Source organism: Brachyhypopomus gauderio, chromosome 3, assembly GCF_052324685.1.
Source record: "Brachyhypopomus gauderio isolate BG-103 chromosome 3, BGAUD_0.2, whole genome shotgun sequence".
In the NCBI taxonomy this organism is placed as follows: Eukaryota; Metazoa; Chordata; class Actinopteri; order Gymnotiformes; family Hypopomidae; genus Brachyhypopomus; species Brachyhypopomus gauderio.
In genome coordinates this window covers 36,622,217-36,764,503 of record NC_135213.1, presented here as the reverse complement: position 1 = coordinate 36,764,503, position 142,287 = coordinate 36,622,217, and the positions used below count along the sequence as shown (strand labels likewise).

Sequence of the window (142,287 nt, the reverse complement as noted above, 5' to 3'; positions counted from 1 at the left end):
GATGTTAAAAGTGTTATATAGGACATCTTAAAAACACCGTATACTGTACGTTCCCCCACCTCTGTCTCTGCTCTATGGTTTTTCTTCTAGTATTAATGAGATTTAAAGAGCATGACATTAACCCGCAAATGAATAAAACATCAAAGCTACGTCACAGGGTCTTTCAAATTAAAATGCAGGTTTGTGGAGATAGTGAATTCACCGAAGGTTAAACACATTTAGGAGAATGTTGTTTTCAGGCCATCGACAAGGCTGAGGTCGCAAAGCATTTTCTAGAAAATTTAATTAATATCCTTGTCTTATTAACAAAAAAGGGACAAATTTAACTGAGAACTGAATTACCATTGCTATGCCAAACCCCACACTATATAGTCCACACTATATAAAAATCTTGATTAACATGTAGTATTGTGTGTTAAGCTTTCACTGCACCACAAACCCATCACTGGCAACACCTCAGAAAGCAAACAGAAATACAAACACACTTACGGCAAACAAAAGCTGTCACACTTATGACCCACGTTAGCTGATACAAAACCAACCCCCACACCACGCGTTGTTGCTAAATACAGATACTGAATGCATCTTAATACTTTGAGATAGGCTAAGGGCCTTATCTCAACAGACTGCGCCTTCACCAAGATACCGTAGCACTAGCAATACCCTTGAGAGCGGCTGAGGACATACATCCAGATAGGGGTAGGTGTGAATCAATTGTTGGAGTGAATCACAGGTAAACTAATTCTAATGGATATGTGTGAAGTGTGTTCTGTGAAAGCAGCTGGTGTTGAAGCACCTATAACCCATAGAAAATAAACTCTCATAATTACAGACCCTCAGATAAGATCTGCAACAGTCACCGTACCTCCAGAGCACAGTGACCTGTAGCTGTCTGTTAACAGGGCACACGAATCAAGCGGGATTGTACGGAGGAAGAGGGAAAGAGCCCGAAGCTCCCGGCGCTCCAGCTGTGCAGCCGTTGGATCTGTTGTAATGGTTGGTACTTTAGCTGAGCGTGGATTCTGAGCGCGTCCTCCCCCTCCGGAGAGCGCGCAGCAGCCGGTACTGATGCGCGTCCCCCGCTCCACGCTGTGCCGCGCAAGACACCGGGGCTGCTGTGTTGATCCCCCCCCCGGGAGCTCGCCGTGGGACTGTGAGCAACCTCCACGACGGCAAAGCTATTTATCTCCTCGCTCACACCCCGCCGCTCACCGCCTCTTAGCCGCTCATAATATCATCTCTGTTTGTCCCGCCGTTGGGGCCGAAACCCCTTAATTGAAATTGAGCGTGTGTGATTATGGAAATCACACACCCTGCGACACCACCCAAACCCCCAGCACGTTCACGAGGGAAAACCTGCTCTATTTACATACGCTCAGGAAACGGCATTCACATCAACACCGTAAGATCCATCCTTGCACAGAGCAGATTAATATGAACCGCTTACAGTGCCAGGAGGGTACAGCTAACAACTGGCTATTAACAACGGTGCATGTGCGTATAAATCATACAGCCTTGTCTTGATAAATGGAAGATGGGCCAGTCCGTCAACTCTTGAAGGAACGTTGTACGGACACGGACGTGTTCCTCGCGTGGTGGTTGTAGGATCTCCTTGGTGGAGATCCAGCACTTCCTGCTGGTACACGATCTCCGTTCCTGATGATGTTCCTAGCATGTGCGTGTGAACAGAGTGGCTCTATCCCTGTCCGCCCAACTCCTCCCTGGGGGGGACAGTCCCGTAACGCCCAGCCCGCCCCCAGTGTCCCTGGGGAGGACACACCAGCCTCCTAGCCTTGCTGCTTCTGAACGGGGCTAAAGGGACCAGCTAGCACGACCAGCTAACACACCAGTCCCACAGCCATTTCTCCCTGATGCACCTCAAGCTGAAATCTCCTGGCTATAACGGCCCTTTAACTGCTTGGGCCTCTCACAAGCTGTGCAGAATATGATAAAAATTATAAAATGATATACTTCCTTTATTCTCTACATGTATCCAGTGTTGTATTTACATCATCATCTTTTTATGTGAGAAATGAAGGGGGAGAAAAAAGCATTTGCATTTTACACATTATTATAGAAGGCTTACTTTGTTTTAATTTATTTTATTACGGTCTGTTCAGATCAAATTGATTTTAATTTCAATTAAGAATTTATTTAATTTAAGCCCAAATAAATCAATTTAAATCATTTGATTTTAATGGATATTTTAATTAGCCTTTAATTTGAAGCCACTAACATAAACATAAGGAAGGAAAGATTCCCTCTGAATTACTGTGATGAATTATGAATTCGTGTCTCCAGAAACCCCTGAATTGTAATGCCTATCATGATGGGGGCTGAGGAGAGGTGTGAAGTTTGCTCTGCCTCCACTCTGGTTACTGCTGAAGCAAGTCTGAATTCTAAACAGCGTTGGGTTTCATTATGCTCTGTCACAAGTGGATAGCATATCATTTCAATGAGGGATGAATAACGCGCTTCCCCTAGGGCCAGGCAGCCGAGACAGCAGGGGGCCAGAGAGAGAGAGAGAGAGAGAGAGAAAGAGAGAGGCCAACCTCCTCTTTAGGGGCACAGATGAGATACTCCACAGGGAGGCACGAGCTGAGCGATGGCCCCACTGCGCCTCCATTTCTCCACGGATCACCCTGCGAGAAGTCAATTTGTCTAGGGCAGGAGAAGAGCTGAGGGTTCAGTGGACCAGCGTGAGTCGTAGAGATCAGTGTGATGGTTGAGGTTACCGGGCTGAAGGTCGCAGGTGAGATGAAGTGGATGTGGGTGACAGACAACGGTTCTCCCCACGCTGCTGTTGACTAGAGGGAAACATCTGAGATCCAGGCGAAATCACTTGTGCTACAGCACCACGAACCTAACGTGTGAGTACGGAGCACAAGTGGACCGTACATGTGCTTAACTAACGTGCACTCGGGCCAGACTGCCTTCAGTAACACCTCAGATAGCGGTAATGGGCAGGCTCAATGACACACCTGCGTAACTCACTTCAACATCGGCAGCTACGCTTCCGTGTTTTGCATTCTTTCCTCCGCTCTTCCGCTTGGAGCGTTCCACAGCCTGGCTCCAGCAGCCCTCATGCGGGCTAATTGTCAAGTGCAAATGTATCGGTTTCCAAAACAAGGACAATCCCTGTGTCACCCACTACTGCCTAAAACATCCCCACAATCCAGACCAACAATGGGGCCGTCGATGACGGATGTTCCGCCCGTCGAGCCCATCCAGGGAGGGCCGGGGCGATGCGATCCGCTTACCCAGGGTGCCGAGGGTACGGTGAGGGATAAGGTCAGCAGGTCGTGACAGCGGCGGCCCAGTACTGCACAGCAGAGGCGGGGCCTGGTTCAGAAGGCGGACGTAGACGGCGGAGGGAGGTAGGGACGGCGGTTTGGAGGGCGTGGCGGAGCAGCGGGGGGTCTTGGGAAGGGGCGAGGATGAGATAGAAGATCCTCCTCGTCTCATGCAGGTGTTTGAACAGCTGGCTCAGCCTGGACCCCGGAGCACTCTGCGGACGGCAGCGAGGGGAAGAAAGACACGCGTCAACAACCATCAAAGCGCCAGAGCTGGACGCAGGTGAGCGGCAGAAAAGCTTCTCCTGGGGCCCTGGCACCCGTCTGACAGAGTGCACCTGCCCGTCCAGGCTTGTAGGACTCCAGCCGGACGTTGACGGAAAAGGGGGGGGGGGGGGGGGGGCTTTTGTTTGTGCATTGATATGAAGTGGCTCAAGGCGACAGGAATAATAACAAAGCAAAAGCAGAGACCAAAGGACACCCAACGAGGGCCCTCAGCATACGCTAGAAAAACTAGGTCCAAACAACAATAACAGAAAGACACACACACCCCATGAAAACTGGACACATGTGGCATTTTAGAATAAAAACCTGGAAAAAAATATTTATTTAGCCTTGTTGTTATGAAGGGACATGTGTGCTGTAGCAAGCGACGCTGGCAACTTATTTTATCTTTTTACATCTAGCTGTAAGGAACGTTGGTTGACACCTGTTGTATTTGAATGTGCTATGTAAATACACCTGTTGTATTTAAATGTGCTATGTAAATAATGGAGACTTGACTAGAAATACGCTGGAATGATAACTCGGCTGCCATTTAACGAATGGCTTAATGTAAACAAGCAATACTTGAAAATTCAAATATGCAGCGCTGTTGTCGTTCTCGGCCGTTGGAGCGTTAACTGAACTGAAATGTCAACCATGACCTCTGCTGCACCTGTACAGGTGACCTCCCAGTACACACTGCCACGGAGCCGGTTCACTCGCAGGCTTTCTCAGAGTCAACGCCTTGTAAAAAAGAAGGAAAAGGAAGAGCCGATGCTGCCCCTTGACCACGGCGTCAGAGCCGAGAGGCTCCTAGCATCACATGCTCTCCATTACAGTGGACTTATGGCCAATTTGTAGCGTGGGCAGCTGAAGGCTTGATTTAGTGGGCACATGTGGCGATCGGGCACGGCTGGAGTACATTTAAGTGTGAAATTATTCCAGATGACATAGCTCTCCTCCGCCCGCACCGTATCTAAGTGCCGCAGAAAGGCTAACAGCTCTGAGCCTGGGAGAGAGAAGGCAAGACAAACCCAATAAGCAATTGTTCATGGCTGAGTAAGGTCTCGGGAGGATTTACAGCAGGATACAGGCCGGAGAAATAGTCAGCTTCATCCTCTACCTGAACCAGACGCTGTCTGCATCCCAAACACCAGACGTAATTCAACTTCTCACCCTTCCTCACGTTGCAGACGTACAGTAACATACAGCGCAGAACTGGTCAGACGTTCCAACATTCCAGAGACGTGATGAAACACTACAGCGTCACTGAGAAAGGCTGCCTGGTATGGGACGTCCAACAAACGTTGCTGGCGTATCTCTGAAGTTCACGCACTGCTTGGTTAATCCTGACTAAAAAAGTACATTATGAGAGCTGAACCTGCGAATTGTGAGGTTGCCGCTGTAATGGCCTGACTCCTCAGCACAGTAGCAGAGGACGAGTCTGGCAAACAGTGAACAGGAGGAGGAACACAGAGCTTACAGAGGTGAAACCATACACATTCATCTCCATAACTCCAGGCCAGGACTACTGCAAGAGAGACAACTGTATGCAGCGAGTCCAGCCATGTAGGTGAAGGGTGAACAGTGTGTGTGTGTGTGTGTGTGTGTGTGTGTGTGTGTGTGTGTGTGTGTGTGTGTGTGTGTGTGTGTGTGTGTGTGTGTGTGTGTGTAGGGAGAGATATCATGGTGCTCTGGCCTACCCATCCACATGTGTTTCCCATCTGTCCCGCTACGCACTGTCATCCCTGAAGGCTTTCACTGTCTGTTTCTCCCTGTGCAAACAAAATCACCAAGATCACTGGACCTTTCGGCCCAGTTAGCTGTGCATGGAGAGGGATTTGGACCGTCCAAAAACAATCCAGAATCAAAGAGACCTACGGGCCAAGAGCATGTTTGGCAGACAATTAAAAACAACCTATATTTAGAAAGAAAGAAAAAGAAAGAAAGATGAATCTACCTGCCAGAATATCTCATTTCCCCACTTGCCCTGTTTCCAGAAGTGAGATCTTCAGATCACACTGCACACTAGGCACTTAAATTAATTCTCTGCAACAAATGAATCCTCTCTGAACTGAACTAAGACAAAGGCATCAATTACATTCACAAATCACTTTAGTAACAATGAGTCATCGTTAAGTGCTTTAATAGAACGAACCGAATGTCCTTCAAGTGCAGCTGAAAAAAAACAAGACAGACTGGTTAAGAGCGTTTAAGCTCCAGACGCACGACCTCTATTACTCGTACGTCGTTTGAAATCGGTTACCAGAAAAACCGAGACACATACAGACGGCCTCTCCCACCTTTAATGGCTTTTACACACCACCATATGAGTCCTCATTATGCACAAATGTCATTAGGGCGAGGTACGAGCATGCTCTGACACCCACGGTCCCATGTTACCAGCTCCCAGACTCCCTGCAATTAAACGTCCAACGTTAAACAGACTATTAACATATATTAATATAAATTAAAGAAACGGCCAAGAGAGAATGTGGTGATTGGATCCCTCCTTAATCTCTGTCAGAGATCTAATTCACCATGTATAAAAGGTTCAAAATTAAAACAGCAGACCCACTTATGAAATCAGACTTCAGCAGTGTTGAATAGATATGCACATGTCCTTAACATGCATTTTCTTCTTCTTCTGAGTGTGAACTGCCTAATACAATTGTGATCCTGAAGAGCCACTATCTGTTATAACTGGGATTTCGCTGTCAGATGCTCGGACACCCAGTGCGCAGCTGTGCCGCTGCTCTCCAGGGAAGAGCGGTCAAAGGAAAATCCACTTTAAATTCAAATTGGTTCACAACATTCCCTGTTGTCATTCCGTCGGCTGCGGAGAACGAGAGGGCATCAGAACGGAGACAGTGCTTTAGGAACGATTTAGGATGAAATCTCTCTGGAAGCACAACAAATCGCCGGAGGAGAGGGCGATCCGCCTGACACACGATTATTCCAAGACAAACAAGAAGTGTGAGAACATTCAGAAGACGCTATTCAGAAGACGCTATTTCAGACGCTGAGCTATGAATGACGCTATTTCCCAGCAGACTTACAATTACAGACGCTTCTCTGCCTTAGTCCATTATATACGATAATGACAAACTGCAACCTTATTGCAAAGAGACCACAGGGGGGGGGGGGGGGTGGCGTTTTTCAGCATTCGTCTGCAGAAACGTCCGTAATAATAATTGTTTTGATTTTATGTCCAGGGTAGTTGATGGACACGGAGGGTCCCTCATAGGTGGTTTGCGTAAATGGTGACCTTCAATCGAAATCAGTATTTCAGTGTTTATTCAGGTAAAGGCCTATCTCTACTCCCATTGGTGAAGCCCACCACATCAGTGATGTTCTGTGACTTTGAATATCTAGCACCTTATAAATATTTCAGACATATGGTAAAACAGGCCATGCAGAACAATGTCTTAAGCACACCAGCATGTGCATAATTCACGGGTAAGAGAGAAAAGGCGGAGTCAGCAGCAGGTTAGCGGGAAGACGCCCCGCCCCCTCTCAATCTCACGCTTTACTCATCGTCTGGAAGGCATACATTCCCTCACAGTGCAGGCTGACTTCTAGATCGCTAGCAAGATTCAAGTTACTCGCCGCCTTAAATGTTTTCACTAGAAGTCGAGTGTTTTGAGGTGGGCCCCAAAACAGCCTATTAGAAATCAGCTCTGCACACACTGTTGCGTTTTCAGACGAATTCCTGAATTCTGCAGCATGGCAGACAATGACTAAATAATTTACATCCACTAACTGACACCATAGATACTTATCTACAGATGTGTTAAATACAATAACTGTCATATGAAAAACTGAGAAATAAATACAAATCCTGAGACAAATCTAGAGATGTCTGTTACTGCATTGCCAATTTAATCATCATAAAATAGAATACATGCACACACACACACACACACACACACACACACACACACACACACACACACACACACACACACACACACACACACACACACACACACACACACACACACATACACACACACACAGCCATACACACTTGTGCCATGCATGCTTATCAATTTGCAATGTTTGCAATGGTAAGGATTGTACTTGGAAAGCAGATTACCACATGAATGAGCAGAATGGAGGCAATTCAGCCAGGTGGCCACTGTGATCTCTACAGAGCAGCGGAGGTGGTGGTGTTGGTGGTGGTGGTGTTGGTGGCCGTGATGATGGTGTTGGTGTTGGTGGTGTTGGTGGTAGTGATGGTGGTGGTGATGGTGGTGGTGGTGGTGGTGTTGGTGGCCGTGGTGATGGTGTTGGTGTTGGTGGTGTTGGTGGTAGTGATGGTGGTGGTGATGGTGGTGGTGGTGGTGATGGTGGTGGTGGTGGTGTTGGTGGTGGTGATGGTGGTGGTGGTGATGGTGGTGGTGGTGGTGTTGGTGGTGGTGGTGTTGGTGGTAGTGATGGTGGTGGTGATGGTGTTGGTGGTGGTGGTGTTGGTGGTAGTGATGGTGGTGGTGATGGTGTTGGTGGTGGTGGTGTTGGTGGTGGTGATGGTGTTGGTGGTGTTGGTGGTAGTGATGGTGGTGGTGATGGTGTTGGTGGTGGTGGTGATGGTGGTGTTGGTGGTGTTGGTGGTAGTGATGGTGGTGGTGATGGTGGTGGTGGTGTTGGTGGTAGTGATGGTGGTGGTGATGGTGTTGGTGGTAGTGATGGTGGTGGTGATGGTGTTGGTGGTGGTGGTGTTGGTGGTAGTGATGGTGGTGGTGATGGTGGTGTTGGTGGTGGTGGTGATGGTGGTGTTGGTGGTGTTGGTGGTGGTGATGGTGGTGGTGATGGTGTTGGTGGTGGTAGTGGTGGTGGTGGTGGTAGTGATGGTGGTGATGGTGGTGTTGGTGGTAGTGATGGTGGTGGTGATGGTGTTGGTGGTGGTGGTGGTGATGGTGGTGTTGGTGGTAGTGGTGTTGGTGGTGGTGATGGTGGTGGTGTGGTTGGTGGTGGTGTTGGTGGCCGTGGTGGTGATGGTGGTGGTGGTGTTGGTGGCCGTGGTGATGGTGGCCGTGGTGGTGGTGTTGGTGGCCGTGGTGATGGTGGCCGTGGTGGTGATGGTGGCCGTGGTCGTGATGGTGGTGTTGGTGGCCGTGGTGGTGGTGGTGTTGGTGGTGGTGGTGTTGGTGGTAGTGGCCGTGGTGGTAGTGGTGTTGGTGGTGGTGGTGTTGGTGGTAGTGGCCGTGGTGGTGATGGTGGTGGTGGTGTTGGTGGCCGTGGTGATGGTGGCCGTGGTGGTGGTGATGGTGGTGTTGGTGGCCGTGGTGGTGATGGTGGTGGTGGTGTTGGTGGCCGTGGTGATGGTGGTGTTGGTGTTGGTGGTGGTGGTGTTGGTGGCCGTGGTGTTGGTGGTGTTGGTGGCCGTGGTGGTAGTGGTGTTGGTGGTGGTGGTGTTGGTGGTGGTGGTGGTGGTGGTGGTGGTGATGGTGGTGTTGGTGGCCGTGGTGATGGTGGTGTTGGTGTTGGTGGTGGTGGTGTTGGTGGCCGTGGTGTTGGTGGTGTTGGTGGCCGTGGTGGTGGTGGTGTTGGTGGTGGTGGTGTTGGTGGTGGTGGTGGTGGTGGTGGTGTTGGTGGTAGTGGCTGTGGTGGTAGTGGTGGTGGTGGCGATGGTGATGGTGGTGTTGGCGGTGTTGGTGATGGTGGTGATGGTGGTGTTGGTGGCGATGGTGATGGTGGTGTTGGCGGTGTTGGTGATGGTGGTGATGGTGGTGTTGGTGGCGATGGTGATGGTGGTGTTCCTGTGATCAGAGGCCCATTAAAAGGCCCTCACTCCCCATTCACACCTCCAGCTCAGGGCTCCTAGGACAGGGTCTGGAAGCTACTAAGAGTGAAATCGATTAGTGGCGTGACGCGGCCCTTGAATCGGCCAGACCGAGACCGCGTGAGATCAAACGGGCCTGTTTCCAGGGTAGTGCTCGGGGGTGACACAGGGTTCACACTTCTGTGCTACACACTACATTATATCCCAGTGCAAAAGGCCCCACAGAGCTTACGCACTGCCACATTTATACAAGTAGTAAAATAATTGGAAATGGACAGAAAAAAAATGTTTTTGTACATAACATCCGTTTTACTCTTCACCCCGCCGCCACATAAAGAAACAAAAACTACCTTCCTCGTATAGGAGACAAAGACAGACGAAGGTCTGACACATGGAAACATGTCCCCGCTAAAGGAAACCCATCACCCAAGAGTCTTACTGGACCTACCACTTGATGGAGGTTTATCTGTCCTGCCGTAGCAGACGTCCAGCAGGGTGGTGGACCACTCGGCCAATCATGAGCCACTGAGCGTCCAGGGCAATGACGACGTCCTCCACCGCAGTCACCTAGAGACCCGGGAAAATCCGATTAGCTTCCCTTGCCTACTGTCCGGGCCTTCACTCTTCGGGGGCTTCCTACACTGCTACATCAAAGGGACGGGATTATTGGGACAATGCCTAAAGATGAAAGCTTTGTTACCTTCAGTGTAGTGGTGTACATCAAAGGGCAAAGCAAGAGGACAGGTTTTTTTTTTCTTTATTTTTTGGAAAGGAGCTCTAGCTCAGAACTGGGAAATATCAAAGCAAACGGACCATCAGAAACCATGCCGATTGAGCACTGAGGGAAAAGAGCTGACCGGCCCATCATATTTCTGCATTCTAACATCAATGGCAAACCAGACGTCGAAATTGGTTTTGATCAGTCTCGTGCAGAAACCGCGGAATCGTGATCTGAATGCTACAGATGAATGAGACGCAGAAGAGTTTATACAGGAGGGTTCTGTATCCGAGAAGACTGGCTGAACTAAGAGCTACACTTGATCTACCGTGTTGCCGGTAAAATAAAGAAAAACATGAACAGCAAGAAAGATGAAGAGAAAGTAACACGTGACACACTTCATGAAACAGAGAGGAGCTGTAGAAGTGAAAGATGGGAGGGGGAGAGAAAGAGGTGAAACCTGAATGAACAGTTTGACAGTGATCCTTTGGGAGACGTGTGCAATCTGCACTTAGCTGAAACCCCCCCGCCAGTGTCCCGTGTTGAACCCAGATGTGTTCAGAATCAGGAAAGCAAACACGTCAAAAGCTTTGACAGCGCTACTCACAATGAGGAAGTTCACTCTCTTTTCTCCAGACGCTGATAACCCTCTAGAAGCATTTTTAAACAATATTTTCATGCCCTGTTCAAATATTTTACTGTCAGAGGAATTTATTTGTCATTGGTTGTAGCACTGAGGTAACATAAAATGCATCTTTATAATCTTTTTGTCATATTTGTCGTCTAGCAGGGCATCCCTCCATGTGCAGAGCGCAGGTCTCCTCGGGTGGTAAACTGTATCTGGGAGTCTCTTTGGAGTGGCATCTTGCTTGTTTTAAGGCACTGCTGCTGTGGACGGCTTCACTGGCTCTGGGTCAGTGAGGTGCGCTTCCATAACGAGCAAAATATTCAGCAATGCAAAGCCACGACGCCTGAGGCTAGCACATTCCTTCTGAAGAACACCCCCAGCAGTTCCCGTCGTGTTGAGCGTTCAGAGCAGTCCAGGAACACACGCCGTAGCTGCACCACTGATCTGAGCACAGCTCAGACACAATAAGCAGTGTAGGACACCGTGGAGCCAGAGCCAGCCATACAAACTGTTTTCTTTGGTGACTTAGATGACCGTTTTTGTTAGCAAGACGTCAGTTTGACATTCCAAACTAAAAATCACCCGTTCTCCCCTTTTGCTTTTCAGATTGTGTTTTCGGGAACCTCGGACATCCTAAATGTGTTTCACAAGGTTCTCTTGAAGTGTGTTGTCAATCGATCACAAAATTCAACTAATATCCCACAATTCATTTCTGTGGGATATTCAACAAAACAAAAAGAACTGTAATGACAAATGCAGAGAGTGAAGTCTGTGCAAAATAGTTCATTACCTAGGTTTTCAGAAGTGGCGTTTGATGGTGAAGACGTGTGGTGAGCTGAAATGCCACACCGTACACATGCATGCACCAGCCTTATGAGGTAGCCTATAGTTAATAGTGACTTACTGCATCTAATAATATTAGACATGGTGCCAACCATTTTGGTGCCAACGTTCTAGCTGTGCTTGCAAAGTAGCTGCCGCTAAATCAAACAATCGAGCAGAAAAGCAAACTCAAATCAAGCAGGCACGCAGAAGACCAACCCAGCCTCGCCCTTCTGACATGTTTGGGATATTTCACCTTTGTCTAACACAGTTTCTTGCATCAACAGCAAGCCTAAAATGTTTATTTAAAACGATGAGTATCGATTATCGAAGGCTGTCGACATTCACCGAAACCATGACTAAACAGAATAACATGTTAGTCTGGGTGGCCAGTTTCTTTATGTCTGATTCCCTATGCTTGGTTCACACAGGCTAACTCAGTGCAATCAGACATGTAGTATGAAGAATCAGCTAGCATACTGTCGTCTAGCCTATTACATCACAGGGATCACACGGACGCCATTTAGGAAGGAAAAAAAATTGGTGGGATGAAATTACTTGTTCATTGAATGATCTATGACAGTGTAATTGTCCACTGCCAAAACCCTATCCCCCAACCACCCCCACCCCCAAAACCACCCCCAAACCCACCCCAACCCCACCCCCAAAGCCACCACCAACCCCACGCTGTGCAGAGTCCACAGTAGGTGCGGTGGGTGCAGAGAACTGCTCGTCTAGTACAGACTTATGCTCGTCTAGTACAGACGTATGCTACACAACAACAAAGCATCTACTGACAGATTCACAAACTTCTACATTCTTCTTCAAATAGATCTAACACAAAATGTTCTTGTTATTTCAGAGAAATAAGTCTTGTTACTATCACAACAACTCAAATCTTCTTATGGAACAACCTTTCCTCCATTCCACACACACACACACACACACACACACACACACACACACACACACACACACAGTGCTTCAGGCTGTGTTCCATGGACATCGGCGCTGCTGTGAGGTGAAACATTTCTTCAGGCAGTGCAATTACCAGCAGCAATCAGTGGGCCAGTGTTGGATCAATCTCACAAGCGCAGAAGGCCACACAGAATTACAGATGAGTTTATTTTACTGATAGTTACTGTTTGTGTGCAATGGCTCTCTGTGTCATGGTAGTCTTTATATATTAAAAAATGCTAAAATCTCTGTATAAAAAAAAAACAAAACAAAAAAAAACCAACAACCTAGACACAGCATCACGACTAAATTAAACTGGTCAGTGGGAAAGCAAAGACTAAAGATTAAAACAAAGTATGAAAATAACCACAGACTGAACGGCCCCCTGCAGCCCGCCCAAGATGTGACAGCTCATTTCAGCGCCCTACCACATTCAAGTCCTTCTCCCATGACACGCCCACTGATCTCAGGTCTGTTGGTTTTGCCTCAGCGCAGAGAGACAGAGAGGAACAACACGTGGGCTGCGCTCTCCTCCCCAGGTACAGGCGGAGCTCTGGGTGGCCGCAGACACACATCACGGGCGTTGGAGCGAGACTGAAATGACGGAGCACCGTTTCCCATGTGCCCGTGCGTCTGCGCCAAACACACCATCTGCCGCGTCCCTCTGATCCGAGTCGGGGCTCCCACCGCACGGGAGAGGGCCCCCGTTTCTTGGCCCAGCTCTCTCGTAGCCAGAATCCAGGGCAACCGTCGCCCATCCAATCAACCTTCACGGAGACAGGAGAACCACCAGATCTGGCAGACCGCCCTCACCAGGACGCGCATTAGCATAGAGCGGGCAGGAGGCGGGGCAAGGGCGGCTAGGGTTCACAGGAACGCCCCCGACCCGCTCTCTTTGTTAGCGGAGGTATTTATCACACGCTGTGTTTTACGGATACTGGCTCAACGTTAGCGTGTAGCAGCGAGTGCACAATGTGGGATTTGTACCTTTAGGCCCAAAGGAAGGTGAAAATGACCATAAAGGTCTATTGATTTGACAAATAACCAGCGAAATCAAAGGCGCGACCACAATCCAACCCTTTTACTTTCACGGGAACCTTCCATTCTGAAGCTTTTTATTTTTTTGAGAGTGTGATCCACACAGCAACACCCCTGTCTGGACTTCAGATGCTAAAGCATTGATATTTAATGCACAGCATTCCCTAAAGCAGCTATAAATAATAAATGCATTATGAGAGCCTGTGTCCCACTCCGTCCAGAGTGAACACTGCTGACCAGTGAAGCTACCGCTTGCTCTGAAATTCTTCCACCTCGTGAATTACTATAGCATTTTAAATATAGTTCATGCCATCCTACAGACTATATTATTTCAACATTAAATTAATTTAGTAATATTTATGTAAAAACATGTCCTTTTAATTAAATAGTGTTAATGAAAATAGTAATTGTGCTATAAATACACTGAAGTCTGCGTTTTATTAGAGAGACCTGACCTTTCAAAACTGGAACTTTTTGGGAATAAGTATGGAAATAAGAGACATCACCCTGGAGTGCAGCGTAAAATCAGGTGAGAAGGTTTGATGTGGATCAGTTTCAGTATGAGTCCACATTAGAATCAGAAAGACGAGTGTTTTGAGCGACTTCAAACGAGGCAAGGTCGTCGGAAACAGACCGGCCCGGCACCGGTACTGCCGGGGTTTTCTCGTGCAACGGCGTGGAGAATACCAAGAGAGGTACAATCAGAAATCAGAAAGGCAAGACTCAAAGGGGCAAAAAATTGCAAATACTGGATTAGCGAGCATGGCTAAAACATCACCCGGTTAGACTTCTGTTGTAACGTGCTGATGGTGGCAGAATGTTGTGTAAGATCTTGCACTTCCTGTCAGGTGTCAGCGGTTCAGGCAGGTGGAGGTTGAATGATGGTGTTGGGAACATTTCTTGGAACTTGTTGATGGATGATTGTACAGTAAGGTTCACCTACGCATTGTGACTGACCAAGATCATTCCCTCATGGCAACTGTTTACCCTGTGGCAGAAGGTCCCCTTTAGCAGGGCTGTGCACCGTTCCACAAGAGGTATGCAGTCATGGATTGGTTCCAGGAACATGACGGAAAGATCTTCTTGTTTCCGTAGCATTCCATCCTCCTAGCGAGGATCCTATAGATCACCTCTGGGACGAGGCAGATCTGGTTGTTCAGTACCATCTAATTTGAAGCAAATGCGTGAAGCTAATCTATTTGCATGGGCCAAGATTCCCACAGAACGATGTCGTAACACTCAGTGGAATCCGTGTTACGATGAATTGCCATGGTTCTGAAAGCCAAAGGAGGTCCAACACACCAGTAGATGGTCGTCTCTAATAAAGTGGCCATTCATTGTGTGTTAGAGTTGTGTCCTGCATATGTTATCCTGGTATTGGCTGTTTATCCTACTGATGTCTTCTCGTACGCATGGACAAAGAAGGCACTGTCCAGCCCCACCCAATGTACAGAGCTCTGTTTTTTTGTCTGTCTCTGTCTCTCTCTCTCTCTCTCGCTCTCTCTCTCTCTCTCACACACACACACACACACACACACACACACACACACACACACACACACACACACACACACACACACACACACACACACACAGAGTAATGGTAGGTTTAATGATCTGACCGGACATCGGAAGCAAAAGCTACTTTATTAATAAGCAATTTACAGACTACAGCATCAAAGGCATCACACAGCTTCCACAGCTAACGGGGTCCCACCTCAACCCCTCCTGAGTCTCGAGCCTGCCAAGTGTCCAACTCAAGGTTGAAATGGACATTTGTCTCAGTTATTAAAATTCTACTGTCTGAACAATCCCAAAAATTTGCCCAGAATTTTTTACATTTATTTTTAACTGTTTCACATTCCGATCACGACTACACAATGCAGCCCGGACATGCAGCACAAAAGGCTTACTGAACACTTCAAAGGATGAGGCAGATGTAAGCCTGACCGCAGCCATCTCGCTGTGTGTCCATCCGCCCTGCCACTCAGGAGGAGCCGAAGACGCAGTGAGTCAGAGCAAGATGAGTGACCTCTCAAGCTATGGAGCAAATTGGGTTTGATATACGCCCCTGACATTCCCTAAACTAATAAGCGGCCCTGGCCTGTCCCATAATTACACTGATCCATGTGTCGGCCACGGGCCCCGAACAGCAGCACGGGACTGGAATCTGCTTAGTTCAATCACAAGTGCTCCCTCCTTCTCTCTCTCTCTCTCTCTCTCTCTCTCTCTCTCTCTCTCTCTCTCTCTCTCTCTCTCTCTCTCTCTCTCTCTCTCTCTCTTTCTCCCCCCTCCCTTGGTCTCTCTCTCTCTCTCCTGAAATAAGGGCTTCTGCAGATGCTCAGTACCAGACCCGTATCCAGATGGCCGGCGCCCCGTGTGGTTGGCGCCTTATAACATGGTTTCTTTTAAAATGGTGCACGAGAATGCATATGCAAAACATTCTGATCCGTCTACACACCTCACCCAAGGCCTCCACCCAAGGCCTCCACCCTCTCTCTAATCCATTAGGTGTGCAGGATTTCTAAGAATAAGATGAGCAGAAAGCCATGAGCTGCTGGAAGACCATTAAAATCTAAATGAAACTCTGAGCCTGTATGGCTGCAGCTGTGTGTGCTTGACAGGAACACTGACACTTCACTGGATGGGACATCACAGGCCCAGCATGCGATTTTTGGCTTTCAAAAACCTCCTCTCCACCCCAGCAAAAAGAACGTGCGTTGTGCTTTCCGTTAGGGCCACGCGGAGGCCGTGTGCGAGTCTAACGAGAAGCAACAGTAACATGATGGAATCCAGATGCAGACGGACAACAAGAATCCCAGCCGGGGCCCTCGCACCAAATATGGACCCAGATTCTGCAGCACGGCACACACTACCCCCCAAACCCCCCACGCCACCCCCATCCCGCCACCCCCGCCCCATCCCCAAGGCCAGGGCAGCCAGACACTCTGGCCGAGAAAATAAACTTGTTATGATGCCATTTCTCCCATCTGATCACTGCAAACCCCTCAGACTTGAGCTGTATCTCTGATTTGAAGCGTGAACAGACGGATGGGGCGGAAATTAGGACTGAGCGGTTTTGTTTTGTTTTTTTCTTGTGCTTTACTTCACTATTTGCTAAATAACACAGGGGACATACACAGTTAATACACAGTCAAACCAGCAGATTTACAGGGAAACAAGGGACTTGGTCAACATAGGCAGCACTTGTGTTGTCTGTATCTGGCTGGGTGAACAATTGTAAAACACTCAGTTTTACTGGTTGGGCTTTTCTGAGCTCTTCAAATGCTAGTAATTAGAATATTACTGTTCAGCCAAACCATTTTAGCATCTCAAACACACACAAAAACATCTTGCTATCATTCCTCAGAAGATCACAGTGGTTTTCATCAAAGTCAGTCTGCACAGGCCCAAACTACTCAGACTGAGGCTGCCACTAATGGCTACCGCATCTTGACAAAACTACAGACTCTCTCACGAGTTCCCTCTCTCAGCCTTACGCTGTGTGAGACTGTGAGCCTCCCGCAGGTGAACGTTAGTCTCAGCCCTGCAGCAAACGGCGAGACCCCCCACCCCCCGAGCTTTCCCCGGCTGCTGGAGCTCAAGGATCGGGCCAGCGGCGTGAAGCGCCCGCCTCGTGCGATTCGCCTTGTAACAATGTTTACGGTGCATCGTTACACACGCGACAGATGGAAGACGTAATTACTTCAATTACACGGTGGATTGTGAATGCTCTGCTTGCCAGCAATTCAACCAGTTCGGCCTCAGTCGGGGAACAAATGACTGTGAATGCAAACGGCAGGACGGCGGATCGAAGACGGCTGTTGAAACCCTGATGCAGCAGAGGCTGTGATACAGATGCTGTCGCTGTAGGTTGACTCTATTTATCTGTATTCTTATGGGTTTCTGGCTTAATAAACGCTGTATATTATGAGCATGTCAACATGTTTTTGTTTATGTACAATGGAAAGAGCTTTAGAGGATTGGGAATAAACACACATAATAATCATTCAGTTTGCCCAGTCTTCTTTCCTCCCGTGTCAAGATTACAAAGCCACAAAGACTCTAATAATGATTAGAAAACCAAGTCCAGCAGAAAGCAACACGCAGAGATCCACATATACACACACGCCGTGCACGACACACACACCTTACAGCACACACACACACATCCAGTGATGGCCGACTCGCAGGCACTAACAACGGTACAGAGCTGGAGCAAGATAACACTTTAGCTCACACACTCTCCACACGGCCATCGTCCCCCTCCTGCCACACCGGCCCCAGACGGCCCCAGACGGCCAGAAAAATGGAAGGCAGAAAATGAAGGACGCAAGAGAGGAAGACGGAGTGGAGGTCTATCACAAGGAGCCTCCACGATAATGCAACATCTCCCACGACGACGCCATCCTTTCACCCTGACAGGTACACAAAACGCCAACTCCTCTGCCCCCAGAGCACACAGATGACAGAGCACGTAATAACACCTTGCCTATTATTTAACGGGACTTTCTATCATTGTGGCATGTTATTATCTGCCGGGAAGAGAGAGAGGAAGAGAGATGGCCATTGCAACGGCCTACATTCAACAGAGGTAATGGAGGATGATGGTGAAATACAGAGGTAGAAACAGATAGCAGAAGATGAACAGATTCTAGATCAGTCAAGAGGACAAATCTCCCTCTCAGGGCTACACACTATTACAGGTTGTAGGAGATCCATCTGTGGTAATGGAGGTGATGAGGTTCTGTTCTCTGACTCTAGATTTGTAGATCATAGGTTCACGATGCATCAATAAAAACAATGTGATTCTGGCCGGGAGCCTGATGTTATTAATCTACAGTAATGGCTACGCGGGCGAATAAATGTGAGGTACCAGAAAGGTAAAGAGAAACATGCCGAAAGATTTCAATCCTCTTTTTGAAACTGACAAGCTATTACAGCACAAAGCAGAGCTCATCTTGTTTTTTTGATTGGCGTGATTTATCCATGATAAAATTACATTTGATCTCGGTAATTCTATCAAGTGTAAACGTTTTGAGAAATGCTTCAAGGCTAGTCTTGTTCCACTTCGTATTGCAGTAGATTATTTTAGATTATGGTAGATTATTTCCACTATTTTTAGCTTGGCAGATGAAGACAGGATTGCAGGGAGGCTGGACCTGACCTCGTCACTCGGGTGGAGTTCCTGCCTCTCCTCCACACGGACCTCCATGAGCAGAATGAACTGTGACTGGTCCACGCTGTCATCAGGAGACTCAGAGCTCAGCAGCAATCTGTGGACAGATGACGTTTAATGAGCTCCTTTAACAGCCCATAATAAAGACACCGAAACCGTTTGCTCTGTGGAGACCTTCGAGACCTTTGAGACCTTTGAGACCTTCGAGACTGCTCCGCCTGGCCAGGAGAGGTGGATCCAACAACCTCTCTGTGAAATTACAGTGGTCAGATCGGGCTGATCCCGAATCCATTGTCCTTTTATTTTGGATCCTGACTGCTGCATCTGTGTCTACTGACGGGTGAACTGTCAGCGGGAAGTCGTGTGCGTAGGGCCTCCGTGCATAGGGCATCAACACGTAGGGCGTCCGCACGTAGGGCGTCCGCATGTAGGGCGTAAACCAAATTAAATTACTTGGGAGAAAAGTGCCAGACTCCTGGTCATTATTGGACCAGAGGCTCTGGTAACCGGCACTTAGAGGTGGCAAGCTGAGAGGATTAACCATGCCACATCGCCCGCCGTACTGATCCTGCTGCTGATACTGCCACACTGATCCCTAAACGCTGCCCAGGGCGAGCTGGCAAAACCTTAGCTCTAGCTGATCTGAGAACAGTTTTATTTGTTACCCTAAAAATCAGTAAAGGGGAAAGGGAGAAGTGAGATCTAATCACAGATCCGGTAGACAGAAGAAGCAGAGACTGGAGGGGTGGGGTTTGGGGGCAGGGTTTAGGGGGCGGGGTTGGGGGCGGGTTTTGGGGGCGGGTTTTGGGGGGGTTGGGGGGGTTGTGAGGTGTGAGAGAGACGTGTGTAGGCTCACACCTCTGCCGTCGGGACGAGTCCCGCTGAGGTGGTGACGCAGGGCAGCTGTAGCAACAGGCAACAGTGATCGTAAAAACTCAGAGCAGAGGGCCTGAACACATTCAGCATGCGGTGCGACGGCTGGGGTGTTTTCGGATTAGTTGAGTCACATTTCCACCAGACTTGTGTGAAGGGGGGTGGGGGAAATAGGAGAGATTATGGTTTTATGAGACTTTAAATCCAAGATTCCAGTTCTATCTACTTAAGATTTGGACCGAGCTCGCCCTGTTCCCTTCAAAGAAGCACCTGATTTTGGTAACGTCTGGAGGGAAGGAGGAAAGAACAGAAACAGCTGGGGACGCCCCTCATTCAGGTCCCCACACTGTGTCAGCAGTGGCACTCAGTGAGTAAACACACCGTAATCTCTGCGAGAGCCGATCGAGAGAGATCTGGGAGCTCAAGCCTTCAGCAAGCACCACTTGTAATAGAGCCCACATGCCTGCTGAACACAGTGGCAGCTCAAACCAGTGACCACTCAATACAGCAACTACTCAACACAGTAACCACTCAACACTGACCACTCAACACAGCGGCCACTCAACACAGTGACCACTCAATACAGCAGCTACTCAACACAGTAACCACTCAACACTGACCACTCAACACAGTGACCCCTCAACACAGTGACCACTCAACACAGCGACCACTCAACACTGAACACTCAACACAGTGGCCACTCAACACAGTGACCACTAAATACAGCAGCTACTCAACACAGTAACCACTCAACACTGACCACTCAACACAGCGGCCACTCAAAACAGTAACCACTCAACACTGACCACACAACACAGCGACCACTCAACACAGCGACCACTCAATACAGCAGCTACTCAACACAGTGACCACTCAACACAGTGACTACTCCTTGAGCCGTTCGACTCTGCGTTAGAGAATACACCATCTCTGTAATCCTAGAATACACCATCTTTGTAATCCTTCAAGATCACACCATCTCTGTAATCCTTGCGGATTACTGAAGTGACGTTTTTATTTTTGTGGATATGAAGCTTCTCCGTTCCTGCTCGCCCTGCAGCTCTTCATTCTGCTTATTCTGCCCGCCCTTCTCCCTCTCGAGGTTCTGTAAAGTTACATGGAAGAAAAGTGGAAGGCGGGGATGTAGCTACAGGCTGCTGAGGTCAGCAGATCTTTTGGAGGAACACAGAGAGAACCTGCAGCAGGCTTTGACAAACAGAGGAGTGGAGGTGCGGAGGTGTGGAGGTGTGAAGATGCAGGGGTGCTGGAGGTGTGGAGGTGCGGAGGCGTGGAGGTGCGGAGGTGTGGAGGTGCGGGGTCCTGGAGGTGAGGAGGTGTGGAGGTGTGGAGGTGCGGAGGTGTGGAGGTGCGGGGTCCTGGAGGTGAGGAGGTGTGGAGGTGCGGGGTTCTGGAGGTGAGGAGGTGTGGAGGTGCGGAGGTGTGGAGGTGCGGAGGCGTGGAGGTGCGGGGGTCCTGGAGGTGAGGAGGTGTGGAGGTGCGGAGGTGTGGAGGCGTGGAGGTGTGGAGGTGCGGGGTCCTGGAGGTGAGGAGGTGTGGAGGTGCGGGGTCCTGGAGGTGAGGAGGTGTGGAGGTGCGGGGTCCTGGAGGTGAGGAGGTGTGGAGGTGCGGGGTCCTGGAGGTGAGGAAGTGTGGATGTGCGGAGGTGTGGAGGTGCGGAGGCGTGGAAGTGCGGGGGTCCTGGAGGTGAGGAGGTGTGGAGGTGCGGAGGTGCGGAGGCGTGGAGGTGCGGGGGTCCTGGAGGTGCGGAGGTGTGGAGGTGTGGAGGCGTGGAGGTGCGGGGGTCCTGGAGGTGTGGAGGTGCGGAGGCATGGAGGTGCGGAGGTGTCACTGTAGCTCTGTGATAGCGGAGCTCTGAGGGCTGGAGTGCTCCTCATAACCAGGAACGAGAGAACATCTCTTCTTATCGCTGCCTGTCGCCGCTCTGTGGTCCTGTTCGCCCCAGCTAGGAAGAATCAAAGAGTGTACGCCCACGGGCACAGAGGTGAATCTGGAACTGTACCTGTTCAATCCCACTAAAGAGGAGTCTCTTAAAACGCTTCAGACAGTATCAGTGGCAAGGCTAGATATATCAACAGCTGCATTTAGTGCACACAAAGGTCATGTGTCTTAATGCAGTGAGAAATGATGCAAAGCTCTCAGTCTGCGAGAACTCTGCCCTATGTTTAATCCACTAGACTTCTGAACACTGAGCAGTCCCAAGTCCCAAGGGTGTGTGTATATGCGTAGGTTATCTTATCAAAAGCACAGGCCGTCAGCGGTGTGCCTTTCAGCTTGAAATGAGAACTAACGAGAAAATGCGAGGATGAAAAATGTCACACTCGCATTTCAAGCTCAACGGCGATTCTGAATCCACAGAATCAATCAAGGACCATTCAAAGCTGCCTGCTACGGCAACAGCTCTGACCTGTAAGTACCTTCAAGGAGAGCAAACCTCACACTATTTCACATGGATTTAAATACCTCACACCATCTCACACTGGTTTAAATACCTCACACTGTCGCTCACTGGTTTAATACCTCACACTATCTCACATGGATTTAAGTACCTCACACCATCTCACACTGGTTTAAATACCTCACACTGTCTCTCACTGGTTTAATACCTCACACTATCTCTCACTGGTTTAATACCTCACACCATCTCACACTGGTTTAGATACCTCACACTATCTCTCACTGGTTTAAATACCTCACACTGGTTTAAATAACTCACACTGTCTCTCACTGGTTTAATATCTCACACTATCTCACATGGGTTTAAATACCTCACACCATCTCACACTGGTTTAATACCTCACACTATCTCTCACTGGTTTAAATACCTCACACTATCTCACACTGGTTTAATACCTCACACTATCTCTCACTGGTTTAATACCTCACACTATATCTCACTGGTTTAATACCTCACACTATCTCTCACTGGTTTAAATACCTCACACTATCTCACACTGGTTTAATACCTCACACTATCTCTCACTGGTTTAATACCTCACACTATCTCTCACTGGTTTAATACCTCACACTATCTCTCACTGGTTTAATACCTCATACCATCTCTCACTGGTTTAGATACCTCACACTATCTCTCACTGGTTTAATACCTCACACTGGTTTAAATAACTCAACTCTTGGCTGTTTGTTTTTGGGCTTGCATCTGGGAGTTGTTTGGCAAATATTGCATTACTTGCAACCATCCAATGGTGGAGAGAGAGAACAGAGCATGAGACAAAAAGAAAGGGAGAGACAGATAAAAGAGAGAGAGAGAGAGAGAGAGAGAGAGAGAGAGAGAGAGAGAGAGAGAGAGAGAGAGAAAGAGAGAGAGACCAAGACAGACAGCAAGAGAGGGGCCTCTGTAGATAGATATTAATGGTAATTTATGGGCAGAACATCCTGTGATGACTTCAGCCCCTCTGACTTCAACTTCCCCTCTTCTGCCCCCACGTCTCCCCACCCCCCCCCTCTGCCCCCACGCCGCCCCACCCCCCCTCTTCTGCCCCAACACCGCCCCACCCCCCCTCTTCTGCCCCCACGTCTCCCCACCCCCCCCCCCTCTGCCCCCACGCCTCCCCACCCCCCCTCTTCTGCCCCAACACCGCCCCACCCCCCCTCTTCTGACCCCACACCGCCCCACACCCTCCCCTCACTTTCCAGTGGATTAAAAAGCTCTCAGAGGCGTTTACAGCTGAACTGAAGACAAAGACAAACAATAAGTAAAAGGAGCAAAGTGGAGCTCCACCCGTTTGTCCTTCATTCTCCATCCATGTCAAATTCCCACTGAACAGGAGGAGGAGAAAGGAGATAAAAAGAGTGAGAGATACGAGAGAGAGATACTGAGAGAGAGAGAGAAACAGAGAGAAAGACAGACAGAGAGAAACAGAGAGAGATACAGAGACAGAGATACAGAGAGAGAGAGAAACAGAGAGAGAGATATTGAGAGAGAGAGAAACAGAGAGAAAGACAGACAGAGAGAAACAGAGAGAGATACAGAGACAGAGATACAGAGAGAGAGAGAAACAGAGAGAGAGACAGACAGACAGAGAGAGAGAAACAGAGGGAGAGATACAGAGAGAGAGAGAGAGAGAGATACAGAGACAGAGATACAGAGAGAGAGAAACAGAGAGAGAGAGATACTGAGAGAGAGAGAAACAGAGAGAGATACAGAGACAGAGATACAGAGAGAGAGAGAAACAGAGAGAGAGACAGACAGACAGAGAGAGAGAAACAGAGGGAGAGATACAGAGAGAGAGAGAGAGAGATACAGAGAGAGAGAGAGATACAGAGAGAGAAAGACAGACAGAGAGAAACAGAGAGAGATACAGAGACAGAGATACAGAGAGAGAGAAACAGAGAGAGAGAGACAGACAGAGAGAGAGAGAGAAACAGAGGGAGAGATACAGAGAGAGAGAGAGAGAGAGAGAGATACAGAGAGAGAGAGAGAGATACAGACAGAGAGAGAGAGAGAAACAGAGAGAGAGAGAGATACAGACAGAGAGAGAGACAGAAACAGAGCATGCATGTGGACTGTGACGAATGCTTCTCATGTGCACATCTGGCCTGGTCGGAGTGAGGTGTGGGAACAGGCATGGTCCACTAATCCGGGCGGAGCCACAGTGTCGGCAGGGCTCACGGCCGGCCGCAGGCGCCGTTCTGGCACAAGGCCCGGAGGGTTCAGGTCCACAACCGGGTCCCAGCCGCCCACCCTCCACACCTGCCCACCAGGGGGAGTACCAGGTAGCACAACAGCGCAGCACACTTACACGTTTACATACGACAAAGACATCTGTTGCCAAAATTCACGATTTCTGGACAATTCTACCGTGAAGCCGTGATTCACGGTAATAACAGAAATGGCGGATATGCCGTTGCCCTGGGGATGAGGTCATCTTCTCAAACACACGTCTGTCATGGTGCATAACGGTACAGGTGTGGCACAAACGAGTTGTGTGAGAGAGACGGGCTTTGCTCCTATCCATCAATCTGATAGGCTAAGAGTGAAACTGATGGAATTAAATGGCACCTCATCATATTCCAAAAAACAACATACAAAAACACAAAGGACAACAAGAATAAGTGACAAAACTAAAAACAAATGACATGTTCTATCACAGAACGGACGACCCCAGGAAGCACTGAGACTGAGACACGTTCAGAACGACGGAGCGATCGCAAATGCGTGGAGCTTCCTACCAGCTCCAGTTAGAGGGCAGACAAAGACGAATTAACATATGGGGGAACATCTAGTCAACACACACACACACACACACACACACACACATATATAACTGTTTAATATTAAGGTATGCTATGCAAAGACTGATCCAAGATCAGCCTGCTTAAGCTTTAAACACCAGAACATCAAAAATGCATCTGACCACCAGTTTGGTAAGTTTGCATCACAGTTTGTCCGCCCCTGGAAATCTTCCTGGCATCAGATGAAAGGCGGTCCGATCCCAGACCAGGCAGATTCGGGGAAGCACCCAGCGTTCTTCTGCGGGTCGATGAGCACCTCTTATCAGGCCGTGCCAGCTGCTCTGAAGATCTGCAGCTCCGAGCCCCTCAGCCCACACAGCTGGAGAAGAAAGCCCAGAGGTTATGCCCAGTGCCGTTGTGCACAGGAGATCTAGGGTGGCTTTGAGTTGTAATCACAGCACAGCACACAATAGCTGCTCCACTGATGGCATCCACAGGGCGGTGGGGCACATTTTGGGGGGGGGGGGTTCTTTGGTGTGCACAGGATGCGCGCTGAGCGGTCAGCAGATGTGTAGTGCGGCTCAGGGTGATGACCTCATATTTCTGGGACTCATTTTTTGCTTCACGTTGTATTGTTGGATTGTTTGTATTGTTTGCTTGCGCTGGAACAAACGCCAACTTGTGCGTAAACTGAGTCACATTGTCAAGCAACATGGTTTTCACACACAGACGCAGAGCGAAGGAGAGAGAGAGAGAGAGAGAGAGAGAGAGAGATGCGGTCGATAAACGGATACATTAGAAGACACCCTAGGACTGACTGAGCATGCGTACATGAGACAGTTGTCATTAGCAACAGCAGGGCAACTCCCTCTCCCCCCGCCTCTTGAGATGTCCTGCAGTGGAGAGCTAAGCGGCCACTAACGCCTAACGCACTAGTGATAGCATCTTCAGCCACCGCACGGCAGGCTTGAAGGGCCGATCAGCCTGCACATTCAGTCCAAACCCAGTGAACATTAAACGCTGCACTCATCTTAACCCTCGTGCACAAAGCAGGGGCTCTGGGCTCGGCCACGCTGGCTCGGAGGGGGAGGGGTCGTGCCCCGCCCCCGAGCTCTGGATCCCCACCCCCTCGGTCGGCTCTGAGGGTGGTGGGAAACCTGATTGGTGCTCCACGTCCAGAGTGTTTAATTAGCAGGCGGCTTCCGGTCTCCCGGGCCGAGCCGTGACCTTTCCAGGCACACGGGCGAGCCAGGTGGTGGTCAAGGCCTCGGGTGGTGGCATTCGGGTGGAGAATGGGCCGCCTGTCACGCCTGCAACGTGCTAAACCAACAGATATGGGTGACTGGACGCTGAACCGTACACATGGCATGGCTTGACTGAAGCGTTCGCTGCCGGGTAGCAGGAGAATCAAATCTCTTTTTCCCTGTGACCTTTTTGTTTGTTTGTTTGTTTGTTTCCACTGCAAGCTATGTAAATAATGTGGAGGGAGCGTGATGGGGGAGGAGTTTGTGAACAAAGCGGCCTGGGAGGCAGCTTCAGCAAAACAACTTCAATAAAACAACTACGATGCGTGTAACAACCATCAGTCTAAAGGTAATGGCAATTTTTACAATTTTGTTTTCAACTTCAGAAAGGGTGAAAACTGATTTGTAAAGCCCACAGCTCTTGTTCATCTACACCCAACACAACATGGGGGGAAATGTAATGACAGGCTTCTTTCTCTGCTTGTTAGCCCCTAACCACCACCCCCTTACCCCGACACACTGGCTTGCATATCTCAGTTACTTTAACAAAAACACTCCCCACTCCACCCACTCGACACCAACCCTAACAGCACCTTATTGAATTATACATGGCTTTATTATACATCTTGCCTTTGACATTTAAACTGATTGAACTGCAATACTGCATACAGCGTTCTGACAATGCATTCAACCCAGCTGAGAAATCACATGGCATAGGATGGCTCCTGGTGTGGGTCAGCAGCTCCCCCTAGTGGTAGTTGTCTCGAACTGTACCGCTTTTTCTTTGTGGTGTGCGGTGATTCGTGCCAATGTTATATGACAGATGGGTTGTTCAGCAGGTACCTTTGTGCACAAATGCATCCCTCAACGAATCATTAGAGTTCTCATAGCATCTACAAGCCACATGCAAGCTTTGTTTGAATGGGCAGTTGTTTTTATTCACAGAGTCATACTGAGAAACAGTCTGTATCTTCTCAGAGATGTGAATTTGAGACCCAAACGTAGGACACTCAGTTGGGGAAGAATCAGCGTGTCCTCATCTTCACAGTCTTACAGACATTCATAACTCACATGTGTCTGCAAAGACATCGGTATATTACGGACACCAGGATTTTAAGCAGTTCTTGTAACAGGTAGTTAAAACATTATAATGTATTTAATCAGTGCATCTAGAGGGTCTGCTTCAGTATGAGCTGTCCTCAAACCTGCTTCCTATACGCAAAAGGACAAGTTCTAAAAGACAAACACATGATATTTGGCCTTAAAAGAATACAACAAACTTATGATAAACCTAATCCTTAAAACAAAGTTTTTAGAACACCTGCTACTTTGTGTTGTGGGTAAGTGAAAAATGTGAACTGAAGGCGAAGTGTTTACAGTAACTGAGCTATTAATAGTTCTGGCAAGGCCCTTTATTTAATGTCACTTGTTAGCGTAGTAAATTGTTTTTTTAATCAGGTAAAAAAAACATGGATGGTTATGTGTTATGTGTCAATGTAAACATGTGTCAATGTAAAGCGAGTAATACTCGCATTACCTAAAATATACTAAATTACTTGGCTAATGCAAACTAGGTGATTTATAGCTTTTTGTGACTGACCAAATCTGCGAACTATTTACTTTCCTGGTCCATCTCGTTGCTGACTACTCAAACCACGTGCGCTGTAATTTCATAATAAAAACCACGGTAGTTATTCATTACAATGTATAATTATGACAAAATAAGAGCACTCCCAAAGCGTTTTTTCCGATGATAAAACAAGCAATAGCATCGGTTTAACGTCATATACATATGATTTGCTCTACTTCATTACAACATTACAATGAGGGAGACTTGTGGTAGGAGTTAATATGGCACCCGACTCTCTAGACATACTGTACATTGATTACCCATTAGTTACATAAAAACAACTGAAAATACTCTCCACTTTATTTTCAACAAATTAACAATGCAAAGAGTCAAAACTTAAAATTCTACAGATTTTGGCAACATAATTGGCAGCTTTCAATTATGGATTTTCATAAACTATGAAAGCAGTTTAGAATCCTCTTTACTGTTTAAAATTTAAAAGACATTTCAATATATTTAATTTTCTTGAACTTTAGATAAAAATAATAAACTCCATAACTTTAATCAGTATGTTTTGCAGTTTAAATTGCTACAAAGCAAGCAAACCAAAATTGGAAATTAACATAAACAATTATATGCACAAAGTATAATGAAAAACAGCCTCAAAAAATGATGAGGTCTTTGAGGAATTCACAAATTCAACTGAAATTGCCATTTTACTTAATACAGAACAATCTTTGACTGGCATTACTGTATGTGTGGCATGTTTCAAGTTTACAGCAGTGTCAGAATAATAACCAATGTGGTAGTGATAGAAGTTTTACTTTATGCTTTCAGTTTCACAGAGATAAAGGACTATACTACATGAAATACATTAGACATACAAGTGACAGAAAATTACAAAATACTTTGTGCTGTCATTTCAATACACAGTTTTTGTGCGTTAAGATTTTATTTTATCCAGTATCCCAACACTGGTATATTGTTTTGGCCGTTATCCCCACATTGGTATATTGTTTTAGCCAGTATCCCAACACTGGTATATTGTTTTGGCCATTATCCCCACATTGGTATATTGTTTTGGCCGTTATCCCAACACTGGTATATTGTTTTGGCCGTTATCCCCACATTGGTATATTGTTTTGGCCAGTATCCCGACACTGGTATATTGTTTTGGCCGTTATCCCCACATTGGTATATTGTTTTGGCCAGTATCCCGACACTGGTATATTGTTGAAGTTTTGGCCAGTATTCAGACACTGGTATATTGTTTTGGCCAGTATGCCAACACTGGTATATTGTGTTGACCAGCATCCTAAGCAAAGTCATCGAGTGATGTCTGGATGTCACTGTCCCAACTCCCAATGCCACTCTGAATCCCAAGAATCACAATGTCTCTGACACATTTTGACATCTGTCCCTTCCTTACAGTTACACAGGCAATACCCTATTAATTCACACAACATGTAAATGTTTATTATAGCATTGAGGAAGTTTCCAGATGTACTGCTAGCACAAAGGATGGTGGTTACACAAGATGTTGGCTTTGCATATCCATAAAGCAACAAGGCATATTGATGTGAGGGAAAATTATGCATAACAGGTTCCTATTCAATGCAATAGAATTGTGGGTAAATATTTCCCTTCTAAAGTCACATCACCCTGACCACACAAAGTAGGCAATCTCATCCAAGTCCACTGGGTAGTCGGTAAGATGCATGGGACCCTTGTCAAAATGTTCACTCTTGTAGCTCCTCCACCTGCCAGCAGGGAGATAAATATCTCGTTCCTGCTTACCTGGCTCCAGCACTGGTGCCACCATGAGGTCATCACCAATGAGGAACTGCGAATCAATCTTGTAGGCAGCTTCGTCATTTGTAGCGATCCACCAAAGAGGACGAATGATAGGATCTCCAGTGTGCAACACCTCCCCGGCAAGTTCAAGCACTCGAGGAGCCACCAGGGTCTCGTGGAGCGCCGTGAACTTCCTGGCGATCTCCACAACCTCATCATCATAGACCCATGGCGGTATTGAGAACTGCATAACTGGCATGAATGCAGACAGTTCCAGCCAGCGGATGTAGAGCTCTCGGTCCGGGAGTCCGTCCTCTCCTTCTGTGCAGTTTGGGTACGCGTTTCCACCAATCATATCTGGGAGCACAAACTGGTAGCCAAGAATGCTAACGGTTAGCACAGTAGGAATGATGGACCTGAGTCCCAGGTCGTAACCCCAAAGCGAGTTGCGGTCGGAGATCCGGAAGAAGCAGGAGATGTTCTGGGACTGATAGCCTGTGCGCACTTCAGCGCGGTCACTGAAGGGTATCGCCATCTCAGTGTAGCGGCGCGTAAACATGCTAGGATCCAGCAGAGGTACAAAGGTACTGAACTGCTTGGGCAAATAGCTGGTCTCTCCAGCGTCAAATTTGAAGGAAGCTATTTCATATTTTTTCTTTAGCTTATGAAGCTGCGAGGCATACCAGTCACGGGTTTCTGGGTTGGTGAAGTCCAGGATGCTGCCAATACCATTCCACCAGCGGATCAAGGCCGGGAGTTCGCCGCTAGGCTCTCGAACAAAAAGCCCTTTCTCCACTCCAGGGCCAAAGTTAGTGGAGTTGTAGTTCACAAAAGGATGTGTCCACAGAGTGACTTCAAAACCATCATCCCTAAGTGTCTTAAACATGTGGGACGCATTCGGGAACTTGACCGGATCGAACTCAAAATCCCCATAGGCAGTAGCATATTGATCATCCAGATCTAGGTGACTACAGCTGAAGCCATGTGTCTTGATATCAGATGCATATGTCAGCAGCTTGTCCTGGTTCACCGCTGTCTTGAAAAAGGCCCAAGTGGACCAGATCGGCTGTCTGAAAACAGACTCAGTAGGCACTTTATTGGGTTTGTTAAAATATCGACGAACCATGTACTTATGTATGGCACTTACATCACGCCCAACACAGACACGATAGCTCAGCTCAGCATGACGAGGCTGGCCGTAATCCGGCTTGTACGGGCTGTTTTCATACCGTGCCTGGAATCGCAGCATCTTGCTCTTCTCATCCCAGCCAAGATGGAAAGGGACAGATTGGTTGATTTTAATAGCAGTCGCATTGGAAGACAGCCAATAACGCTCCAAGATATTCCCAAACACTTGTCGTTTTGAGCTGACATCGCTTGTGATGAAGGGCTCAGGTTCCTGGCTTCCATCAAAAATGATGGGCCAGTGCTGGGATCTCGTTTCGCCTCCACCGTACCAGTGTGAACTGTTGTAGGCCATGGCGTGCTCCACCAGACGGGATGCTGAAAGCTCCTCCCAACGCACACGATAGCACATCACAGTGTCTTTGTCTTTCACTGTCTCAATGAAGAAATTCAGACTCCCCTCACTGGACCGGCTGCAGGAGAGAACTCGGCCTTCTTTTAGGCAAGAATTCAGATCAAGAGAGCCTGATCTGCAATAAAAACAAGGATTTGCAATGGTTTACAGTCCATAATAAAAATTCTTTTTTACTAAGTAAACACAGTGGTTAACTTTGGTGAAATCCAATACAAAAGAAAAGTGGCCGGCAAATTTATAAAAGATCCGAAGCAACTAAATCTGCAAAGGTCTCAATTAAGCAGCTAAGATGTGTTAATGGTCTGAAAACAGTAAATATTGGCAGCTAATAAATATTGGACTGGAAGCTCTGAGGGCCTCAAACTCATATGAACTCAGGAAGTCAAGAGGATCCAAGAGGCCTAAATGTGACATTCACATCACTTTTAGGCTCCATGCGCATTCTTATATTTTTTCTACACAATTTTAGACAATTTCAGTTAGTTTTTATTATAATTTCTATTGCTGTTCTTGATCCAATTTACACTTCAGTTTTACAGAAAGCTGTATCTGTGTTAGTAGGTTTTCGCTTAAAACCGATTCGAGTAGTTATTAAATGTTTTAGGGCGCTTAGAGATAAATGGGTGTTTAATTGCCTCTTACAAGTGGCTACTAATATTGATGCATGTGGTGCACATGTGATGAGCTGTTACAGTCTTAACTAGTTGGGTCAGTCTGTATGAGTCATTTACTTATATTGTTGTTATTTCGTTTGTATGTTTGTTGGGGTGGGTGCCTATTCATTAAAATCTTCCTTTTCTCCTGTTTTTGTGAGAGGATAGGGAGTTAGGGAAGATTTAACTGTGGTTATTTTTGTTTCTTTCTTTTTAGGGAAGTCAGTTGGACTATTAGATTGTTTTGTTTGTTATTTTGTCACAATACCATCCAAATGTTATTCTCCTAAGTTGCTTATATGGGAATTTGAGTGAATATAAAATCTAACAATGTTGGACTAACAAAACTACTGGTGTGGTGTCTTGGTTTCTTTATGTTGCGTCCTTTTAAGTTAGACGTTCGAGCCATATAAAATAAAGGACCGCAACAAATTGTTACTGCCTTTTAAAATTACATAATTAAATTAATTACAAGATCCCAGCCCTTGATTGATAACCGGTAATCCCAGCTTTAGCTGTCTGATGACAAATGAGAACACATACCTAAATGCCATCCTGAAGATGACGGCTCCTGCTTGGTTGCGGATGACAAAGCCATCTTTGCTAAGGTCAAGCAGTTCGGTCTTGAGGAGGTCAGCCTGGCGCAGAGAGGCACAGTAGTAGCACCAGGCAGTCACAGCGGCAACTACAAGCACCACCCCGAGTGAGCTGGCCAGTATGGGCCTGCGTCCACACTGGTCCACTCTCTTCTTCTTCGGAGGCATGCATTCTCGCATGGCACCGATACCCACATCACCAACAGTCGCCGGGACGATTTGATACATTTTTCCCAGCTCCAGGGGATGCTGAAAAGGTTCAATAGACAATTTTCTTTATGCGCCAGAGCGGCTGACATGCAGACACGTCACATCACCACGGCAGGAGTAAGGACAGAAATCCTGCTGATGTACTGATGTGCAGGGCTCTTTGTTTCATTTCAATGTTCTTATTTCAATCTGTCCATTCCTGAAAAAAGCCACAAAATATTAACATGAGAATAAATATATAATAGGCCTACTTGTTTCTATTAATCATCCATTCATTAACCCACAGCTAATGAGCGTGTACTGTGCTTAAAAATGACCAACACAAAGTCATGACATGAGTCAAGCACACAAACATTGATTTTATAGATGCCTGTTGGCAAAGGTTCCAATGGAAACTGAATGTTAACCCACAATATATTTTAGTAACATGGATTTAAGCGCATGTGTATTCGTGAAAACATCACTGTAAAGTTGTGGCAGGATCTTGACAACACCCTCAACAACAAACATGCTGTCAGCAAGTTTCACAGACAGTAGACTTTTCCCGCACAGGTAATGCAGCGTTTGGATAAATACTGTTTATGGACACTCTCAGCACGTCTGAACAACAGCTTCAGATACTCTACATACATCAGCAATTATAGACAAAAGAATGGGTCCCAAGGCACTCATACAGTTTAAAATGTAGCTCACGTTTTCAAACTCTTTAGAGAAAATGAACAAACGACCATTAAAAAATGCAGTGGTATAAGAATTCAGTCATTTAGACTAATAACGTTTAAGGTTATGATAACCTTCTGTAAACTAAGTAACCTTTGTCCCCAAACTACTGACGCAGCAGCTGACCTGTGGAGTGACTGTAAAAAAAAAAAAAAATATATATATATATATATATATATATAATGTGTGTGTGTGTGTGTGTGTGTGTGTTATTTAACAAACCACTGCTATAGCGTATATATATATATATATGTTGGAAGCACACCGATCTTTAGTATTGTATTTAGTATCTAATAGAAGATTCCCAGCTAAGCTAAGAAACACATTATGATCAGATGTAATAACTCGTTTTTCCAGTCGTGTGGCTCACTGCTGCAGGATAACAAGACAGACAGCTCGACTAACTGAAACACCAGAAGGAAAAAGGTTAATGGCAAAATAACAAAAATAACTATGACATTCTGAGTTGCTGTTATCTAAATCCTGTAAGTGGTACGAGGGTGTCTAACTTACTCTCGGACGTGGTTCCCATCTCGGTATCGGACGCCAGTTCTGCGGAACTGATTCTCGTGTCAGTTCAACGTTCAGAATTTTCACGTGACCAAAAACAAAAAAAAAATGTCACGTTGCATTATGGGAAATGCAGTCTTACGACATCTGCCGTCATGCTGGCGGCATAGCAACGGTGAAGCAACAAATCGGTTATAAATATTTACTGATTATGTATTAAGGATCTGTTTTACATTTAGCCTTTTTAATCCAACCAGTAGCTTTCCTAGCCAAGTTAATTCCAAGTCATTGCAAAACTCACTTCATGACAATTACACACTATTCCCATCGGATGGCGGCATCTTACCGTTTAAATAAAAACGTCCAGAAAATAAATTTTTGTTTACATTTTATTATAACTACATTTCTGGACAATTGCACTGTATGCTGACGGTCCATGTCCTGAAACGGAAGCACTGTGCACAAGCATGAGGCGCACTGGCGTTTTGTGCTTTATATACCGGCACTTTCACTTCTAACCTGTTTGGTAGGAGTGTGTAGACTCTAGTGCAGGGGTCTCCAACACGTCGCTCGCCACCCCTTTCCGAGTAGCTCGCCAAAGGGCCAATGAATTACATATAAATTTGTAAACCTAATTGGACCCATCGAGAAATCTACTTAAATTTATGTCCAGTCAAAATTCACAGTTGTCCCTCCCCTTCTAACACTAAATGATTATTCGCCAATTATACAACAGTTAGTTCACAATCCGACTGGTTGAGAAGTGTTCTAACCCTGCAGATATGTGTGATAACAGCACGGTATTCTCATTCTCTGTATCACTCCGCGGACGCGTTGTCAAGTAACGGCATGTAGGCTACACTCCCTCTCGTGTTCTATTGCTCAGTTAACTGTCAATCAAAAAGTTAGGCTGCCGTCAATATTGAATAAACCAGGGGTCACCCACGTCATGAGTCGCCCGCGGGCTTGTTTTAAAAATAGCTCACTATAGCGCCATGCACCAAAGCGCTGCATCGTTTATGTTTTTGCTACTATTATAGATTGTCCGCGGTTGCTAGCGGTCTTCCCGCACGCAACTTTCGTTCGCCACCCAGCCCCCCCCCGGCTCAACAACTTTCATTTTGATGTCCTATAACCTATATGGTATAAGAATGCAAAAGTGCAATACAAAAAATGTAATAACATCAGAATTTGTCAGTGTGCAGCATTACAACAGAGAGCACATTTATAGTATGAATTTACATGTTTTCTGTATGAAATGTTTGAACGATTGAAGACAGTTCCAATATTCGGTTGCACCCAACGACCAGCTTCAGCCATTGTGAGACCATAACTTACATGTAAAACATGGTCCACAATTGTTGCCCTTATTTCACTGTTTTGTTCCCTCAGCCTTACACCACACAGTCTTACCCCTCTACACCACAGTCTTACCCCTCTACACCACAGTCTTACCCCTCTACACCACATAGTCTTACCCCTCTACACCACACAGTCTTACCCCTTTACACCACACAGTCTTATTCCTCTACACCACACAGTTTTATGCCTCTTCTTGGCTGTTCACCCTGTACATGGCCTCGTGTTTCCATTATGAGACTTTGTGATACTGCAGTGTTTAACGTCTATAAATGTTTGCCAATTACAGTAAAGGTTCATGAGACGCACCTCTGACCTATGGTTGAGACTATTGGGTAATCTAAACCTTCACAAATTCCCTTTCTTACTGTAACTGAATGTTCACGAATAATTTAATCAAATTAGGATAAAATTACCAAAATATAAAATATATATATATAATTTAAAAAAATGTATAATATTGCCTTCAAGATTATGACATGTTCAGCACTTTTACATGTAATGACCTAGGCAATGACCCAAAGACTAAGTGTTTTGGAGGGTAAGACAATTCAACAGACAATCCGTACAACACATTTTGATCAACATGACATAAGCAATTGATAATGTAAAAAACAACAGGCAATTTTCCATGACCATTTGCAAAATGTACAAAAGCATTTGCAAAATGTGAAACACAATGAACCAAATCGACTGAGAAAAACTGTATTACTATTATTATTATTATTGGCTCAGGTTTTATTGGCAGCTGAGCTGGAGCAGTAATGCAGACTGCCTGGTTACACAGTGGAAAACATTTATAGTGATCATCGTAATTTATCGTAATTTTGTAATTTCGATAAATTGTAATTTATCGATCATCGTTATATTGGTATAACAAATACTGTTTCTGTTTTCCTCCTGTGATCATCTGACGACCTTCTGTAATTATACTGAACTGACAAAAGTGTCAGCCACAAAGTAAAACTGAGTATAACTCTCTCTTTCTCTCTCTCTCTCTCTCTCTCTCTCTCTCTCTCTCTCTCTCTCTCTCTCTCTCTCTCTCTCTCTCTCTCTCTCTCTCTCTCTCTCTCTCTCTCTCTCTCTCTCTCTCTCTCTCTCTCTCCCTCCCTCCCTCCCTCCCTTCAAATATATAACAGAAAGCTAATCAGAATGGACTTCATAATTCTAATCAGAATGGACTTCATGTCAAGAATAGGACATCAGAAGAACTTTATGACTGAAGACTATGTGGAAGTTCAGATGCCCTTGGTGCAACCTTAATGTCAGTGTCAACTAACATACACTACATGGTCTAGTATGAGCAAGCAAGTCACGTCAGACTCAAATGAAACACAAAACATTTGAATAGTTATAAGATGTTTACTTAAGAGCTTCCATAAAAGATAACCAAAACTTATCAAAATCAAACAAAAATGAAATCAAAATCAATGATCTGACTTGATCAGTGATCATATGAAAATGGTAAACCATTAATGAATTTTCTGCATGAATACAGTGTCCACATCAAATGAGTGTAGTTCCTTGGGTGTCTGTGATATTCAAACATCAAACTTTTACCTCAGCAGAGCCAAAACATTACCAAACATCTCAGAGGAGTTAAAGGCTGAACGCTGAGTAACGTCAGAGATCCCAGAAAATTCAAAACGCAGCATGTTGAATTTTTGATAACCACTAAGCAAGACATGTAAAACAAAACTGCACTCATACTCTTCCTTTGGCTTCCAAAAATGCCTCTACTAGACACTGATAACTCTCATGCGAAACAACAAACTCTCTCCACCGCCACACAAAGTACAAACATTTCTTTCCACAATGCCTGACCCAAACCCACGTCCCATAAACCCACAGCAGACGCTGATGTTGAGGTTCCAGTACCCTGCTCAGTATTCAATCTCGTTGAAGTTTTCCGAGAAGCCTGAGGATGAGATGTTGTCTCCGGGATCTGCGGAGAAGAAGGAGTCAGGTTCAAACAGAGAGAAGGCGATAGAGGACTGGTACACACCTGTGAGTGAAGGCATATTCATTCATGTTTACTGGCATTAATTGCCACGTATAAAGTATTTGGCTGTCCTGATGTACACGTATGCCTGTGTGCAGCTGATACTGATGGCTGTCTGTATATAAGACACACGTGGAGGTTGAAATGACGACCTATGCTCCAGCAGAGCAATCCTGTCAGAAGATGCCCGTCTTCTGACAGATATTACAGATATTACACAACCTAATGGTATCAGGTATTTCAGTATTGTGATACATTTCTAGTTGTGCACTATAATTTCCTACATACGATTGCGTTATTTCAACCGTTGTGCAGTCAGGGTTTCATTCCGCACACCTCACACACTCTAAGCAGGTGGCTGAGTTGAAAAAGAGTCCCAGAACACCTGACGGCCCAGGGAGCCCAGCGCAGGTAAACACTGCAGCAGGCGGTCTGCTGTATGCACACGTCTTCCTGCGTGAGCAGGGCAGGAAGTCCCGCGTCTGCTGCGGGACCCAGGCAGCTGTGTGGATGCTGTTCTCGCAGACAAGGCTCCTTGTGTGAGCTGAGGGCTAAACAGACGTGCTTCCTCAACTCAGGGCTGGTCTGGCGTCCCGGAGCGGGACTCTAGCGGGACTCCAGCGGGACTCTAGCGTAGGATGACTGTACAACGTGCGGTATGTTCTCGTCCCCACACCAGCGCAAGGTGGGTGTGGTTTGTAGAAGGCATACACACCCTGGCACCGTCCTTTTCTGAACACGACGTCGTCAATAGCGATGTCGCCTCTTATTGAAGGCCCCCTGACGGCCTCGAATATAATCTGGGGGAAAAAAAAGAAGAACGAGTTCATTTAGAAAGATGAAGCAAAGCTACGTTGTTGAAAGTCCTGGATCAGAGAGCTGATCAACCCTGTACCTCCTGCACTCCTCTCTCTGTATCAAACACTAGTTTGTCTAATGAAATCACTAGTCCATAAAGTGTGTGTGGGTCTGTGCCCGTGCGTATTTGTGTGTGTGTGTGTGTGTGTGTGTGTGTGTGTGTGTGTGTGAATATGTGTGTGTGTGTGAGTGTGTGTGTGTGTCTGTGTGTTTATATATGTGTGTATTTGTGTGTGTGTGTGTGTGTGTTTGTGTGCGTATTTGTGTGTGTGTCTGTGTGTTTATATATGTGCGTATTTGTGTGTGTGTGTGTGTATATATGTGCGTATTTGTGTGTGTGTGTGTGTGTGTGTGTGTGTACACATGAGCACGTAGGTCCAATGTTCTCACCTGGTGCCTGCTAGAACAGTCATAATCCAGCATGGCCTTCATCCAGGAGATGCTCTGCTCCCCGTGCCTCTTCCAGAGAAGCCTGTCTCCAGCCCGGTCCGACTGTCGCAGTAGCACGCTCAGGACACCCGTGCCCGAGCCGTACATGTGGTAGAAGAAGGTCAGGCACTGGGGGTCCGCCGAACCACGCAGCTCTGGCGACACCATCCGCGCCGTGTGCCCGGGCAACATGTGCGATGCCTCGATGTACATGTAGTGCCCTTGGGGAGACGGCAACGGCAGGACAGGGTGTTAGCCGGAACGCTACGAGAACACGCGCACTGCTGCTGTGCCGAGCACACGTGTGAACGCCATTGCAAAAGAACGTTTGGCTTTAGAACACTTAGCACGATCAAAATACAGATCGTGCAAACAGGACAATGGAGAATAGACATATAGCAGCCAACGGCATGAGGTGGGAGTCTTGGTAACTCACCTACCCCTAAGGTGTGGTCCCCCTTGGGCCCCGTGTAGGAGGTGGGCGTCTGTCCCCTGAGCCGTAACCAGCGGTCTCTCTTACTCCGGTTCTCCTGAGTGTAGCCGCAGTCGCCCGTCTCAAAGTAGCAGTGGCCCGGTGCTGGCCGCAGAGGCCCTGAAACCACGGTGGAGTCCAGGATTAAAGACCACGCTACTCAGTCAACACAAGGATCGAGTGTGTCATAGTGACCTCCCGGTCAGCTGTAACCTTCTTTGGACTTTTCTGGTTAATCGAGATTTTCGTTTAGTTTTCCTACAGGGACGGTGATGGTAACACTGGGTCTATTTCTGCCTTCTGCAATGTGCCCTGCCCATTTAATTTCTATGTTCACAAAAGCAGATGTTTCCCACACTACACATGGGTCTATAAACAGCAGTTATTTTAAAACTGACAAGGTGTGGTTTCTAACTGTTCAAAACAGTATCTAGATGATGAACTCAATTACAATTACTTACTACAAGTACTTAGGGTCCTATGTATTATTCCCGTTACCAAATGGTTCACGTGCTCAAGATATAATTCTTTTGAGCAAAACAGCTCTGTATATAACCATGTTAACTTTAAGACCTTGTCTGGAGGAACAAACACAAGTCTTTTTACACAGCTGTAAACAATGAGGGTTATTTGACACTTCTGCTCCCCACTCGGGGCCAAACAGTCCTCGCAATCTATTTTTACCACAGCTAAATGGAGAGAGTTCTGCTGTAGTGCACCAGGAGTGCAGATAAACGTGGTTTCTTCTATCCTGCTAGAGGTATCCTCCAAAGTCCTCACAGTCCACTTTTATTCTTTCTACACTTCACTTTCTACAATGTTCCATTGTATGACTGACAGACAGACAGGCAGACAGACAGACACAGACAGACAGACAGACAGACAGACACACAGAGAGAGAGAGAGAGAGAGAGAGAGAGAGAGAGCCCTTAACTTAACTACAGTCCTTACATCTGCTCATTGAGGAGACTAACCTTCTGTGATGCGACAGTCTCCAAGGGTTACAGTGATGTCGTCAAGGGCTACAACCCCACAGTCCCAGAAGTTCCTGCAGATACTGACAAAGACTACCTAGAAAGGAAGCCAAGAGTCCATCAACCAGCTGACCAGGTGTTATAAGGTGAGCCCCTGATAAATGGTGCCCCAAGTCCTCAAAAGGCCTGTAACAGGGGTCAAAAACCTTGAAAAAAGTCATTTTGTCTCCTCTTCCACCAAAAAAAACCACACAAAACATAAGACATTTGTAGCCACAAAACACAAGACAGCTTATTAACTATTAAAAGGTTTAAAAGTTGAATTGAATGGCAATTGAATATGCTTGAGCTGAATTTATGTCATCAGTTTGCTTACTGGTGATGTTTGTTGCCATTTTAATTGTCTTGTCATTATTTTCTGAAACATTAGATGCTCTTAATTTTTTAATGAACAATTCTTTCATGTATTCTCCGTCTGTGAATGACTTTCCCCTCCATACGATCTCATGATCTTCCACAGACCTCACAGCTGTAGTTGAGTCTGGAGAGTTCATCCACTTCCTGAAAGTATATTTGCTCTGCTCAAGTTTCCGTAGTTCTAAAATCGCTCTCTGTCAGCCATCTTCACTTGGGTACTTTTCAGAAAATGCTGAGTACCTTTCAATGTTAAATTTTCTATTGTATGCTAATTTCCTGCCACATATCAAGCACACAGATTAGCCAGCCAGCACATTTGGCAGTGAAGGCAGAGGAATCTCTCCATGCCGAATTAAAGTCTCTGAAAATGTCATTTTCTTCTGAGATTTTTCTTGTTTGGGATGTATTCATGGTTATCTTACCGTGGGGTCACAAACCCAAGAAGCCCCTTGCAGGTAAAGGCGAGGGCTATAGATGTGGGTGTGACCCGTATTTCAATTTGATTTCAATAATATAAATAACAATTAAATGAATAAACAGCTGTTATTCTTTTTTTAATCTTTTGTCAAGGCTGAAGGGAGCCACAACATGGAGGCGGAAGAGTTGCACGCAGTGCCAGAGACGTGGGTTGTTGACCCCTGACCTGGAAGAAGTTAATTAGGCCCCTTTTTGTCCTATTGAGTAAACCTATGTAGCAGAATGTTTTGATACAGATTTGTAATGAATGTAAGCATTTTATGGCTTCTTATCTTTTGTTTTTAACAATATGCATCAAGCTCCACAAAGAACTTAAAAAGGTTTATTAAGCATACTGTTCATTCACCACCACTAAAGGTATCATAAATCTCCTCTCATGGTGTTAGATGTGTACCTTGTTAATATCAAATAAGGCCTTTAAACTTTCAGAATAACCTGTACATTACTTCATTCTGGGCTCCTTGGATAGATTTTTTGTTGAAAATTATATTTATATACATTCTGATTACCTTAGTTGACATGGGTTTCTGATATGTGATGTCCACCTCTGTCCACACATCTCTGGAGCTCTCGGACATGGTCCAGATCTTCTCCTGGGCAACATTCTTCTCGTCATAGATGTAGAGGGACAGAGTGTTGTCGATCTTCCGGAAACCGGACAGAGCGTAGTGAAACCTAAGGCAGTACTTGTGGTTCCCTGGCAGGATGGGTCCGTGTAGGCGGCCCACATATCCGGGGCGTGAGGCGAAACGCGTGTTGGCCATGAGGAAGAACCCTGCACCACAGCCAGACGAAGTTGGAACAGTAGGAGATAACTATCATTATTTTATGATTTAGGAATCTCCTGTTTTACTGAGTCACTGAGTACTGACCACTGAGTAAACCAAGTAGTGGGATAAGATACACAGTCAGTGAGCACTGCAAAATATTCTTTTTTATCTACAGAAATATTTATTCGGTTGGTGCATTAAAAACTAAAATTTTAAAGATAACAGGATTTTAACATAATCCTGATAAATCAGTGATTGACAATGCAGACCAAAATATAGCATATTTTATATATTAAAGCCAGCGCATGTCCAGAGCTCTAACATTAACAATTAGGCCATGGCATCATAAAAATTAGGTTATGACAGCATAACAATTACATGATGGCATCATAACAACTACGTCATGACATTGTAACAAGCCTAATTGGTGTTCTTCGACGTACCAGAGCCTGTAGTGTGATCTCCGGTCCTGTACACGTTAGGTCGAACTGTGACCCTGCCCCAAACGGGCAGCCCGATGGATTCTAGGTAATACTGACACAGGCTCTCCTCAAAGTCACAGTTTGCCACGGAGGGGTCAAACGTGGGCTCTGGGGCAAATCCATAGAAAAGCAATAACAAAGCATTAAAGTCAGCCACGTTGACTCAAATATTCTTTCTGGATCCGTCAAAATTGCAGAACACAGGAAATCTCCCATCATGGCTGGTGGAACCCAAACGGAACTAAATATGCAGAAAACGTCCAAATATTCTATAAATGTGCCTGGGCTGTGTTTCTATAGGTAGATCAGTGTTTCACACTCCTGAATCAGGTTTAAAAACACAACCTGACAGGAAGAAAACTGCAGGCAGAAGTGCAAACAAAACAGAATGTAAAGTGATGACAAAGCAAGATGCTGCATATCTGCACCCCATCAGCAGCTCCCACAGGTCCTGCTGTAGGTCCTGCTGTAGGTCCTGCTGTAGGTCCTGCTCTAGTGTGCGAGCCGCAACTTACTTAAAGCACTCGCTCTTCTTGGAATGCAGACAATGGCAGAAACACAGCCATAAAACATGAAAAATGTCTGTGGCAAAACTGCTATTTTGGGCAGCTTAAAGTTTGTACAGTGGTTTTAAAGGAAGCTGTATTTTATTCACTTTTAATTTGGTGGATCTGTAAGTAACACTACCCAATGACTCACTGTGATTCATTATTTTTGTGCATCTCCTCTGTCTTGCATGAGATTATGTATTTTCAGTATTGATGCATCCGATGATGTGTCATGCTTTTTTTCTACATTCATTGTCCACGGGACCCCCTCGTCCGAAAAGTGACTGACAAATGATTGACAGCCACATCTAGAGACAGCATCTAGACAGCACAGGTCCCACGTTTTAGACTGTGCAGAGTTACAGGTGCTAGTGCTCGTTATGAAAGATGACTGCACTGACCTGTTTCCGTGTGACAGAACTCAGGAGAAAAGGCGATGTCATCCACAGCTACGTATCCGCCGGTGGCGCTGTTAAACGCTACCTCGTACACCACCTACACGTGCAGATGAAACACGGAACACCACGCACAAACCGTGGCTGAGAAAACCCAGAGCAAGCTCTCCAGTTAATGGACGATTCTCAGCACCATACAGCACGTCTCTAACATGCATGTGACCTGTTTACAGAGTGCTGATAAATGAGGGCCTCGAATGATGAACATAAAAAAAAAACAACACAAAATATTAGAAAGAACAACAAAAACAGTCCAGTCCAGCCAGAAGGTTCTGGAAAAGCTAACCAAAACAGGGGCCTCTGGATGTTGTGTTTGAACCGAAAGTGTTCTTATATCAAAACATGAGGAGCTACAGGCACCAAACTGCATCTGTGTGTTAAGGCATCCAAGCCCCACTCAAGCACTCTTAACTTCTTTATTTACACAGATCCCAAGAAGCGGCTGGAGCCACTCAGATGCGGCAGAGCCGGCCCGATTCTGGGTGGAGAACTGGCCCGAATGCTGGCCCAAATCCGGCCCTCCGGGGCGTGTTTACACAAGCAAAGCTAGCGAGAAACAAATGCTACTTTCTGCTTCAAAGTCAGTGACTTTTAGCCTGCCTGGGTTTTCACTCTGTCTGGTCCTGCTGGACACTGGACACCCAGCAGTGCGGTGCCTTTTAATGTATTTATCAATGAAATCTCATTATGAATGCTATGATCTCTCAGGCTAACCTGTAAAGCAAGCTGCAGTGAAGAAAAACACACAAACACTGTAGCACTGTAGGTATTAAAGCCCTGACAATGTGCAATAGAATCTACGAGTTTCATATATCCTATAAGCGTTGACTCCATTATCAGTCAGGGCTCGAGCTAGTGAGGAGGTCTGCAATGTTTCATGAACACATTTTGACCTGATTCTGTTTTGGTGCAGCTCACGCAGCACAGAGCGTCTCACACGTTCCACTCTTCGAGGTACTCACCGACTAGAGGATTTCTCTAACTCTCACTGCAGTTTCAAAGTCAAAAGAACTCCTATTCATGAAGAAGGAAAAGTTTATCCCAAACTGAATAAGCTTTTGGGGGGGTTGTTTGATATTGTTGTTTGGGGTTTTTTTTTTTTTTTGGACTTTGCTGTACAACAACATGAAACAATACTGAACAGTAACCAAGAGGCATTTGCGATGGCTGTTGCTTCCCTGACACTCTGTTTCCATGAGCAGAAGCCTCACGGGGTGATTAATGGGTGGTTTCAGTTGCTGTTCTATTTTCTAGTGCCCGCTGTGTCCGTATTTCATTAGAAAAGATCCACACTGCGAAACCTAATGTTCTAACTCTCAATAAAAAGCTTCAGAAGGCTCATCCCCTCTATTGCAGAATCTCAATATGTTGCTCAATATGTTACGATCAAGAGATTTATACAATTGTTTCCAAAGATTCCAGCTTTTATTTCTGTGAATCTGAGTTTCAACCAAGTGCTACATGACATACATAACAGTTAACAGCACCAGGTGTCCAGATACCTCTTGCACTGACCTCTAAGGGATGGTGTGCCTGAATATCCACCTGGACCAGTTTCCAGGTGGAGGTGGCGTACACATCTGGCCTCCAGATCTCCTCATAGTGACCCAGCTGGTCCCTGGTGAAGACAGAGAAGAAGTTCCCCCTGGCCTGGTTCCTCTGGTAGTAGAAGGACAGGCAACCAGCCATGGGCGTGGTGGTCATCGGTGACACAAGTTTGGCCACCTCCTGGAACCTCTTCACATAAACGGAATCCACATACATGTAGTGACCTGGTTAACATCAAACAAAAGGATCAAATCAATACATTAATCATTTGAAATGATAGACTGACCCTTTGAGCAAATCTCTAAATGAAGGGTCAGTGGTCACAGGACACTGAAGGAATTCTGATGTTTGTAGAAGTTTTAGGGTCACAGGCAATACGCCCACCACTGGCCTATGCAGTACCTCTCTCGTTGTTCATAGTGTGGTCATCCGGGAGGTTGGATCGAGGGTCTTGGACAAGTCTCCCTCCCACATACCAGTTAACGTTGGGATTCCACTGGTTACTGTAGCCACACAAATGGTGTTCCTCAAAGCTACACTCTAAGACAATACACATTTTTGTTTTTAGGTCATCTGAACATTACTGAACATATACCATAATGCATCTGTTAAGAATTCAGCGTCTATACCCATCATGTGTCATTAAATAAAGATTTATAGTGCCATGTGAAGCAATCACAATAGGATGAAAATATCATCTTACATGAAAATAATATATAAATCAAAAGATGTACCTATACAATAGCCAGGGATGATATGAATTTCAAAGATAGCAATGCTGTTTCCTGGTCTTTGGTTGGGTTGTGCCTCCATTAAAAGCTAAATCAATCAAATAAATGAATGAATGAATTAAGTAGTGAATGAATGCATAAATTTAAAGTAATACGATGCTTCCTACCACTCAAAATCTTGCACGAAGCTTCAAAACAATGTAAAAGCAAAATCAGTAGAAGCCCAGAACAAAGTTACGCAGTGTTCATTCTTTTTGAGTGCGGGGTAACCCTTAAGTGATGAGCGTCTGGTTTTGCTCTTATTACTGTGGGCTTGAGGCCTGAGACACTATTCCAGATGTGGGAGAAACGATCTTCCCAAAGCGCACACAAGGAAATCCATCACTTTACTGTATTTGCACTGTACACCTAACACACATCATGCACCGTTACCTCTGGGTAAATATTTAATAAATTTCGCCCATTACTTTGACTTGTGCATGCTGGCAGTGAAATGTTGAACAGCTTCTTTTGCTCTGCAGTGATAATTCATAGCAATTATCAAACATTATCAACTTTATTTTGCTTGCAGCTTCCATATTCTAACTCTTATAATGTATGTCGTTCCCATAGACACCAAACCTAAATAAATGGTCTTGATGCATGATGGCCTGTAAAAATGGTGCTAACAACATTTTTTAAAACGCAGCACACTGAAAGGATTTGCCGTTACATTACGAAACACGGCCTCTTCATGGCTGTGGTCAGGGCTCGTCTCTCTGAGACACACAGGTCAGCTCTTCCAAACTGGCTGCATACCTGGTAGGTACCGGAAACGTTGCGTAGGTCCATGTTGGCGATGAGCCAGCTGTCCGAGGGTTTGTCTGCAGACCACAGCGTGTGGTCGAAGTTGTCTCCGTGGAGTCGCAGGTGCACCAGGAGCGAGCCCGCCCCGCTGATCTGGTACACCAGACGCAAGCAGCTCCACTCAAAGATCTCCAGTTCAGGGCTCACCAAAACGGCCTTGTTGATGTCCTCCATAGATGAGGAGTCCGCCATTATGAAGCGCCCTGTAAGAAGGTCGCAGGCGTATTATCAAATTATCAATATCAATATTATCAATATCATATTATCAATATTAGCATATTATCATATGTTATGGTAAAGGCACACGCCCCATGTGCCCCATGTGATGATGATCTGGGTTTTGTTGACTAGATACATTATTAAGCATCATATACTGGTATCTGTATGTATACTGAATACTTTTCATTTATAAATTAAAAGACAGATTTTACAGATTTCTCTGTAACATAGCCCTACAGAGGAGGCTAGAGAGTCCGTTGCAACTTGGAATTGAAGAAATATGTGTTATATCTGTGTTATATCTGACTGTGCTGCTTTTTAACAGGTGTGGACATCAGCGTATAAACTTGTGTGCTAAGTTTTCACAGAGCAAAAGCCCCATCACCTATCACTTTCTCCTTTAAGAGCTGACACTTATAATACAGCTGAATTCTCTAAAATGACCCAATAACACAAACAGGAGAGTATCAGTGTCTTGCACAATGATGCAATGCTTTCACAGCGATGATTAAGTCTTAATTGCCACATATAAGGTAAATCAAACAGATGGGTGGTCCACACTCTATTGCATTAGTATCCAGACTGCATGTCAAACACCAGGTGTGATCTATATAAGCTCTTTTCCCACAATGAGGTTTACACAATCACTAGAAACAAAAGATGATGATGGATATAAGTGTTCACTGAAGCACTCTCGTTGACGGGGAGTCTTCATAGCATGTGCACCGAGCTGCATTTGGACTGAAACAGTTTCACTTCAAAGTCGCACAGAGTTACTATTTGTGCAGAGAAAGTTTGACTTTCCCGATGATCAAACTGAATAAATCACAAGAGTGTTATTTTGGTATTGGTAACTTTTCGTACGTTCTCTAACATTTCCAGATGTTCTCACAGTTTTGGTGAGTCTGAATGAAGTATATTTGTCTGTTTCTATCCATCTTTGTCATCTCTTTGCATGTCCTCTTATTAAAATAATTTTCTTGGGTCTTTTGGTTCTTTTGTATTTAGTCCATGAGCAAATAGCAAAAGTCCAGCTATGCCAAGTGTCTTCTGAACTTGGTGCTTGATGGATGAAATCATGTCTATAGACTGTCCTGTTGCTAACCTACTAGAGCTAATGTTGTCTTTAATGTATTACATTTGCAGTTGCTTGTGGAAACATAAACACACAGCTGCCATGTGTCTTGGCCATAGTCTGTCAGTATGATGTAAGATGGCCAAATGTCACTACACTGGTTTGCTGGTCACAGCAACTCTGGTCTTTCACTTCAAAGCCCCAGTAAAGTGGCACGAGAGTGCGTAGATTAACTGGGTTAATCAACAGGCCTTTTTCTGCTATTTTAAAGCTTCTGACAAATTTTCCAAACTGGCATCTGCTGCGTGTGCTAAGTAAGGCATCAGCACTTAGAGAACCCTTCATCCCCTCTATCTCAGCGGTTTTACGAGTCAAAAAGCTTCAAGTCATCAAATCCCAAAGAGTACATCAGAAAAAGACAGTCAGCACTTTGTGCGTCTGACCACCAGACACAGCGTCTAGACACAAGCAGGTGATGATGTCATTTTCAGATGCAACTCAACGAAATACATGTGGAGCAGTGGTGAGTTCTGCCCCTGGCGCTAAGGGGATAAGCTGTCGAGAAGATCCCAGCTTACACGGTGAGTAAATGGTCCCAGTGCCCTGACACGCTCCCAGTAAGAGCTCCAACATGCTCCATCTTCTCTCCCACTCATTCCAGCTGCTGCCAGGCTCACAGAGTTCAAGGTTCAAGGTTTGGTTCAAGGCAAGCTCTTTGTCCCCAAGAAGCATGCAGACTTTGAGCACGGAGCTTGCCGACGTCTGCCGTACGTCTTTAACCACTTACAAAAATGATTCCTGCAGCTGTTTGAAAACGCCATGAGAAACCAGGTTAGTAGGGCCCCTGGGGAGATATTATTCACTCCCCAGAAGACAAGGACACCCCCCCTCCTCTGCCTTTCTGAGACACAGACTTTAAGAAACCTCCAAACTTCCAGCCATGTGCATTATTGATGCATAATCTCACTGCTGAAGGTGAAGGATGTCATTCGTCCCAGACAAAAGCACCTTGGGTTTGCAAACCTTATTAATAAGAAGGAGATGCTACATGTCACCCCAGGCTAGCGTGTTCAACTGCACTTACAGGAAGCAGTCTGAACACAGGCAGTATTTCCACCACAGAGTTCTGGGGTTGCCCAGGAAACCAAACAGAGACACAGTCATGGCCCAATGTGGCTTCGTGGTGTTGTTTAAAAGCCCATCGGGGGGAATGCAGAGCAACAATTCAGCATCCAAACCGCCAAAGCAGGAGGTGACATTTCTGGCAATAGTGATGATTACAACTACCATACAGTCACAAGAGCCTTTACAGCTGATCCTGGGTCAGTGGTGGAGACCGAGTTCCATCTCTCTCTTCTCTGTTTCAAGGCCACACACCTCTCCACCACCTACTGTTTACAACACTGAAACTTTCTGGCAGACTAGGTGGGACAGGAATACTTCTTTTCAGAGGGAGAATGAGAAGGTTGCCTGTCAGATTAAAGAATAGGTTGCTACTTTTGCATGTGCTACTTGAAAGACTTCAGATGGACTTTATTAACTAAAATAACAACAAAAAGTCTTTGTAAAGATGGCAGGAACCCAAGACTTTCCATAAATGCCTTTCCATGTCCACTGATGCGCAAAAAGAGGGTTTTTCCGTCTCAGTATGCAACAGATGTCAGAGAGTTCACAGCAGGAAACACAACATCACCAGAGACAAACCGGTGAAAAGTTCTGTGTTGTTCTTGGGCAAAGAACGTCAAACAATGAAAAATTTAACACAAATCCTGATTTCTTCCTTATCTAGTCTAGATATCAGATAAGTATATTTCAAGCACACGCCTTGTTAACATCTACACAGATGACTTTTAAATAATTCAGCATATAGCATTATTTGCAAATTTTCATCAAATTGTGCAGAAAACATCTGCCCTTAACAACTTATGATTGTGTGTTTCAGAGCTGTACATTTTTCAATCATCTAAATGCATTTCCCATAGCAACCCAGTTATAGATATGCATAGTGTTTATCTTCCATTAACGTTGCGATGGACCTGTCTTTTATTATGGCCATTGTAGTGGTCAGTGTCATTGGAGAAAAGTGTCGAAGTGCAGCGTCCTCAGATTGCATAACACTTTGAGTGAACATAACCTTTCAAGTCAAACCCATCATTACTATATTTCAGAGTTTACGTGGAATTGTCTTAAAACGAGACGAGAAATATTTTCAACACAAAAACACACAAAAGTTTTTTCTTTACTTTCAGCAGGTTGCGTGGGTGCTGTAGCATGCTAACATACCTTCGTCGTTGACGGTCCAAGGAGCGTAAGCCGGATCAGATGTGTAGCCACAGTCGCTCTGCTCGAAGCTGCAGGATCCCGGCTGCAACTGTTGCGCGCTGACAGCCAGCACGACTCCTGCAGCTGAGAGAAACCCATAAACAAGACCTGTTAGAGGGCAAAGAACGGTTCTTCAAGTCGCTTCAGAAAGCACAAAATTAGGAGAAATGATGTGTATTCGCCCCAAGGGATACGGGAGGAACTTGTAAACGTCCACGTTGATGAGCCGAGGAACTATAGACAGTTCGGGTCAAACGCTTGCTACTGTTGACGTGTAAAGGTCCTTATGAATTGTGCACGTATTGCTTTTTGCATGTTTGGAAACGAAAGAAAGAAGCAAAGCCTTACCGAGAAGAACCGAAAGATGATGGACACGCATGGCAGAGGTGGCTGCGGGAGACACGAAGGCGAGGGCAGGGTGCAGGCTCGCGGGTGCAGATGGTGTGAGATCAGATCCAACACTGATCACACATCAGGACGTTCAAGGCGCACAGCCCTCGCTCATGGAGAGCTCATGGACTCATGGAGAGCTTCTTGGTCAACTGCTGTTACACAACATCTCCATCGCCTGTAGGAAGCGGCGTGTGGCTGTGCCTTTTGCACGCTGTCGGGGGCTGGAAAGAGGAGGTTCGCTCGGGTCTGACCGGTTCAGGGCTCCTGCCTCAGCTTGCGTGCGCATCTTCCTAAGTTGGATGCCATGTTTCCATTTTTTCCTTTTTTGGGGGGGGGGGGTTGCCTAAGTGAGAGCATAATATCTGCGTTGGGATGTGATTTAAGGTGTCAATAGTGCCTTCAAATATTGCATGTTTTTGGCACGTTTTTATTATGATTTATTTCAACCCAATGCGATCAAACAGAAATGTGTGACATTTGTTACCTTTGTGATCGTCTAGATACCAAACACTGATAATAATCATAAATACTGTAGTGAAGTGACGTTTGACGATTGATGCACGTGCAAATTGATGAGTTTTGCTTCTGTGTGTGTTCCGTTTGTCAAACATAACACTGCTTGATCAGCAGTGAAGCGCTCCTTCAGCTATTTCCGGTTTGTTTGTCAATTTATTTATTCGTTTGTTTGTTTGAGTATCATGGCAGCTCCACAGTCACTCAAGTCAAGTCAAATGTATTTATGTATTTAGGCGATATCGCATGGCACCATCACTGACGTCCAGCTCACACGAGGTCCTGCAGTTACTCAGAACAGCCGTCCCTCCTCAAACACCTACTACAAAAACCTGAACGCAGTCGGTATTGTCTCAATCCCGCCCTCCCAAGTTTGACCCGCTACCATCTGGAAAGCGGTTCTTCTCCCACTCGCACACCAGATTGTAAATTTCTGAACTTCATTTCGAAATGACTCTATAAAACAGAAATACTGCACTGCGATTTTTACCTCTACCTATGCCCAACGAAACCCAACTGCTCTTTATCTGCAAATAGGTATTATAACTTCCAACATGCTTTACATTAGGAAAACCATTAATTAATAATATACCTTCTATAAAAAGAACAATGTATATATACGTGCACTACACTTTATATAGTCGTATGTAAGTCGTATGTAACATGTACATGTTGTAAAAGGACTGTGTGTTTGTGTGTGTTGTGTGAGTGTGTGTGTGCGCATGCACATGTACACGAGTGTGTATGTATGTGTGTGTGTGTGTGTGTGTGTGCGCATGCACATGTACACAAGTGTGTGTGTGTGTGTGTTCATTAACGTTTTGGATGAAGTGATGGAACAAAGTATAGCTTTTGGCTTTTACGGGGATATTACGTAGAATGTGTCAGCTGGCGAGGTTGTGAAGACCCGCCATACAAGAGCTGTGCCCCTAACAACACACGCTCTAGTTTCTACAGATGTGCTGGAGATTAATGAGACTATTACCAGTAAGAACCCTGTGTCTCTTGTGTAAATCACTACAGTAAACATTTGGTCCTTTTTCTTGATTTTTTTATCTAAATTGAGCCTTTATAGGGAAAAATCTTACTTGCAAAGGATGACAATATGAGAAAATTATGATGACCCATTGGGATTTTGTGTATTACATGTATCATGTGTATAGCATCTACAATATGATCTGTTAAATGACACACAACATTTATGCTATTATTTAAGTGTTTTAAATAATAAATGTAACTAACATAGAAAAGGATGTGAATCACTGTACTTTTTGGCATTTGGTTTTGCAAGATTTATCTATAATGACTGAGCCATTGTTGTGTGTTGTGTCTAAAATGCAATTCCTACTTGATTTCTCCTGTTGTATTTTTCCACCTGGGATAAATCATTCTTATCTAGCATGGCCATACTCTATCAGACATGTCGACTCAAGACCAGGGTGATTTTTCCTGTGGTAGACTCACAAACACAGGTGGTGGTACGTCTAAGACGTGCCCGCACACAGGTGGTGGTACGTCTAAGACGTGCCCGCACACAGGTGGTGGTACGTCTAAGACATGCCTGCGTCTCCTTTGCTGACACCCTATAATTTTTTGTCATTTGTTTGATTCAGTAGAAGTGACCTGGCGCAGACTGAGGCACTAATTCCCTCCAGTTATAAACATTCTGACTGTGGACTAATGGAGTAAGTCCTTAGAAATCCATTTGTATCCCATTTTGGTCAGGCTAATCTTCAGCATGTCTTCTTCTATGGTCCACCCAAAGTTCTTTTGATCACACCGTATTGATAAGAACTTGTTTCATATGATTGTCAACCGATGACAATTTTGACTGGGTTCTTTTAAGTAATTATTGAGATTCTGAAGAAAGATGACCACCTTTTACAAGCAACAGCTGGTAAATCCAAATAACTTAAGTGTTTCGTACGTCTTCTAACACCAAAGCTAAGAACAACGCCAACAACGTCTTCTGTGTATTGTACACGTCATGCCCATGACCCTGGGGTCACTTAAATCAGCTCTGGTTAAAAACACACACATTCCCTCGTAGGCCCTGGTCACGCTCAGGCAGACATTATCATTAATGGACTTCTTCAAGTATGCCAGGCCATCTTCTCAGAATGTAAACTTGTCAGTGGACCCAGTCAAGACGGATTTAAACAAAGTGTGTTGCTGTGAAGAAGACCTCCAGTAGTTCACCAGCAGGCCTCTTCAGACCTTCTTCACCCCACAGCCACCACCCAGGGCTGGGTATGGTCCGAGTGTTACGTTTGCTGAGGGGTAGGCGTGACGCAACTGCAATGTAAAGACATTTAATAGCGAAACAATGACAAAACAACTAGGTGCAAACAGAAACACTACACAACAAACGGAAATGGGAGTAACTACACAGAGTACAGGCAGCACACTAAGGTGAGTGGGGACATCCAAGTAAATCACAACATAGATCGAGGCAGTAGAACATAGAACTAAGATCACAGACCCACGGGAAAAACAACGAACACCAATAAAAGAGAAACAACTAAGCACATCAACAACGAACACAAATAAAAGAGAAACAACTGAACACATCAACAACGAACACCGATAAAAGAGAAACAACGAGACACATGAAAACTTAACGACAAGATGAAACAGCGAAGAAACCGCGGGAGGGGAAAAACGCTTGAAACAGCTAGAGACATAGTCTAGGTGACTAGGAGGACACAGAGAAATACGTACTGAAACGGAACCAAAGGCACTACACATCAAACAAACAAGCGAGAGCAGAGACAAGACACATATAAGTTTAACCAGAGACTAGGAATAACCGAACAATGAGCATGAACCAGGAATACTTAAAACCACGAAGAACCCTGACAGACGAGGGAGCGTAGCAAACGACCGACGTAGGTGAATAGGACAGGGGGATCTAAATACACAAGATGGAAGGGAGAAAATGAGACACAGGTGTAACGTTAATGACTGGGGTGTGTCACCAGACAGGGACCTCCCACCGGGGAACTAGGTAGGGCTAGGGCATACGACACTGGGGCGGGAGGCGGAGCTAGACGTAACACCGAGCTTCCACATGCTTCATGAGAAACCAGCCATGAACACCACTCTTACGTTCATCACATGATGAAATCATGAATGCAGTTGTTATCAAGTGCGAGACATGGGTGTGGAACCCTATCTGCCCCCGTCACCCACCCCCACCCTACCCCTGGGGTCTGTCACTTGTGTGACAGCCCTGTAGTGTGTGTAAGACACCCCCTCCTAGGAAGACTGCTGGATGTCTTCAGATATGGCAGCACCCACTGGATAAAAGTGTCTTTCTGCGCCTTCTGATAATTCTGAGCTTTGGCTTGTTCCGCTGACACAGCAGAAATTCTCTGCCCTGAAATTCAAGCCAACTGGAAAGCTAAACATTTATAGGTTCATTTTTGCACAGTGGCTCCGGGGAGAGACAGCATTTAGGTAACCGTATGTCATATAAACTAAATTTGAAACAGTTGCTAGCTAAATTGAGCTGCGGGTTGTGTGTCGGTGTATTAGTACGTGCACACCTGTTCTTATACTGGTGTTGGAATGCAGATGAGATTGTGTTCTTCCGGGACGTCACTTTCCCAGGCTGATAGCTCTTGAGATTATTACTGCCACATTCTGCCTCCATTGCAGAAAACATGTTGAACTGTTAAACAGAGGGAAGACTTTGATGTGTGAGGAATTACAGACTGGAGCAGGAGTGTGCTCGTGTTTTAGATTGTTGGGGGGTGAATCAGGAGATTTGAGGCCCAGCTGTTATGCTTCAGAATGCAACTTTGAGCCCATGTTCAACTGGTGATGAGATCAGGGCACGCAGATGTAATCACATACACACCTGTGCGAGTGCGAGTGTGTGTGTGTGTGTGTGTGTGTGGTCTGGTGTTAATGATAATGTGCATAAAGGCTAAGATCTATAGCTGCAAACATTTATAGAGGTAAAGAGTAACGTGAATACAACCTGTTCCCATTCCACGGGTATTTCCAATGTTCCAGTGTGAATCATAGGAGTTTAGCTTGTATTCATCCAGCAAGCAACTGCTATAATACATCAGCATAACATAGAAACATAGAAATCATCATACAGGCTGAAGGACCCTGACAGTGATCATGGCTACCAAGAAAAACGAGTAAACAGACAAGAAAACTAAGTTAGATTTACTACAGTGTTACTGGGCAGATACTGATAATGTGTCATGCTGATTTCTCTCCCACTCTCTCTCTCTCTCTCTCTCTCTCTCTCTCTCTCTTTCTCTCTCTCCCTCTCTCTCCCTCTCTCTCTCTCTCTCTCTCTCCCTCTCCCTCTCTCCCACTCTCTCTCTCTCTCTCCCACTCTCTCTCTCTCTCCCCCCCCCCCCCTCTCTCTCCCCCCCCCCCCCCTCTTTCTCTCTCTCCTCTTTCCCTGCTACATATGGCTATTCTCCACATTTCCCTTCTCTCTGAACGTTGAGTTCTAATCACCACGTGTTTAGTTTGGAAGGCTCAGAGGCCCGAGACCGAGAACGGAGCTGGAGTCGGTGGACGACAGATCCTGTGCTAGCCAGAAACACATCAGATCAGCGCATCTATCAAATAACACCCAACAGGACACCAGGGATCTGCTGCAGAGGCTTCTAGCCTCAGAGACGCATAAAAAATGGGTTACAGGTTAATGAGATCAGCCCGTATGAGTTCACTGGGAGGTTTGGCACTGACTCAGGGTTGCAGTTCCTCATTAGTGTGACGTTTTGACATTGACTTGTGTCTATTGTATGACTAGAATCTAATAATAGTAATAATAATCTGTTACAAAGCTGGGGAAAATAAATACTAGATGCCATTCATATTTTTTTACTTTTATTTTTACACATTTATTCAGCTTCCCTCAGGATCAATTAAGGATCTATGCTTTTTGCATCTGAATTGAATCTTGAAAGGATTTTTTAAACACTCATTTACCCTATGTAATTAGGAGCACTATGTAATTCAGATTAGCAAGATTAAAATTCAATTGCTATTTAATGCAAAAAATGCAAATCTGCTGATATGATCTGACCAGCTTCCTGCATCTACACTCTTTCCTTCTCACATTAAATTAAATCAAATTGTGTTGTTGTAAAAAGTTGTAAAGGTTTTTAGTTTTTCTAAAGTCAGGATGAGAACTTTGCTCCTTAATGCCCTGTTCCTGGGCAGTTCCTCCTGAGACGTGAAGGGAACGAGGAAGAGATACGATCTCTTAGGTGGCTCGGAGAGATTTGTTTAAACTTACATAACATCTGGATTAATTGGGTCTCAAACCACCTCCTGAAGTAGTTTAAGCAATCAGATTTAAAGCTGTTTTAAATGCACGTGAGTGTTTACATTCACTTTAAATAGATTATTCCTTTGCGAAAATAATTCTTACATTCAAGTCACATGAAATGACCAAGTGTAAACTGGGTTATAGTTGACACTTGGTACTTTCAGGTTTTAGGAAGATCTTTCCAACAAAGCATTATGCACAATTGTCCTGTACAACAAAGCATTACGCAACATTTCTCACGGCACTCAAATAATGTAGACATCTCACGGTCACAATAAAAGCAACTTAGCATGGACACAAAATCATAAAAAAATGTGTCTGTGAATGTTGAATCTGAGCGTATGTGTAGTCGTCCTGTTTGCCCTGTGACCACAGTCAAACATCTAACAACAGTGCACCAGTGACTGTGGGTAGAACAGGCAGTTCAGGTCTAGAGCCATCGTGTGCGTTTTGTATTATCATGTTTATGAAAGGTAGATATATTCTTGGATTAATGGGCAACCCTGCGTTCACTTTAAGAGATTCACTGAGTGTAATACATGCTGTCTGGTTTATAACCAATTGCACACTGAATTAACACTAAGCTAGGGTCAGGTCAGGATCTTGACTACAAATAGCATCTTTATCACTGTGGCAGCAGCACTGTGAGACCATTGCTCTTGTGCACAAAGCATAGCTCTCAGCAGGCAGACCGGGGCAGTTTATGGACCTCAGCTCTCAGCCTGCAGACCGGGGCAGTTTATGGACCACAGCTGCCTCTCATCATCTTCCCAGCTATCTGGTCTCCGTGGCTACAAAGACATTCAATTCCTATAAAAAAGGGTTTTTGAATGGAAAGAGAATGAGATATTAATTCGGGGGGAACTGTATATATTTTTTTTATTATTAATTTATCAACACACATAAATGACATTAGAACAGTGTATCTCATATTACACCTTGGACAAATGTTATTTTGATAACAGATATTTTTCTTATGTGGTCTCTCAAAGTGAGCATTTGTTCAGTATTCAGTATTCAGAACTAGAACGTAGATAATTTGCTGTGTGGAGTTGTTTTTTCTGAACATCCCACACCTTCTTTATGTTATGTTTATGTCATCGTTCTTTTCAGGTCTTGTGTGTCTGCTTCAAACCCAAGAAGCTCAAAATAAGTTCTACTTGATACACTACAGTCTCACGCTGTTTCAGTAGCTCTATATTGGACAGAAATGTAAATACGGATTATAAGTTTGTTGGAGGTCAGAAATAACTTCCTTATGAGAACATCATGACTCCAGTTGGGCTCTGTGAGCCAGTGGCTCAGTGCTAATGCTAAAGCTAACATTAGAGTTCCAGACTGCCCTTCTCAGAAGTGTTTACACCCAGCAAACACTTCCCTTTTGGCCAGCTCCAGGTGACATTATTTTAGCTCTGTTCAACCAGCTGAGGCGTGATTTGAATTGTAACAATTGCAGACACAAAACACAAAACACACTACATATCCCAAGTCTCCTAGTGGTAATCTCATAATCCTTTTCATTTGAAGCAACACGTGTATACCCCAAACATTTCAGCTCTTCCTGATAAGACAACAATGAAAGCACTACATCATAACTACTTGTACATTAAAATGATGTACAGTTCCAGGTTTCTGACTCAGGCACACATATAAACACCTTGTGTAATCTGTAAACAGGAACATTTTGGATTATTTAGTCAATTAATTATTTAATTAATTAGTTAGTTCTGAAGTATAGATTGTGTGTGTGTGTGTTTGCGTGTGTATCTGTGTGGGTGTTGTGATTGTTGCTCGTCTTTGTTGAGTCTCGTGCCGTTTACGTGTTCTATGTTTGATTTGCTAAAGCGCTAATTGCTCAGTGCTAAACAAAATAAAGATACTTTGCATGCATACTAGCAAAAAAAATAGCTTTTATTTGTTTACCTCTAAAACTGTTGTCTTTCGTGCTTTATGACAAGCGCTTATGTATGTCCATACATCCACTCTCAACCGCTTATCTGGGTTTGGGTCGTGGGGGCAGTAGCCTAATCAAAGAGGCCCAGGTCAAAGAGGCCCAGGTTTCCCTCTCCCCAGCCACCTCTTCTAGCTCTTCTGGGGGGACACAGATCCCAGGCGATCCCAGGACAGCCGACAGACATATCCTCTCTAGTGTGTCCTGGGTCTTCCCCGGGGGCAAGAAAATTGAAATGTTTCATTTAAATACATTCAGGCCTTGGTGGAAAAATATCTTCTCCAGACCCCAACATAAAGGACATCCCAACATACTGCAGACTGGCTAGTAAACACAGGGAATAAACAAAGACTTTTTAATCCGTCCTGACTGATGTGACCAGGCAGCAGAAAGTGTAAATTAGGTAGAGGACCAGCCAGTGGACAGTGAGTCCTGTACTTAACATACTGTAATAGTCTCAATCACTCAGTCACCAGATCTGATTTTTAAACATCAAAGGTCAGGTCAAAGATTAGTCTGTTGATTGTTTTGCCAATACAGCTATGGGGAAAACACTTCATTACATGTTCTAAATGTTAATACTCTGCAGCTGACTGTGATTCTGATACAAAAAACATAAAACGTGAATACTGTCGGTTTCTCTACTTTGTAAGTGCTGTGTCCCATGGAGTCTGTCTTCTGATTTGATTCAAATTTATATGAATACATTTAATTTGTTTATTCGAATTAAACCCATACATCTAGACTAACTCCAAAATTACAAATGAAAGGTCCTTCTCAGTTAAGAATTATTAGATATTAAGTGATTTATTATGGTTTAGATGTTGTAAAACAGACATGAAGGGATTTGGAGACATTAAGGTTCAGCCAGGCCGATACTTAATTCCAGAAATACAGACACATTTGCTTTCTGTAGTCAATACCAGACACTTGGGCTTCCACAGTTGTCTCTGTGGTCAAGGCATGAGTCTTCCTCCTATAAAAAGAAACCCCATAAACTAACAGAGGAAAATGACATCAGGGTTTCTAGGAGATGCACAACACATCAGCCTGGGCAGCCACAGTCGTGGTTAAAGATAGTGATGCAGGGACAGATTGTGAATTGCTGTGAATTTCATGTGTGGTCTGTCACTCAGGAACGTTCCAGTCATCACTCACTGTGCCGCGTCCTGCCAAGACAGACCAGGACCCTCCTGGAGACGTGGAGGGAGTCCCAGCAGTCACGGAGAACACGAGCAGGCTCGTCTGCAACCTGCATGCGGGATAATGGAAGGAGCAGGTGTAGCGCTGAAGAGCAGATGGTGGAGGGAGTTCAGACGGAGCTGAGGGGGCGGATGTTTTTAGCTGCTGTCCAGCACAGTCCCCATAGTAACGGCGAGCGGACTCCAGCCGTGCCTCGGCCTGTATCTCATGGGGCCGGGGGAGGGGTGTGATTTTTTTCAACCCGAGACTTTATTGTTGAAAAAAGTGCATTACAGTAATTGTTGATGAAATATACTTTACTTAAAACTGCTCATCCAGATTGGGTAAAAAGGGCAGAAATGTTGGTGAGTGTATCTATGTGCAGCCCCGATCCAGTGGTGTGTGGAGGGTCTCAGCAGCTCCGTGGGGACGGGCCTGTGTCTCGTTTACGTCCTGCCAGGTGTTGCGTCCCCACCGCCGATGTCCTGCTACGTCAGTGAAGCAGGACAGACGTCTCCTGAAATCAGGCTTTCTGTCCTCCACAACCTCCGCGGGTATCTTCAGACAACACAAACACAACTCTCAACAAGACGAAAGTAGCTTGAACGGAAGAAAATTACAGACAACGTAAATGAACTAAAGTCAACTGTTTAAATGCTCTTCTACAGGTTATTCTAAAGGTGCTCCTTCTACAAAGCTATGTATGGGTGACACACTTTCTGGAGTTCACATAAGTTGACTTTGTAAGTCTACCCGAGGGACAACAGCCAAATAAATTCATGACTGCTAAAACAAGTGATAGTCATGAGAAGATCGGCGTGCATGTCTGTTTATCTCTGATTCCTGTTCAGAACAAAGAGCAGCTACGGACTAGCTTTGACATGAAGCGTTTGTGGTCTTTCTGGGCCCCGAGGGCAAACTAACTCAAGACAACCTGCCCATTGTCAACTACGGCCTATTAATCACGACTGTTAGGATGAAAAGAGGTATTAGAGACACAAGGGTAAATGGAAGCACTCGCTCATTTGCACTGGGGTAAAAGATTACCTTTCATGTGACATCATTTGATGTACTGCAGAGAGATTTTTTATTACAGTGTGTCTGCCATAGCAAGCAGTTGCCAGTAAGAGCTTTCCTGTTCATTAAGAGTTTGTATAACAATTCAGCCCTTGCCAAAGGAAACCTTGAGGTACTACTCACTTATGAGCTGAAGGAAGACGTGAATCAAAAGAAACTCCACATTTTAAACTACACACATATACTTCATACATTAAACATCATGTACTCACCGTGTCCTTGATAGTGATATGTGGAGGAAGGTAATCCAATGTATATGTAGAGTTCAGGTCCCTGGAATCAGAAATAATCGTAAATTAATTCCAAGGAAAGTATCTCTGTTACTCTGGTGTCTAGATTTTTATTGGTAAGTCTAATAGTGATTTGTGTGTTTTGTCACTAAAATTAGCCATCATATGAAAATAAACCATTTATACTGTTCACAAGTAGGCCTATGCATCTCTACAAGTGTGTAAAGTGTATTTTTTATCTTTCATTGTTTTGCCTGTCCAGTAAACCATCCTAATCTATATCACAAAAACACTATTAAGCTATATACCGAGCTCTCAAGGTCAAACTGCTGTTAGAATGCAGCTACGCTGGAGTCTGGCGCCTGTTCGTGAGCTCGTGTGATGTGTCATGTAACGTGGGCTGCAAATCCCCCAGGAACAGCCTCGAAAATCACTGCGCTGTCTGCAAGAATCTGTACCATGCATCCTGGACGCATCAAGGAAGCTTCACTTTTTCCACATACTTCCTTTGTGTGACCTCGTACAGATCTGTAGCTGCTTAAGCGTGAGTCTTGGGGGGCTTTAATGCTGTTTTAAAATTAGGTTCTTGTAACCTGCTCTCTCTTGATGTTACGTGTAATCTTATAGTGGCTAGGCATATCTTGACATGTCTATATAGGCAATGTTTTGCACGTAATGGGAAGAGCCATTTACTAACTCTAATCCAATAAATTAACTATTACTACAGCCAGCTAAACAGATAAACGACAATGCTTGCTTCAGAACATAAGTCCAAGCACTACCATCTCCCTCTTCTGGTGATCACCGTAACAACACTCTTCCTCCCCGTTACTACCACTTTCTTAGGGCGTACTCACACTAGGCTCTGTGATCCGGGCCCGGGCACGGTTGCCTGCCGAAGCACGGTTCGTTTGGCTAGTGTGAGCGCTCCAACCGTGCCCGGATCAGTTAACCGTGCTCGGGCCCGCTTGAAGAGGTGGGCCAGGGAACGATTCATGTGGACTCGGGCACGGTTCGCTTCTAGTGTGAGCACTATCCGTGCCCGGGCCCGCTTGGTGCCTCGTCTGATTGGTTCATTTCGCTGGAACTCAAACATGACGTCAGTGATGCGATGCTCACGTTAAACAGTCATAGCGGCAAAGCGATTAGCAGACAATCGTTGTGTTAAATTATCGATAAATCTGTGCTTGCACCGTGTTTCTGCACTCCCAAAACGACTCCAAAAATACAATAAAAAGAGAATCGTGAACTCCATAGTGTTGTGCGAGCGCGCTTTTTTTCCAAATAAAGCGGCGTTGTGATGACGTAAGCGTGCTCGGGCCGGGTTGCTGAAGCCAGTGTGAGTGCAGGCCAGAGGGGGAGTGGGGAGGGGGGATAACCGGGCCCCGGCACGGAACCAGCAAACCGTGCCTAGTGTGAGTACGCCCAGACGAAGGTGTAACTAAACGGTAAAGTGAAGCTCTTCACTGGAGACAACAGGACAGCAGGACATGGGGCTGCACCTCGTACATGTCATTGTAGTCGGGTCGGTGGCAGGGTAGGACAGGTCTGCATCCTCTGTGTGACAGTCTTGTAACAGAAGACAGTAGAAGACGCAGCAGTAGTAAAGTCGTATAGAAGAGAGAGATTGAAAATATAAGAGAAGTAGTTCTGGTTAGTGCAGCAACGTTATCAAACAGATCACAATGGTTTTAGGTATAATGGTTTTAGATATAATGGTTTTAGGTATATCCTCAAGATTTGCACCTGTCAAACACCACAGACTGGATGTGGTCGGGATGAACCATTGATTTTGGTGTCTCCTTGAACTCATATTCTTTTTTTAAAAAATACTGGGACAGCTGTGATTCCGTCGTGGTGCTCCAGTCCTGTAAATCAAAAGTATTTAATTCATTACTGCGGAGTTACCCTTACAAAAGAAGAAGCGTACAGTGTAGGATCTCGGTAATACTGAACACTTACCGCGTCTACGAATGTCCCCAAGTGCTTATATGTCGACTTGTGTAATTTCTTTTCTCTGTCTCGACATGCAGTGAAATCATAATCTTTTGGTTCCGCTTCTCTGTGCCTGTGCCTTTAAAACACAAGTATACGATCGTTTAGAAATGTCAATAATCAATTCAATTCAATTCAATACGCTTTATTTTTCGTTCAACATGAATTAATCATTGAAAAATATGAACAATTCTAACGATGACGAACTTGAACATGGAGATTTTAAAGTTGAAGGAGCGAAAAGGAAGGAAAGGAAATAAATAATATAAGGAGAGGAGAAGAAATAAATGGATCACGTCTAACGTCATCAGCTAAATGCTTCACAGGATACTCACCAATTCGACATTAATGTCGACCTGCTGTAATTCATTTTGAATTAACCAAATAGGGAGGCACAGTGGTGTACCAGATCAATGCATGTGTTTTAAGATAAACATTCCTAGAGGTCACAGTAATGCCTCGAAGGTCTGAGCGGAGCGTTTCTAATGACGCCACGCTGTTACCAAGACGGTCTGCGCTTGCGCGAAATAAAAAAAAAATGTCCCGGATGAGGTTGAGTCACCCGCGTTGACGTCATCGGCGCTCTCGGGGAAAATGGCGGAGTCGGAAGAGGAGGTGGACGTCTTGGTGCGGAGAGTTGTCAAAGATATCACCAACGCCCTCAAGAGGAACCCCAACATGTACGTACCCGCGCGTTTCGGTCCACACTCGGCACCGACGTGCTCCGTGTACAAAAAGCTCGCTAACGGCGCAAACTAGTTTAATTTGGGCGAGCCCCGCTAGCGGCGTTAGCTCGCGCGGCTAACCCAGCCGGACAGGTGTCACTCACCACAGCGTTGCTACGATACCGCCGGCGCGCGCTGCAGGAAACGTGGATGAAATGTGTTGAAAAATGGATGTTTTGATGTTTAATAGTGATAAACATTGTGATGGCTGGATGCTTTGATGTTTAATAGTGATAAACATTGTGATGGCTGGATGTTTTGATGTTTAATAGTGATAAACATTGTGATGCCTGGATGTTTTGGGGGCATTGCCGTCTAGTATGTGTGTACATCATTACAACGGTGATGTGGAAATATGGCCAGATGCTTTTGGCTGCTTTAAAGTGTCTTTGACACGGTGGCCCAGTTAAACTGATTCTCAGGGCAACAAAACTGCACTGAACCAACAGCCACGTGTGGTTATGTCACTCATGTTGACTCCAGCCTACGTCTTCCACAGCTTCTTGTCCCAATATTGACAGCTTGGTCCTGCAGAAGGAGAAGACCTCGTGTTTGTTCTTGATGCTGCCCTGTTGTCATTGCAGAGACGAGATTGGGCTCGTACCGTGCCCCGAGGCCAGGTACAACCGAAGCCCCATCGTCCTGCTGGAGAACAAACTGGGGGTGGAAAGCTGGTGCGTCAAGTTCCTACTGCCGTACGTGCACAACAAGCTGCTGTCGTATCGTCAGCGCAAGCAGTGGCTGGACAGGGAGGGTAAGCCCACGGCCATGTTCGAAATCGCCTACTACATACTGTGTACTGCATACTGCACTCGGTATATACGGTACGCTGCATACTGATGTTGGGGCTCAATCAGTACGCGAGTGGTATGTAGTAGGCTACTTCAAACACAGCCCGTATCTTATACGATTATCTGATTCACACTACATTGTGAAGAGGTTGTTAGAAGGACAGATGCAGAAGGTCGGAGGCGTGCTGTTGAGTGGGCAGGCTGGGGGGGGGGGGGGGGGGGGGGGTCCTTCACATGGCATTCATCACACGCAGGAGTTGGCAATGCATGATGAGTGATGAGAGTAAATGTGAATGATCGAACGCTGTGCTAGTATTCAAAAACTCCGTCTCTCCCACTCAGCGCTGGTGGACATCACTTGCACACTATTGCTGCTAAATCCAGACTTCACTACTGCTTGGAATGTCAGGTACAAAGTTTATAGCACACACTCAACTTGTTAAAAAACCTCTTAGAATCTCTTCAGGATATTTATAAGAGAGAGAACTGCTCAGATGCTGATGGAGAAGCTGCTCTAGTTCCCTGAATAACTTGGCCTTGCTGTGTTTTTACTGTATTTTTGTGTTCATGACTTTCTTTCTGGCTTTTCTAGATGTAATGGCCGAGTCACTGGTTGCATTTTGTAAAAATAAAAATATATACTGGACAGTGTTGCATTGCCCATTAGGTGGCGCTATAGTCAATACACAGTAAATGTGACTGGGATAGTTCCCCTCACATACTGAATCTTCATGATGTCTTTTTCTCTGATGAATTTCGTTTGTAGGAAGGAACTGCTGCAGTGTGGCGTGTTGGATCCAGAGAAGGACCTCTACCTAGGCAAACTGGCACTCACCAAGTATCCCAAGAGTCCAGAAACATGGATCCACAGGTCAGGCTGACTGTCATTCTTTTTCTTAAAAAAAGTCTTTCTGTTCTATTAGTGCTCCTACATGCTAGGGGACTTTTATATTTTCAATTCTAATATAACCAAATGTAATAAATGCTATGGAGGAAAGTGTTTAAATGCAGTGATTAGTGCTATATTAGTGTAAATGTGCTATATATCCTACACCCAGTTCACCAGATGGTTGGCAGAGATTTCTTCCTCTCTGTGCTCCCTTAAACGAGGTCAGCAGACGTTACAGTGCAGTCACGCTGGCCCGTCTGCTGCCCCTCCTTGAAGAGGTCCACTACAGTGTGTTTTTAGCGGGTCGGGTCGGGTCAGGTGCTGGCAGTAGTGCAAGCCCGTGGCTCGTGTAGTCACTAGGAGGATGGGGAAGGTGAGAGGTGGAGAAAGCAGCTGGGCTGGGTGCTTGATGTTTCCTAATCATGGCGTTCTGTTCCTTATTAACTCAGATTTGTGGCCTCGTGTGTCTCTGTAAAGGATCTTGTTTTAGCGTTTACTCTCCTATTGGCCACATGGTTTATTTAACCCGCCCACACAGTAGCATGTACTCCTTACGCAAACGGGACGGATCTCCGATGTTCTGGCTCCACGGGTTTAACAGTGGCGCTGTCCCGGTTGGCAGGAGGTGGGTGCTTCAGAGGCTGCACAGGGAGTGCTGCCCCGCTGCGCCCGCTCAGAAGGAGCGGGTGGAGGAGCAGGGGAGACGGGTGGAGCCGCAGGCCGGGGGTGAGGGCGCACGGCGCAGCGAACGCCTGCAGAGGGCGCTGCACGAGGAGCTGAGGGTGTGCGCCGACGCCGCCAGCCGCTACCCCAGCAACTACAACGCCTGGTCTCACCGCATCTGGGTCCTGCAGCACCTGGCCGGAGGCCTGAAGGTAGGCGGCTCGCTCCCAGTGAGTTTATGAGCACACAGCGTGGCAGCTTCTCAGGTTAGATATGACACGGCGGGATACAGATTATAATACCCACGAAGGGAGCGTTTTATTGTGCGTAATGATGGTCGCTTGTAAGTCAGGACGGGTCCTTTGCGATCCCTTGTGTCGCTGTTAGCATTTCCCCCCTCTTCGGTTATTTGTTTGCGCCATAAAGTACGGAAATAGTGCCTTAGTGAAAATCCCCAAAAGCCAGAGCGTGTCAAATCCTTTTTGATTTCCTGTGACCTTATTACTGTCTATTCTTGATGTCTGGCTCTTACCGAAGGCCCTTTGGGGCTCTGAGTGGTGACCTGCTTTGAGCCCGAGCGTATTATCGCCGCAGAAGGAGCTGAAGTGGACGTAATCAGGAGCGCTTGTTGGATCTCGGGGCTCTGTGATGTGTCCTTATCGTCTCTTAACGGGATTCGGAACGAGGCAGATGTACTAGAGCGCAATCCCAGCCTCAGGGCTCCAGCTAAACAAGGGGGTGGTGGGTTTTAATGGTCCGAGACGGATTTGGATGCAACATAACCGTTCTAGCTCTATTTTAAGGCTGATGGGTTAACGAGGATGGACGGTAATCCTGCTGTTGCGTAATTCGTTGGGGAAAATGCCTTAATAAAACCCTTTTATCTTTGGTTTGTTCATCCAGATGCTTTACATAAAATTCTGACTGAAATTACCCAAATATTTCTGCACGGATCACTCCGGAGTCTCGTCTCTGCGGCTCAAATCGCGTCCTACACAGAGGGGAGACTCCATCTCACCTTCCTCCTAGCAGATGTTCTGCCCTTTCCTCTCTGTCCAGCTGCTCAGCACCTGTGATGTTCCCACAGGTCCTGCATGACGAGCTCTCCTCCACCAGACTCTGGGTGTCCATGCACGTGTCCGACCACAGTGGCTTCCACTACCGCCAGTTCCTGCTCCAGGCCCTCTTGGGCGAGCTGAGCGAGGCCCGTGATGGGTTGCGGTCCGAGGGACTCCGGCCCCCGGTGGACCCCCGACCGGCAGTGCAGTCTAACGGAGAGGGCGGGGCCTGCGAGGGGGCGGGCACGGACGACGGCCATGCCGACGCCGTTCTTCCTCTTTTCCACCAGGAGATGGAGCTCTGCACTGAACTCATCGAGTCATACCCCGGCCACGAGACGCTGTGGTGCCACAGGTGAGGTTCCTGAAGCTCCAGAAGCCCTTGTCAAACATCTTGGGCCGTAGTACTTGGTCCTACAGCGATTGTCCCAGTGTCCGAATAACTAACAATACGCTAACGTCATTTTGACTGTGTGTTATTGCGTTTGCGGTGACCAGTTTGCTAGCTTAAAGCTTTAGCAACCGTTTAAGCGAACGCATTTCCTAACAGTCAGCTAGTTAACAGTGTCACTGTTCCGATCAGCACCCTCATGTCACCACCACAGGCTTCAGGAGGGGAACGTTTCATTTCAACACCGTCTGCTGTAGCAAAGAGCATTGAGGGTAAGGCCGGGGTTACACGCCCTGGTTCATTGTTTCTGTAGTTAACTGGACTGATGTGGTCGCTCCAGCTGTAGCAGTTATCCACACTGAGTCCCGCTGTAGCTGTATTATAAGATGTTTGTCCTCGCGCTGTGTCTGCATTACGATGGGTGATGGGAGGGGGGGTCTGTGGTAGCCAGTCCTGGGCAAATAGGCATAAGGCACACTGTTTACAACAAAGCACATTTAGACTGTTGATAGATTTTCTCTAACCCTAACACACATTTTTGGTAATATGGACCGTGTTTTATGCAAATGGTCTAACCTAGTTTAGTGTTGTGTTTTGCAGAAGAAAGGGGGGTGTTTTCTTTGTTCTTTCCATTAATTGTATGTATGTCTTTTGATGGCAAATATTAGTCTAATTAAAGATTGGAGGGCCAAATATTTAAAACTATTGGCCATTTAGGAAGGTAAATGAAGTTAAATTAAACTGAATAATGGTGATAAATGAAGTGAAATGAGAACAGGAGATGGTCTCTCTCTGTGTAGATGAGAGGGACTTTTAACTTGTTCCTATCATGACTCACCCAGCAATACGGGACCCTAACAAGTGTCATTACTCTCCCAGGGCTACTGTGTCAGCAGATAAATCCCGTCAGGGTCTCATTAAGCGGTCTATCCTGTTTGGACCCTGCACCACTTGGGCTGCGTAACGCATTAGCTGGAGTTCTGTTCAGTGACTGTCTTGTCGATGTCCGTCTGGTGTTCAGTGAGGGCGTGGTGTTCAGCTCCGTGCTGATGGAAGCCGCTCCGTCCGAGTCGGTCTTGCTGTGCATGGTGGGGAGTGTGACTTTGTCTCCAGTAAGCTGTCCTTGGCCTCGTGGACTTGCCTGATGTGTTTATAGCGCAGTGTTTGAGTTTGATGGATGATCCTGGGCTCCAGAGCCATAGATTACTGGAGAGGATTCTTGCTCTCTCCCTTACTTGTGTGTGTGTGTGTGTGTGTGTTTCCCTGTCCCTCATTTACTGCCCCCCCTTACCTCTCTCCTACCCCCCTTGCACTCTCGTTCCCTCTTTCTTTCCCCTCTCTTTCTTTCTCTCCCCATCTCTCTCACCTCCTCTCCCCTTCTCCCTCCCTCTCTCTCCTCCCTCCCTCTCTCCCCCACTCCCCCTTTGGCCTCTTCAGTCTCTCTGGTCTCAGGAGGATGGAAGCAGCTCAGTGGATAATGTTTACACCTCCTCAGCTTGTGTTGCCATCGTAAGGAGTACCATGGCAACAGATGGGTCTGATTTATAGTCGTTCTCACTGTGGTTATGGCGTGGAGAGGTGTTTCTTCTCTAGCGGGCCGTAGTGTTTAGAATGGCTTTTATGCCGTACTACATTTGATAAAACTGTGACGGGTGGAGGCCTTCATGTGATCCAGCATCTATAATTTGAATGAGCAGCCTCATCCATACCAGAGTCATATCTCTCGTGCTCAGAGTTGAAGGCTACGTCTGTGCCGTTTTTGTAACCCCGGCATGTTTCCCCTGTAGACGACACGTGTTCTATCTGTGGCACAATTGGTGGAAGCACAGCGGGTGGGCGGGGCCCTCGTCACCTGCCGACACCCACGCCCTCCTCGGCGAGGTTCCAGTCCCATGCAACGAGTACCAGGGCTCCCAGGCCATGGACGTCGACTGCGTGCGGGACGGCGGCAAACACGGAGGCTACACGCAGAACACCAAGCGTCTGAAGCGCGGGCCCATCCCGCCTTTGCCCGGACTGCTCTCCGAGCACGCCTTCATCTCGCGGGTCCTCGGCACCTGCCACAGCCCGGAGCAGGGACGCTTCGCCGCCGCCTACAGGAAGTGGCTGGACTCCGTCATAGGTCAGTAGTGCGAGAAACGCCCCGCCCTCTCCGAGGCGGCAGCGAGCAGTGATAGGCTAGCTCGGTTTTGAGCACCACCCATCTATGTCTCCTCCCCCAAGAAAATGGTCAGAGTCCTGTTTGGACAGAGAGACTGTGAGCGAATTCCCCTTCATGATGAAACCCAGTAGCAGGCTCTGGTTTGGCTGGTGTGCTGCGTCCGCTTTAGTTCAGGTACATGATATCTCAGGTCTGTTTTCGAAACGTTCTCTGTAATTTTTTATACCATCATCTTTCTGAGGTTCTGCTGGTTTTATTTATTCATCTCATGTTCTCACGACCGCAGGATGTGCATCTGCCAGAAGACTTTGGTGCACACTTTCCCTTTTTTATTTAATCAAGAGCAGACGAGTCCAGGGTGCCCGTCTGCATCTCCTGTCTTGAGCTTTTGTACTGACGCATACAAAACTTGGAGCGTCTTGCTGAGACTCGGCAACTTGAGCACAATCAAGTGTTTCTCTGAGGTTCTCAAACGACCTGAAGTCTATCTGGCGGGTCAAACCATTTGTGAGGTGAGACTATTAATTGTTTTTTGTGCAGCTAATAAACCTACAGTGAAAACAGGTAGTGCTCGGGAGATTTTTTAAGGGTTTGTGTCCATTTCGTCTTCTGCAACTGGGTAAGCGCCACTTTGAAATGGAACTCTAATGGCGAAGAAGCACACAACCTCATCGCATGTTAAAAACACTGTTCATTCAAAAAAAACACGCAAGATCCCAAACAAGGTGAACTTCAGTGGTTAAGCACAAACTGCGATACTTCCTTTTTTTATTTTTTTAAATGTTCTTTTTCAAATGTTTCCTGCGAGCATGGTTTTTCCTCATGAAGGGGAATTTCAGCATTTGTGTTAGAGCGCACCTCAATAGTGCGCGTGAAATGGTGTTATTTTATTAGAATCCAGTACAAGCTACCAAGTTAAAGTCAAACACTTCCTAAATGGTGCTTATTTTCAGCACCCGTGAAACAAGGCTTTAACATGCCTGGATTAACAGATGCTGCTTAACTTTTAACACTACTTTTGAACTAGGATTATGCAAAAAAGAGAAAAAGAAATGTAAAATTCATGGTAGCTTTAGTTATGTCATGATTTATTATGTTTAACAAACTTTAGACAGTCGTGGTTGAGCCAGCCCTGGTTTAGTACTGACCTCTAGTAATAACTCTTGACATTGAACTTTAACAGTAGCAGATGTAATGGCACATTTGTTGAGGTCTGTTTGTTAGAAAAACATAAGCAATATGACCTCATCAATCCTAGGGATTTGTCCCTTCCACATTTACTTAATTATTGTTTTACTGCTGCGTATATAAATTTACATTGTGGCAAGAGTAGTGATTTAGTGTCCTGAAAAAATGTATAAAAAATTTTTATTAAAGTCCTTCAGCAAATTTTGAACACCTTAAGATCAGTTGCTCGGGCTGCATTTTAGCATATTTATAGGCAGAAATTGTATTTATTGGAAAATTCCTACCAATGTTGTACTTTAGTTGAGGTCTGGACTCTTGAGCTATATCTGGGGGAAAACTGGCCCTTAAAGCTATGAAGTTGAATCTTGATTTAATAAAAGTTGTACCATATCTTATATTTGCGCAGTTGCACAGAGACGATACACTTTAAAGTGTTTCACCTTCCCGTCTGTGTGGAGTGGCCACATGACTCGATCTCCAGCTGTTCCAGTTTGGCTTCTCACACCACATTGCCCTGAGGTGCTAGAGAAAGTTGTAGTGGGTTTACTGGTCTGTAGTGTCTTGACTGGTCTGAACTTGGCAATAAAATCCACATACACTTTGCACAATTAAACATACTGAAAGGTTGGAACATCATCCGAAATGTGATGTCATTCAAGTTCGTGTTCATTACGTGAACATTCAGCACCGTTTTGGTTCTGGCTTCCTCTTAACCGACATGTGCATCAGGCCTCAAGCAGACGCCCATTGAGGCTTGACAGCTGATGTCTATCAAAGCCCCTTAATGAAGGACGGCATTACAAAGAGGTCGTCGGTCGTACGTCTGAACTCCACGTTCTTAGTGTTACTTCACTTCTGTATAATTACATCGAAAAATAGCTTTGTTACATGCATGTTACTTGAAGCCATCGTTTTGTTTCTGATTTAAGTGAGCTGCCATCTCTGGCACTTCTTTTGGAATCAAACGTGTCTTGGTGAGTTTTCTCCTTCTCTCCTGGTCCAAGCTGGCACAAAGGGAGAACACTCTTAGTCCTAGTGTCATCTGTCCATAAACGTCGTGTCATCTGTCCATAAATGTCGATTGCCTTCTGCATACTTGCTGCACAAGCTTTGCCACTGTACCAACCGCCTGCTCTGTGGAGTCTGCAGTAAAGTGGCCTGAGCCCTCATGTAGTCTTGTGTTCAGATGAAAGCACCTGTTTCTGGGAGTTAAGTCTTATTTTTTTCCAGGGCTTCCATATTAACTTTAATCTGTTATCCTCAGTTGTGAAAGATCTAACTTTAACAGGCTGAAGTATGTTTTATGTTGTCTTAAAAAATGCTGGAAAAATATGATCATTTGTGTTGCATCATAGTTTGTCTTCTTGCATCTGTGGACTTGATGTGCTTTGGCAAACAACATATGAAGAACTGAAATGTGATGCATCTATGCAGATTCATTATTATACATTTCATCAAGCCTTTTTTATTTACATTTACATAAGGTACTGTTTTTTTTTCTTTATTCAACCACAATAACTAACAAATCTAGCATCTCATCAACATGTCCTGTATTTATTTGTAGAAAAAACTTTGTCAGATGCATATATCATAAAAAATGAAATAAAATTTCTTTGAAAAAAAAAAATTTCAAGTTTTTTTTATAACTATTGATCTATTGGAAGGTGGGATTTATTGGGTTTTATTATTGATGTGGCCAAGAAAAGACAGGCGTAGGTAATTTTAGCTTAATATTTTTTTATATAGTATTTGGTATCCGATATCTACATATAGTGTATCCATTCAGGGACGTAGCTGCGTTTAATATTGTTTAGTTCCAAGGCTCTGACGTCACAATGGCCATGTGGGAGGAGTCACGATGGCTATGTGGGAGGGGTCACGCTCGCAGACCGACAGCGGTCCTACAGTGTAAAAGGCAGGGACGGAAGATGGTGGAACCAGGCAGAGCGGGTGGTCCGTTATATTACTGAAGTACTGCCAGCTCGACACAGGTGAGAGACGATGGTTCCTCTGGAGTCTTATACTTGACCTACAATAACCTAAAATACGGGTCCTAAAATAAGTATTTGTAGAGAGTGTTCCGTGCTGCAGAGTAACCTTATGAAAAGGAAAGATCTTTGCAGTTTGGTATCTATATGCATTACTTTAAAGAGGCGATTATTCATTAGTGGTTAGATGGGATGTCGCTGGAGAATCCGTCAGTGATTATAGCCTGTAACTGCATTGAAGGATCCGAAGGTAAATGGTGCTTTATCGACATGAATAAGAGCGATTTTGCTACGCCCACTTCATCATTTTCAATCAGATCTGCGATGCAGATGAAATCTGGGCCCGAATGGCTCATCCGCACAACCAGAACTTTCTACTAACACGAATTTTGATTTAGGTAAAAGCAAAATAGCCTACGCAAAGCAAAGGCTGGAATTTTATGGCAAACTTGACAACTGACAAACTCACGTCTGTGCTTGTGTTGTGCGTAGCTAGGGCGCTGTTTTGGCGAGCGAAACCGTCCGTGTCATGTCCATCATATTTTGGTGATATTGTTAGGATTCGCCACAAGTGACCGTGCAGGGCGCGGTACGTCCATTTAACGCCACCATCTCCACCTTTGCAGTCGCAGTGGTCCATATAGGGTTCGGTACTTTAGCCAGATTGTGCACTGCTGTCCACCGACTGTTGGGCATGGCGTCCTTACGGTACGTTTGCGGTGTGGATCATCTGAATGTGCTTTTCTGCAAAACCCATGCCCTGTTCTGCTGTGGCATACGGATGTTGTGCAGGTGGAGAAAGGAGTGACCATTTGTAGGTGATGAGCTGGAAATCGTGCAGATTCTTCAGAAGAACATCGTTAAACTGATGTGGTTCTTCTGATTCGATGTGGGATGGAGCTCTGGTGTGGCTGCACACCCGCGATGATGCTGCGTGCAGGTACATACACTGCGCTATAAAACATCGTCTCGGCCAATAACACGGATGCGTTGAATGAGTTTGAGAGTGTGAAATTCGTCACGTATGTTTTTGCACTCAATCCATGCAAATTCCGTATACATGTTTTGTAATTCTTGCATTCTGTCGCAGTAAATCATTCCCGAAGCCAGTCTGTGTGTTGCAGATGAAGCTGTATAGCCCTTAGTTTGACCCACCCTTTGCAAATAAGACCGAATCCGCTGCTGGGCATGACACAAACGCGATATTGCTCAAAGTCACATGGGAAAATGACACTGTGGGCGGGTTTCTGTGTTTGTCTTTGATGAATGATACACAATTGGATCTTTTTTTCCCTTTCTGCTTGTTATTGAAATCACAATCGTAGAGGTTTGTGAATGGCAATATGTTCAGAGCTATGCTAAATTGTCCACCCTTCAGTTAGGCTAGGATGATTTAAACATCACACTGCAGGCATATCAGGGAATATATGGCTCAGAGGGGGGGATTTATGGTGCATTACACACACAACTGCATTATGGGAGGAACACATGGTGATACAAATTACCGAAAGGTAATGTGGGTGGTCAGGTAGTAATGTGTGGGCATGACTGACAACACTGAAAAATATTAGACCAATATGGATTCTGTCTCCTTGTGATTTGTGTTTATAGTATCACATATCTAACAAGTGATTGATCCTGTGGCCACTCAGAGACCTCATAGCAATAGACTTATTAGTAACATGCAAATAAGTGTTGAAATCGGCATGGGAAAGGGTCAAAGGTCAGTGTCTGTAGAGATTTGTGACTTTCATATGTATTTCTGTGGTAAGGTTCATACTTCAGGCCAATTTCCAAGACTACTCACAAACTGTTTGGAAAGTAGACATGCTATGTAATTTGGTCATGTTGTAATAGCCCATTGTGCCATTTACCCAATATTAGCTTAATGTAAATACTACTGCTCTGTAGGAAAATGGACCACCAACATATCACCAAAGCTACAATTGAGCATTGCATTTTCATCTGTAAAGTCTTTCTTTCAGAGGTGACAACTGCCATACCTATGCAGTGTCTGTCATTTACATTTTCAGACACGGTGCAGAATTCAATCCCAAACACCATCCAGCCTTTTGACACAGATTAATCTCAGGACTATCAGATGATCAGTGATCTTCCATTGGCTTCTTTTAACCCAATGTCATGGTTCGGTCTTTGCATAGCCTTTGGAGGAATCTAGAACGGAAACCTTCCTGTGTGCGTATCTGTGTTTCACGTTGATTTCTCCATTGTACGTGGGGGTTGGTGGACCTAGAAGCTGGCTGGCATTAGCTGTCTCGACAGCGTGACGCGTGTGGAGGGTGTGGGTTTCGCGCACCGTAGCGTCGGATCTTGAGGGGCGACATCAAAGAGCGATCCTCAACCACGTTTCCCACGAGGGACATTTTTGCGTGAGCATTGTCTTCCAGCCATCACGATTGGTTTTTTTTAATTTTTTTTAATGAGCTCTTGACTAGAGACTGGTGAGTGTGACTGAGCCTTTGCTCACTGTGGGATGGCTTTCCAGGTAGATAAGCAAGGCTGTGTGTGTGTAGGAAAGATCCACCCCATACCACTCAGTGTCTGAACCTGCAGCCATTTGGCCCAGCTCTGATAACCAATCTGGTACTGCAGAATGCACACAACTCATCTCACATCAAGAGTTACGTTTCTTTGGAGGTGTGTTTGTGTGTGTGTGTGTGTTCACGTGCTGACTTGGGTAGGCTTCTTGTCCCATGACAAAGTCTTCTTTTAGCTGTGTCATATTTTCATAGCTTTGTGCGCGCGCACACACACACACACACACACTTGAACTTACACCGATAACGTTATTTACATGAGACCAGACCTTGCATGGAACAGAACCATCCTGTTCACAAGGAACCCAGCTGACAGCTTCCATTTTAAAGATGCATGTCCATTGCATAAAGATGTAAAACCAGAAAAACAATCTTCACATGCGATCGTTTCATTTTTCAGGGAATACCTTTAAATATGTCTGTTATTTTGCTCTTGGGAACAGTATTAATCTTTATTTTTGTAATCATTTATATAAGTGGAACGCTGTGTTACTCCGAGTCTGTTCCTGCCAGTGTGCATAAAAAAACCTCATTTGTAAATCATGCGTCATTAGTGTGAAAAATACAGTAGTGAAACTGTGGGTGGGAAAATCATTTGGCCGAGATAAAATTTCACATGTCAAAGACGCTTCCTTGAGAAGTGTCTTTTATATCCGCTTTTACTTTATGTAGTATTAATCAGAAATAAACATGCCGTGTGGCAGAGCACAGGCTTATCATTAAAAATATAATGAGGTGTGCCCTTCAGAAATGAAAGCTTCAGGCTATATTAATTTTTAACTGTGGCTGGCCACCCCAATGTGAAACCACAGAAGTGAAACAGCGGCAGTTCAATAATATTCGAGTCTCTCTGGAGGCTGGGGCTGCTTTCTACTTATATTATTTGTTCTACATGGCCTTGTATTCGGGCGGGGGGTTCCAGCCAAATGGACCTGTGACTAATTTGTTACTGTGGCGGTTTGATCCAGTCAGAGCTACTACTCCTACACCTAAGATAAATGAAAGCGGTGTCGAACATTACCCAACCCTGATTAGACCGAGTTGTCTTCAAGGCCTCACCAAAGAATTTGAATGCCATTTATGTTTCTCAAAGAAATATGCTGAAGGCCAGTAAAGGTTTGAGAAATATGATAAACTGTACGTCGGTCAAATGTGTCATTGCTCGCCTAAATGGCTTCAGAGCCGTTAGCTCCGTTTTCCCGCCCGTACCTCCAGTTCATGGCTGCGCGTTCGCGCGCAAACACGCCGCTGCGCGTCCACGTTTCTGATGGAAGGCCGGCCGCGTCCTCGCCCTTCAGAGCGAAGGGGTCTCCGTGCCAGTTCCTTATTCAGCATCAAGACGTCCATCACTAAATTAATCTGATTATCGTCTATAACATGGGATGTATATATACATATTTCTGTAAATGTAGGATCTTTCAGTAAGATGGCCACGACAAGCCACTGCCTCAAGAGGAATCAAAACGTCGTCCTGGAATATTAGAAACATCTCGTGCACGCGCGGCGCTGCTTTATTGCGATGTTGTGCGCGCTCATGAATCATGAACTGAAGACGCTATAAAAATCTCGGCCGCGTCTTAAATGAGACATTTCATTACTCGCCCAAACGGAATTATAAAGAATTCTTAGTAAGTCAATGAGCGCAGTGCAGCACATTTAAAGTAAGCATCAGGTTTGCTGAAGCATTAATTAATTGATTGATTAATTATATACTGCCTTGGCTTTGCTTCCGCTGGTGAAATTAATAAATTGATATTTCAAAGGCATCTCTTAAGACTTTGGAGGAACGTACTGGTGGATTATGTTTGCAGGGCAAGTTCCCTCTTAATTGACAGTAATCCTCTCCACTCTCAGCTGTATTAGGTCTGATTTTACACTTTGCAGCGCAAGGTTTAATCGTCTGTGTTTAATAAGCACGTGTAATCAACTTTATTAATATCGCAGCTATCTTCAGTGTTTGGGACTGAGATGTTTGGTAGTGTGTGGGAATTCTCGAAGGGTGCACTTTAAGTTGTTAGAAGCGTTATGTACCATGCCAAGCACTAATACACGACATCTTCAGATCAGTCTTCTGTTCGACGAAATGTGTGTGTGTTTGTAACTCGTTACTGAGGTAGTGTGCGTGTTCCTGGACAGAGATGCACATCGTTGTAGTATATGCTGACCTCATTTGCTAACAGTTTAAAATCTCTTTAAAAGTCAGTTTTCCCCCCCATTAACACACACTCCTTTCAAGAGCAACTTAAAAGTTTTGTTCATTGTGCAGAGGTGGGCAAATGTAGTATGAAGGGCCCAAGGGCTCTTAATTATATAGCGTAGGGCACTTGCCCTGATAGGGGATTGAACCACAGCCCCCCAGAGGAGACGCAGGATCAGTACCCACTTATACTTTTTGAAATACTTTGCAGATGTCTGATGTGCAGAAGCAGCTCATCAGTACCGAATGACAATCAGCACATCAGAGAGTCCACCTGCAGTGGTGCGGTGGTACGCGCTGACCGTGCTGTACGGTACGGCTCTGTGGGTGGACAGGTGGTCTCCATCAACTGTCTGTCTCTTTCCTCAGCACCGTGTCAGAACCATGTTTGTGGAGCTGGCCTGCTTCATGGATTTACCGTTCATCTCAGGAGAGGTCGATACAGCCGCCGCACTGTTTCGGCATTGTGAGGCGAACAGGCTAATTGGCATGTATTTTGTATTCAGGAGTCCTCAAAGGCTCTCAGATTAACAGTGTTGGCTTGTATAAATTACACAAAACATGAAGCTTTTCTTTGTGCGTCTGCCTCATGTCCGCTCTCACACTCTCCCCGTCGTCTCGGTAAAGAGCTTGAAACTGTGACCTTGTGTGTGTGTGTGCGTGTGCATGCATGCATGCATGCATGTGCTGACTTGGGTAGGCATGTGTGCATGCATGCACGTGCAGGTTTAGGTAGGTGTGTGTGTGTGTGCGTGTGCGTGTGTGTGTGTAGGCCCTGCTGTGATAATTCCCAAGCTTTCGAAGGTCACGCTGCATGTGAGCAGCTCTGTCTGGGAGCCACAGAGCACGCTCAGAGGGCCGTGCTCGCCTCTGGCGTGGATTAACTCCGCATAATGTGAGAGGGGCTAATACTGCAGGGGGTGGAGAAGGGGCAATGGAACTGTTGCCCCCGCTGCTCCCAGACAAAAGATCGCCAAAACAAACGCCTTGCCGTCTACTGTGACTATTGGGCTGCTTTCAGTTAACGGTTTAGTCTCGTGGAGAGAGCCAGTCACAGTTTGGCTCACATTCTGAGCTTTTCACCATCTGGGAACCTTCATGTGTGCTATTGCATAAAAGAATAATATAATGATTTATGTCTATAGAACAAAAACTGCACATTTCAATAGAGAGATGCCAGAGCCAATAATAAAGCCCATCTTGGTTTTAATAAATAAAAGGTCTGTATTAATGGCACCATGTAGCTGCATAAAATATCTGGTGCCAGATGCTGGTATTTCCTGTTCTTGCATATGAATCAATACCATGGTTGAGTTTGGACCGGTGCCAAAGCTTCTGAGCTAGTTCATCAACATTCAGCAGGACCGGGCAAGCAGTCAACACTGTTTCTTTCTGAAATACATGCTTGTTGCTGATGGAGACTGGCAGGGTTTAAGGCAAAGCTTAGCTTAATGAAGACGTTAAGACAAAAACTCAAACATTATATGAGCATGGGCTATTGGGCTTGATTTTCACATGATTTTGATCATTGTGCAATTGGTCTTAATCTGATTTAGTGGAGTACAGTTCCTTAACATGCAGACATGCATAGTGATGTGGCTTTCACATATGCAAAAAAACTTTAAAGCTGAAAATATGAGCATTTGCACGATTCGTCATTTAAAAATGCAGTGTCACTGTGTGTGCAGTGCAGTGAGGTGTGTGGTGTGTGTGTGTGTGTGTGTGTGTGTGTGTGTGTGTGTGTGTGTGTGGGCACATGGTGTATGCATAAAGGTCACCCCACCTCACCTGTGGCTCCGGGGGGGGTAATTATAGACTGCTCCAGTTGCCCCACTAGGTCTGTGTCCCTCCCTCTGAGCACACCCACTGCATAACTGCCATTACCTACAGCTACGTACGCCTCTCTTACCCTGATCGTTTTTGCCATTTCTGAACAGCAGTAGTGCATGACGATGATGATGATGATGATGCTACTGCTACTGCTACAAACTACTATGAACTCTTGAATGTGGTTGCAATGACACACAAATATGTACAATACTCTTAAATGTCTAAGGCCACCATTAGATCTGCTGTTTTGGCAACATTATAATGACCACATAAAATCATTTCTCTGTTGCTTTATTAGAACACAACCAGAAAATAACATAATGCTGGATGCATTGTATGAAGTATTTTTTTTTATCCGAAGAAAGATCTTCTGTAGGCTACAGTGGCGAGTATTTAGAGTGCCGTCTCCTTACACTTGAGCAACAGCAGGAAGCATGCTCTCTGAAACCTAAATGGAGCTGTAATTAATGTCATTACTAATGTTTGTGTTTATACTACCACATGTAAAAACCAATGCAGTGGAACAGTCTGTTAGACTTTAATTCATTTGAATCTCGTTAATATATAAGACCAACTTCAATCACATCAACACATTCAAAAAGATCTCAGGAGGCCAGGAGAAATGCCTGAGGGTTTCTTTGCAAGACCAGAAGATGTCCAGCAAGGGTCTGGAAGGGCCTCATCCAGATGTCCAGGTATTCCTTCTTCAGTCCAAAGAAGCTTCCGTTCTGGAAGCCAAGAAATCTCTCTTTCCACAGAGGGAGAGGGAGAAAAGGCTACGATATGCTAAAGGTTATAGAGACTGGGATGAACATCAATGGAAAAGAGAATCATGGAATGACAAATTTTTAAAGTTTTTTTTGTGCTGGGGCCACAGTGCGGTTGGGGTCACAGTTTGCTGTCCGATCACGTCAGGAAATGAATAAAGTCTACAAGATAGAAACTGAGCTTCTCCTCCCATTAGATTAACCCAATCACCACTGGTTGAACTCCCAGTATAAAGATTACCCAGTGAAAGCTACTGGTAAGGCAGATGTTTTCAGAGTTCGAATGTGTTGTGAGTTATGAAAATCAATGCTGCCCTTTTAGCACCCACATGGCCATTTGTTGTGACTAACACTGGAAGCCTCTCACCTTTACGATCGTGTCAGATGCTGTTGAATCACATCAGCCTTTGTTCCTTCTGGCCTTCATCGCAGCTCAGAAGAGGAACTCGCAGACCAGCAGCTTCGCATCTCCGAGCCAAAATGTCACACAGTGGAATTGGCTACAACAGGAAGAGAAAATGATTTTGCTTGCTGAATGGAAAATGAAAGTGTTTAGTTAGCGGGTCGGGCAATCTATTCATTCAAGTGAACATTTCCCTGTTATTAGCGACAGGGCAGCCGCCCTCAGGAGCGCGCCATGTTTGTTAACTACACCATGATGTTCAGTAAGACGCTCGTCTGTGTTTGAAAGGCTGTTGCCAGTGTGGGTATAAATAGGCGTTGAAAGAAAACTGCATCCTTCACTCACGTGTGTGTACGCACACATACACCCTCGCCTGGAATGAGAAACGTCTTAGATTGTGAGTTAAAAACAACCCCACAACCCCGGCTTTCACATCCCACCAGTTTAAACTGCACTGTTGGCCAAAGACAAGCATGTATGAATCAAGCATGTATGAATCAAGCATGTATGAATCTGACCCAAATACCAGCAGTAGCCTGAGAGAATGGGGCTCTATTTCTTAAAGCCTCTCTCTGTGTGTGTGTGTGTGTGTGTGTGTGTGTGTGTGTGTGTGTGTGTGTGTGTGTGTGTGTGTGTGTGTGTGTGTGTGTGTGTGTGTCACATGGAACAGTTCCCCGCTATGCTATGTAGGAGGCCGTGTCTGAACCTTGGGTTTGCTGAATGTAATTTTACCTCTTGAATAAAAATGGACCACTGGAAACTGTCAATTTACCATTGATGGGAATTAATCATTTAAAACAGACCGGTCTCTGAAGACCGGGAACACTAAAGTAAAAAACGTGAGGTCAACAAAACCGAAGGGTTAATGTTTAAAGGAAAAATACTGTAGAAAATGTGAGCCGCCCACGTGATAATGCTGCTTGCTGTCACAATATGAAAATGCTTCTTTGTTGCTGATAATTTGTCAAAGAAACAAGAACATTAAACATTATTTAGCATGTGCACGACTCTCTCCTCTCCTCCTGGCTGTCCTGCACACAGCGGCCTCCTCCCAGGCCTGTGAAACCCCTGCTGAAACGCCTCTCGTCACTTTTCCTTTGAGCGATATCTTAGCTAATTACCTCACACTGAGGCTGGCATCTGAGTGATGCAGGAGACGTGGCGGTGTCCCGTGAGGTGCAGTGTCACGCGAGGAGCAGCGTCCCGCGTCTCCAGCAGTAGCGGGACAGCTTGATGTGGGAATGGGGGGTTGAGAGGACAGCTGCGTGGTCACATGGAGCGGTCCGGTCCGCGGGAGCCTGGCGTGTCGCTAATGAGTACCTGAGCTGGGGGTCTGGCCCGTGTGGCCCGATTTGCGGTCCGGCCGTCATGGTCCTGTCTGAGGAAGTGTCTTCACACCTCGGCGTCTCACTCTGGCTGAAAGGAAATGAGTTCTACCCATGTCAAAAGACCCAGAAGTGAAATTAACAGGGAATATCAATGCTCTATTGAAAACTGTTTCAGTAGCGGGCTTTATCTGGACGGCAGCCCTGTAATGGGACACCGTGATGCTGAATCACGTCCAAAACCCACATTATCACACCTAAAGATCAGCACAATACATTTCAGCCCACATTACTCTCACAGTCCTCGCCCACCCAACCACCTACACACACTGACATTTGTCCTCCTGAATCCCCAGAGTCAGCAGTGTAGCTAACAGTGGAATGAATGGATCCTTTAACATATTAAACCTAAAACGTGTTCCATAAGGCCTTCGTCATGCCAACAATTGATATAACCTGTGCTGAGTCTGAACGACTGGACCTTTAGACAGCACGATCTCCAAGCCTGCCAACGTTTGAGCGTTTCCACCTCGATCTGAGCCGCCCGTCTGGAGAGGGTTTATGGCAACCTGTGCTTTAAGGTCTCCGAGGGCCCCGGCTGACTTCAACTCCCACCCTCCCGTCTGTTTTAGCGCACGGCTGGGTGCACAGCTAGGCTCTGAGGTGATGCTGATCCGTGCCGAAGCCCTCCCTCCCTCCACTCTGTCGCCTGGTGAACAGTAGAAGATATCTGGCTCCGTCGGCCTGGACGTCCCTCAACACCTCGTCCACAGTTCCAGAGATCGTGAAGTCAATCAGTCAATCAATCAAATTTTATTTATATAGCGCTTTTTACAACAGTTGTTGTCACAAAGCAGCTTTACAAGTGCCGAGTCCTAGCCCCCAGTGAGCAAGCCAAGGGCGACAGTGGCAAGGAAAAACTCCCTAGTCTGAAGTCTGGAAGGTAGGTCTGGGTAGTAGTTCACACACGGGATGGTTGTTTTTGCACGTTATTTTCCAGTCGATAACCTTCTCGGAGTGCAGTGGTCTCTCTGCATGTGTCTCCGCTCACACGGCGAAGGTTTAATCACCGGCTGCCTCGCTGGAGAGAGGGGGACGTGAGACCACGTGATGTCACACGTGTGGTGGCCAGGGAAACGGTGGCCGTGGCGATGTGCCGTTAAGGGGTCGTTAGGAGTAGCCGGCAGAGCGGGCAGCTGGTCAGAGCATCGGGAGGCGGGACCCATTACTGTGGCCGGGCCACACGGGGGAGGCACCAAAGAGCGTCGGGCACAGCGCCAAGCAGATGTGCCCTCCCATCAGGGAGGGAGAGAGGGATGGAGAGGGGGGAGAGAGAGAGAGAGAGGGAGAGGCCATCGCACTTCTCACTACACAAGACTGCTCTACCTTCACCACCCCTCCATGCTACTGCTGTATTCTCTCCCTCGCTCTCTCCCTCCCTCTCTCTCTCTCTCTCTCTCTCTCGCTCTCTCTCTCTCTCTATGCCTTTGTCTTGCATTCTCTATCACAGTGTAGTTGTCCGACGCCATATGCAACAACCCAAACACTTCAGCACTTTCCTAGTGATGCATGGATGGATGGTGGTGGTGGTGTGGGTGGTGGAGGTGTGGGTGGTGTGGGTGGTGGTGGTGGTGATGGTGGTGATGGAGGATGGATGGTGGGAGAAAGCCTGACCTGTGGCTCTGATTTCTTGCAGACAGACTTTCCTAGACTCTCCTTTGCTTCAAAGAAACTGGATTTAGCCTTGAATTTGGTTAGATGTATCCTCTGCCTGATCAATAATGGCTCAAGCTGTTTCTGTGGTTTATAGTGAATTAACTTTTCTGTGTGTGTGTGTGTGTGTGTGTGTGTGTGTGTGTGTGTGTGTGTGTGTGTGTGTGTGCGTGTGTGCGTGTGTGCGTGTGTGTGGGCAGACAGCAGCAGCTGTGGTTTGGGCTGCTGTCCTATGAAGTGCAGACGGCTCTTTCTGTCTCTCATGTTCACTCTTCCTCTCAGCAAACCTACAAACAGTGTTTCACTCTGTTTAGACCTTGTGTTACAATCGTAAACAGTAGCACAACAGACCTCTCTGTCTCTCTCTCTCTTTCTCTCTCTTTCTCTCTCTCTCTCTCTCCCTCCCTCCCTCTCTGCGAGCTCAACAGCTTGCCTAACAAAAAACAAAAAAAATTAATCACCAGACTCTGTGATGGCTGCATGTAGTAGTAACAGCGTATGAAAGTTTCTGCTATACCAGAACTTACCTGTGTGTGCTTACCTGCTATTTAACTCTTCTACCTACAAGACAGGGGGCAGTGAACTGTCACCCCACTGCTCACCACATCCCTACTGGGGATGTCCAGCCCTGTCCATCTCTGTCCACACTCTGCTGAAAATAAGGCCCATGTCACAGGACAGGGTGCCGTGTTCCCATAATCCCTCCTGCTAGATTCCTACTGGGTTTGAGCTTCATCCACTCGTGTGGCCATCTGATACTGCAAGCAGCCGGCTTAGGGTCCAGATCCTGGGTGGTGCGTGGCTGGGGCATGCTGTGGTGGGCGGGGGTGTTGTGGGTGGGGGGAGAAGGTGGAGGAGCTCTTTAGTGCACCAGCCACAGTATAGCAAAGGCTTCCCCAGAGACAGTGGGCATACGAGGAGAGTTCAAGGTCTATCAAGAGGGAGTCACGGGAGGTAATGGGTTTCTTAACCCTCAGGAATGATCACCCAGACTGTGCCAGATACAGTATTAATGTCCTTTGAGTGTATGATTTGAGTGTCATTTTTACTTGGGTATTTCTAGCTTTGCCCATCTGACAGACGTGTAGAGACAGGACTCTGAGGTTGTGTGCCATCTGGACAAATGTGAAGGAGAAAAGCGCTAAATGAAAAGAGATGGGAAGTTTTAAGTTTGGAAAAGTCAGACGTAATCATGGTGTTTTAGATCCTTGTGTACAATAATAGTTAGAGTCTTTTATACACCCCCAATACAGGTAACAATAAACAAACTGACAAATAATATTAAATAAGCTGTTATGTGTGATTGCATGTCTTTTATAGCCTAACTAAACCCTGCACTCCATACATATAAATATCACCAATTGCTGAATTGTTTCCCTGATGCCTCTAATACATTTTAACATTTTGCACATTTGGCAGACCCTCTTATCCAGAGTGACTTCAATTATATTACAGAGGAAGAAGTGTGGTGGTAGGAGACCAAGGACTCTTATTTTGGTATACCACAGAGCAATTTCAGACAATACTGCCTCACGGAGGCACAGCTGAGTGCCCAGAGGGGCTGTAGTCAGTTTTCTAACCTTGAGTAAGTCTGAAGAACAGCAGAACAAAATCAGGCGTTTAATGGCTCCTCAAAGGAAGAGGTGTGTGTGTGTGTGTGTGTGTGTGTGTGTGTGTGTGTGTGTGTGTGTGTGTTCCGTGAGAACAGTGGATGCACGGATGAAGGAAACTTATGTGGCCTGTGGTGCCGCTTATCACAAACTCAGAAATAATTGCTTCATTTCCTTAGAAAGGTTCATTCTCTCTCTCCTCATCGATGGTCATAAATACAGCCTTTAAATTCCTCTTTACCATAATCAATAGGCTGAATTGCCATGAACCTCCTGCCCCATCAGAACTTCTGAAATGACTTTGGCAGCTTTTCCGAAATAAAAAGAAGTGTGCGTTAGGCACAGCGTTGTGTATGAATGTTGTCCAGCCCTAGACCTCTGGAACCATGTGACACGTGGAATTCTTATTATGTCAGCAATCTCGTTAACACTAATGTATTTCCCTTCTACATTCACATATACTTGCATGTTTTGACTTCTCAACAAAAGTAGTGTTAATCTGGGTAGTTGAAGTAATCAGATAGTTACATCAATAAAGTCTTTATTTTAGTCTTTAGACAGCTAACCTGATAGTCATTTTGACAATATGCTAGTAAACTGTCTATGCTGAAATCGTTTGTTTTGATATTTTTATTTTTTACTCTGGTTTTGATACAGTTAACCTGAGTGCCTGTGAATAATATCTTGCATTCTAACTCATTCATGCGAGCATCCTTGTGGTGTCCCTCATGACTCACGGGCTGACACCATTTCATCTCTCTATTCTCACATTAGTCATGAATAGTAAAAAATACAACAATGCCTCAATCAGTATGCAGTAGATACACAGCTGTGTGTCCCTAGTCATCAACTTTCAAACGGTCATCATCTCCTTGTTTGATAGGCTAATACTGTAAATCCCGAACTATGTTTCTTGTTACTGGGGATGATGTGAAAAAAATTATAAAATAATATAATATTTAACTTGGCCTAAAGTCCCTAAGTGTGTAACCAAGTGTTTGGTCTCCCTCTGCACTGGCGCTACCTGTGTGTTTCAAAATTGATTTGGAGATCATCAGTGACCTTTTAAATGCCTTCGTGATCTTGCCCCTGTCAGTGCATTGATTACTAGACATGTCCCTGCAAGAGCTCTCAGATCTACCAACAGTGACGTTAGCCGTACCTGCTACACAACTAAAGAACAGAGAAGCGTTTTATTATTAGTAAGCCATTGAATTCCCATCCTACTGGCCCAAGGGGCTCTTGACAGTCTACACCTATTGAACTGGAGTGCAGCCCATCGGTTGAGATTTTACTTTCTAATTAACCTGGAACTAATGTTTTATGTGACTTCTGTATCTTCTCTGTGCTTCTGTTTTATGCCTTGCTTTGCCATCTTAAACAAAGCGATAGTTTGTGTATTGCACAGTCTGTATAGGATTACATTTGTGCACAGAACATGTAATGAAGTTAGGTGACGCGGTACGGGTAAAAATTCAACAGAAGTCTGTAATCCCAGACAACGTCCTTGACCTGCAGTGTAATTGTCACAGTGTTTCTCATTTTTCAGGCGAATGTAATTAGTTCAGCATTGGAAAGTTTTTAAGGGCTTGTTCAGCCGTGGTGAATTGCAGGAAGGAACACATGAGAGGCTGGGGTACTGGGTAGAGTAGATAGTGTACAAGGTAGAGTAGATAGGGTAAGGGGTAGAGTAGATGGGGTACGGGGTAGAGTAGATGGGATACGGGGCACAGGGTAGTATAGATAGGGCAGGGGGTACGGGCTAGAGTAGATAGGGCAGGGGGTACGGGGTAGAGTATATAGGGCAGAGGGTAAGGGGTAGAGTAGGTGGGGCACGGAGTAGAGTAGATGGGGTAGAGTAGATGGGATATGGGGTACGGGGTAGAGTAGATAGGGCAGGGGGTACGGGGTAGAGTAGATAGGGCAGGGGGTACGGGGTAGAGTATATAGGGCAGAGGGCAAGGGGTAGAGTAGGTGGGGCACAGGGTAGAGTAGATGGGGTACGGGGTAGAGTAGATGGGATACGGGGCACAGGGTAGTATAGATAGGGCAGGGGGTACGGGGTAGAGTATATAGGGCAGAGGGTAAGGGGTAGAGTAGGTGGGGCACGGAGTAGAGTAGATGGGGTATGGGGTAGAGTAGATGGGATATGGGGTATGGGGTAGAGTAGATGGGATATGGGGTACGGGGTAGAGTAGATGGGATATGGGGTACGGGGTAGAGTAGATAGGGCAGGGGGTACGGGGTAGAGTATATAGGGCAGAGGGCAAGGGGTAGAGTAGGTGGGGCACAGGGTAGAGTAGATAGGGCAGGGGGTACGGGGTAGAGTAGATAGGGCAGGGGGTACGGGGTAGAGTAGATAGGGCACGGGGTAGAGTAGATGGGATACGGGGCACAGGGTAGTATAGATAGGGCACGGGGTAGAGTAGATAGGGCATGGGGCACGGGGGTAGAGTAGATAGGTTAAGGGGTAGTGTAGATGGGGCAGGGGGTAGAGTAGATGGGGTACGGGTAGAGTAGATGGGGTACAGGGCACGGGGTAAAGTAGATAGGGCACAGGGTAGAGTAGATAGGACAAGGGTTATGGGGTATGGGGTAAAGTAGGTAGTGCACAGGGTAAGGGGTAGAGTAGATATGGTACAGGGTAGAGTAGATATGGTACAGGGTAGAGTAGATATGGTACAGGGTAGAGTAGATATGGTACAGGGTAGAGTAGATGGGGTACGGGGTAGAGTAGATGGGGTACGGAGTAGTGTAGATGGGGTACGGGGTAAAGTAAGTAGGGCACAGGGTAGATTAGATAGGGCAGGGGGTATGGGGTAATGTAGATAGGGTACAGGGTAGAGTAGATAGGGTACAGGGTAGTGTAGATGGGGTACGGAGTAGTGTAGTTGGGGCACGGGGTAGAGTATGTTGGGCACGGGGTAGAGTATGTTGGGCACGGGGTAGAGTATGTTGGGCACGGGGTAGGGTAGATGGGGCACGGGGTAGGGTAGATGGGGCACGGGGTAGGGTAGATGGGGCACGGGGTGGTGTAGATAGGGTATGGGGCACCCTTGATCGGGTATGGGTCATGGGCCACATACATGGCTTTATTAAGAGGTTATCTTCAGGTTCCCAGTGAAATGCACGGCAACGTCTTTCATTTTGAGGTTTAATAGACAGGCTTTGAAGGACATTTTATAGTAAGTGTTTAAATTTTTCATTTGACCTGCTATCATACAGCAAAGTATAATACCAATTTATCCGATCGGTTTATTCCTTAAGTGGACGAGTACATCTATAGCCACCGTTGGCCGTTTAAATCCGTCTTTGGTAATCCTGTTAGAGGCACGATTTAATCAAAGTCGCCTTGCTGCCACTGAGGGAGGGAGGGGGTGTGTGTGTGTGTGTGTGTGTGTGTGTGTGTGTGTGTGTGTGTGTGTGTGTGTGTGTGTGTGTGTGTGTGTGTGTGTGTGTGTGTGTGTGTGTGTGAGAGAGAGAGAGGGAGGGAGAGAGAGAGCTCCATTCATGTGTGTGCCTGCATGGATGGAGTGTTTACATGCCCGAGCATGAGTGTGTGTGCCGGTGATTACGGAGAGACAGTGATTCTGCCTAATCAGGTGGGAGTGGATAGTCTAACAGCGCTAGTGCTTATAAATACGGCGCAGCCGAGCGCATCCGGAGAATAGTGGTGTGTGCGACGCCCTTCCCCGCCGACTGAATCGCTCCGTTAACGTGCTACCAGCTAGCTTCTGGGTGTGTTTGTTCACTGCGGAGAGGGCGGCGTGGTGAGCCCGCCGGCACCGTGAGCTCACGTGCTACCGGAGGTTCGGCAACATGCAAACACAATCAGGGTTGCTCTGGGTTCAAAACAAATCGACAACACTACAGAGAGTATTTACCTACATAAAGTATACATGGCATACAATATTTGTTATTGCTGTTGTGTGGAGGATGTTCAGGAGTTATCTACAGCTCTGTGTTAAAGCGGCTGGGTTCAGGCCATTGTACCGAGCAAAGGCTCGTGATCGTGAACACTGGCAAACAGTCAGCATGCATCACCAATCCGGTGCTCTTTGTATCTTATCTCAGCACAGGAGAATGTTGTTATAGCAGTCACTGCTATTTTAGGTCGTTAATGGCATGGGAGTGTGTGATTGCGTTTTGATGACATCCCAGATTTGATTGGACAGGCAGCTTATTTCGGAAACACACGCACACACACACACACACACACACACTCTTTCTCTCTGGGTTCCTCTCTCTGCAGTGGGGCTGCAGAGACTAATGAATCATAGATTGTGTGGAGCCTAGCAGGTGCCATGCCTCCTTATTTATGGTCTGCTTTGACCTCACGAACCCTGCTCATCTCCTGGTCTTACAGAGTGAGCTAAATCCACCCAGCTCTGTGTGTGTGTGTGTGTGTGTGTGTGTGTCCACTTCCCACTAGCAAGCGTAGGATTGAGGAAATCGATTTGAGAAAACAGACCCTGCTCTTGCGTTGTTGAAGCTCCCTGACATTGAGTGACACTGACTCCGCCTTCCACAGAGCGGCCCAGGCCACACGTGAGACACGTCTTCCCGCGTGAGACATGTCCACGTGAGACACGTCTTCCCGCGTGTGACGCCAGCGTCCGCGCCGTCGTCTCCCCTCGTTCTAGTGCAGGAGGTGCACACGCGGTGATGACTCACACATCACACCCGGGCCGGTGCAGCTGGCCGCTTACACGACGGCTTGTGGAAGAGAGAGAGAGAGGAAGATGAAGGGAGGGGAGGGAGGGTAGATGAGGGGAGGGAGGGAGGGTAGATGAGGGGAGGGAGGGTAGATGAGGGGAGGGAGGGGAGGGTAGATGAGGGGAGGGAGGGGAGGGTAGATGAGGGTAGATGAGGGGAGGGAGGGAGGGTAGATGAGGGGAGGGAGGGAGGGTAGATGAGGGTAGATGAGGGGAGGGAGGGAGGGTAGATGAGGGGAGGAAGGGTAGATGAGGGTAGATGAGGGGAGGAAGGGTAGATGAGGGTAGATGAGGGGAGGGGGGGTAGATGAGGGGAGGGAGGGAGGGTAGATGAGGGTAGATGAGGGGAGGGAGGGAGGGTAGATGAGGGGAGGGAGGGAGGGTAGATGAGGGTAGATGAGGGGAGGGAGGGAGGGAGGGTAGATGAGGGTGGGAGGGTAGATGAGGGGAGGGAAGTTAGATGAGGGGAGGGAGGAAGGGTAGATGAGGGTAGATGAGGGGAGGGAGGGTAGATGAGGGGAGGGAGGGAGGGTAGATGAGGGGAGGGAGGGTAGTTGGAGGGAGGGAGGGAGGGTAGATGAGGGGAGGGAGGGTAGTTGGAGGGAGGGAGGGTAGATGAGGGTAGATGAGGGGAGGGAGGGTAGATGAGGGGAGATGAGGGGAGGGAGGGAGGGTAGATGAGGGGAGGGAGGGAGGGTAGATGAGGGGAGGGAGGGAGGGTAGATGAGGGGAGATGAGGGGAGGGAGGGTAGTTGGAGGGAGGGAGGGTAGATGAGGGTAGATGAGGGGAGGGAGGGTAGATGAGGGGAGATGAGGGGAGGGAGGGAGGGTAGATGAGGGGAGGGAGGTTAGATGAGGGTAGATGAGGGGGGAGGGGGGGAGGGAGGGAGGGTAGATGAGGGGGGGGGGGAGGGGAGGTAGGGTAGATGACGGGAGGGAGGGAGGGAGGGAGGGAGGGAGGGTAGATGAGGGGAGGGAGGGTAGATGAGGGGAGGGAAGTTAGATGAGGGGAGGGAGGAAGGGTAGATGAGGGTAGATGAGGGGAGGGAGGGTAGATGAGGGGAGGGAGGGAGGGTAGATGAGGGGAGGGAGGGTAGTTGGAGGGAGGGAGGGAGGGTAGATGAGGGGAGGGAGGGTAGTTGGAGGGAGGGAGGGTAGATGAGGGTAGATGAGGGGAGGGAGGGTAGATGAGGGGAGATGAGGGGAGGGAGGGAGGGTAGATGAGGGGAGGGAGGGAGGGTAGATGAGGGGAGGGAGGGAGGGTAGATGAGGGGAGATGAGGGGAGGGAGGGTAGTTGGAGGGAGGGAGGGTAGATGAGGGTAGATGAGGGGAGGGAGGGTAGATGAGGGGAGATGAGGGGAGGGAGGGAGGGTAGATGAGGGGAGGGAGGTTAGATGAGGGTAGATGAGGGGGGAGGGGGGGAGGGAGGGAGGGTAGATGAGGGGGGGGGGGAGGGGAGGTAGGGTAGATGACGGGAGGGAGGGAGGGAGGGAGGGAGGGAGGGAGGGTAGATGAGGGGAGGGAGGGTAGATGAGGGTAGATGAGGGAGGGGAGGGAGGGTAAATGACGGGAGGGAGGGAGGGTAGATGAGGGGAGGGAGGGAGGGAGGGTAGATGAGGGGAGGGAGGGTAGATGAGGGGAGGGGAGGGTAGATGAGGGTATATGAGGGGAGGGGAGGGTAGATGAGGGTATATGAGGGGAGGGGAGGGTAGATGAGGGTATATGAGGGGAGGGGAGGGTAGATGAGGGTAGATGAGGGGAGGGAGGGTAGATGAGGGTATATGAGGGGAGGGAGGGTAGATGAGGGGAGGGAGGGTATATGAGGGGAGGGAGGGAGGGTATATGAGGGGAGGGGAGGGTAGATGAGGGTATATGAGGGGAGGGAGGGTATATGAGGGGAGGGGAGGGTAGATGAGGGTATATGAGGGGAGGGGAGGGTAGATGAGGGGAGGGGAGGGTAGATCCTGCAGAGACACTCCAGTCCCTCAGGGCTTTTTTTTTTGTTACGGGTTTGTCAGCTTTTCCTGGTTAGTGGGGCCTTAATCAGTGACCTTCATCTGATCAAGGTGAGCTGTTACTGCTGCACCTAAAATGTAGGACTACAACAGCCCTTCCCCTCCACCTTCTCCTGCTCCCCCCTCTATCTCTCTCCCTCAACCTCTTCCCCCTCTCTCCCTCCCTCTCTCCCTCAACCTCTTCCCCCTCTCCCTCCCTCCCTCTCTCTCCATCCCCCTCCACACCCACCCACCCCCTCGTAGATCAGAGAGGAGCTTCGGCGGTGCTCGGTGTGTCTTTACTGAGTGTGTAGGATTATTTCACAAAGCCTCCCACTGCATTTCCACAGTGTTTACACCTTTCTTGCTGTCTGTGACACTAATCAGTACAATGTCCACGGCTTTTTATGTTGATTCAGTGCAGAAAATATGTGGAATTTGTGCTCCGTGTCCTGTTAGAACGGGAAGGGAGGTCATGCTGTGGTAGAATTAACTGGACCCGTACAGGCCAAACGCTTCACTGATTCCACCTCAGCTAGCTACCGCCGTTCTGGACACGAAGTCGTCGCTTACTGTAACGGCCTGATTATTGGAGCTCGCCCTGCATGACACAGTACTGCATGCCCCGAGTATATGGGGCAGCAGGGGGTGTGGTCTGAAAGATAGGGGGCGTTGTCTTAAGGGCAGGAGGTGTGGTCTAAACCACGTCATGTGATTTGGACGTATCGGCTATATATTCACTCCTGGGTCGCATTTTGTTCTGTTTGTTAAACCAATGCTATTTTCCTTGCGCATGTACACGTACACCTTGCCCTGTACCCCGTTCTCCTCAGTGCGGGGTTCGCGGGACCGGGCCCGCCCCTAGAGAGGACGGGCTGCGCGGGACGGTTGCTATGGTGAGGACGGGCTGCGCGGGACGGTTGCTATGGTGAGGAGGGGATGAGCGGCGAGTTTCTGCAGTCGTGCTTCCGTGGTTTTCCACGTAGCTGCCGCTAGCAGTTCACCGGAGGGAGCGTTATCACCGTGGCAACTGGAGCTCTTCATACGTGTGTGTGTGTGTGTGTGTATGTGTGTATGTGTGTGTGTGTGTGTGTGTTTGCACATATTTGAGCATGTTGGGCAGTTTGCTTTTGTAAGTATGCCAAAGGAGCTGGTGTTGGCCCCAGGATGTACAAAAACCTTTATCCGACTACTAGAAGAAATGCTGCAGTGTACAGTGGTGATGTTGGCGGCCGGTCGAATCCTCCTGCGGCCGGTCGAATCCTCTCGCTGCCGGTCGAATCCTCCCCTGCCGATCGCCCTGTTGATGTCTGCTTAGTGATTCACTCTTTTGTACGGTCATTCTCGGTTGACCGTTGCTGAATATCAGTATTGCCACACATGCCTAACTTGACCATAATCTGCTGGGGGGGACACCACTGCTGGGGGACACGGCTAGTACGTGGGGGACACACCTCCTGCGTTGTTATCTGTGTGGTCTAAACATCAGACTGTAGGAAGTATTAATTGAAGCAGTTCAGAGTCTCTACTTCTCTGTGTTCAACAGATGCAACCGAGGCTCAAACAGCTGCCTGCGTTTCCTGCTTATTTTCCATGCGTTATTTCTCTGGGTTTGTGGGTATTTTTAGGGATGTGTATTTTTGTGAGCTCATTGTATAATGGCTGTACGTAGCTGGACTTCCGAAGTCTTGTTCACTAGGTGGACTACGTGGTAGTGGAGGTCTGGTTCTGTCTGGTTCTGTGTTCATCTAAGCTGCTCTCTCCTCCGCCGTAGCTGGAATTTAACTGGCTAATGGACGCTTGCATCAAATATGGCAAAGCCAGGCAGACAGAAATGCTGTCATTTAAATGTGCTAATTTACATGGCTGCCTTATCTCTGGCATGTCTGTCTGTTTATGAAGCGTAACTCTGTTATGATCAGCCTCACTGAGGGGACATGATGATGATGATGATGATGGTTACTTCCCCGGTTCATGGAACAATCTCCTTCTCTCAATATTTGTGCATGTTCCTGACTGAATTGAAATGCCTATGTGACCATAAGGGTCCGTTGATTTTTAGTTCGGTTCTGTCAGTCCAGACCAAACAAGAAATGTATACACCGTTTCATTTTGTTCTGGATTGCTTAGTGTTCACACACACATATATAATATAATAAATATAATCAAATCAAAATAAATTTAAATAAAAGTCAACAGGCTTGGTGTTCTTATCAAGATCGTGTACAGCTGGTGGTATTTTTACCATTTGGAAACACAGTGTGTGGTGATAAAATGTATAAAGTCAAAGCAGTGGTAGAATTTGCTTCACAAACTAAAGAAGGTACACTACAAAGACGAGCTTTGCGTTGCCTGGATCGAACTCTTCTGACATTACATCCTGTCAGGCTTTCGTTCATATTTTGTTCATATTTCAATGAACCGCACCAGAATTTGTTGGATGAAGGACTGAGGCCCACCTACTCGGCCTGTTTTATTGGGTCCACACCCGAGTTCGTAAGGAATTCCACACTCACTCTGGTGAACCACACTAACCACAGTCTGAACACACTACGAACTGTTTAGTCTATATATTTACATTTACAGATAGTGTGATGTAACAATTTACGTTGTTCATTTTTATAATGGAGGTGTTGGAATGATGGTGTGGCTGGTGATATGGAGGTTTCTTCTGCTGTGTTTGCAGGCATTGCAGTGGTGCCCATCCTGGGGTGATGGTGCTGTGTGTGTAGACACCGTGCTGTTCCAGCCATGAGCCACCAGGAGGCGCCACCGGGCCAGGAGCTGATCGAGGCGGCCGAGGCCGACCTGGACCGGCGGTTGCTCGACAGCCAGCAGCTTCCTTCCCACCGCAGACGCCATGACAACTCGGGCCGTTCTCGCAACCACCACAACGGGCACGCCGGAGACGGTCAGCAGCGGTACCGCAGACACGAGGGCTCGGAAGGGAGCGGACGCCCACGCGCCTCCCGCAGGAGTCCTGAAGAGGGCGGCGTGGAGCAGCAGCCCATCCCACGCCCCGCGGTGACACGCTACCGGCGACAGGGCGATACGGAGGCGCGGCTCAGGGCTCAGCAACAGAGACAGAGGCAGAGGGAGCGGCAGCAGAGGGAGGCGGAGCAGCAGAGGGAGGCGGAGCAGCAGAGGGAGGCGGAGCAGCAGAGGGAGGCGGAGCAGAGGGCAGAGCAGCCTCCTCAGCCACCGCCACAGGAGCCCGAGGAGGCCGAAGAGGACGAGGAAGGAGGCAGCGCTCTGGCCCGCTCGGCCAGCACCGAGAGCGGCTTCCACAACCACACGGATCGGGCCGAGGGCGACGCGGCCATGGCCCTGGAGGCGGAGCCCGAGGACGAGGCCACGTACGGGCTCCCGCTGCGGCCCGAAGCCGAAGAGTACACGGAGAGCGCGGAGTCGCAGCAGCACGTGGGCCCGGCCGACCAGGCCCAGGACCCGCCCCTGCCCCCGCCCCTCCCCCGCGACCCCCTGCCCAACGTGGAGCGGCCGGCCAGGCGTGACGCCGAGGCGCTCAACCCCAGCTACGCCAACTACGTTTACGCCCAGCCGCCGTACCGCGGCCCGGGACCCGAGGGCCAGCCCCGGGCTGAGGACCAGCCCTATTCCGAACCTTACGGCGACTACGCCGTGCAGGAGCACGTGTACGAGGAGATCCCCGACACCGGCGGGCAGACGGAGGGCCGGACGCCGCAGCAGCAACAGAGGCGTAGCGACTTCCGCCTGTTCGAGCGCGACTCGTACCGACAGCAGGAGGCGGTGGGCTCGCGGCTGCACCACTACGACGAGCGCTCGGACGGCGAGTCGGACAGCCCCGAGAAGGAGGCGGAGTTTGCGCCGTACCCACGGGCCGACAGCTGCGACCAGGAGGAGGACATCGACCAGATCGTGGCGGAGGTGAAGGAGAGCCTGAGCTCACACAGCCTGGAGCTGCAGGCCGCCGGCCTGGACGGGGAGCAGGACGGGGACGAGTGGCCCGAGTCTGAGCACCACGACCGGGCCCGGGCCGACGAGGGCCAGGACCTGGAGGGTAAAGCGGGGAAAGGGGAGGAGCTTCCCGCGAACAGCCCCTCCGAGGAGACGGCGTCGGCCAGGAACACCCGACAGAAGAGGGACGCCATCTCTCTGGCCATCAAGGACATCAAGGAGGCCATCGAGGAGGTGAAGACCAGGACGGTGCGTTCTCCCTACACTCCTGATGAGCCAAAAGAGCCCATCTGGGTGATGAGGCAGGACCTGAGCCCCACAGTGGAGTCCCTGCAGCCGTCACTAGGGGGCGATGTGAGTACTCCCATGAGCAGCACGCTCTTCATTCTCGGCTTTGTTTTGTGTTGTTTTCATTATATAATTTGAAACATTTTAAAAGGTTCCATATTCACTGAACAGTGAATATTTTACTAGAAGATATATATATGTCAGCTGAATGGTACCAATGAGTTGTGTTTGAACTGCATCTTGTATGTTTATTTGGAAATGGTTCATTCTTAGACTGACACTAGTGCTTGAGACTGACACTAGTGCTTTGTGTGCGTGTGTGCGTGCGTATGTTTGCTCACGTGCATTTGTCATTTCACTCTGCACTAGATTTGAAACAGTAACAGCCAGGTTAAACTCTGGACTGTCTAACCAAATATACATTTCAAAAACGTTCTGGACTTTCCTGATGATGCAGCTTCAGTGACATCAGAAGGATGCGTTCAGCGCACCGCCGTGGCCTCTCGGACACAACCAAAGACCTTAAAATGGTTGTTCTCAATAACCGTGATCTAAACCAGATTGGATCAAACAAAGGACTTGTCTTGGCCAAAGAGTACATGTTCCTCCTGACTGGCCCAGTCTTAATAACCCAACCTTAACGAGCACACGTCTCACTTTGTGAAGCTGTGACTGAAAGCAAGAGAGTTAAAATGGCAGCAGAGACGCACTAGGAAGGCATCCGACGCCTGATGTCTGAGTCACAAACACCCTGCAGGCATCGACTGCAAAGGGTCAGCAAATAAGTACCAAACATGGCAATTTTGTTTACGACTCTCTTACAATTTCTGTTAACAGGTACATTTACGTGCATCTCAATGATTATAATAACTTGTACGTATAAACAAAAGCCTATGATCTCTAAATGGACCAGTCACTCTTGATGTGACACTGTCAAACTAAAACCCATGTTCTGCCCTTCATAGATATTGTGTCATTTCCTATTCAGTGTGCGTATAGACGTCTCACTGTCCGTGTTCCATACGTCTTCTGCATTTACTGAAAGAACGGGGCGTGGTGTGAGGAGTCCTCTCTCCCTGGACCTGTGTTTATCAGCCTCTCGTGCTCGGGCGTCTCTCTGCTGGGTGACTGTTCCTGCCGTGGCCGGCCGCTGCCCGGGAAGGATGAGAGGCTGGTGGCGGTGGACGAGCTCCCCACCCCGGGGCTCATCTGTATTCCGCGATTGCGAGGCATGACCAGCACGTGCAAATAAAGCACATCTCTTTCACCTCGGCCACGCCGGGGCTCGAGAAGAGCTCAGAGAGAGGAAGACGGAGAGAGAGACAGACGGAGAGACAGACAACAGGAGGGCAGGAGTTCCTCTAGCAAAGGCCTCGTCTAGAACTGTTGCTCTCACACCAGTACTTCAGATCGTGATCATCCTCTTCTCCCTCTCCATCTTTCTTTAGGACTTCTGAAGTCTCACTTTTCTCACACTCCAGCTCATACAAACATTGCGCTTTTCACTAATTGAATGAAGTGCTGTCATTCAGCTGCCCTCAAGGCTGGTCCTCCTCCGATGGTATCAGATAGCATTCTGGGTAGCCAAGACAATTGATATGTTTCTTTCTGACCAACCCCTCCCATACCCTCCACACAATCATACAGGCTTCGGCTGTGTAGTGCATTTACTGAAACTGCCCTTGTGTTATTCCAGTGACACTAGCACCTTCTCGTATGTGCAGAGATAGCCGACCAGTGCCAGGCCGACCTGGAGGGCGGGACCTTTTTTTTTTTTTTTTTTGGTCACATTCAACTTTTTTTGTCGTGCCACCAAGCATCACGACGTGTCTTTCGAGCGTTTTTCTCGCGCTCAAAAAAGCCTTTCGGCTGCACGCCGTCACGCCGCCAGGCTGAAAAGTCTGGAGGAGCTCTCGTGACGTGTCTGCCAGTCACCCGAAGTTCCTCTGAGCTTAGATCACCGCTCGCCGACACCACGCTCCCCTCCACGCTCCCCTCCACGCTCACCTCCACACTCCCCTCCACCGCGCTCCCCTCCACGCTCCCCTCCACCGCGCTCCCCTCCACCACGCTCCCCTCCACACTCCCCTCCACCACGCTCCCCTCCACACTCCCCTCCACCACGCTCCCCTCCACACTCCCCTCCACCACGCTCCCCTCCACGCTCACCTCCACACTCCCCTCCACCGCGCTCCCCTCCACGCTCCCCTCCACCGCGCTCCCCTCCACCACGCTCCCCTCCACACTCCCCTCCACCACGCTCCCCTCCACACTCCCCTCCACCACGCTCCCCTCCACACTCCCCTCCACCACGCTCCCCTCCACCACGCTCCCCTCCACACTCCCCTCCACCACGCTCCCCTCCACACTCCCCTCCACCACGCTCCCCTCCACACTCCCCTCCACCACGCTCCCCTCCACGCTCACCTCCACACTCCCCTCCACCGCGCTCCCCTCCACGCTCCCCACCACGCTCACGGCGGGCCTTTCCTTCTTTCTTCTGCCGTATCATTTATTTAGCGCTGGCGAGAGACAAAGAATGAGGCTGTGTGTAAATAATTCAGAGAGACTCAACGCTGGAGGAAGGAAAAACCAGTTTTCTTCTACAGGTCCCCATCACTGTTAAATCTGGGTTAAAGTGTTGCCTGTTTATACTATGACTGCATTCCATAGAGCAAGAATCATTCAGGTGGTCCTTGTTTCTTGGTAAAACATGCTCAAATACAAATGAGCTGGTCTACGGGAACTTGTAGTGAACGTCATCTTTTAACTAATAAGGATTCACACTTCCCTCCTGACCACAAACTCTTTGCGTGCTGTGTGTGTGTGTGAGGTAGCAGGCAGCTCCGTTGACTCCCGCACATTGCGGTGGGAACGCAGGTTCTGGTCTCTGGCAGCAGGAGAGGGTGTGAGCGCGCCCTGTGTGGTTGGACTGTAATCGGAGCCGTGTGCTCTTTCGTCTCACGCTGTGCCGAGTCCTGATCGGTGTCAGGGTCACAGTGGAGCAACCGTCACTTGGTTCAGACAGACCCGGGTTTGGCCAAGCGTCACCAACTCCTCTCGACCTCTTTCAAGACCGACTTTTTGCTCCGGTTTTCACGTTCTTGCGCTCTTCCTCCGATATGGAGAACTTCTGGATAGACCAGGACGACAACGGCCAGGAGGACGAGGTTAGGAAGAAAGTTGCTGTCGTCACAGGGGGCCGCTTCTGTACGGTGTTGACGCTTCTGTCTTTCTCCAGTCGTGTTCCTGAATCTCATTTTCATGTCTGAATGATTTAAATTGATGACGTGTGTTGGAAAAAGAATTGCTCAGAAAGCTCTAGAAACATCCTTCTTTGTAATTAAATGCAAACATATAATGTATTAAATACAATCATGGATTGTATTTTGGTTTGAATCTACGCAGCACCGTAATATCGCAGTCAGTGCTCTCCAGATGGAGATGGTTCATGCTGCTGTTGTCTCTGACTGTTCAACCATCGTCTTGTCGATGGGTGCACCTCGGGGGTTGTTTTAGCTGCTGTATGGTATTTTTCGTGCCAGTCTGACTCAAAGTGCCAGCTGTCAGGTACGAGTCTGCCGGCTGGTGCACGTCCGTGTCTGGTGCTCAACTCTCCTGATCCACACTGGTTCCTCTTCTATCCCATCTTCAGTCTTCCATCTTCTATTCCAACAGGGTGGAACTTGGTTTGCTATTCCTGTTTTTCAGTAACGTGTTCTCTCCAGAGATATCTGGAGTCTAGTTTTGTTCTGTGAACTAGTATCATTCCAATAATTGTTTAAAAAATTGCTGTTTCATTACATGTCCAGCTCATTTTTCTCCAGTCTGCTTTCATTGTGACATACTCATTGTGTAAATTTTTTTTTTTCCAGTCCCCAGGTTCAGACACCGCCTCTCCACAGGGGGCGGAGTCTTCCAGTAGCCACCCTTTGCTGGATGACAGCCTTGAATCATCACCCGCCAACAAAGAGGTAGGAGGTCCTCACCAACACCTGGGACACGGCTCCCGCCAAGGGGGGGTGCTGGAAGGGGCTGTTGACAATAATTACATGAATAGTGCAGATATAAATATATCTACATGTGGTGGTTTTTCATTTTCAGCTCTTTTGGTCATTAATAGTTATTACTAACCCAGCTGTTATCTTTATATCACATTTTCGGTATGACTGTGTTTTGTTTTTCTTAATCATGACAGACAAGAAGAAGCATAGCCTCATTCCCAACATATGTGGAAGGTGAGTTTTAACCAATCATAGCATCATTCTCAACATATGTGGAAGGTGAGTTTTAACCAATCATAACCTCATTCCCAACATATGTGGAAGGTGAGTTTTAACCAATCATAGCCTCATTCCCAACATTCGTGGAAGGTGAATTTTAACCAATCGTTTGCTTTGATAAACCATTTCTAGACTCTCTCAGGGCATCGTTGTGTGGCATTACACACATCACATCAGTCCCCGGTGTGTGTGGTTGTGGTTCCTGTTTTTATGGAAGTTCAGGAGCCTGTCTGTCGTGTTCCACAGTTCCTGGCCCTTGTGACCCGGAGGACCTCATTGATGGCATCATCTTCGCTGCCAACTACCTGGGATCCACGCAGCTGCTGTCGGACAAGACGCCTTCAAAGAACGTCCGCATGATGCAGGCCCAGGAGGCCGTGAGCCGGATCAAGGTGAGCACAGAGAGCTCCTGGCCCGCCTCTGTGGCCCCTGTGCTGGGGCCCCTGTGGCCCCTGGCTCTCCCCTGACTGCGGTGAATCTCAGCTCAGTTCCTTCCCCACTTTTCTCTGCAAAACACCACAGCAGTGTTCAGGATAAGCAGGCGTGCTCACAGGAACCCAGAGTGACGTTTTGGGGGCTAAGACAGGGAACTGATGGGGGATAGTGGTGTGTGCGTATCGGTCCAACTCGATGTAGACGTACTCCAGGGTGTTGAGAACGCCTCAGAGAGCAGCAAGCAGGTGGCGTCTTCTGAAACAGAAACACAGAATCTTAATCAATAACTCACTCGGATAGTCGGCATATCTTGGGGAATATACACTCTTATTGCCACCGTATTTTATACTCTGCATTTTAGAAAGAACATTCATTTTGAAATGCTCTTGTCCAATGGCCTATTTCAAGAAATGTGAGATGTGGAACCTTTTTAAATGGCCGTGCTTAATGGCCTCATTAATAACACATAGATCCTGTATAGACATTTATAAATCTTATTTCTACAAGTACTGGGATAATATTGCTTGTGGTTGTCATCTTTTTAAGCGTTCCTGAAAACAAATGACACAAAAAACAAGTTATATGTCCAAATAATATAAATGCTTATAGAGAGAATACATTTAGGAAAAGAGACTCCTAAAGTCTTACTATTTTCAGTTATTTTGGATACTTGTGGTTATTCTTACTTGTAAGGACGTTGTCCTTGTTTATACTTGTATATGGCAGAATATACTCTGTAGAATGGTGGTGAATTTCCTCAGCGTATCTTGATCTGAGAAGTCCACGCTCGTTTTTCCCGTTTCGTTCTTCTTCAGTGTACGGCAGCCAATCCCCCCCATGCAGCCGCACGACGTTTTTTTATGGGGAGGGGGTTGGTGGGGTTTTTTTTCTCTATAATCTCCACCTTAAAAACTGCAGAGAGGCCAGCACTGTTGGGGTCTCCTCTGCCGCTGTCATCCGAGCGCCTCGGGCCGGAGTGGAGTGCGTTAATGAGGCACACTTGGTTATGAAGTGTTGTCGGGCTAACTGATGGAGTGGCGGCTACTGCTGGTTCTGTGGGCAGGGCACAACTAGGCAGTGTTGACGAGAAAGGGATCCTTTGTCACGACCTGCTGTGCCTTGTAGGCCAATTTTTGTGCAACAGCGACAGAATCTTTCAAATAACTACAAAGATAAAAAACTCACTCCAATAAACAAAACGTCAATGAAATCAACAACAAACATTTTTCCGTAGTGGCTCTTTATAGCCCTGAATGGACACCGTGTCATCAACCCCTGACCTTTGTCGATTCGACCTGATGGCAGACATAACGAGCAGAATATGGTGTTACTTTAACGAAAGCCTAATGGGCAAACGGAAATAAAACAGCAGGCCCTCCTTAACAGGCTTAGACTTGTTCCTAACGTCATGTGTGGTGATGAATAACAGACACCTTTTGCCCCCCTGAGCTCAGGCGCCACCTGCAGGCCATTAGATGGATCTTGTGTGAGCATCACCACTGTAGTTCTGACCTCTTTTTCACCCAAGGTGACATGTTCCAGTTATAACTGGGTTACGCAGTCATCGTTCCGATTTGATTTATGTGTTCAACACTTCCATGAACCGTGAACATCAACGATTCCGTTAAGGGACTGGGGTTAATGTTTGTGTGCGTGTATGTGTGTTTTGATTAAAAGTGAAAGTCACGCGTGTGTGATGCTGCATCTTAGCACGAGTCCTGTGTCGTAGCCGTGCTGTCGGCCTTCGTTCGGTCTCCTGCCTTACCAGAAATGCTTTCCAGTCCTCTGGTGTTACGTGAACAAGAGTGCACGTATCCACCCATCAATTATTCACATGCATTGAGCCAACCTGCCATAGCTCGCGCCCTACACAATGATCTGTTGACATCTTTGAGAAGGAGCGAGTTCTGGACGGAGCGCGTGCGAAACGTAGCCGGTGACACGCGAGCCGCCCGGTCCCACTTCCATGACATATCTGGTCTATTTTTACCGCGGCGAGTACAAATTGACGCTCGGTCTAATTCTCAACACTGTGTTCCTCGGCACTCTGTGCGGACTCCGTCTTATTTTACACTCAGCTTTGTAATGTAACGCCTGCCGAACACTTAGAACAAAGGCGAGTAGGCCCCCTGGTGGGGGGAAAGGGTCACGGTTTTAAAGAAGAAATGACTTGTGCCACTGATCGACCCTGAGGGCGAACATATGATGGATGTCTCTAGTCGGGCCAGTGCTGGAATTAAACTTGGCTGAGTGACCTAAATCATCTGTAATCCCACTCAGAATGATGTCCACGCCCATATTTATCGAGGGCTGTAGTTGTGAGCCAGGTGCTGGTGATTTGTCTGTGGCAGGAGGCCTAACGTAGCTCCAGCCGGCGTGTGGGGTGTGGCAGGAGGCCTAACGTAGCTCCAGCCGGCGTGTGGGGTGTGGGGGTTTGAGTCTGTAGGGCCACACACTACTCTAACCATGTCTCCTGTCTCTGTTTGTTCCATGCTAAGCAGACGGCCCAGAAATTAGCCAAAAACAGGAAGAAGGTGCAGTAAATCCTCATTGGTTTGGTGTTTTGCTTTTTTTTTTCTTCCTTTCTTTCCTCCTGTATGTTGACACTCGTGTGTTCTTAGTTCCCGTCTTTCTCTTGTTTGCTGTTTTTCTGAATCCAGCAACAAGTCGTAAACCTGTCAGATGTTTGTCTGCGATGTCTGTTTACCATCTCCCCCACCCCCCCTTTCATGTCAGATATAAATCCAGTCTTTCCACAAAAAATCCAATGATAAGACACTAGATAAGTTCAAGATAGGAGAAGCTGGATGCAGAAAATACACGTTTCTACTACGCTCTTTTCTTTCCGGAGTCTTCCGTTCTGAGGTGATGTGGCGTGTTTTGTGAGTGTGTTGTTGAGGACGTGCCTCCGTCCATGGACGTAGTTTTGATTTCATAAGTGGGGGGGACACAACCTGGGGTGGCGAACTGTTGAGCGGGGGGGGGGGGGGGGGGGGGGGGGTTGAATGAAAATTGTTGAGCGCTGTGAACAAAAATTGTTGAGCGGGGGGGGGGGGGGGCTCGGAGCTGCATGATCCTAGTGCTAGATTTGTCGCTATTTGGATATTGTTTTTTTAACCGTTAAAAAGTGGGGGGGACATGACTTCGTCACTACTTAAATATTTGGTTTTAACTGTAAAAACTGGGGGGGACCAAAACCGGCTTTTGAAAAAGTGGGGGGGACATCAAGGTGTCCCCCCCCCATCCCCCCCCAAAACTACGTCCGTGCCTCCGTCACTCCTATCTGCTCGACCATTCGGCAGACGGCTTTGTCAAACCTTTCGTTCTTTTGCCCTTCTCTCCCGTCCCTCTCACCCACTAAACCACCCCGAGGCTAAACTAACCACCACACTCTCGCAATGCAAGCTGGGAAACGACCGCCAGAGCTGCCACTGAACGAGCACCGTCTCCACACCTCCTCTGACGCCACTCAGCCCAGTGCTGGAGAGAAGCCCTCGTCTTCTCAAAGCTCCTTCGACGCGCCTCGGGAGGCTCCGCCCCCCGTCCTACCCCTTCCCATCACTCTTTGCTTCTCTCTCGGAATGGCCGGTGTTAACCTAGCTTGAGACTAACACGCCAGCCTTCGCCGAGACTGCCACTTATGGGGTGTGTTGTCTTCTCTGTGTCAGCAGGCCCCCGAGGACGAGGCCCAACCCATGACTGAGGTGGATCTCTTCATTTCCACTCAGAGAATCAAAGTGCTGAATGCTGACTCCCAGGTAAACTGTCCACTATGGCATCACCACCATTTCCACAATATGGGCTGCTGTTGTTGTTGTTGTTGTTCAACCATGTTAATGAATATCTGCTCATTGGGTGAAGACTCCAGTTGAAGATGTTCCAGAGTGCACATGGAGCCTGCTGTAGTTCACCACTAATCCTCCTCTTCTCCTCCACTGTGCAGGAGACCATGATGGACCATCCTCTGAGGACCATCTCCTACATCGCAGACATCGGGAACATCGTGGTGCTGATGGCCCGGAGAAGAATGCCCCGGTCCGACTCCCAGGAGAACCTGGAGGCCTCCGACCCGGCCCAGGACGAGAAGCGGCAGTACAAGATGATCTGTCACGTGTTCGAGTCTGAAGATGTATGTTCCTAGTGAACCGTCAGTATGTCCTTTACCTGTGCTGCTCCTGGAAAACTCTGTGTGTGTATGTCTAGATATACAAATAATTAACATAAACTCTTTTTTTTTTTTTTGGCCCACCTCCACCCCCCCATCTTTGGAGGACAACTTTGTTTTTATGTACAGATTTAAATGGCAATTATAACAATTCTGTATAATATATAGTATAGTGATAACAATATATAGTGATAACAATATGCAAAGTGATAATTATTGGGGTTAGGTGGACCAAGAAAAGAGGGGGAGAGAAATAATACTCTGTGTGTGTGTATGTCTAGATATACAAATAATTAACATAAACTCTAAATGCATATTATCTCAGTTAGGCTTATTAAGATTATTGTCTAATTCTGAATCAAAAGAGCAATTTTTATCTGGTTGTGGCATTGAATAATCGAAAGTTATTTAAATTTTCCACGGGACCCTTGTATGACTGGAATCGCAGTGAACTCTAATGACCTTTATCCAGATGGCTGTCATACATTCTCCTGTGTGTGGGATCGATCTAGTCTGTCCTGATCCATCATCTGATGTGCCGCAGAGCAAGACCCATTGTTCATTATGTAAACATGGGTGTGGTTGACTGAGCAGTACGTGTAGCTCTTTATCGTCCGTCTTAGGGTGTGTTTTTAATGAACCTTCTTCTGTTAAAAAGGGAACCAGCTATAACTGTCCACATGCTTTTAAGAGGAGTCTCCCTCTGTCTCCCCGCCTGCTTCTCTTTAGCACTGACGAGACCTCTGTCTCCTCTGTTCACACCACAGCTCCTCAGACTCCATCTGTGTGACATTGAATTATGGGTAGTGCATTCAAGGTTCAACTCTGGTGTTTTTATAAGGCAGATAAGACAGAGAAACCAAAAACAGAACTGACATAAAATTCCAAAAATGATAAAATAAAAAAACAGATGTATGCAGGTGACAAATTCTTTTGGAGAATCACACAATCCTTGTAGCAAGTTGTCTCTAGTTTATTTTAAACAGTGAAGATTATGGCACGTATATGACAAACTTCGACCTTCACCATAAATAGAAACACACAAATCTAGAGGACCACAGAACCAGCGACAACCTGTCTGTACTGGCACCAAGTTGGGATGTGAGCAGACTGTGGTTAATTTTGGGGCCCATTTAGGGGGATCTGAGTTTGTCATGTACACATGCAAATGAAACCGTGACTCAGCAGTCTGTCACTGCCCAAGATGCTTAAACTACCATTAAAGACGTTATTTTCCAGGCATAAATGTCAAACTTTATTCTGATTTTGTCATCGGAATGACTTCATATCGTGTGGTTTATTGACTATTGTTTTGTACCTCTATATATATTAAAGTCACAAGTTCAGTGTTAAGAGCAACTGCTGTATTCCAGCTGACAGTGCCGTTTGGACTGACTCCAGCTCCTCTGTGGGACGGTGTGTTTACAGTCGCTTCCTCTCTCGCCCTCAGGCACAGCTCATAGCTCAGTCCATCGGCCAGGCCTTCAGTGTGGCTTATCAGGAGTTCCTGCGTGCCAACGGCATCAACCCCGAGGACCTGAGTCAGAAGGAGTACAGCGACCTCCTCAACACGCAGGACATGTACAACGACGACCTCGTGCACTTCTCCAAGTCCGAGAACTGCAAAGATGTGAGCGCAACGATGTGTGGTGTGGGGAAACTGGGGCACTGTCGACAACATTCAACATGTGTGTGTGTGTGTGTGTGTGTGTGTGTGTGTGTGTGTGTGTGTGTGTGTATATATATATGTGTGTGTGTGTGTGTGTGTGTGTGTGTGTGTGTGTGTGTGTGTGTGTGTGTGTGTGTGTGTGTGTGTGTATATATATATGTGTGTGTGTGTGTGTGTGTGTGTGTGTGTGTGTGTATATATATATGTGTGTGTGTGTGTGTGTGTGTGTGTGTGTGTGTGTGTGTGTGTGTGTGTGTGTATATATATATGTGTGTGTGTGTGTGTGTGTGTGTGTGTGTGTGTGTGTGTGTGTGTGTGTGTGTGTGTGTGTTTGTGTGTGTGTGTGTGTGTATATATATATGTGTGTGTGTGTGTGTGTTTGTGTGTGTGTGTGTGTGTATATATATATGTGTGTGTGTGTGTGTGTTTGTGTGTGTGTGTGTGTGTATATATATATGTGTGTGTGTGTGTGTGTATATATGTGTGTGTGTGTGTGTGTGTGTGTGTGTGTGTGTGTGTGTGTGTGTGTGTGTGTGTGCTGCACAGGTTTACATAGAGAAACAGAAGGGGGAGATCCTTGGAGTGGTGATTGTAGAGTCTGGCTGGGGCTCCATCCTCCCCACAGTCATCATCGCTAACATGATGCATGCTGGGCCTGCGGAAAAATCCGGAAGGCTGAACATCGGAGACCAGATCATGTCTATTAATGGGACCAGTCTGGTGGGACTACCTCTCTCCACCTGCCAGAGTATCATCAAGGTGCGCGTGTCCTGTGATTGACCGGGCCAGATGATTGGTTGATTGGTTAATTGGTCTGTTTCAGGGATGCTAGAGCTGTGATTTGATTGGATGTGTGCAGCTGGGCTGGCGACATTGACGTGCTGCACACGTACCAGTGTGTTTTGTGCTTTCGCTGATTTGAGACTGCAGTGATGCACTGATTTGAAACAGTGGCTTCAGCTCTCATCACTGGATGTGTTCTTTCCTCTCAAGGGACTGAAGAACCAGTCCAGGATCAAACTGAACATCGTCCGCTGCCCCCCGGTCACCACTGTCCTCATCAGACGACCAGACCTCAGATACCAGCTTGGCTTCAGCGTGCAGAACGGCATTGTGGGTATCTGCTGATTCATGAAACTACACCATGCAAATCGTGAAAACATTGAATTCCTATTCATAAAGTCACCACGGTGATAATTTGTATGCCGGTGTCAGCTTAGTTGCGGCAAACTCACCTGTGTCCAAGGTGAAAGCCAATCAGAATCGATATTTAGATGAGGCCATGCATTTTAAAGACCCATGCCAAGAAACTGATGATTGATTATCCCCATTTGTAACACATTTGTGACTTTCACCAGGATGAGAAGTAAATAGTTGCACTGAGTTGATGACTTTAGGACTCTTATTTTGGTGGTGGGCGGAGGGGATTTTCCCCCAGTTTTTCTTCCTGTTAGCCATAGCCAAAACCAACAGGTAATTCTCCCCTGTCGCACGAGGCAAAGCGGCAGTCACATGCTTCACATCACGTGCTGTCACGAGGCTCATGCAGCCAGTCACCACATGTTTTCAAACTGCTGCACATGCGAGATCAGGCACAGCGTAACACACTTGGAGAGTAGCGCTCTCAGGCCCCTTCTGACGCACGAGCTCATAGGTGCTCGTGCTGGCCAGTGCCACTGGGACCGTGGAAACTGTTTTGCTCTCTCAGGCTCCCAGCCACAGACGCCACAGGCTGTGACAACTTCAGGGACCAAACTCACAAACTCCTTCTTCAAAATCTCTCCTCAGTCTGCATATTTCTGTAGTTCCTTCCTCCAACACCAACATTTGCGTTGCCTGTGGCAAAACGTCACGGCCAAGTCAAGTTCCTCTTGTGCTTCTGCTGTTGTAGGTGCAGAAATGCAACTGTGCGTTTTAAATACATTTGTCAATCAGCTAAATGGGTCGATGTGAGGAATATTGTTGAGTTACAGATCGTCGAGTCCACATTACCTTCTCACCAGGACAGTTATGGTTGGTTCAGGTGTAGTTGTGGTTAAATAAGGCTAAAATGCAACATGTCAAATATTCTGCAAATGCTAAAACGTGCCAACATTACACATATATGAAGGAGGAGTCATGTTACCATGGCGCTATTTGTTGTTAACTTCATGTTTAATCTGGCATTGTTTTGTGAATTTGGCCCAGAGAGTTTGATTTGAAGCAATCTTTTCTAAATGCCACAAATACCACAGTTATATAAATACCACATCATTCTTTCTGCTAGATTTGCAGCCTCATGAGAGGCGGGATAGCAGAAAGGGGCGGAGTCCGTGTTGGTCACCGCATCATCGAGATTAACAGCCAGAGTGTGGTGGCCACGCCCCACGAGAAGATTGTACACATTCTGTCCAGCGCTGTTGGCGAGGTAAGACAGATTAAGACGCAACGGAGCACCCCGCCTTCCTGGGCGTGCCATCGGATCACGGGCTGTTGCCATGACGGCGCAGCGTGATCTTTACGTCCGTCTGTCTTTCTCCAAACAGATCCACATGAAGACCATGCCAGCCGCCATGTACCGTCTGCTGACAGCCCAGGAGCAGCCCGTTTACATCTAAACCGATGGCGCGACCCCGTGACTTCCTGACCTGTCCTCGTCTGACCCCTCCCCTAATCCTGACCTGAACTTCCTGTGGACTTCGAGTGAGCGATCCAGCCGAAGTTCTGGTGTTCCGTGAACTTCTCCTTTTCTTTCTTTTTTGCCTCTCTCTTCTTCTCTCCTTTCCTCTCCTCTCAGCGTGAAATTGTTCAGTTTGGCGTGGCCCCACACGTCAGGTGTAAAATGGCAACGGAGAGACTGACAGAGAGAGAGAGAGAGAGATTGAGCACACAGCTTCCAGCTGTGAATGCGAAACATGGCCCTTCCTCGGTTTGTCTCCTCTTCCTCCATGTTCAAACGTGTGCTGCCTCCTCTGCCCCAAACAGGCAGCGCTAGGTTGTGTCATCCGTGAGAAAACACACACACGACTTGCCTTTTCACCTTTAACTTTCTGCCCCCATCCCCAACACCCCTTTGTTATTTATTTGAATGTGGCAACCATCAAACATTCCAGCTTCTCTGTCATCCAATCTCGTTTCAAAAGGGCAGCTGTCCAAGGAAGAGAGTGTGTAAAAGTGGACCAAATGTTTAATGGAAACTGTGTTCTCCGAGTGTGAATTCATGAGTATAATGGATAATTAGATTGAACAGGATAGCTCTCTGCTCCCGAAGAAATGTTGAATTCCATATGGTATATAATGTACAATGTGGACTATTAATGCCTTAACCAAGTCATAATGCCATATTTGAAAGAGGAAAATCAGATCATAGGTTTTCAGTGCATGATACACCATGGAGAAACATGAGAAGATTGATCTTCTGATTTGACATGATGGAAAATGTTATTTAGGTCTGGCTGGTAGGGCATCATAACCAAATTTCGTAGAAATTAACTAGTCTACTGATTAAAATCGATTCAAAACTCAATTATAGTTACTACTGATTTTTGTTTGGTGTGATGCTTAGGGTGCAACCATGGAAACTTGATTTTTATTCATTTTTACTTCAAAAAATTTTTATTTGTTGTTTCCTGTCACATATAATCGATATTTTGTGACTGGTCTGGAATCGTTTTCACAGTGTCCTGGTGTACAGAACACATTTGCTTTGACTACTTTCTATTTTTTCTTACTGATCCTTCATGTTTAAGGATGATACTGCTATTTTAATTAGTTCATATTTTTAGTATTTTATTTAAGTTTTAAAAATTTATACTTGAACAAAAATGATTTGAAGAAATCTCTGCCTGTAAAGATGTCTTACGTTGACTTTTACAATATTTTATTGCTTTTCTTTCCTCCCACTGAGACACCAGTCTTTTTTACCTCATCATAAATACTGTAGTACCGTTGTGACGGCGTCGGTCAAGAGTTTACGTTTACCATGTCACAGGTTATGTGACCTCATACTCTTGTGTAATATGTGACATCATGGCTTTAGATGTGTGTAAATGATCTCATGAAGCCATCCAGATCAGGCTAGAGTTTTTAAGTTTAGTCAAGAAAATGTGGACTAGTCCTAAAAGCTCTCAAGGAATCTGTTCAAGTGAACAGTGTAGATCGGTCTGGATTGGGACCAGTCGATCTCCTTGAAAAGATAGACCCTCTTTGATGTAAAAGAACCCTTCTGACAAACTCTGATGTAAAGATTTAATAAGTAAGCACAGTTTTTGCAGGTCATATACGATTTTGCGCACCTCAAGCTATGACCTGTTCTCCTTATTATATAATCTGTCTCTCAAAGCTGCAAATCCAATGTTGTGCACTATTATTGTTGAGCTACAAGAAGATCCTTGATCTTCATGAAGATCCTTTACTAAAAGAGCAACTCTTCTATCCTGGAATGTCATTGCAGTTTGCTGCAAGTGGGTGTGTCTCTTTCCATGTGGGCGTGTCTCTTTCATTAGTGGGCGTGCTACCACCTCCTTTTCTTGTAAGGTGGGTGTGTATCATGGACCCACCTTCTTCTCTTATCCAGTTCATGCGTGCGCACACACACACATTCTAGACATTCTATAATGGTACGTTCTACGATGCACAAGAAATCTCACAGTATTGCTGTGGAGGTGCACCAGAAGTTCACCAGAATTCGTATCCACAAGCTGCTCCCTTGTGCAATTTGCTCCTAGCTTTGAGCTCCCTAGACATACCGGCCTTACTATTTCTAACATTTTTTTTTCTGTCTAATTGTCATGAAGCATTGAAGCATAGGAAAGGTGGCCTGACTGGACCTTTTGTTTATTTTGATATTTGTTTGTTTTTGTTTTGTTAAGCATGGTCTATCATGTCATTGGTATGCATTTCCATTTATGCTTGTAGTGGGTGTGATGTGTGAAAACAAATTTACTCCACCTTAAGACAAAACCAGCTGGATAACTATAAACAAATCTAATTATATATTTATATATACATATACAGTCTGGTATACACATCCAGTTATTATGCACAGTTGTACAGTTCAGAATGACATGCAATGCTAGTCTGACAGGTGTAGGACTCTGTCTAAACGTGGGGGTATTTCCTTGATGAACTGCTAAGATTCCGGCTAAGAGACACGTGTATCCGAGTGATCTCTATTTAGCTGAAAATTGTGATACAGTTTCGGCTCATTGCAATATGGTCCGTTGTTCCGTTCGGCTAATTTGTGACAATATGCATAGCAAAAAGCATGATGCAGATAAACATCAAATCGAACTGAATGTGGAAAGATGTGGTAGAGTATGAAAAAGTTTGTGTTTATATCAGAGTGATAATGCTTCACCGTGTGTGTAGGTGGGAGAACTACTCTTCAAATGTAAACAACCTTACACCTCAAAGTACAACATTCAAAGTCCCAGACGTCTGCACTGTACAATATGTAAAAAAAGAAATAAAAAAAATAAAAACATAAAAAACAGGACATTCTGTGGGAAATCTGGTCAAATTAGCAAGCTTTAATGCCGCTGATGGCTTTAGTGCTGGTTCCTATGAATGGCTTATTCGGTGAATTACTGTAGTTACACAAGTGGATTGATATGGCGTGTTATGGTTATTAATGAAGAAGATAACCCTTTTATGTGTAGGACACATGGATAAGACAGACACAGGAGTGTGGATAATGCATATGGGATCTCCCAGGACTGCGTTGTTGAAATAATTACGAGAGGAACTCGAGGCAGTTGTTGCAGTGGGTTTAACTGTAGTGTTTATTATGCACTCTGAATGTATTCCAACTTATATCTATGTTTGTCTGTATGTCTAAGGTAAAGAGGTAGGGGGGGAACCCCTTTCTGTAAGGCACTGGCAGTGTTTATTTATTTGCTAGCTTTTCTGTGATGAATTATTGAGCCACATTCCTTCGTCATAGCAGGAATGTTTGTAACAGTATTTAAAAACAATAAAATGACTTACTGATAAACACAGGATGACTGCTGGTCTTGCCTTGAAAGAATCCAATCTTTGCAAGTTTGTACTGCAATAATTCCATTTTATTGTTGCACAAAAAGCTTTGAAAGTTAATTTTTTTTAGTGTTTATTTGTCCATTTTAGATTTTTATGACACGGTTATCATGGCTTTAAATCTCACAGCTTCATTTTGACCTATAAGGGCTGGCCATCCGTCAGCTGTCTGGGTTTGAGACCTTGCAAGTCTCACCAAGCAGGAAGCGGCATGATTCTCAACTCCACACTGTCGTGAGGCTACTCTGCTCATCTTTAAGACATATCACTGCACTCTGAATTTCCGCAAGCAAGACAGTAGATGGAATACTGAAGATAAATGTGCAAAGAAAACTCAAACATTTAGAATATTAATAAAAATTACATTACAAATTAATCTGCATTTTGTATCAAATTAAAAAAACATTTGTGGACAAAAAACTATAGGATGACTAAGTCTCAAAACTGCTCCAGACTGATTTTTATATAAAACTGGATCAATCCATGTTCCAGTGTTTTATGTGAAACAGTGCATAATTTCTAACAAAACATGATCAATAATATCCAGCAATAATGGGTGTGTTGCTTTACAATGCATTCCAACTGAAATATACCACTGCTTATGCACGACACAGAAAACTCAAATCTGTCAATACTGCAACCCACCAAACACACACACACACACCTCTGTAATAAAAAAAAGCCATAAGATAATTAAAACCACAAATTAAATGACACTTTGTTTGAGCTTCCTGCCGCAAAAGGCACAAGACGTTCCTCAGCTCCAGAGCAGACTGCCAAGTCTTTCTTTAGCTTTCAGATAACGGTTTCCCGGGACACTCCTATCAGGCTGTGGGGTCGCTCGTGCGGGGGGCGCCGGGCCTCGGACCGTGAGCTGGACCGGGCCTTGCTGTTGACCGCATGCAGCTCGGTCCAGGTGAAAGTGCTGAGATCACCGCAGCTCCGCAAGTGGAGCAGGGCGGGCCGTTTGCGTAGGGGCAGCGTGGTAAAGGTGCAGTCCCGGGGCAGATGTCTGACCTGGGCCGTCCCTGCTGACCCTCCGCTCCCGGCCATAACCTGGGGGAAAGAAGCCATAGCTGGATGTCTAAGACTACATGTATTATATCTTAAGCGCTAACCTCAACTATGGAGTGTGTGCCTTAAATTGTAAAGGCGTTTTCTTTAAAAACAGCAGCGTGTATTAAGATGCACTGTAGGCTACAATGGAATATTGTACCATGTTTTCTTTAATATATAATTAGGCCACGTGTAATCACCTGTAACTACTAATCTTGTTTTTCGTTAGCTTACAATGAACCCTTCATATCTACAAGGTGCCATGTTTCTACACAAGCCCAGGACGCTCAAACCAAAGACGGTGTTCTGGCTTTCGCATTCTTACGTTGAAATGAATTTTCTCCCGCTATAACGGCGTCAGAAAGTGGAAAGAATCACAATCAGTATTTTGTGCTCTGACATGAGAATCCAAATGTTCAATTGAGGATTATATCATTTAGCACAAGAAAAAGCAAGGGTAAATCCTCGCCCTCAAAAACGGGAAAACACGCATGAACAATCAAACATAAACGGGACAGGCGATTGCAGAAAAGCAGGTGGAAATCGAAGATGGAAATTGCCAATCGCCAAAGGTGTGTGTCTTCTGCAGGACAGGACAGGTAATGGGTCGCACCAGTGCAATTGGTTGTTTGATGGTTTTAACTAGAATATAGGCATGGGCATATTTATGAACTCAAGTAACAACCTTTTCATCCTGTGAAAATAATTTAAAAAAATCAGGTAACTAATATTTAATGTCTGCTCATTTTATGCTATAAATCATTTTTAGGTAAATTAGGTTAAGTTAAATGTTAGCATAAGACTTGCAGTTAGCAGGAACTGCTATTCTACATTCAACCCTCCTCCTAACTGTACTTACTTAGATATGTTTCTTAAGAAATGATAACGGAGCTCATCAACATTACCGATCTCTAAGATCATCTGCCTCCAATTACCTGTCTGTCCCCACTGTCCGCTTAAGCACCATGGGGGGCAGGGCTTTTAGTAACTCTGCTCTGCTTAAGAAACTCTGACTCTATTACGTATTTTAAGTTAGGTCTCAAAACATACTTGTTTAGAGTTACCTTTAATGTATGATTCCGATCTTCTGTTTATTTTATCCATTATTTTAATCTATTTGTACCATTTCTCTGTCTTAATTTTTCATTTATTATTATTATTATATAAGGTGACCTTGAGTGTCAGAAAGGTGCCATCAAATAAAATTTATTATTTATTATTATTGTATGTCGTCACTTTACTTATGACTACTGGGCGTGGTTGTAAACATGAGGTGATGAGGGACAGGGTACCGTCTGCTATCTGAAACATCACTGCTAAATGCCTTTGGATGAAAAAAAAAAACCTTGTACATTTCAGCTTCACAAATGCAAAATAACCTTTTTTAAAATCAGTTGTGGTCTAATCTGAAGTGTCTCACCTGGTCTATGAGGCAGGCACAGCGAAGCACCTCGTCCATGTGCTCTTCATCAGAGCGCAGAACAGTTGTGATGCTGTCGATCAGTTCCTGCACCTCTGGCGTGAGACTGCACGTAGATGATTGTTGCAGGAACTGGGCCACCAGTAGCTGTGTGTCCCGGTAGCTCTGGAAGTCCACCATGGAGGAGGGGCGGGGCCGACGAGGGCCCCTCCCCCGCCGCAAGGTAACAGCGCCCGGCACTGGCACAGGCCCCGCCCCCGTCCCTACGTCTGTCTGTGTAGCTACCTCACAGCTCATTACTGTGGGGTAAAGAGAACACAACGTAATTACAGGGGAGAGAAATGAATTCCAAAGGCCTCCATTACAGGGTAAGGGCTCTGGGTGTGCACACACTCCTGTTCTGAACTTGTCCGGGTACCTTTGGCTGTCAGGTCTAGGAGAACGGGGTCACTGTTGGACCTGCGTATCCGTGACCTGTGGGCCTGCCTGCTGGTGAGGGCCGGGATGGGTAGCTGTGTGGGTGCTGTGGGGCCCGCTGTGGCCCCCGGTGGACACCTGCCTGAGGACAGCAGAGATCAGCCCTTTTAGAACGTGAATGCATCGTATGACAGAAGCGGAAAAAATACAAATTCAGGGAGGATCTGATGTGGACAGCTTGATTGAGCTATAAACTGAAACAGCTGTTAAGCTCAAGGTTCACTAAACTGTTGTTATACACTCACTGGCTACTTTATTAGGTACACCTTACTAGTACCGGGTTGGACCCCCTTTTGCCTTCAGAACTGCCTTAATCCTTCGTGGCAGATTCAACAAGGTACTGGAAACATTCCCCAGAGAGTCTGGTCCATATTGACATGTTAGCATCACACAGTTGCTGCAGATTTGTCGGCTGCACATCCATGATGTGAATCTCCCGTTCCACCACATCCCAAAGGTGTTCTATTGGACTGACATTTGGTGACTGTGGAGGCCATTCGAGTACAGTGAACTCATTGTCATGTTCAAGAAACCAGTCTGAGATTTGCACTTTATGACATGGCGCGTTATACTGCTGGAAGTAGCCATCAGAAGATTGGGACACTGGTCATAAAGGGATGGACATGGTCAGCAACAATACTCAGGTAGGCTGTGGTGTTGACACAATGCTCAATTGGTACTAATGGGCCCAAAGTGTGCCCGGAAAATATCCCCCACACCATTGCACCACCACCAGCCTGAACCGTTGATACAAGGATGGATGGATCCATGCTTTCATGTTGTTGTCGCCAAATTCTGACACCATCCGAATGTCCCAGCAGAAATCAAGATTCATCAGACCTGGCAACATTTTTCCAATCTTCTATTGTCCAATTTTGGTGAGCCTGTGTGAATTGTAGCCTCAGTTTCCTGTTCTTAGCGGACAGGAGTGGCACCCGGTGTGGTCTTCTGCTGCTGTAGCCCATCCACCTCAAGGTTCGATGTGTTGTGTGTTCAGAGATGCTCTTCTGCATGTCTCGGTTGTAATGACTGGTTATTTGAGATACTGTTGCCGATCTATCAGCTTGAACCAGTCTGGCCATTCTCCTCTGACCTCTGTCATAAATAAGACATTTGCGCCCACAGAACTGCTGCTGACTCGATATTTTCTCTTTTTTGGAACATTCTCTGTTAACCCTAGAGATTGTTGTGCATGAAAATCCCAGTAGATCAGCAGTTACTGAAATACTCAGACCAGCCTGTCTGGTACCAACAACCATGCCATGTTCAAAGTCACTTAAATCACCTTTCCTACCCATTCTGATGCTCGGTTTGAACTGCAGCAGACCATCTTGGCCATGTCTACATGCCTAAATGCATTGAGTTGCATCAATGAACAGACATTTGCGTTAATGAGCAGTTGGACAGGTGTACCTAATAAAGTGGCCGGTGAATGTATAAACCACATGGAACCGTAGACACAAAGAAGTAAATACATGTATCAAGGCAATGAGTATTTTCTAGTTTCAGTTGTAAGCCGTTTGTTGCAAATGTATATATGTACAGACTTAAATAGACAGTTCAATGCATAATATAATCATAGTCCCAGCAAAAACGTCTACACTGAATATACTTGGAAAGAGTTTGAGGAGGAACGTTTACTGTCTTCCTTGTGAACTCAGTGCTGCTCTGATCTCTCAGCTTCCTAAGCAGGCCAGCTTATCAGGTGTCTGCTGAACAATAACCAGATGCTTAAAGAAGTCCTAAAAATATACACGATAGATAGAAACAAAGACGGAGTATTCGGTCATTAAAGCAATCTGAGTGCATGCAAAATGTCCTTCAGCACTTCAGCTTAAACGTCAGCTGAAATCAGCAGGGTCTTCGTTTCCTGTTCCGCAGTGCTGTATGCTGGCAGAGGAGTTGTGGAAAAAAAGAGAGATAGAGCAAGTGAGAGAGAGAGAGATAGGGGGGAGAACTATATAACACCTTCCTTTTTACTTTTTACATGGGTGACAGTTGTGGGTGACCATAATTGTGTCCTACACCACTTGCCTGTGTTGAGTAACTAGAAACTCGAAAGACAAACAATACTGTTATCAGCGGTCTCTGCCCAAGGACACTGTTCACATACTCATGGTATTACATGAGTGTAGGCCACAGCCTTCAACGAGATGTCCTGCTGGGTACTGAGGCAGAATGGCGGGACAGATTTCACAGTCTACATTCCTCTGGAGATGTTTTTTTAGACAGCACAACCTGTGTACGCAGTGGATCTGCATTTCCGTCGTGCTTAATTGCGGAAAAACAACGCGGGCGAAAGAAAAGCTTGTTGCTCACCGTCGTTTGCTATATCCGTCTCTGGGCAGCGCGAAAGTCCTTCGGTTGGATCCGACACTCGACCCTCGGAGCCCTGCGCCGGATATAAACACAAAGGGCGTGTCCGACTTCATGGTTGAGCGCACGCCAGTGTAAGCACACACCTTCTGCACGTTAGTGGGTCTGCTGAGAGCCCACAGAAGAGAAGACTGAACCATCTGGCAAACCATCTGCTGCTCGTAAGACCAACATCGTGAACGCGATTGTGATTATGCTGAGTGTATGTGTTCACGGCTCATATGGTATCAAACATCTAGCAGGAATGATCACAAACTTATTCTTTGTTCCTGCATTCAGTGATACAATTGCTATTTATTTAAACAACATAATTACAGAACCATTAACATTATTGTAATAAATTAACAACTAAACAAATCTTGCAAACCTTAAGAATCTAACAGTGCTGGTAGTGGTTGGTCAAACAAAACCAAAAAACTAAATCAACCCGCATGCTTGCTAATCCGTAGCTACATCTAGCCATAGCTACACCCAGGCGTGCTCACCTGAAAGGGCGGGGCCTCCGTCTGAGAGGGAGTGGCCTCCGTCTGAGAGGGCGCGGTCTCCGTCGAAAAGGGCGGGGCCTCCACCGCAACGACAGCCTCGTAAGGGGGAGGAGGATCCAGGGGACAGAAGACCTCCACACCTTTGATCCGCGCTCCGTATATATGAGGGAGTGGGATCACGTTGTCCCCAAACATCCTGGCCAAGCAGACACGTATCTCATCAGACACGGAGACGCGTGGGCTGCGTCGGGCACCAGGTTAAAGACGTGGGCCGTCTACACGCAGCCCGCCCCTCCCTGCGCCCCTCTGACACCGGGGGACATTTTGTCGCAAGCCGTTACGCTCCCTGAGAACATTTACTATGCTGTACAGAATGGAATGCACTTGAAGGGGATTTCACGGTTGTCGTGCCAAAGAATTAGGACAGCCCTTCAACCAGCTGTAGGTGGTGTGTGTGTGTGTGTGTGTGTGTGTGTGTGTGTGTGTAGAGGGCTCTAATCCCAGTATGAGTTGTGGAGAGCTGGTATGAGGTAGAATACGATATTAAATCTGTCTGGCCGAGACCACATCCACTTGATTGTTTTTCATTTTCCTCCTGTTTTCATTGATCTATTACTTTAAATATTCAATAAACAACAATTTTTGTTCTTCCAAAAAGTTTTTCGTATTAAATTAAATAAATGTTACATTGCATTACTGCAATGTTATGGAAATACACAAATCAGGGTTATGAATATTATGAATTGTGCTCTCAACATACATAAAACAGTGACAACTCATGGGAGGTGAAGACCTTATGACGATGAGTGTGTGGTTTGTGGTGAGGGTGTGGTTGACGATGAGGGTGTGGTTGAAGGTCAGGGTATTGTTGACGATGAGTGTGTGGTTTGTGGTGAGGGTGTGGTTGACGATGAGGGTGTGGTTGAAGGTCAGGGTGTGGTTGACGGTGAGGGTGTGGTTGAAGGTGAGGGTGTGGTTGAAGGTCAGGGTATTGTTGACGATGAGTGTGTGGTTGATGATGAGGGTGTGGTTGACGATGAGGGTGTGGTTGAAGGTGAGGGTGTGGTTGACGGTGAGGGTGTGGTTGATGGTCAGGGTGTGGTTGAAGGTGAGGGTATTGTTGACGATGAGTGTGTGGTTTGTGGTGAGGGTGTGGTTGACGATTAGGGTGTGGTTGAAGGTCAGGGTGTGGTTGAAGGTCAGGGTGTGGTTGACGGTGAGGGTGTGGTTGACGGTCAGGGTGTGGTTGACGGTCAGGGTGTGGTTTGTGGTGAGGGTGTGGTTGAAGGTCAAGGTGTGGTTGAAGATGAGGGTGTGGTTGATGATGAGCGTGTAGTTTGTGGTGAGGGTGTGGTTGAAGGTGAGGGTGTGCTTGACGGTGAGGGTGTGGTTGATGGTGAGGGTGTGGTTGACGATGAGGGTGTGGTTGAAGGTGAGGGTGTGGTTGACGGTGAGGGTGTGGTTGATGGTCAGGGTGTGGTTGACGGTCAGGGTGTGGTTGAAGGTGAGGGTATTGTTGACGATGAGTGTGTGGTTTGTGGTGAGGGTGTGGTTGACGATTAGGGTGTGGTTGAAGGTCAGGGTGTGGTTGAAGGTCAGGGTGTGGTTGACGGTGAGGGTGTGGTTGACGGTCAGGGTGTGGTTGACGGTCAGGGTGTGGTTTGTGGTGAGGGTGTGGTTGAAGGTCAAGGTGTGGTTGAAGATGAGGGTGTGGTTGATGATGAGCGTGTAGTTTGTGGTGAGGGTGTGGTTGAAGGTGAGGGTGTGCTTGACGGTGAGGGTGTGGTTGAAGGTGAGGGTGTGGTTGATGGTGAGGGTGTGGTTGATGGTGAGGGTGTGGTTGACGGTCAGGGTGTGGTTGAAGGTCAGGGTGTGGTTTGTGGTGAGGGTGTGGTTGAAGGTCAGGGTGTGGTTGAAGATGAGGGTGTGGTTGATGGTGAGCGTGTAGTTTGTGGTGAGGGTGTGGTTGAAGGTCAAGGTGTGGTTGAAGGTCAGGGTGTGGTTGAAGGTCAGGGTGTGGTTGAAGATGAGGGTGTGGTTGAAGGTCAGGGTGTGGTTGATGGTCAGGGTGTGGTTGACGGTCAGGGTGTGGTTGAAGGTCAGGGTATTGTTGACGATGAGTGTGTGGTTTGTGGTGAGGGTGTGGTTGACGATGAGGGTGTGGTTGAAGGTCAGGGTGTGGTTGACGGTGAGGGTGTGGTTGATGGTGAGGGTGTGGTTGACGATGAGGGTGTGGTTGAAGGTGAGGGTGTGGTTGACGGTCAGGGTGTGGTTTGTGGTGAGGGTGTGGTTGAAGATGAGGGTGTGGTTGATGGTGAGCGTGTAGTTTGTGGTGAGGGTGTGGTTGAAGGTCAAGGTGTGGTTGAAGGTCAGGGTGTGGTTGAAGGTCAGGGTGTGGTTGAAGATGAGGGTGTGGTTGATGGTGAGCGTGTAGTTTGTGGTGAGGGTGTGGTTGAAGGTCAGGGTGTGGTTGAAGGTCAGGGTGTGGTTGAAGGTCAGGGTGTGGTTGAAGGTCAGGGTGTGGTTGACGTCTGCCAGAGCAGCTACCTGCGAGCCAGCCGCGGGGTACAGGAGTAGATGGCAGAGAAGTAAGATGGAGGAGGTGCGGGTGCTACAAATTCCTCCGGATCAGAGATGCGTGGTTGCTCCTCTCCCTCTTCTGGAATGTTCTGCACCTCCACCTGCCAGAACGCAATAAAGTTCCCACACGCATCAGCTGCTGAGCACGAGGCGCCGGTTACTGGACGCCCATGTAACATTCACCACGTCTGAATCAGAGGAGTCCCAGTATAACCGGGATCACGCGGAGGAATTCGTATGTCGCCGTGTAAAAAACCACATCAGTTTTAAGCGTGAATTTCACCTTTAAGTCTTGATGACACTGAACTAGGAGCTCTCACCGTGCACGGCCGCCCGGCTGAGAAGATCTGGAGGTAGCGCAGGCCGGCTGCGATCAGACACACTGCTGTGGTCAGCGCATTCAACGCGCACAGCGCAAACAGAACTTTCTGGAACAAACAAGCACAGAATGTAATGAAGCCTGTGGAACTGCACCCAGATACACCACGTGCTGCATTTCACAGCAGAGACCCACACCTGCGTTCAGCCAGGGAGGTTTTAATGTAACCATTAATGTAAGGGAGTGTGTCAAAAAGTATGCAAGGCTCATTAATGTAAGGCACCGTGTCTAAAGAGAATACATGCACCATTAATGTAAGGGAGCACATCTAAAGAGTATGTAAGCGTCATTAATATAAGGGACTGTGTATAAAAAGTATGTATGGACCATTAAAGTAAGGGAATGTGTTAAAAGAGTACATACAGACCATTTATCTAAGGGACTGCGTATAAAGAGTTCGCACGGATCATTAATGTAAGGGAGTGTGTCTAAAGAGGCAGTAAAGTAATGCATTATTCCTGACAATCAGGCCCAAACCTTGAGCAGGATTCTCATCGTCCCGCACGAGTGGCCGGCATAAATCCGTAGCAGCTTGTCGTCCTGGCACTGGCTGCTCGGGCTCTCGGTGCAGCAGTTGCAGACGTCTGCGCGTTCGCTCTGCAAACACATTCAGACGCTCCGCAAATCTGGCATCCGTTGAGGCACATAATCCGCTAATGGCTGTTAACAGCCTGGCATCTGTCTGTGCACCCGCGCCGTTCGCCAGCCGCCCACTCCGCCCTGACCCGGGCACTACAGCACTGGCACTGACACGGTACCGCAGTGGTAGTGGGTGTTTGGATTCGGTGTTTGAGTGGCGGGCACAGCACTGATGCTGGTGTTTATAAGTGTGAGTGTTGCAGCGGGCCAACCACACCCATCGTGCCAACCACACCCATCGTGCCAACACTGATCCACTGGTCAGGTTGACGTACACACATACAAGTACAAGAACTGTTGTTGACTGTTCGTGCTCACCATTAAGGTTCAAATTTCCACGACAGAATACATGGACTATGGTTTCTAACCATACTGGTGTCTTTAAGAAAGAAATAAACAAGGGTTTAAGGGTCTCATGCTGTGGCTGGCTGAGCTATTGCTGCCCAGAGATAATGTGGAGAACTGCAGAAGAGCAGAGCTACTGTAGCCCAGCCAGGTAGGACATTAGAGCAACAACACTTCAACCTGCAGACCAGAACCTGGACACACCTAAAGATCTGATTCAGGAGCAGGTGACAAAGCCAAGACTGCAGTCTCTGTGACTCAGGGAGTGAGTGAGAGAGAGAGAGAGAGAGAGAGAGAGAGGGGGATACAGGGAGAGATAGAGAGAGAGATACAGAGAGAGAGAGAAGCAGGCCTGTGTGTAGGTCAGCTGAAGGATCTGTTTCAGCGTTTGAGGATACACGACTTCAAGCTCTATTTCAGGGATGTGTGTCTGTCTGACTTTGACTCACTCTGCTCAGAGTCACAGTTTAAAGCTGGACAAGGCTGTGGATTATGCGCTAGGCTAACCTAGCTAACCCAGATGGGCCCATGGGCACCATCTTACAGTGGATTATAATAACAAACTGTTGTCATGGAGCTGGAGCTATTCTATGCTTGAATTTCAGGATATGTGTAATATGGGAATATCAAAATAAACCAAGATAAGGCCCGTATTAAAACGCTGTATGCTAGCGTGTTATGAAAGAGGTGTGCTGAGAAGAGAGAGTAGGGTAAAGAAGGTAAGAGAGAGGGGCAGAGCAGGATAAAGAGGGTAAGAGAGGGGCAGAGCAGGGTAAAGAGGGTAAGAGCGGGGCAGAGCAGGGTAAAGAGGGTAAGAGAGATGGGTAGAGCAGGGTAAAGAGGGTAAGAGAGGGGCAGAGCAGGATAAAGAGGGTAATAGCGGGGCAGAGCAGGGTAAAGAGGGTAAGAGAGAGGGGCAGAGCAGGATAAAGAGGGTAAGAGCGGGGCAGAGCAGGGTAAAGAGGGTAAGAGAGATGGGTAGAGCAGGGTAAAAGAGGGGCAGAGCAGGATAAAGAGGGTAATAGCGGGGCAGAGCAGGGTAAAGAGGGTAAGAGCGGGGCAGAGCAGGGTAAAGAGGGTAAGAGGGGCAGAGCAGGGTAAAGAGGGTAAGAGCGGGGCAGAGCAGGGTAAAGAGGGTAAGAGGGGCAGAGTAGGATAAAGAGGGTAAGAGAGAGGGGCAGAGCAGGGTAAAGAGGGTAATAGCGGGGCAGAGCAGGGTAAAGAGGGTAAGAGAGGGGCAGAGCAGGGTAAAGAGGGTAAGAGAGTGGCGCAGAGCAGGGTAAAGAGGGTAAGAGAGAGGGGTAGAGCAGGGTAAAGAGGGTAAGAGAGAGGGGCAGAGCAGGGTAAAGAGGGTAAGAGAGTGGGGCAGAGCAGGGTAAAGAGGGTAAGAGAGAGGGGTAGAGCAGGGTAAAGAGGGTAAGAGAGGGTCAGAGCAGGGTAAAGAGGGTAAGAGAGCAGGGCAGAGCAGGGTAAAGAGGGTAAGAGAGAGGGGCAGAGCAGGGTAAAGAGGGTAAGAGAGATGGGTAGAGCAGGGTAAAGAGGGTAAGAGAGAGGGGCAGAGCAGGGTAAAGAGGATAAGAGAGCGGGGCAGAGCAGGGTAAAGAGGGTAAGAGAGGGGTAAAGCAGGGTAAAGAGGGTAAGAGAGGGGCAGAGCAGGGTAAAGAGGGTAAGAGAACACAAGGCACCCTCACCAGCTGACAGAAGCTTGAACTTGACACCAGCTGAGCACCCTGACAGCAGAGGATGAAGGCAGCCAGACTTAGCAGGATGCAAACCACCGACAGCAGCACAAACAGGTTCACCTGGGAGGAGAAGAGATTGGAGGGTGGAGGAGAAGAGATGGGGTGGAGGAGAAGAGATGGGGTGGAGGATGAGATATGGGGGGGTGGAGGAGGAGATATGGGGGGTGGAGGAGAAGAGATGGGGGTGGAGGAGAAGAGATGGGAGGGTGGAGGAGAAGAGATGGGAGGGTGAAGGAGAAGATATGGGGGGGTGGAGGAGGAGATATGGGGGTGGAGGAGGAGATATGAGGGGTGGGGTGGGGTGGGGTTAGGAGAAACAGACAAAAAGGGGAAGGACAGAGTGAAAGATCCATAATCAATTTTGGTGATAATATGAACCCTGCTCGGTCTTACAGGGTTGTCCATATCCTACATAATAGCAATTCTCTTCAATCTTCAGATAAAATATCTATTCAACAAGCATTTAGTGAAATGAAAACCAGAACATGGAAATACAACATAAAACATGTTAAAACATGTTAAACATGTTAAAACCACAGACTGTATATACAGGCCTATGAGAGAGAGATCAAGAGAGAGAGAGAGAGAGAAAGAGAGAGAGAGAGAGAGAAGCAGGCCTGTTTGGGACTGTATACAGTCTGTAGTTGAATTATGTCCTCACACTGGTGTACCAACATTTCTTCATTCAGATCTTCCCAGTTAGTATTTTATAGAACTTTACACAGTTGTATAGTCCCTGCACGCTGAGGCTGTAAGCTGTCTGCACTCTACTGACCAATGCTTTCTGTGTCTTTAAAAAATAACAGATAATACAAAAACTTGTATGTGACCTTTCTGTTGTTACAGGACTACACAACCATCATCTTCCAGAAGCCATAGACAGGGATTAGGCCTGTCGCGATAATTACATTATCGACTTATCGTACGATAATTTTTTTAACCGCGATCATTTTTGCTGATGTCGATAATTGACCATTGGGTTTCCGCTCAAATTTGTTTACATGAGAATAAACTGCAACTACGTTAGATTTCAATAACGTCAATAACAGTGCCTCCACGCACACAGGTGGAGATGTGTTAGCTCGTGAACGTATTTGAGGCTAATAGGACTCGAAATAATTCGCTTTTTATCACATTATTTAATGGTTGTTTATTATAGTGACCGTAGCGCGCGACTCCGCTCACCTCGCGCGAACCTCCGCGAACGGTGAAAGCGTTGTTGTTCAAAACGATATGTGGTAGTATAAAGGAAATCCCCTCAAAAACAGTGGAAGGAACATTTACCTGACGAATTTTAATGTTTCTTTGTGTTTCAAGTTTGAAACGTGCTGGAATTTAGGCTAAAGTACTTGAAAATACTTGAAATTGTAACTACTTCGTTTCACAATAAATATCTGACTGACTGAACAGTTAACAAATACGAGCCTCTTGTAATTCCAGAATGAAACATGAGAGAACGTGAAAACGTTCTAAGATTGGGCGTTTTGAAAATAAACAACCCTTAAATGATGTGATAAAAAGCGAATTATTTCGAGTATATGTATAAATAATTAACTTAATTAAGTTTAACGTGCTGGGAAATGGACCTTTAAAGTGACGTACAAATGCTTTATGAATTAAACTCCGCATAGCCCGAATATGAACTCCGCAAACATGACTTTGTTCATTGCGCTGCGGCGCGCGAGCGCGAAGTTACAAAATTCGAGAGGTGCACTATGGAAGTTATTCTGTGTCAATATTCAAATGAAAATGTAATACGTATTTGCATTTACATGTTCCACTCATACAAGCAACTTTGAGCTCAAAATTCAAATTCAAATGCAATAATTCCATTTACATTTGCAATGTGATAGACGTCTATTCATATTTCATTTACACATACATTTTGATGCTTTATTTGTGTCTTTATTGAAATGAAAAAAAATTCCCGATTTGAATTATCAAGTTCATGTGATCATGCAAAGGTTGTATCAAAATTATAATTAAAATGCTATTCGCTTAATATGCTTTGCATTTCGTGATAACACGTTTGAAACGTAATTTTCAACCTCACCACCACGCTAAAAAGATGTCAATATTCAAACGTTAATGGAGAAATAGCGCCACCCCTGTTTGCAATAACATTACGATACCAACAGCGCTAAAACTGTGTCAAAATGCATCTTGAAAGTGCAATCCGAGCAGATTGCATTTTCATTTCCATGGTCTTCCACTATAGTCAAATTATAGTCAAATTAGATTCCACGGTTTCACTTTATTCAGCCAATCAGGTTCCACAGCTTTCCACAGCGGGCAGCCAATCAGGACGGGACTACAGCGCAGCAGTACAGGCGAGTTTTTTTAGACATGGTCACAGAAGCGCTCATTAGATTAATTCAAAGGGTAGCAGACGAGTCCTTATGGTGAATTTACACTACATTAGTGTGAAAGTTTAATCGATCAAGTGGCAGACATATCAGCCTTATCTGGCGCTGATGTGACTGTTATTGCCAAATTGAGCGCTGTGGCAGAGCAACTGTGTGCCTCAAACTACGGAGGTACAACGGCCGACCTCCGTGAAGCGTCTCGTGTGATCAGAAACAGAAAACCATTTCTGCTCGTTAATGCTGGTTTATTTAAATAAACATTTGTGCTGTCGTATTTTTAAAGTTATAAAGCGGTAATGCCTCGATGAGTGATGTTATCTAGAATCCCCCAGCGTCCCTGTTTAGTGTGGTTAATGCCACAGACGCGGCATAATTACCTGAACCCGCAGGTAATCCTCTACCAAGCTTTGATCTTTAACGTACTTGTAATCATGACGCGAGCAGAAATTTTAGAAGCGAGCAAAAAACTGAAACGCGCACTGAAAACAGGGAAGTGAGCGCACTTAACAGTGCTCGGTTTTCTTGATTTTGCGTGCTCAGTGTGTCTGATTTGCTTGATTGAATCTTATCTTTGCGCTCTCATATTAAAGATCGCAATCTCATTCCATACTACACATTGTGGGTTCATAGATTGCCCTTGTTTGAGTCGAGTGGTCCTTATGTTTTCATGCCTTGGTAAGTCCTTAGTATAAGCTTCCGTTGTCTACGTTTCATGCCTTTCCCTAGTCTCAGACTATACCTTTGGGGTTCATAGATTGTGTTTGTTTAATCGAGTGTTCAGTGTACATTTTTATTCTTTGGTCTGTCTTTCGTACGAGTTCTTTTCCTCTACGTTATAGTTTGCCTAGGTCTCAAACTACATCTTATGCCCGGTTCACATTACACGATTTTAGGCTGGTTCTTCAGTCGCCGACTGTTTTTTGTAGATCGCCGACAGAAACTGTGGTCGGAGGCAAATCGGCGATCACTCGGCGCTCGCTCAGTCGTGTAGTGTGAACTGCTGAAAGACGCTCGTCGACTTGCAGACGACCGGCAGATATCTAGCATGTTTAATATCTAGCCCAGTTGGCGGCTGAGAGTCGGCAGCAGCGTCTAGCTACAGCCAATGGGAACGCGGGGAGAGAACCGCGGCACCGCTGAAGATATCTCTGAAGAATGTAAAAAACTTTCAAGAATGCTTTCAAAACAGTAACCCAGCAAACACACAATCCTCACCTTTCTTACAACTTTACTACAACACTGTGTTTAAGTTATTGTGACAGCACTGGAGAAATAGTGCGATTGATTATATCTATGTTCACTGCAACGGAGAGATGAAATAATTCTGGCAACTTGGGACTATGGAGTGTTTAAACGGTAAAAAAAAAAATAATAACGAAAATGTGGAGTACATGTACATTGTTTTTTTCTTTATGTGGTGTTGCTGGTTCTCACGAGAGTTTCGTTTTCGTGTTCTCGTGTTTTTGGACAGCCAGATGAGTCGGCAATTCTCCAGTTTAATTCGTGAGCCCGCGTCGCCGATCAGTCATGTAGTGTGAAAGCCACAACTGAAAGACTCGCGATTACAGCACAACCAGTCGTGTAGTGCGAACGGCACAAAAACCTGACGACTGAAAAGTCGTGCAGTGTGAACCTGGCATTAAGGATCATAAATCAAGACCAAAAACTCGCCTGTACTGCTGAGCCAGAGCCAGAAACTATATGGCTCTGTGCTGAGCGTGCTTTAGTCCCGTCCTGATTGGCTCCCTGAGGTGGAAAGGGGAACCCGATTGGCTGAATAAAGTGGAGGGAGGTGGAATCTGATTGGAAGGCTGATGGGATCTAATTTGACTATAATTTGACTATAGTGGAAGACCATGGAAATGAAAATGCAATCTGCTCGGATTGCATTTTCAAGATGCATTTTGACACAGTTTTAGCGCTGTTGGTATCGTAATGTTAGTGCAAACAGGAGAGGCGCTATTTCTCCATTAACGTTTGAATATTGACATCTTTTTAGCCTGGTGGTGAGGTTGAAAATTACGTTTCAAACGTGTTGTCACGAAATGCAAAGCATATTAAGCGAATAGCATTTTAATTATAATTTTGATACAACCTTTGCATGATCACATGAACTTGATAATTCAAATCGGGAAATACATTTTCATTTCAATAAAGACACATATAAAGCATCAAAATGTATGTGTAAATGAAATGTGAATGGATGTCCATCACATTGCAAATGTAAATGGAGTTATTGCATTTGAATTTGAATTTTGAGCTCAAAGTTGCTTGTATGAGTAGAACATGTAAATGCAAATGCGCATTACATTTTCATTTTAATATTGAGACAGAAAAACTTCCATAGTGCACGACCTCGCGAATCGACAGTGCGCGAGGCCACCGCGATTACGTAATTTTCGCCGCGCAGACCCTCGCTCGGCTCGCGATGCGTCAAGTTTAAACCAGGCTTAAACCAGACTTAACTCGCTATATAGCCAAAGAGATGCTGCCGTTAAATACAGTCAGAAAACATTTATAAACATGCTGCAAAGATTTAACATGCAGTATGAACTGCCAAAGAAAACCTTTATCTCCCAAACTGCCATTCCAACCTTATATAATGAAGTCACGTGTTCTGAAGGAGATTAGACATCTCATTTTACTCTGCCACTACAGATATGTGGTCAAGCTCAAATATGAACCCATACATGAGCTTTACAATACATTACTGCCAACTGGTGTAATTGTATTATTATGCTACTATATTATTATTGTGGCACATTGTCTTAAAGCTCCTTTGGGGAGCCCAGAAGCAAGAAAAAAATTTTATAATGGCACTTTAAAATGACAATATTATCGTTTATCGCAATAATTTCTGGGACAATATATCGTTCTGAAAATTTTGTTATCGTGACAGGCCTAACAGGGATACAATAAAGGTGTTTTTACATTAGTTTAAGATCCATTTGTGCACTAAATCAGGACTTATGCCCGAGAACTGAAGAGCACAACCATCTGTGTGGTAGATATTCTTTATTCTATTACAGGTAATAAAAATATCATAATGGGCAGTCATGGTCCTGTGGTAGGGAACTAGGCTTGTGACCGGAGGGTCGTGAGTTTGATTCCCAGACAGGCCATGATTGAGGTGCCCTTGAGCAAGGCACCTAACCCCAACTGCTCCCCGGGCTAGGGCTAGGGCTGCCCACCGCTCTGGGCACGTGTGATCCACAGCCCCCTAGTAATCACTAGTTTGTGTGTTCTAACTGCACAGATGGGTAAAAAACGGAGGATAAATTTTGATTGCAGTGAAAAAAATCACAATTGACAAAATATGGCACATTTACATTTTCTTTACATCATGCAAAAATGAATAAACAAAATATTCTGATGATTGATGATGACTGCAGGAAAAGTGTCGTTTTGACTGGAAAAAACTGGATGTTGAAAGCTTAATTGATCGCAATTTCAGTACAGCTCCTGTCAAACACCCTCAAGGAGAGTAATTTCAGTACAGCTCCTGTCAAACACCCTCAAGGAGAGTAATTTCAGTACAGCTCCTGCATAAACACCCTCAAGGAGAGGTCGACCCAGAAGCCAAGAGATTTTGGTGAGACACGTACCAGCAGGACCATGGGACGCTTCCATGTGGTGAGGCCAATGATCCCTGAGAGGATGACCTGTGAGGAGCATGTGAGGAACAGTGAGGAACACAGTGAGGAGCACAGTGAGGAACACAGCGAGGAACAGTGAGGAACACAGTGAGGAACACAGTGAAGAACACAGTGAGGAGCACAGTGAGGAACACCATATCTTAAAACATATAACACACAGGATAATTGTTACAATCACTACAGCATCTCAACTTGAGTCAAACCCAAAAGTAAAAAAACTGTAATTTCAGCTTTGGCTTAAAAAATCAAAAGACTGAGCAGTCCTAATATGGGGGGACAAGCTACTCCAAACAGTCAGAGAAGCTATGGGAAAGACTGGATCTCATCTGGTTCTCAGTGTAGACCCAGAGATCTCAATGAGCATTAGGACAGAAGAACTAGCTTTAGTGGAATATGCACCTGCAGAACCTCTGTACAGCAAGACGGTGCCATCCCAAAAACATCTTTAAATCAATCCTAAATTTGACTGGAAGTCAGTCAAAGGACAATAGGACATGCAAAATGTAATCAAGGTTCTTCATCCCAGTTAAAAGAGGAGCTGCAGTCAACAGAGTGACAGCTGGTCTGTGCCCACATAAAACGATTTACAGTCGTCTAACTTAGAAGGGATAGAACCAGGAACTGCCTTTTCGAAATCATCCAAAGAAAAGTGGGCCTTAATGTCTTAACTGAAAGAAACAAACAAACTAATCTGCTAATCAAACCCTAGATTTTTAGCATGTTATCAATTATAGCGAGGTAACGGACCGAGGCAACTAACGTTTATGTTCATCCAAACTATCTTGGTTATATCCTCATCCAGACTAAAAATGAATCAAATTTTTAATATCATGATAGATAGATAGATAGATAGATAGATAGATAGATAGATAGATAGATAGATAGATAGATAGATAGATAGATAGATAGATAGACAAAGACAGAGACATTATCGCAGAGAACATCCTAGTTTGGGCCTGTCATAGTGAATTACTGCAGCATTAATATTTTGAGCTGGGTGCAGTGTGGTTGTGGGAGGATTCTACGGTTTTATGGCTAACATGGACCCTAAAATAAGTTTTGGGTGGAGTGGTAGAGTGTGTTATCTTTCCACAGGACTCAATATCCCTGGCGGCGCCCCTGCCTAGCAGAGCGTAGCACATACCACCTCGTTACCGTCATTTATGAGGAAGTGGGCCGGGTTTGCAAATCAAAGATGTGTGTCATCCTGAGAAAACATTAGTGTTTGCGGAGGAGTCAATCCCAACTGTTGCTAAGTGACCGGTGCAATCTTACGATATCTCATTACAATGTGTGGAGCACCTACAGAAACGCTCGACAGGAGAAATATACACGGTGCCTTCACAATGATCTCAGCTCTCACAGCTGTGTTAGGGACATGCAATCGGCTTAAACGGAACTAACTAAAGGGACAACACTGCACGAACATTTATTTACGTTTTAGAAAGGTAATACCAGATAGATTTAAGATAATCAACAATCCAGTCAAAATATGTTTTCAAAAGGTTCCTGCAGATGCCAAATTTAGTATATGCAGCATATGGTAAAACAGAAATCACGACAGAAATGTTTAGAAGTGGTTCAAAAACACATCCGTGATACACCAACCCCGTCGTGTAGATGTCATTATGCAAGAGGGATGAAGTAATATCAGCTACTTCAGTTTGGAGCGTATCTACACCCTACAGAAGATCTGGGGCGACCTAAACACTGAGATCACACTGGAACCTGTTGATGCGAACATCTACACTGAACACGATCCCCAGCCCAGGAACATTCACGAACATAACTGAGATCCGAGGGACAATCTTCCACCATACTCACTGAAGATCCGGCCCAGAACGGGCAGGACCTGGTGATGGGAGGCGAGGTGCTGAGAGACAGAGCGCCGAAGGAGAGCGCCACCATGGAGCAGCCCAGAACCAGCTGCAGCAGACCCACGGACAGCAGCGGGCGGCCCGGCAGCAGCGCCGCGCTGATCCGGCCCGGAGGTCCAGGCGCACGGCACGGAACCGCGGTCATGTAGCGATCGCGTCTTCTGTAAAACGAGTCTGAGAAATGAGGGGCCGACGAAGCCCTGGTGAAGCGACAACACGAACCGGGCAGAACTACTGGGAGAGACATCGGAACGGCGCAGCACACGTGAAACTAACGCGAACCGCTGATGGCTTCATTTTATTTCAGGTCGTGTAAACCGACGTTAATTCTGCTGGAGAGTCCGGTTGCTTGTAGAGCCATGGTCCTGTGGAGGTAGCTGGGTTTTAGGGTTTAAAATAACCACTCGCTGTGACCCGGTGCTCGGATTGCGTTTCACATTTTTTGGCAAAGCGACAAGAAAGGCGGAGGACACGGGACGCGTGGGAATGGGCCAGAACCACGGTGCTGTTCGGGCGTATGAGGGCAGGAAATATTGAAAAGTAGTACATAGTACAGTGTGTTTGTGTAAGGTTAATAAAATTAGAGAATCAAATTAAAATTGACCTAAACTTGATTATACGACTATGAAAACATATTTTGCAGTAGAGAATATATTTACAGAGACAACGGATTCTGACTAGAGCCGAGACTACCGGTTCTGAGGCTGGAAGAATTAAAAGTTCCCGAGTCAGAGGTTCGGAGCTGCGGAGGTTCCGATCGACCCGGTCCGGGCTCATTGGAGCTGATGCAACGATACCAGTCTCTGCATTTTGGTTTAGGCAACGTTATATTTACAACAGTTTTCCTATTTTAACTCCCAACGCTTTGTGTTTTGTAAAGCTGAATTCAGCCACCATATTATTCAGAGTTGGCATGAAAGCGAGGCCCAAAGTGCTCAATAAAAGACAGACTTAAACTACATTTTGCTTACATCCACAGCGTTTGAACTTATCATTCAGGTTTTGTGGCAATTTGAGACTTTAGGGTCGAGTTTTATCCAACTCTGAAAGGCTGGCTCTTGGAGTCTGATTGATATGTGGCAACCATAACGTATTTTGGATATTAAGATATCCTGATTGTTTTCAGACCCAGCTTCAATTTCTTTCAAATAGCTACCCTTACACTTAAGCATTTAGAATAACAACGGGATTTGATCTTCGTATAATGGATATGCTTGGATATAATGGATATGCTATATTCAAATGGATATGCTTTAATGGATATGCTAGGCCGTGAACCTCCTTGAAGCTTTATGGTGGCAACAGATTGAAATATGCCATGAGAAATGTAAGTTCTGACATGCACGGGACCTTTAGCACAGTTTCAGCTCACTGACAAGTCTGGGTTATGTTTACCTGCAACAAACATTAAGACCCTGTGGAGTGTGTGTGTGTGTGTGTGTGTGTGTGTGTGTGTAGGGGTGGTTGGGTCAGAGAGAGAGAGAGTGTGTGTGTGTGTGTGTGTGTGTGTGTAGGGGTGGTTGGGTCAGAGAGAGAGAGAGAGAGAGAGAGAGAGAGAGAGTGTGTGTGTGTGTGTGTGTGTGTGTGTGTGTGTGTGTGTGTGTGTGTGTGTGTGTGTCCTTACAACTGTGATAAACTTTATCTGCAAAATGTTCACTTTGGCATTCCAAATTGTTTAGCTGAACTACAAGGTCAGATTAGATTCTGAAATGTGTCTGTGTACCCAGATGTTAAAGAGACTTTCAATGTCAAAAAGACTTTGTACAATCATCAGATGGGTCATCATGTAAAATTAGCAAATAAAAGAGGAATTCAGCAGAAGATCAATACAAAACGAAAACAATAAACAAAGAAAAAAGTAATTTGGTTCTTTAGATATGGGTCCAAGTGCTACTTTAGCACCCCCACAGGCGGATGAGGGTATCTATACTTGCTTGAAAAGCTTAACCTAAAATCTGATTCCTCTAATAATCCGCATGGGGTAGAATCTGGGCAGTAAATGTAAGGTCCTCTGAATACTGCATGTGAAACTACTGCAGTGCTTACCATCTTTTAATTCTGAGGTAACTGGGCATGTTTATAGACTTGTAACCTAAACTTTACTACTGTTGGATCAAGACATTTTGGTCATGAGTGCTTAGTTCACAGTGTTAAGATCTAACTATTTCTAACAGTTATTCCTAACTGTAACCCTAATCATAGCCCCAACCCAAACTCCTGTCCTAATCCCAAACCTTCTTATCCCAAGTGCACATCCCTTCTCAAATGTGTCAAGAAGCAATATGGCCTTCCAGACCAGCTGTGCATGAACTAGGCTTTATGGAAATAGTGTTTGCTGAGTTTGGAGGCTGTAGGTCAAAACGTATAGGAGAAACCAGTAAGACCATGCAACAATTAGCATGGACATGGATGTGCACATGGCAGCCTTTAGGCATGAACTGATGCCTTGATGCCCCGCCTAACACATCCAGGACCCCATCCCTGACCTCCCAAGTGAGTTTAATAGGTCTGCACGCTGGCTGTGCAGAGAGAGAGAGAGAACGAACACTGTGTCCCCCAATTATAAAGGACACTTTTAATTGAATCGTTATTTTACAGAAGAAATTAGACTGTGTGTTCCTGTAAAGGCTGCAAACCTATGCCCACTGTAAAACAGTTTGTCAACAGCTGAAAGGTTAGAAAGGTGCCAATGCAAAATATAAATTACAGTTTTTCTCGATTGGTTTGGCTCATTTCTTGAAACCTAAATTACATTCTCAAAACTCTAACATCATTTGGCACAACTGTCTTACAGATCAGCACAACAAAAGAGCTGACTTACAAAAGCGTATATCTGTCCCAAAACTGTTCACTTATGCTTCAACGCTAAACCCCTTTTTCATTTAAAGAGTCAGTGCCACCAAAATAGTAACAGACTGGACATCCTCAAACAGACTGGACATCCTCAAACAGACTGGACATCCTCAAACAGACTGGACATCCTCAAGCATTTGGTGCTTTTATCAAAATAGCCTGGTTTGCTAACACAACACCATGGTATGCCTTCAGAAGCCCATATCCTTTCCAAAACAATTCACCCATGTGTCAAAACTCAATTCCCTTCTCGTATGAATCGTCAGTGCTACCAAAATGTATTGTCCATTTGGCATTGTGTGAGCACTTCAAGTCAAAATGGTTAGATGTGTTGTCACTAAAGGACTAACTAACAGAATACAATGGTGTATAATTCTGAAAAAAAAGGATTTTACAAAGGTTAATCACACATCAAATTATTAACGCCAAGGAAGTTTAACCCATTTTTATTCACACAAAAATGAACTTGCTAACAATACTGTAGCGTAAAAAGGAAATGTAAACATAATGTCCATTCTGTAATACAATCAAATAAAAATAGTCCTGTAAATAAAGTGGGGGTGTGGTTTCACTTCACTAGTCTCTGTCCTCACCCTCCCTCACCTGGCCACCATCCTCACCCTCCCTCACCTGGCCACCATCCTCACCCTCCCTCACCTGGCCACCGTCTTCACCCTCCCTCACCTGGCCACCGTCTTCACCCTCCCTCACCTGGCCACCATCCTCACCCTCCTTCACCTGGCCACCGTCCTCACCCTCCCTCACCTGGCCACCGTCTTCACCCTCCCTCACCTGGCCACCATCCTCACCCTCCCTCACCTGGCCACCGTCCTCACCCTCCCTCACCTGGCCACCATCCTCACCCTCCCTCACCTGGCCACCGTCCTCACCCTCCCTCACCTGGCCACCATCCTCACCCTCCCTCACCTGGCCACCATCCTCACCCTCCCTCACCTGGCCACCGTCCTCACCCTCCCTCACCTGGCCACCGTCCTCACCCTCCCTCACCTGGCCACCGTCCTCACCCTCCCTCACCTGGCCATCGTCCTCACCCTCCCTCACCTGGCCACCGTCCTCACCCTCCCTCACCTGGCCACCGTCCTCACCCTCCCTCACCTGGCCACCGTCCTCAACCTCCTGGCCATCCACACGCTGCTCTCTGTCTGGCCATAGATCTCCTTTGCAATGCAACGAGTGTAGAAATATCACAACCACCCCCTACACTGATTCCCTGTAAGGCCTACACATGCCACATCCATTGCATGGAGCAAGGATCTCTGGTCTTGTGGATGATGGTCATACACTCTCCATCTCCAAGTGGAAAAAAACTCTTCAATGGGATTGAGGAAAGGAGAGTGAGGGGGTAGGAACTCCATGAGCATTCTTGGATGGGTAGCAAACCAAGCCCTGATGAGTTGGCTATGGTGGAAATTCACATTGTCCCATACAATGACGTGGTGTGGTAGGTGAGGCCCTACGAGACCTCTCTCATTTTCAGGGATCAAATCGATGTAAAGGCAATTCAAGAAAAAGAGGAGCTTCTCTGTATTGTATGGGCCAAGACTGGGGATATGGGTGGCCACACCATTCTCAGAAATGGCAGCACACATAGTCAGATTGCCCCCAGATTGCCCCCTCCTGATGGAGGAGACGGTAGACGGAGGCACTTTGGGTTGAACTCGTTGACCTGCCTCTGCCATTGTGAGGCGATGGTTTACAGTAGGCTATAACATGGTCAATGAGTGTCGCCCAAATCTCATCTGGGACAACACAGTGTGATCGTGCGCCTCTGTCTCTTCCCCCTGTCCCACCACCACGTACCCTCACTCCTCCTCTTCCTCATCTTCTTCTTCTCCCTGTCCCACCACCACGTACCCTCACTCCTCCTCTTCCTCATCTTCTTCTTCCTCCTGTCCCACCACCACGTCCCCTCACTCCTCCTCTTCCTCATCTTCTTCTTCCCCCTGTGCCACAACCACGTACCCTCACTCCTCCTCTTCCTCATCTTCTTCTTCCCCCTGTCCCACCACCACGTACCCTCACTCCTCCTCTGCCTCATCATCTTCTTCTCCCTGTCCCACCACCACGTACCCTCACTCCTCCTCTTCCTCATCTTCTTCTTCCTCCTGTCCCACCACCACGTACCCTCACTCCTCCTCTTCCTCATCTTCTTCTTCCTCCTGTCCCACCACCACGTACCCTCACTCCCCCTCTTCTTCATCTTCTTCTTCCCCCTGTCCCACCACCACGTACCCTCACTCCTCCTCTTCCTCATCTTCTTCTTCCCCCTGTCCCACCACCACGTACCCTCACTCCTCCTCTTCCTCATCTTCTTCTTCCCCCTGTCCCACCACCACGTACCCTCACTCCTCCTCTTCCTCATCTTCTTCTTCCCCCTGTCCCACCACCACGTACCCTCACTCCTCCTCTTCCTCATCTTCTTCTTCCCCCTGTCCCACCACCACGTACCCTCACTCCTCCTCTTCCTCATCTTCTTCTTCCCCCTGTCCCACCACCACGTACCCTCACTCCTCCTCTTCCTCATCTTCTTCTTCCCCCTGTCCCACCACCACGTACCCTCACTCCTCCTCTTCCTCATCTTCTTCTTCCTCCTGTCCCACCACCACGTACCCTCACTCCTCCTCTTCCTCATCTTCTTCTTCCCCCTGTCCCACCACCACGTACCCTCACTCCCCCTCTTCCTCATCTTCTTCTTCCCCCTGTCCCACCACCACGTACCCTCACTCCTCCTCTTCCTCATCTTCTTCTTCCTCCTGTCCCACCACCACGTACCCTCACTCCTCCTCTTCCTCATCTTCTTCTTCCCCCTGTCCCACCACCACGTACCCTCACTCCTCCTCTTCCTCATCTTCTTCTTCCCCCTGTCCCACCACCACGTACCCTCACTCCTCCTCTTCCTCATCTTCTTCTTCCCCCTGTCCCACCACCACGTACCCTCACTCCTCCTCTTCCTCATCATCTTCTTCTTCCCCCTGTCCCACCACCACGTACCCTCACTCCTCCTCTTCCTCATCTTCTTCTTCCCCCTGTCCCACCACCACGTACCCTCACTCCTCCTCTTCCTCATCTTCTTCTTCCACCTCTTCCTTGAGCAGGAAGTTGCCTTCTTGCTTGTGTTGGGCTGGTTGCCTCCATGTTCAGAAATTGTATTGGTCCTAGTCAAGCTCTCTATGTACAGGCCTACATGATTAATAGCATTCACAAGCACGGACAGCACCTGTCCAGTATCTATCTGATTATCTGAGATGTGTGAACCTCCTCCTTCATTAGTAAGATTCTAGTTTCAGATGTTCAATTATAGTCATGAATTAACCAAATGTATCAAGAGGTTGGTATGTGGTATTCGTGGTATAATGCTATATAATATATGGTATAATGTTGACTAATTTTGACAATTGAACAGATTGCTGTGCATGTAATGGCTTATACAATGAAATATGTATGACATATTTTGGAGAGAACAGCCATTTGACTGAAAATCAGTTTAGATCACCATGATCAAATTACTAGGAAATTGTGCTAAATGTAGGCTAACTGTGCTAACTGTAGGCTAACTGTGCTAGCTGTAGGCTAACTGTGCTAACTGTAGGCTAACTGTGCTAACTGTAGGCTATCTGTACTAAATCATTTGCAAAGATGCACCGGGATATTTGAGACATGTACAAAAACATTTGCAATTTGACTAAACCAGTGAACTTTTTCTATCATTCCCCACCTCAGAAGAAGGGGAAATTCCATGCCCCACCTGTCCCATATCACCCTAACAAAATGGTACTTACAACAAAATGTGTCTTAGACGCCCTCTAGTGGTGATAATTTGCTGCCTCACGCCACCTAGCGGAATAGCTTCCGGATTGTAAACACCTCCATGTTTACAGAAGGGATGGCGTTCTTGGGGTCAAATAGAGCTCAACTTTGGTCTCACCTGAACACACACATTCTGCATACTGATGGTTTTCTTGGGGAATGTGCTCACAGCTCCCGTGAGATCATTAACAAGGTCCTCCCATGTAATTCTGGGCTGACACCTCCTCCTTCCTCCCGACGGTCTTTACCCCACCAGGTCAGGGCCTTTATCCCACCAGGTCAGGGCCTTTATCCCACCAGGTCAGGGCCTTTATCCCACCAGGTCAGGGTCTTTACCCCACCAGGTCAGGGTCTTTACCCCACCAGGTCAGGGTCTTTACCCCACCAGGTCAGGGTCTTTACCCCACCAGGTCAGGGTCTTTACCCCACCAGGTCAGGGTCTTTACCCCACCAGGTCAGGGTCTTGCTGCTCCAGGGTGATGCCATCGATTGTATTTCTTCCATTGTTCATTTATCTCCCCGGTTTTCACCACCACATGCTTCGATAATAATATTCCAGAAAAAATTTCATGTTTATTTATGGATTCATAAAGCAAAATTTATTCCAGTTTTACAATGAATATCATATTTTCCCTTCCCATAAGGCCTTACCTTCACACACCTTTTTTATCTTATGCCTTTAAGTATATGATACCGTAATGGAATAGTGAACTCATAGTTGAACCTTTTGATAATCATACAGCAAATATTCTCATCATGAGAATATATTTACTGCCTGAGACAAAAACAAACTTTTTAGTACAAAGTACCTGCATCCCTTTAGTATTTACCCTGCTAAACGGTGAATGAGAGTGTGTGTGTGTGGTGTCTGTGTGTGTGTGTATGTGTCTGGTGAGCAGGGGCGCAGATGGCACTGGGGACGGGGGGGACATGTCCCCTCCAGATTTATATTGACCCCATCCGAAATCTAGCATCTACAAGCATAAACGTATATATTGTACAGCTTGGTACCCCTCACTTCAGAATTTCCATCTGCGCCGATGCTGGTGAGTGTGTGTGTGTGTGTGTTGTGAATCAGTGACCACACGAGTGTTAACCTCTAAACGTATAAAACAGTGAGCATATAAAAAATAAGAAATGTTTTCTACAAGCCCTTAATTTTATTGTAATATATTATAATGTTTTAATTGAACAAATACATTAGTATGCAAAAGCCTGGAACAAACGCCTGGGAACCAGCTGTACGGTTTCCCTCAGCAGCTCGTCAACCTCGGTCTTCGTCACTAGAGGGCGCCAAAGCTGTGTAAAACAATTCAGACTCGCGCAGTAGGCTGGGCAGGACGCAATCATGTGCTTATTGCAGGTCTACTCCCATTCTGACAGCACCAATTCACTAACAATGCCACTTTGATTTCACACGTGCATTCGATAACATCTGACCTGTCCTGTGGGAAGACGGACACTTCCAAAATCACTGTGCTGTGCTGTTCTCTTCACCCTGTACACCACACGTCTGGTACTGGTCAGAGATCCATCACAGGAGACATCAGGACAGGATGAACGTTTCAAATATCTTACTGTCCAACTGGACAACAGGCAGACAGAGAGGCAGAAAGGGGCTGGGCACACCGGCCAGGTCCTTTAATGTCTGCTGTCAGATACAGGAAATACTACACCAGAGTGGTGGTGTTGGTGGTGGTGTAGGTGTATGTGGTTGTGTTAGGTGGTGGTGCTGGTGGTGTTGGTGTAAGTGGTGAAGATGTTGGTGGTGGTGTAGGTGGTGGTGTATGTGGTTGTGTTAGGTGGTGGTGCTGGTGATTGTGGTGGTGTTGTAGGTGGTGGTGTTGGTATAGGTGTTGGTGTAGATGGTGGTGGGGGTGTTGGTGTAGATGGTGGTGTAGGTGGTGGTGGTGCTGGTATAGGTGTTGGTGGTGTAGATGGTGGTGGTGGTGGTGTTGGTGTAGGTGGTGGTGTAGTTGGTGGTGGTGTAGGTGTTGCTGCAAGTGCCGTTGTCTTCGTGGGAACATGCAAGGGATACTGCATCACAGCTGGAGGAGTGATGAAGACTAGAGGAGTGATGAAGACTAGAGGAGTGATGAAGACTAGAGGAGTGATGAAGACTGGAGGAGTGATGAAGACTGGAGGAGTGATGAAGACTGGAGGAGTGATGCAGACTGGAGGAGTGATGAAGACTGGAGGAGTGATGAAGACTAGAGGAGTGATGAAGACTGGAGGAGTGGTGATGAAGACTAGAGGAGTGATGCAGACTGGAGGAGTGATGAAGACTGGAGGAGTGATGAAGACTAGAGGAGTGATGAAGACTGGAGGAGTGATGAAGACTGGAGGAGTGATGAAGACTAAAGGAGTGATGAAGACTAAAGGAGTGATGAAGACTGGAGGAGTGATGAAGACTGGAGGAGTGATGAAGACTGGAGGAGTGGTGATGAAGACTAGAGGAGTAGTGATGAAGACTAGAGGTTGGCTCAGTACTGCGATGTGGCCTGGAAATGATTGCTTGACAACATAGAATAGCTCATTTGCATACAAGAGAATGGAAGGAATTTTTTATGGAAATATCTCAGGAATGTATGCAAATACAATAGAGAGGGTCCCCTTAATAATGAAATAATGAAAATAAAATTGATGAAATCTCAGATGGGTGAAAGTGCTTTTGTGCATCAATTATGGAATGGTCCTTCTTTGGATTATTTTAAAAGTTATCTGAAACCTCATATTTTAAGTTTAACCTTCATATTTGTTACTTTTTAGTTTGGCCTTCAAGTCATTTTTACAAATTCATAATACATAAAACAACCATACGCAAGTCACTTTTGCATATAGGTAATTATTACATTATTACCTTTGAGAGGGTATTTTTGTGTTAAGCATTTGAAATAGAGACTGAACTGAAATGAGACGGAGGATAATTACACTGTGCTGGGATTATGTGAGACCTTTGTGAGGTTTCGGACACCACGTCTCTCCACGGGATCTGCAGAGTCGTTGTTTGCTACCACTTTACTGAACCTGGAAGGTTCTGGTATGGTAGGAACCCAACTCCTCTGAACCGGGCCTGGAACGTTCCTCTCCATCCAGCAGGTCTTGCAGCAGGTTTGTGTGAATGTCGATTCTGTAGATTTCAGACTCCACGTCCAGGTAGAGTAATGAAATCAAAAATTTTATCTTCTGCAGGATTTTTGGCAGGCACGCTTCCATGGTTTTAGACAGATTACATTACAAATCAGTATTCATTGCTGGGTAAATTAACCATTAAAAATCAGACATTTAAATAAATAATAACATTTAAATAAATAATAACATTTAAATAAATAAACCGTGTTGGGATTCATATGGTTTGATGGTCATCTAAAGCACAAAGGAGCCTTTTGGTGTTCCAGTCTAGTAGATGTCTGGTTCCTCAAGGTCTCAATGACTAGAAAGGTTCCAGCAAAATGGTGACTGGTGAGAGTTTCCTGCACCAGACTGGTACTGGTATCTGGTCTCTGGAGATCTACTACAACTGCCTGTAGCCAACAGACCTTGACAGTAGTCCCACCGGCTGGGTCCTTCTAGATGGCAGACTGCTCTCAATCGTGCAGTTAGACCAGGGGTGGGCAATACATTTTTACAAGGGGCCACATGAGAAACCTGAATTGTGTCAGAGGGCCACACAAACAATAATGACGTCATCACAGTGGCTCCGCCCACCTCACGCAAACTTCCGCGAACGGCGGAGGCGTTTATACTTGCCGCAGTGTTCTCCGAAACGATGTGTGTTGGTATAAAGAAAAACACATTTACCTGACCAATTTTAATGTTGCTTTTTGTTTCAGATTTGAAAAGTGCTGGAATTTAGGCTAAATACTTGAAATGTTTGAAATTGTAACTATTTCGTTTCACAACAAATAGCCATCTGAATGAACAGTTTTCTTGTATTACGTTAACGAGCCTCTTGTAATTCCAGGACGAAACATGAGAGAACGTGAAGACGTTAAGATTGGGCGTTTTGAAAATAACAATTAAATATTGTGATAAAAAAGCGAATTATTTCGGATCATTTCGAATATATGTATAAATATTTAACTTAATTAAGTTTAACGTGCTGGGAAATATTGAAATGGACCTTGAAAGTGACGTACAAGTGCTTTAATTCCACCTTATAAAGGTGTATGAACCCTGCAAACATGACTTTGTTCATTGCGCTGAAGCGCG

General features: G+C 46.3%; 6 protein-coding genes across 20 annotated transcripts; 2 read left to right on the top strand and 4 right to left on the bottom strand.

Annotated features, from left to right (window-relative positions):
* Positions 1 to 26,942: 26,942 nt before the first annotated feature.
* Positions 26,943 to 33,769, bottom strand: LOC143509365 (myogenesis-regulating glycosidase). Its single transcript, XM_076998012.1, has 3 exons — positions 33,612 to 33,769; positions 32,116 to 32,577; positions 26,943 to 31,034 (listed from the first exon to the last, which is right to left on the bottom strand). The coding sequence occupies exons 2-3, from the start codon at positions 32,394 to 32,396 to the stop codon at positions 29,243 to 29,245; spliced, it is 2,073 nt and encodes a 690-aa protein (XP_076854127.1). The 5' UTR covers positions 32,397 to 32,577; positions 33,612 to 33,769; the 3' UTR covers positions 26,943 to 29,242.
* A 2,552-nt stretch (positions 33,770 to 36,321) lies between these two features.
* Positions 36,322 to 50,268, bottom strand: mamdc2a (MAM domain containing 2a). 2 transcript variants are annotated; one of them, XM_076998010.1, is made up of 14 exons: positions 49,941 to 50,266; positions 49,554 to 49,676; positions 45,929 to 46,179; positions 45,134 to 45,218; positions 44,802 to 44,939; positions 44,367 to 44,623; positions 42,798 to 42,891; positions 41,810 to 41,956; positions 41,106 to 41,371; positions 39,703 to 39,799; positions 38,693 to 38,848; positions 38,218 to 38,477; positions 37,685 to 37,769; positions 36,322 to 36,912 (listed from the first exon to the last, which is right to left on the bottom strand). In XM_076998010.1, the coding sequence occupies exons 1-14, from the start codon at positions 49,969 to 49,971 to the stop codon at positions 36,851 to 36,853; spliced, it is 2,052 nt and encodes a 683-aa protein (XP_076854125.1). In that variant the 5' UTR covers positions 49,972 to 50,266; the 3' UTR covers positions 36,322 to 36,850. The 2 variants fall into 2 exon arrangements, with proteins under 2 accessions (XP_076854125.1, XP_076854126.1); XM_076998011.1 differs by lacking the exons at positions 36,322 to 36,912; positions 37,685 to 37,769 and having other exon boundaries at positions 38,247 to 38,477; positions 38,697 to 38,848; positions 49,941 to 50,268.
* A 7,684-nt stretch (positions 50,269 to 57,952) lies between these two features.
* On the bottom strand, positions 57,953 to 62,720 carry LOC143509839 (cilia- and flagella-associated protein 95-like). Of its 3 annotated transcripts, none has more exons than XM_076998637.1 (6): positions 62,574 to 62,720; positions 62,206 to 62,317; positions 61,990 to 62,111; positions 61,753 to 61,812; positions 60,226 to 60,286; positions 57,953 to 59,494 (listed from the first exon to the last, which is right to left on the bottom strand). In XM_076998637.1, the coding sequence occupies exons 1-6, from the start codon at positions 62,606 to 62,608 to the stop codon at positions 59,312 to 59,314; spliced, it is 573 nt and encodes a 190-aa protein (XP_076854752.1). In that variant the 5' UTR covers positions 62,609 to 62,720; the 3' UTR covers positions 57,953 to 59,311. The 3 variants fall into 3 exon arrangements, with proteins under 3 accessions (XP_076854752.1, XP_076854753.1, XP_076854754.1); XM_076998638.1 differs by lacking the exon at positions 62,574 to 62,720 and adding an exon at positions 62,446 to 62,532; XM_076998639.1 differs by lacking the exons at positions 61,753 to 61,812; positions 61,990 to 62,111; positions 62,206 to 62,317; positions 62,574 to 62,720 and adding an exon at positions 61,101 to 61,688.
* Positions 62,721 to 62,815: 95 nt separating this feature from the next.
* Positions 62,816 to 71,705, top strand: ptar1 (protein prenyltransferase alpha subunit repeat containing 1). Of its 7 annotated transcripts, none has more exons than XR_013129642.1 (8): positions 62,816 to 62,918; positions 63,548 to 63,717; positions 64,097 to 64,163; positions 64,521 to 64,625; positions 65,266 to 65,518; positions 66,394 to 66,719; positions 68,543 to 69,090; positions 69,203 to 69,401. XR_013129642.1 is itself a non-coding variant. In XM_076998006.1 (8 exons), exons 1-8 carry the CDS (start codon positions 62,833 to 62,835, stop codon positions 69,501 to 69,503), a joined length of 1,587 nt encoding a protein of 528 aa, XP_076854121.1. In that variant the 5' UTR covers positions 62,816 to 62,832; the 3' UTR covers positions 69,504 to 71,705. The 7 variants fall into 7 exon arrangements, 4 of the variants coding, with proteins under 4 accessions (XP_076854121.1, XP_076854122.1, XP_076854124.1 ...); XR_013129644.1 differs by having other exon boundaries at positions 69,264 to 69,388; XR_013129643.1 differs by having other exon boundaries at positions 69,259 to 69,384.
* Positions 71,706 to 71,976: 271 nt separating this feature from the next.
* On the top strand, positions 71,977 to 111,959 carry apba1a (amyloid beta (A4) precursor protein-binding, family A, member 1a). Of its 5 annotated transcripts, XM_076997999.1 has the most exons (14): positions 72,018 to 72,095; positions 72,885 to 73,032; positions 93,892 to 95,495; positions 99,305 to 99,403; positions 99,628 to 99,667; positions 99,959 to 100,104; positions 102,649 to 102,681; positions 103,816 to 103,905; positions 104,091 to 104,276; positions 105,763 to 105,942; positions 106,528 to 106,740; positions 106,975 to 107,094; positions 108,248 to 108,388; positions 108,507 to 111,959. In XM_076997999.1, the coding sequence occupies exons 3-14, from the start codon at positions 93,957 to 93,959 to the stop codon at positions 108,576 to 108,578; spliced, it is 2,859 nt and encodes a 952-aa protein (XP_076854114.1). In that variant the 5' UTR covers positions 72,018 to 72,095; positions 72,885 to 73,032; positions 93,892 to 93,956; the 3' UTR covers positions 108,579 to 111,959. The 5 variants fall into 5 exon arrangements, with proteins under 5 accessions (XP_076854115.1, XP_076854113.1, XP_076854117.1 ...); XM_076998000.1 differs by lacking the exon at positions 72,885 to 73,032 and having other exon boundaries at positions 71,977 to 72,095; positions 103,819 to 103,905; XM_076997998.1 differs by lacking the exon at positions 72,885 to 73,032 and having other exon boundaries at positions 71,977 to 72,095.
* On the bottom strand, positions 111,947 to 131,884 carry fam189a2 (family with sequence similarity 189 member A2). 2 transcript variants are annotated; one of them, XM_076998004.1, is made up of 11 exons: positions 131,342 to 131,883; positions 129,467 to 129,523; positions 123,445 to 123,555; positions 121,247 to 121,366; positions 120,711 to 120,818; positions 120,358 to 120,491; positions 117,811 to 118,006; positions 117,269 to 117,341; positions 114,891 to 115,031; positions 114,473 to 114,771; positions 111,947 to 113,052 (listed from the first exon to the last, which is right to left on the bottom strand). In XM_076998004.1, the coding sequence occupies exons 1-11, from the start codon at positions 131,639 to 131,641 to the stop codon at positions 112,792 to 112,794; spliced, it is 1,800 nt and encodes a 599-aa protein (XP_076854119.1). In that variant the 5' UTR covers positions 131,642 to 131,883; the 3' UTR covers positions 111,947 to 112,791. The 2 variants fall into 2 exon arrangements, with proteins under 2 accessions (XP_076854119.1, XP_076854120.1); XM_076998005.1 differs by lacking the exon at positions 123,445 to 123,555 and having other exon boundaries at positions 131,342 to 131,884.
* Between the last annotated feature and the right edge of the window lie 10,403 nt (positions 131,885 to 142,287).

Coding starts and splice junctions, on each gene's coding strand:
- LOC143509365 (XM_076998012.1), bottom strand. CDS start 32,396: ATGTATCAAATCGTCCCGGCGACTGTTGGTGATGTGGGTATCGGTGCC. Junction 31,035..32,115: donor ATCTTCAGGATGGCATTTAG/GTATGTGTTCTC, acceptor TTTTTATTGCAG/ATCAGGCTCTCTTGATCTGA.
- mamdc2a (XM_076998010.1), bottom strand. CDS start 49,971: ATGCGTGTCCATCATCTTTCGGTTCTTCTCG. Junction 37,770..38,217: donor ACTGTTCTAGCAGGCACCAG/GTGAGAACATTG, acceptor TTTTTCCCCCAG/ATTATATTCGAGGCCGTCAG. Junction 36,913..37,684: donor CAGAAAAGGACGGTGCCAGG/GTGTGTATGCCT, acceptor TCTTCTCCGCAG/ATCCCGGAGACAACATCTCA.
- LOC143509839 (XM_076998637.1), bottom strand. CDS start 62,608: ATGAATTACAGCAGGTCGACATTAATGTCGAATTG. Junction 61,813..61,989: donor CAGTCTGTGGTGTTTGACAG/GTGCAAATCTTG, acceptor TTCTGTTACAAG/ACTGTCACACAGAGGATGCA. Junction 59,495..60,225: donor ATATCACTATCAAGGACACG/GTGAGTACATGA, acceptor TGTTGTCTGAAG/ATACCCGCGGAGGTTGTGGA.
- ptar1 (XM_076998006.1), top strand. CDS start 62,833: ATGGCGGAGTCGGAAGAGGAGGTGGACGTCTTGGTGCGGAGAGTTGTC. Junction 64,626..65,265: donor CCAGAAACATGGATCCACAG/GTCAGGCTGACT, acceptor CCCGGTTGGCAG/GAGGTGGGTGCTTCAGAGGC. Junction 65,519..66,393: donor ACCTGGCCGGAGGCCTGAAG/GTAGGCGGCTCG, acceptor ATGTTCCCACAG/GTCCTGCATGACGAGCTCTC.
- apba1a (XM_076997998.1), top strand. CDS start 93,957: ATGAGCCACCAGGAGGCGCCACCGGGCCAGGAGCTGATCGAGGCGGCC. Junction 99,668..99,958: donor ATTCCCAACATATGTGGAAG/GTGAGTTTTAAC, acceptor CGTGTTCCACAG/TTCCTGGCCCTTGTGACCCG. Junction 103,906..104,090: donor TGCTGAATGCTGACTCCCAG/GTAAACTGTCCA, acceptor TCCACTGTGCAG/GAGACCATGATGGACCATCC.
- fam189a2 (XM_076998004.1), bottom strand. CDS start 131,641: ATGTCTCTCCCAGTAGTTCTGCCCGGTTCGTGTTGTCGCTTCACCAGG. Junction 129,524..131,341: donor CGTTCTGGGCCGGATCTTCA/GTGAGTATGGTG, acceptor TGCTCCTCACAG/GTCATCCTCTCAGGGATCAT. Junction 113,053..114,472: donor GTGCCTGCCTCATAGACCAG/GTGAGACACTTC, acceptor TCTTTCCCCCAG/GTTATGGCCGGGAGCGGAGG.